General features: G+C 48.1%; 5 protein-coding genes and 1 long non-coding RNA gene across 23 annotated transcripts in view; 4 read left to right on the forward strand and 2 right to left on the reverse strand.

The window, feature by feature from the left end:
• Positions 1–3,654: 3,654 nt before the first annotated feature.
• Positions 3,655–15,772, forward strand: LOC117711201 (secreted and transmembrane protein 1A). 2 transcript variants are annotated; one of them, XM_034506694.2, is made up of 6 exons: positions 3,655–3,744; positions 9,991–10,146; positions 10,817–11,128; positions 13,921–13,974; positions 14,219–14,355; positions 14,892–15,772. In XM_034506694.2, the coding sequence occupies exons 2-5, from the start codon at positions 10,056–10,058 to the stop codon at positions 14,341–14,343; spliced, it is 582 nt and encodes a 193-aa protein (XP_034362585.1). In that variant the 5' UTR covers positions 3,655–3,744; positions 9,991–10,055; the 3' UTR covers positions 14,344–14,355; positions 14,892–15,772. The 2 variants fall into 2 exon arrangements, with proteins under 2 accessions (XP_034362585.1, XP_076791399.1); XM_076935284.1 differs by lacking the exon at positions 14,892–15,772 and having other exon boundaries at positions 14,219–14,358.
• Positions 15,773–20,001: 4,229 nt separating this feature from the next.
• Positions 20,002–30,061, forward strand: LOC117709909 (secreted and transmembrane protein 1b-like). Of its 11 annotated transcripts, XM_076935289.1 has the most exons (5): positions 20,002–20,093; positions 27,161–27,351; positions 27,590–27,898; positions 28,450–28,582; positions 29,118–30,061. In XM_076935289.1, coding segments are annotated over exons 2-5 (540 nt in total). In that variant the 5' UTR covers positions 20,002–20,093; positions 27,161–27,254; the 3' UTR covers positions 29,119–30,061. The 11 variants fall into 11 exon arrangements, with proteins under 11 accessions (XP_076791404.1, XP_034360217.1, XP_076791405.1 ...); XM_034504326.2 differs by having other exon boundaries at positions 28,450–30,061; XM_076935290.1 differs by having other exon boundaries at positions 27,746–27,898; positions 28,450–30,061.
• Positions 30,062–44,142: 14,081 nt separating this feature from the next.
• Cd7 (CD7 molecule) lies at positions 44,143–48,199 on the forward strand. The gene is made up of 5 exons (XM_034506876.2): positions 44,143–45,344; positions 45,422–45,776; positions 46,796–47,110; positions 47,332–47,468; positions 47,811–48,199. Exons 2-5 carry the CDS (start codon positions 45,704–45,706, stop codon positions 47,916–47,918), a joined length of 633 nt encoding a protein of 210 aa, XP_034362767.1. The 5' UTR covers positions 44,143–45,344; positions 45,422–45,703; the 3' UTR covers positions 47,919–48,199.
• A 42,521-nt stretch (positions 48,200–90,720) lies between these two features.
• LOC143442576 (uncharacterized) lies at positions 90,721–98,148 on the reverse strand. The gene is made up of 2 exons (XR_013110822.1): positions 98,004–98,148; positions 90,721–90,939 (listed from the first exon to the last, which is right to left on the reverse strand). It is a non-coding gene; the product is annotated as an uncharacterized LOC143442576 (long non-coding RNA).
• Positions 98,149–98,191: 43 nt separating this feature from the next.
• Positions 98,192–131,213, forward strand: Csnk1d (casein kinase 1 delta). 4 transcript variants are annotated; one of them, XM_034506809.2, is made up of 10 exons: positions 98,192–98,592; positions 106,437–106,547; positions 114,613–114,761; positions 115,451–115,679; positions 116,098–116,268; positions 116,979–117,127; positions 119,590–119,761; positions 121,032–121,171; positions 129,896–130,048; positions 131,079–131,213. In XM_034506809.2, exons 1-9 carry the CDS (start codon positions 98,517–98,519, stop codon positions 129,983–129,985), a joined length of 1,287 nt encoding a protein of 428 aa, XP_034362700.1. In that variant the 5' UTR covers positions 98,192–98,516; the 3' UTR covers positions 129,986–130,048; positions 131,079–131,213. The 4 variants fall into 4 exon arrangements, with proteins under 4 accessions (XP_034362700.1, XP_034362698.1, XP_034362699.1 ...); XM_034506808.2 differs by lacking the exons at positions 129,896–130,048; positions 131,079–131,213 and adding exons at positions 124,066–124,128; positions 125,187–127,274 and having other exon boundaries at positions 98,194–98,592; XM_076935295.1 differs by lacking the exon at positions 131,079–131,213 and adding an exon at positions 130,849–131,013 and having other exon boundaries at positions 98,201–98,592.
• The window catches only part of Slc16a3 (solute carrier family 16 member 3), a 10,383-nt gene continuing 873 nt past the window's right edge, over positions 130,432–139,941 (reverse strand). For 2 of the 4 annotated variants that reach the window (XM_076935294.1, XM_034506806.2), the window contains exons 2-6: positions 135,008–135,068; positions 133,745–133,988; positions 133,310–133,453; positions 132,053–132,820; positions 130,432–131,312 (exon numbers count right to left, since the gene is read on the reverse strand). In XM_076935294.1, coding sequence (XP_076791409.1) covers positions 131,032–131,312; positions 132,053–132,820; positions 133,310–133,453; positions 133,745–133,967 — 1,416 coding nt within the window. In that variant the 5' untranslated portion in view covers positions 133,968–133,988; positions 135,008–135,068 and the 3' untranslated portion in view covers positions 130,432–131,031. Of the gene's footprint in view, positions 131,313–132,052; positions 132,821–133,309; positions 133,454–133,744; positions 133,989–134,973; positions 135,069–139,941 lie in introns of all 4 variants that reach the window. The other 2 variants (XM_076935293.1, XM_034506805.2) reach the window with 1 other exon arrangement.

Consider the following 139,941-nt stretch of genomic DNA (forward strand, 5'->3'; position numbering starts at 1 on the left):
TTAAAAACCTTTGAACATCATGACTACAGAAACCACTAAATCCATGCATGTAGGTATCCTTAGGATTCTCCTGAGAAGTTCATGATGTTATAGGGTGTTTTTTGCCCTTAAAACTCCTTCAAGATGGCTCAGTTGGGTAAAGGTACTTACCAGCAAGCCAGACAACCTGTATTCTATCTCCGGAACCTTCATGGTATTGGAGAAGAGACTCCTTGAAGTTGTTCTCTGACTTCTGCACACACACTATGACACCCATGCCCCCCACAACAGGATAAATAAACATCAAAATGTAAAGAGAAAACCCCCTCTCTCTCCCACAGTTAAATCTATATTAAAACTCCCTTTCCCTTTCCTCCCGTCCTTCTTCCCTTCTCTCTCTCTCTCTCTCTCTCTCTCTCTCTCTCTCTCTCTCTCTCTGTGTGTGTGTGTGTGTGTGTGTGTGAGAGAGAGAGAGAGAGAGAGAGAGAGAGAGAGAGAGAGAGAGAGAGAGAGAATGTGCTTGTGGAGGCCAGAGGTCAACACTGGGCATTTTCAGTCATTTCTCCATCGTAAGCATGTGTCTCCAAGTGTGATACACACACATAAGTGTGTGTTGGGCATCCAGCTCTGTCACTCCCTTATTCTCTTGAGATGGGATCTCAGAGCATGAAGTTTGCTGGCTCTTTGCCTAGGCTGCCTGGCTAGCCAGCAAGCTCCTGTGTTTGCCCTGTCTCTGTTCTTCATATCACTGGAATTACAGATGCACACAGTCACATCTAGCTCTTTACAGGGAACTGGGGATTACATGTAGGTCCTCTTGCTTACACAGCAAGTGTTCTTACCACTGAGTCACCACTTTAGTCCCTCCGCCTTATTTATTTATTTATTTATTTTGAAGCTGGGGCTCATGGACTAATCTGGCTAGCCAGCAAGCCCGCAGGCCCTCTTGTCTTTGTCTACACAAGGCTGGCTTTACAAGTCTGTGCTGTCATGCCTGCTTTTTATGTGAGTGCTGGAGAGTCCCTTACACAGAAAGTGCTCACTGACTGAGCCATTGCCATGGCCCCAAATTCTTTTTTTTTTTTTTTTTTTTTTTTAATAAATTATAAATTTGTGTAGCATTGACTAGACCTGAAAGTCTATTCTGTCGTATAATAATCCCAACATTCCTAGAATCTGGGAGGCAGAGGCAGGCAGTGCCCTCGGCCACTTGGGCATGGGACACTATAGAGCTTTGCTTCCCAAACATAGAACAAACCACAAGTCGCGAACACAAGACACGTCTGGTAATGATCCTCTATGTGACCAAGAAGTCACAAAAACCACCAACAAACTTCAGAAAGAACTTACAGAGTAAGCAAAGCCACACGTTAGCATAAAGCCACGGGAGACAACAGGAGATAAACACTTGGCACTTTTGAAATTCTCCAATGCTACTGAATAAATTGTAAATGATCTCAAAAAAAAAAAAAAAAAAAATGCCCTGAAAACCCCAGAGGTGAGATACAAGATGACAGAGTCCCTTGGTAGAGAAGATGTCGGTCAGGAGACATGCCAAGGATGAATCCTGGAGGAAATGGGCGGGACACACGTGGCCCATTCACCCCGTGTGATGGGACAAGACTGTGAATGTTGAAGGAGACCCAAGATGCTGGACTTGAGAACATGCTCACCACTGAAAGACAAACGGAGAAAGAGATAAAAAGGAAACTGGCGTGACTGTCACTGCGCAGCTGGAATCATAGCTTGCTCTTCTCTTTCCTTATTACTTTCAAAATACACAGACTGGTTTCACTTTCAAGGTGTGTGGGCGTTTTAGGAGGAAATAAACTTTACTTAACTGTGAAGGGCATCTCTGTGGATGAGACACTAGTACCCTTAGCCATCCCTTAGCCTCTCACCACCAGAAACTTTGCCCCACAGGCCAGAAGCCCCTTGAGTCAAAGACCTTGACGGCCCTGCCTGAGAGAGGCAGCCAGAGTAGAGGAAAAGGCAACAGAAACTTGGACTGCAGTCTCAGGGACAGGGCAAGGGTATGGAGGACATGAGGTCATGGCCACTGGGATTTTTCTCCCATGTGAAATGTGATGGTACGGGGGTCCTCTGGAGAACCCAGAAGAGTTCCACCCGGCCTCAGGGTCCCATGCAGCAGCTGGGTTCCACACCCACATGGTACTGTCTTTCCTGAGGCTGGAAGCTTTTGTTTTTATCTGACAACTTACAGTAACTTACTGCTTTGAAGTAGCACAGAAGACATTGTTCTCCATAGTCAGCTCTGTAATCTGAGCTGCTGGCCATTTTTTCCAGGTCCAGTGTGTCTTCTCACGTCTACTCACTTCCTGAATGCTTGTGAGTTCTAGATGTTCTGCCTGTGGAAAACAGCTGGGCCCCATATCAGGTCGATCTGGTCCCTCCTGCTCATCTCCACAGTGGCAGGCTCCCAGAGTTGCAGTCAGCTTATTTTTCTTTCTGTAATTGGGCAGAGGGTGAGGCGGGGAAGCACCACATCCCACTATCCATCAGTAACTTTCTTTGAGGCTTGGTCATCATGTGTCTGGAGACTGTAGGGCCTTTTCTTAGTGTCCAAAGATCTCTCTTCATCCCTGTGCCTGCATGCCAAGTTAAGGCCTGATGTGCAAAAGGATACCTGCTGCCCAGCCCCTTCAGGAATCTTCACCCATAGAGCAAACATCTTAGGGTTCTCCCACTGGAACAACAAAGGCCACAGATACAGAGTCACCACGGGGCCCCAGGTCCTGCCCTAGTGTCCACTGTACTCATGTGGGCATAGACTTTATAAATGTCTCACCACGGCTCACAAAGTCACTCGGAATGTAAACCAACCCTCTTCAGGGTCTCCTGCCCCACGAGCATATGGTCCCCAGGGTCCCTCATTGCATCTATGGCCATAGACTCCTCCTCCCACTGACTACAGGAAAACTTGTAGTGCATGGACTGAGCTGACCCCATAGCCCTACTAAGCCATGAGGATGCTGGAGCTGAGCATGGAGCTGGCTTAAGGTTGGGCTGACAGCAGCCCTTCCTTCCTGTAGCAGTTGCGGACGGCAGTCTCTGCTTCTCACTGTGATTCTCAAATGTAATCCTTGCTGCAAAAACTCTTTGCAAGGAGCGGTTGTCAAATGCCTGCAATTTCCTTGAATCAGGGACGTATTTCAGGTGGGGTCAGAGTGTCCTCCAGGGTTTGCCTACAAGGTGTAGGACCCTGGTGCAGATTGGCAGAGCAAGCTCTCTGTTCTGGCGTTTTACAGTAGGGATGGCGGAGGATGTCACTGCTGCCCACTCTGTCTTACCCTATATTTTGTTCCTGTCATACACTCCAAGGGTGACCAGCTGTCTTTCATAGCTCAACCCAAAGGCACGTTCTGACCTGACCCCTGAAGGGAAGTAAACCCAAACATTCCCCAAAAAGCAGCCCCTGAACCCTGAATCAAACACCAGCTCCAGCCAGGGATTTCCTAGAAAAAGCCCGGACCCTCCTCCAATGTTCCTGAGATGCAGTTTATGAAGCTGATACGAGGTTTCTAACCAAAGCATCTGCATGTCAGGATCACTAAGAAACTCATGGCACTGTTATGTTAACTTGGAGAAGTTCCTGATAGTTGAGTAGCTTCCTTCCGAGTACTTGGCCGCTTCATCTGGTCCCTCCCTCCAGACTTTCAGTTTCCCACTGTGGATGACTTTCAGTTCAGTCATCCAGAGGCGGCAGTGGCGGTAACATTGGAGAGCTTGCTGCAGACAAAACAGGTGAGAGGCTGGGGTGTGCAGGAAGCAAGGACTCGAGGGCACCCAGGTGCTCTGAGGGTTGAGGGTTCTGTGGGGTGGGAAAGGCTGCCTCAGATAAGGGATCAGCAAAGGCAGAGCTGGGCTGTTGGGATTCAGGAAACACAGGAGACAGAGTCAGTGGACAGCGTTCAGCAGGACCTGTGTGTTTCAGGTGCCTCAGGCATGGCTCTGGAGGGGTAGAGGCAAGTCATAGTTCTTCATCATCCATGGAGTGGGACAAGTAGCATGGAGTCCTCCTCTCTGCCCTCTCAACATGAGTGTGGAGGACTTGAAAGAAGGGAGGACTGACAGGGTGCTCCAGGCCGGTGAATGACAAAAATGTACTCGTCTGGCAGCACAGGGTCCTGCTGCATCTCATCACCCACAGCTGTGCACGCACACCTTCATGTAGGACCCTGAGCCTTGCCCTCTCTCATACCCACATCCTAAACACTTACTCTCACACATGCCCACAAGCACCCATAGGACATACACACACATGCGCACACAAACATACATGCACAAGCACACACACAAACACACATACACACACATACATACATGCGCACACAAATACACACATCCACATGCACACAACCACACTTACACATGCACATACATGCACACATACACATGAACACACACATATACACACACATACATCCACACTTACACAGGCATGCACACTCATACACACTCACACATACACATGCACACACACATGCACACATACACATGCTTCAGGCCAGACACCAGGTTGCTCAGTGGCCCCTTCCCATTCTCCCTTTCATTTTTTTCCTTTGAGGACATTACTCTCTCAAGATACCTCCTGCCTTCAAGTTGATATCTGCAGTTTAAAAAGCAAGTTGTCTGTCTTGGGTATAAGAGTTGTAGCCAAGAAGCCAGGGCTGATCCTGATTCCCATGGGCAGCTATGATGTGTCTCTGGAAAGTAAAGCCCTGAAAGGTCTTGGGTCCTAGCATAGAGGGAAATATCTGCTCCCAGCAATGGTGGAGCAGATACCCTTCCTAGCCACATGCTAGGACATAAACTTCATGGGGCTTGGCATGAAAAGGACACACACAGCCGGCCATTAACATGAAGGAAGTGCTGGCTGCCATCCTTCAGGCAGCATCTGAGCCTGGGTCCACGGTGCCTCTGACTGAGCTGGGTGCTATGCTATGAGGTGATATGATTGCCAGCTTCTGGCCTCATGTCCCAGAGGCTCCACTGGGTCTGTGACACTGCTGAGCTGTGACTTCTCCCAAGGGACTGGAACAGGGTCTGTGGCCATTGGTGGGAGGGTTTCCAGTCAATGGTTGGCCCTTGTGGTTATGTCCTTACATACTTTTAGGTAGGAGAGACCTTGGTCTACCCTCTTGTGCCTAGGACGGAGAGCTAGGGTAGAGCCCTGTCTCTGAAAGGAAATCTTCAGGCAGTGAAGAAAGAGCCTGTGGCCCAGGAGAAGTCTGCCGATTGTCAAGAACAAAGTTGGTGTCTCTGAGGCCAAGAATTCTTCAGTGGTCTCCAAAAGAGACCCAGAAAAACTTAAGCCACCACAAGATAGACCTCTGTAACAAGACAATGGCCTTGACCAGCCTGGGAGGTGGCTTTAGATGACTTGCCAAGGCTCCAGGGCACATTCCACAATGGTGCTGAGTGGTGTATTTTATATACCATGAGACACCTACAGCCAAAGGAACCCAGTGATGTCCCTGCCCCACTGCCAACTCTAGCCCTGAGGTGCTGTCTACTGAAGAGGCGACATGTGGGAAACAAGACCCAGAAGTGGCCGAGTCTCCCTCTGGACAGAGAAGTGAAGTAGTTTGAGGCTAAGATGAGATCCAGCCCTATACATAGCCCAGTTTGGGGTGGGACAGCATCTCAGATAGGGACCACTCTTTAGCAGCTGCAGTTCTGAGAGCAGAAGGAATCCTGAGGATCCAGCAAAGCCATCACTTAGAAAGCTGTGTCCTGGCAGAAAAACTCGAATTGGAGAAAGTGTTTTGTAACACTGTCTCAGGGAAAGTGTTAGAGGGATCTTATCAGAGACAGAAAGCCCCCTCAAGAGCTGCCACACCTTTCTAGATGTTTCCACCCATGCAGGTTCCCAGAATGCTGGAGAACTGGTTCTGTGAATCCTTCCCAGCCTGGCAGGGGTGCGAAGCACTAAAAAGCTGAGTTTGTAGGTTCGGAATAGGTTCTGGCAAACTCCTGGTTCTAAGGAAAGAAGTTGTAGAGTTAGGACACAGTTCTGTCTGGGAAACAGATCTAGAGGAAGATAAAAAGCCAAGGAGGGGAGATTATTTGACCAGGTGCTGAGTTAGGTGTCAAAGCTGCTTGCTGAAACTTGTAAGATAAAGATGGATGCCCAAGGCAAGGCCACAGATGCCTGGTGTCAAGACTGGAGGGGGGGGGGGGCAGCCAGTCCTGCTTACCCAGCATAACAGCTGCACATAGTGGACTTTCATACTTGAAGTTTCAACTTGACTTCCGGGCAGATTTGAAAAGTTGGCAAAAAGATTCCTGTGTGTGTGCACATGTGCACATAATGCATGTATAAGAGAGCACATGTGTGGGTGGATGCACTTACACACTTGTGAAAGGTGTTGCTCCTCAGACACTGTCCACCTTGCATTTTTGAGACATGCTTTCTCTTATTGGAGCTTACCGAGTAGGCGGGGCTGGCTGCTTCCTATTTCCACTTCCCAGTGTCAAGATTATAAGTCTGCGCTACCAAGTCTGACTCTTTTTTTAAGTTAAAATATTTTAATCTTACCCATATGGATGTAGAGAGAGAATGTCTTATATATTATATGAATGCCTCACCTGCCAATTAAAAAAACCTATGACCTATAGGAAATGGTAGAATAGGCTGGGGATGTCCAGGAGACAGAGAGAATTCTGGGATAGAGCCAGGAGGGAGATCCGCCCAGAAAGACATGAGGAGACAGATGCATGATACCTGAGCACAGGTAACCAGCCATGCAGCAGAATGTAGGTTAAAATAAACAGGTTATTTTAATGGTGATTTAGTCAGAGAAGAGCCTAGCTATATAGCCAAGGTATTTGTAAATATATGTTGAGTCTGAGTCCTATTTCTGAAAGTATGGGGCTGGGAGGAAGAACTGGGCCTAACTCCTACATGGATGTTTTAGCCAAGTTTATGTCTGGATGTATATTATGCACTTGGGGGCCTGGTGCCCTTGGAGGCCAGGAGAGCCCATTGGATCCCCTGGGACTAAAATTACAGACTACCGTTTGGTTCGCATGCTGGGAGTCAAACCTGGATCCTCTGGAAGAGCAACATGTGTTCTTAACTGCTGAGCCACCCCTCCAGCCCTCATACCTGACTTTTTGTTGTTTTATTTTTGGAGACATGGTTTCTCTGTCCTGGAACTGCCTTTGTAGACCAGGCTGCCGTCAAACTCAGAGATTCACCTGCCTCTGCCTCCAGAATGCTGAAATTAAAGGTGTGTGCCACCGTGCCTGGCTAATACCTGACTTTTTTGGTGGGGGGAGGGGGTTCAAGACAGGGTTTCAGGTCTGGCAGTTCTGGAACTCACTCTGTAGACCAGGCTGGCCTCGAACTCACAATACCTGACATTATAATGTAGGTTATAAGTGTCAAACTAAGATTCTCTCGCTTAGCACTTTACCAGCTGAGCTATCTCTTCAGCCGCTGGTAAACATTTTAAAACTAAAACTTGAAGCTTTGAAAGAAAAGAACAGACAAGTAAAGTATTATTAGTGTATAGAGCTTTCTGGTTACTGAGGAAAAGAGATGAGAGAGAGGAGTAACCAAAAAAGGAATTAGCCTTGAGTAAGGCAGACAATGTTCTTCTCTAAACACAAATGTTTCATAAACCATGGAAGTCAGATAACCCCGTGAGAAACTGGCAAGGCTTGTGTCTCTCTGGTAGTTTCTATTACATAGCTTTCCTTTCTTTTTCTTTGAGAAAGGGGTGGGGAGAAGCTTGGTAGTAGTGAGACAGAGTCTCGGTCTGTACTTCAGGCTGCCTCAAGCACATGGAAATCTTTCTGCCTCAGCATCCCAGTGTTGGAATAACCGAGACCAGCTTGTCTCATGCTTCTCTGTTGCAGATTGTTTTTGAAGGAGCGTGTAAGAAATATAGTGATTTAGGCAAGCTTCCCTTCTTGCAACAATAAATTAGAAATAGAAAAAGGCCCTAGAGTGGTAGACATGCCTCTAATCCCAACATTTAGGAGAGCTTCAAGTTCAAGGTCATCCTGATATATATAGAAAGACCCTGTCTCTAAATTTAAAAAGAAAATGTTGCTATTGTTTTTGGTTTTTGAGACAGAGTTTCATGTGTCCTAGATTGGCCTTGACTTCATTATGCAGTGAGGGCTGACCTTGGTCTTCCAATCTTCATCCCTCTACTTCCCAAGGGCTAAGATTACGGGCCTGCAACCTGATGTAATTGTCATCTCAAAGGTTTACTGCTGAATAGGTTTTCTTAGCTCTTTCTGAACTCTGGCTGGCTGGTTCAACTCAGGTGTACTGCCTCAAACTTCTCTCCACAGTAGCTGATTCAAAGTGGCTTCACTTAGCTTCTGACTTAATTGTTCTTCTTGGTCTCAAACGAACTCTAGCAATCTGTTCTAATCTTCTGACTCCTTCTAATATTCTGGCATGTTCTGTCTTCACCTGTGTCTAGCTTGTTCTCTCTGCAACCTATCTGTAAAACTGTCCTGGTAAAACTGCCTCTGAACTTCACAAACTGAACCACTATGAACTCAACTCCCCTGCACCACCTCTCTGCCATCGCAACCAAACTGACTGACTAGAACTCAGATATCTGTCTGTGTCTGTCTCCTGAGTGCTGGGATTAAACACGTATACCACCACACCTGACCTAAGCTTTTCTTTACCTGAAAGCTTATACCAGGCTGGCCTTGAACTCAGAGATCTGCTTGCTTCTGTCTCCTGGAATTAAAGGTGTGTCTGTATTCCAGCCAGATCATACAGACCTAGAAGATCCTTGAATGTGATCCCTTGTCAAAGCAGCCATGTGGGTGGGTTAAAATTCCTCTACATGCTTGTCTGAAAAAAAAGTTTTTAAAATAAGATTAAAAATAACACCTACTGTCCTAAACTCAGAGATACTCCAATCACAGTCCTGGAACCACATAACACAGGCCCAACTTCAAGGTGATACCTGTCACCCTGGAACAGCTTGGAGCATGGATGGTGGAGGGGGATCCCCCTTACCTGGCCCAGTCTGTTCCCAGGAAGTTGAAGACAGGTTGCAGCTGAAGCCGCATCAATGTGAATGAGGATGGCGATGTAGGTTGAGCACAGAGTAGGGCAGGAATTAGAGACTTTGGATTTCCATTCACATAACCCAAGACTGGGGGCTGCACCTCTGGATGGGTTTGTCTAAACTAAGAAGGAGCCCTGTGTGGACTATGGGTACTGGGCCCTGAGAGTGTGTCCTATAAGTCTGTTACTGTGGCTGAGTGCATGCAGGCTGATGTAAGATATACGAGCTGGGAATGGTGGAAAATACATTTTATCCCAGCATTCCAGAGGCAGAAGTAAGTGTATCTCTGCTTTGAGGTCAGGATAGGCTACAAAGTAAATTCCAAGCCAGCCAGAGTGTCATGAAAGAAAGAGAGAGAGAGAGAGAAAGAGAGAGAGAGAGAGAGAGATCTGCAACAAGAAAAATTCAATGTTGAGTCAGATTAGGGTATATGGAAATCCTTCATGCTTTATGGTCAATATTTCTTTCTATGAATCACTCAGGTGTAATGGTACCTGCCTATAATCCCAGCACCTGGGAGGCTGAGGCAAAGAGATAGCAAATGGAGGTTACCCTGAGCTACATAGCAAAATACTGTCTAAATAACTAACAAGTGACTTAACATGTTCTCTTAACTCCATTCCCACAAGTGTAATCCAGGCAGCTGCTAGTTCTGTGGAAAGCTCTCCAGGAGAACTGCCCGACATGTTGAGCATGGCGCTACTTGCTCCTCACTGCAAGCATTTGCCTCATTGCTTTACCATAGCCAATGACACCTCACCAAGTACTGGTCAGGAGGAGGGTGGTAACTGGTAGCTCAGAGTCCCACAGAAGCTCAGGTTTTCAGGCAGGGCTGGCTGGTCAAAAGCTCAGGGACCCTGGGCTGCACACCCCTGGCCAGGCTAGGACCACTCCCACAAGCAGCCTCAACGGGTCTCTGACCTCTGTGTTTTCCTTCTAGGGAGTGTTTCCAGATAGCTGAAGAGGACAGCGATCTCCTAAGGCCTCCCGCCCCACCAATTGGCCATGCTGACCTGCCCTTTGGTGTCCACTATCCCGACTCTCAGGCTGTTCGGCATCCTGCTCCTGGTGGTTTCCCTGAATGCTCACAATAAAAGTAGGTCTGGGTCTTCTGACAGAGGGAAGGATGCAAGGGTCCAGACAGGAAGGGCAAACCAAAATTAGATCCAGGTGATTACTGCCACCTAGCTGACTCAGTGCCAAGGATGGACAGGAAGACTGTTGTCCCCTGGGCTACAGAAGTGTGAACTGTGTATCTCTGAGGGTGGCTGACAATGAAGGACCAGCAAAACTTGGAGCTGATGTTAGATCACCAGAGGGACTGCCCAAAACTACACAGACTGCAAGGGAAAGAGGGTGCCTTTGCCAGGCAATGAGGGCACCACATAACCGAGTGCCTCCTCACCACCTCTGGATACATCCAGCCTTGTCCAGCAGCCAAGGCATCATCTGGACCCTTAGGCCAGCAGACACTTAGGACAGTTAAGTGGGTGTAGAAAACAAGTCCCAGGGAGTTCCCCCAACACAGCTCTCCAGATCAAAAATCCCCAGTGACATCAGCACCATTCTGTTCCTTCCACACAGTGTGTGACTATTTTTGGCCTCATCAATGTGAAATATCTCATCCTGTCCAATCAGTGTGAGATATATCATTCTGTCTCTCAGAAGTCCTATCACCTGCCTCTGCCCATGGCCTGCAAGAGCAGCCAGCAACTGTCCTACATACAGCTCTACCTTGCCCATATGTGATCATCCTCTCCACACAGGCTGGGACAGACCTATCTGCACCGAGGGCATCATGTCTGTGCTTAGAGGCAATCCTGCAGTGATGACCTGTAACATCTCTAACGCCTTCACCGACGTCACCATCCAGCTGACTGCCCATGGAAAGGAGGACAGGACCATCTTCAAAAAAAAGCCCCAAGGAAATTTCTCTTGGAGTGGGTGGGAGCTCCAAGTTCAAGGGGGGCAGGCACAGCTTGTGATCAAAGACACCCAAGATGACCACACAGGGATATACTTGTGGCAGTTGCATGGACGCCAGAAATATTACAGAAACATCACCCTGAATATCTCAGGTGAGGTAAGGGCTGTGGAGCAAGAAGACAGGAGGGGATAAGGGCCAGTGTGTGGAGTGTGGCAGAGGCGTGTGGTGACTTAAAGACAGGAAGGGGGCACAGGGGAAGGCAAAGAGTTTGCTCTTTCAGAGGAACTTGATCTGTCCTGAGGTGTGGAAAGGGGCTCCACTGTTCTGGCCCATCTAGGGTGGGCCAGAAGCAGCTAAGTCTATCTCTCCCTGCCACACCCCCAGCCTCTCACACATCAGGTTGAAACTTACCCAATCTTCTATGTCCTGAAGGTTTCCAGCAAAACCCAGCCACAGTCTGGTGGAGGACACTCACACCATGCCTACTACTGAGGTCATACAGAGGTCCACAACCATGGCCATCTTAACTGAGGTTCCAGCAGGACCCACACTGCCATGAGCCCACCGCCCTCCCCCTACATTCCCACCATGGAGGGTTGCCCTGGACTTTGAGCACCTTAGGAAAGCAAGTTTACCCAAGTGAGATACGATTCCAGCACTTGGGAGGCTGAAGGGCAGTCGTGAGCTCAGGGTCAGACCTCATCTCGAAATAAGACTCGAAGAGCAACATCTTTCCAGGCCACCACCTTTCCCTGTGAGAACCCTCCTGTCTGTACCTGGACTGTCTCCCAGGACCCTTACTACTGCAGCCTCCCGTCCTACCAGCTCCAGCTTAATTCTTGCCTCCTGCCCCTGCCCCTGCCCCCTGCCTCCTGCCTCCTGTCCCCTGCCCCCTGCCTCCTGCCCCCTGCCCCCGTCCCCTACCTCCTGTCCCCTGCCCCTGCCCCCTGCCTCCTGCCCCCTGCCCCTGCCCCCTGCCTCCTGCCCCCTGCCCCTGCCCCCTGCCTCCTGCCCCCTGCCTTCTGCCCCTGCCCCCTGCCCCCTGCCCCCTGCCCCCTGCCCCCTGCCTCCTGCCTCCTGCTCCCTGCCCCTTGCCTCCTGCTTTCCCTTCTGCCTCTGCCTTCTCTTTTTCCTTTTTCTCATTCAATTCTTCCTCCTCCTCCTTTTTCTTCTCCTTCTCCTTCCTCTCTCTCTCTCTCTCTCTCTCTCTCTCTCTCTCTCTCTCTCTCTTTCTCTCTCAATGTGTATTTAGCCCTAGCTGATCTAGATTCACAGGAATCCATCTGCCTCAGCCTCCTGGCCCCTGCCCGCTGCCTCTGCCCCTCTGCCTCTGCCTCTCTGCCTCTGCCTCTGCCTCTGCCTCTGCCTCTGCCTCTGCCTCTGCCTCTGCCTCTGCCTCTGCCTCTGCCTCTGCCTCTGCCTCTGCCTCTGCCTCTGCCTCTGCCTCTGCCTCTGCCTCTGCCTCTGCCTCTGCCTCTGCCTCTGCCTCTGCCTCTGCCTCTGCCTCTGCCTCTCTGCCTCTGCCTCTGCCTCTCTGCCTCTGCCTCTCTGCCTCTGCCTCTCTGCCTCTGCCTCTGCCTCTCTGCCTCTGCCTCTCTGCCTCTCTGCCTCTCTGCCTCTCTGCCTCTCTGCCTCTCTGCCTCTCTGCCTCTCTGCCTCTCTGCCTCTCTGCCTCTCTGCCTCTCTGCCTCTCTGCCTCTCTGCCTCTCTGCCTCTCTGCCTCTCTGCCTCTCTGCCTCTCTGCCTCTCTGCCTCTCTGCCTCTCTGCCTCTCTGCCTCTCTGCCTCTCTGCCTCTCTGCCTCTCTGCCTCTCTGCCTCTCTGCCTCTCTGCCTCTCTGCCTCTCTGCCTCTCTGCCTCTCTGCCTCTCTGCCTCTCTGCCTCTCTGCCTCTCTGCCTCTCTGCCTCTCTGCCTCTCTGCCTCTCTGCCTCTCTGCCTCTCTGCCTCTCTGCCTCTCTGCCTCTCTGCCTCTCTGCCTCTCTGCCTCTCTGCCTCTCTGCCTCTCTGCCTCTCTGCCTCTCTGCCTCTCTGCCTCTCTGCCTCTCTGCCTCTCTGCCTCTCTGCCTCTCTGCCTCTCTGCCTCTCTGCCTCTCTGCCTCTCTGCCTCTCTGCCTCTCTGCCTCTCTGCCTCTCTGCCTCTCTGCCTCTCTGCCTCTCTGCCTCTCTGCCTCTCTGCCTCTCTGCCTCTCTGCCTCTCTGCCTCTGCCTCTCTGCCTCTGCCTCTGCCTCTGCCTCTGCCTCTGCCTCTGCCTCTGCCTCTGCCTCTGCCTCTGCCTCTGCCTCTGCCTCTGCCTCTGCCTCTGCCTCCTGAATGCTGGAATTCAAGGTGTATGCCCCCTTCGATGGCTTTCTTATCTAGATCAGGACCAGCTGCTTAGGGAATAGTGCCATCTATAGTCTGCTGGACCCTCCTACATCAGTTATCAAGACAACCCCCCACAGACATGCCTAAGGTCTATCTGATCTGGGCAGTCCCTCAACTAAGACTTTCTTCTCAGGTGGTTCTAGGCTGTGTCACATTGACATTCAAGGCTATCTAGAGCACTGCCCTAGCTACTTTCACTATTCACAAAGTGCAAATAAGTGCAGAAGACTTCTGTTCTTCCAACACCCCTCTGTTCACCCCTACATCTTTCCAGAGGCCAGCATACCCCCTAATATGCTGTAAGCACACCCATTCTTACTGTACCTAGAAATGGATCCCACCCAACCTGAAACCCACTGTTCAGTCTACCCATTCTGTACCTGTAAAGCTCCCTGCCCCAAGGCTCCATCTGGCCGCCACCCTCCCCATACCAGTTCAGTCTGCTTATAATCAATGAGCCCCTGAAGGTGCTCCTGACCTTTGTTCCTCCTGAAACCAGGCAGCAGGAACCCCGTAGCTGGAACTGGGGCGGGGGCTGAATTCACATAACACTCAACCTGATGTTATGTCTCTGACAGAGCCTTCAAACGAGGACAAGGTCACAGACAGGAGGCTCTTCACACCCAGCCCAGGTAGGTGTCATAACCCTGCCTCCAGGTTATACATGCCAGATACTCTTGATGCCACGAGGCCAAGTGCTGCCCACCTGGGACCCTTCACCCTTAGCCCTCCTTGTACTTGCCCAGCAGGTGTCACTGCCCAAGAGGGTGTGGGGTCAGCAGGTGACAGATAGCAGGGAGAATAGGGATATGAGCCAGTGAAGGATAAAGAATCAGATAAAAACCCTCACCCCTGACTATTCCTGACCCACTTCAGATCCAGTCAAGAGCTCTCTGCTAGAGGACAAGCCTGGGACCCTTGTGGGAGTCATCATTGTCGTCTTGGTCTTGGGAGTCATCGGAATCATTATATTTGTCTGCTACAGGCACCGTCGTTCCTAGAAGCCCCAGTGGGTATGTACCTCAGTGCCTGACTCGAGGTATGGGTGAGGTGTTCGGCATCCTTCCCTGGCACTGCCTTGGGGTGAGCCTGAGTTCTACAAAAGAGGTTCAGAGGGATTGTAGAGGCCACACAGGACCAAGACAGCAGGGTCTACTCCAAGAACTTTTCTTTAGTCTGATTTAGGTAAGACTATAGGCCCTGAATCAGGTCTGCAAGGATCATCTGTTCTCAAGGTTTATTTTGACCCTGGCATTCTTTGGAGAGCAGTGTGGGGTCTATAGTCTTCAGGATCCTCTCAGGACTCTTGGGAACTTACGTTTTTGATCCGGGGTGTTTCAGGCCTCTGATGCCCTGGAAGTAAGTCCATCCTAGGCTTAGCCGCAGGTTCTGCTAGGAGGAGGTATGTAAGAATGAGCTGAGTGTTCTTAGCTATGTGGCATGACCATTCACATATGTAGTGTATGAGATGGTACATGCCTATGCCTATCTGTACAGAAGTCTCAGTTCAGGAGTTCACCCCTCTCTCCTCTCATCTCTCTCTATCTAGGTAAAAAGATTCTTAGTCTGTGGCCGGTGGAAGCTGAAGGGAGCTGCCTGTAGAGTTGATTCCAGAGTAAGGCCACCAGCATAGGCTTATCATGTTCTTAACCCTTGGAGGCCTATGGAACCCCAAACATCATGGAATCATCATTACATGCTTGACAGAGCAAAAGACTTTGTTCAGTTTGCTGTGCACAAAAGACCTTTCCCTGAGGATAATGAAACCCTTGGTTCTGAGCAGAGAGGAGGGGACAGTCACTTGATGAAGAAGGGCCTTGGAAGCTGGAAAACAGTTTAGGCATCTTTTGGTCACGTGAACAAGAGTACAGCCTCGTGACTATGGTCTTCAATCATCTGATCTGCTCCTCAACTCTTCCCTAAATTGGGAATTCCCAAGCTGCACAGCTCTTGACCCTCAGCACAGGCTCCTTTTCTTCTGCTAAACCTCTGAGGTCAGGGTCTCTCTACTACCCAAAGATCCCAGCATAAGCCTGATGCTGCACCAAGATTTGCTTCAAGTAGAACTCAGGGACATACCTGATTTCTGACTCACAATAGAAACAAGTTTGGGAAACGCAGATGTCAGGTTCCAGGGACCAAAATAGGGAGACAGGACTTTAAGATGAATCATCTCCCCACTCCAGCCCCTGCAAGGCAGAGTGCTGTCAGGAACAGGGCTCTGTGGAAGGGTATAGGTGTTGGTTGGCAGATATGGCTCTCCTGAGGATCAGAGAGCGTCCTGGGATTCCCTGGGGGCCTCTCTTCAGCAGAGCCCCCCAGTCCCAACTCCCTGATTTATATCCACTACCCACTGTTCTGACCTTTTGTCCTGTCTTTTGTTCAAATTACAATGTGGTTTTCCCTTACAATGAAAAAAATAATTTTTGGTAGAAATTTTATACTTTATTTAATTTATTATTATTTTGTTATCATTGTTATTGTTGTGTATGAGTGTGGTTATGGATGAGCGACGGTGCATTATGGAGGGCAGAGGACAACTTTTGGGAGTTAGTGATTGCCTTTCACCTTGTTTTGAGGCAGAGTCTCTCATGATTCTGCTACTGTGGATATATGTTGCAGCCTAGCTAGCCCATGAGAATCCAAACAATTCTCCAATCTCTACCTCACTGGTGCCAAGAGTGCCTAGATGACAGATACACACACCACATCTGGCTTTTACAAAGATTCCAAAAATCAAATTCAGGTCATCAGGCAAATGCTTTTATCCGAGTAGCTCTGTCACTGAACACTAGATGTGCCATACTGTATCCTGGATACTAATCTTTAAATACACATAATAAGCCAGTGACGAGACTATCAGATCAGCTGGGAAATACAGTTGCTAGTCAAAAACATAAAAATCTACCAGAAACCTCACACACTGGTACCTGAATGAAAGCCAAGACCAGGGATGCTGCCTGGTGCCTGTAGCCTCCAGAGCCAGCCTCATGGTGGTGTCTCTGAGGCTCCAGCCTGTGACCAGACACAGAAAGACTAGTCAGGTCAAAGTAAAGTGATCCATAGCACCTCCATCTTCACTTAGGGTCTTGTGAGACCTTCCGTCAGTTACTTTTCTTATTGGAACAAAATATCTGAAACAGGCAGCTTAGGGAAGAAAGGGTAATTTTGTCTCAGTTCGAAGACACAGTCTATCAGTGGGGAAGGCATGGTCGCAAAACCGTGAAGCAGCTGGAAACATTGTGTTCAGTCAGGAGGCAGAAAAACCAGTCCGGGCTGTTCAGCTTGCTGTCTCTTTTCTTTTTTGTTTTTCAAGACAGAGTTTCTCTGTGTAGCCCTGGTGTCCTGGAACTCACTGAGTATCAGGCTGGCCTTGAGCTTACAGAAATCCAACTGCCTCTGCCTCCCAAGTGCTGGGGTTAAAGGTGTGGGCCACCACGCTTAGCTTGCTGTCTCTTCTCTGTTCAACCTGGAATTCCAATCCCAGCCCGTAGGGTAATACGACCCACATCCTCCTCAGTTAAATTTTTGTGGAAATGCCGGCATAGACATATGGAAAGGTGATTCACAGTTGTCCTAAACATAATCAAATTGAGTGATAACAGCCATAGGTCTTGTTACAACCCATCAACCCCTCCCCCCCCCATCTCCTCTTGTACTTAACAGCTCAGGGCCCAATGTGTCTTGGCCTTTGAAGCTTGTCATGTGTTTTCTAAACCAGTCACATATGCTGATGCAGGAAGCTCTATTAAAAGTCATTATTTGAGCCAGGCAGTGGTAGCGCACGCCTTTAACCCCAGCACTTGGGAGGCAGAGGCAGGCGGATTTCTGAGTTCGAGGCCAGCCTGGTCTACAGAGTGAGTTCCAGGACAGCCAAGGCTATATAGAGAAACCCTGTCTCGAAAAACAAAAACAAAAAAATCATTATTTGAAACTCTACCAAAAAGGGGAAACTTCCAAGTCCACGAAGTCCCTCTGTCCCCTGCAGCTACAGGAATCCCAGAAGGAAACTGAGTCAGGTGCTTCAACTATTCTCATCCCCATGACTTCTGTCTTTTCAGGTTTTGTCTGTTAGGAATTGAGTGAATGCCAGTCCCACTGTGCTTCCTATCTTGGTTCTCTCTGTCAAGGTCAAAGACAGAAGTCCTTTAGGACATAGAATTCTGTTTTTGTTTGTTTGTTTGTTTTTGTTTTTCAAGACAGAGTTTCTCTGTATAGCTCTGGCTGTCCTGGAACTGCCCTGCCTAGAACATAGAATTCTTGTAGGGACTGTCAAAGGTCACCTGGGCAGGTGCCGCCTGCCCTCAAATTTGTCCTCATAGACTAGGAAGCTAGTCTCAAGAAATTGTCTGCATTTGCACTGCATTGCTATTTGTGTCAAGGGACCTCAAACTCACCACCAGCACAGGGAACAATTCTGCCACTCAGGCAGAAGTGTGCTCTGGGCCATGTGTCCCTGAATGATGGCATACATGCATTGTCCGCATGTGCCCATGAGATTACCCCGCACAGTGACACACATTGACTCTGTCATTAGTATGAGAAGCTCACAAGAGACCCCAGGACAGTGCATGCTCCTCCTGCTGTTCTGGGGGTCAGAGCCAGCAGGATCTTTGACCCTGAGTCTGGACATGGGCCGGTCACTTGTATCCTAGGAGAAAGGCCACTCTTTGTGGTGTCTCCTGGCTGTCCATTGGACCAGATGAACTGTCTCAGTTGTGCTCCCAATACAGTCACAGCCTGGAGTATCTTCTTTAGGGCCAAAGCCAGGTCTTCTCAATCAGGCTAGTATTTGACCTCAGGTGATATTTTACATATGTGAGGACATCATTCAGACCCCAGAGGAAAATGACCCTAAAGTCCGAGCTCCTGACAGCAGAAATCTAAGCTGCAATCTGACCCCTACCCCCACCCTGTGCACATCTCTCCTCCTGGTCCATCCCCAAGGCTCCACTAATACTCACTCCCCTCACTCCACTTCCCTTCCCCCCCTCACTGTTGGCTCAGGTCAGTCCAGATAGGCTAGTAAGTAACCCTTGCTATTGGCTACCTAGATATGGAGACACCTGTAAAACTCAGCTTCCCAAGAAGAGACCACACATGTGGCCCAAGGACATGAGCCATATCCTGTGTGTGACCACGGAATCATGCATGCAAACCCAAAAAGCATGAAAGACAATCCATGGATGGGATGGAGTGAAGAGATGTCTCAGTTGGTAAACAGATGGCTTTACAAAAAATGAGGACCCAAGTTTGAGCCCCAGAACCTGTGTTTAAAAAATTAAAAGGTGGGTATGATATGCACAGTTATAATTCCAACACTGGGAAGGTAGAAATCTGTCAGACTCACTAGCATACCCGGTGACCTGGTAAAACCCAGGCCAACAATGAGGGACCCTGTTTCAAAAATGTGGATAGTTAGTGCCTAAGGTAAGACACTTGAAGTTGTTCTCTCTCTCTCTCTCTCTCTCTATCTCAATCTCTCACTCTCTCTCGTGTGTGTGTGTGTGTGTGTGTGTGTGTGAGAGAGAGAGAGAGAGGTCAGACAGACAGACAGACAGAGACAGAGAAACAGAGACAGTGAGCAATTAAAAATAGAATAATAGAATTAAGCCACAGAGGGCAACAGGAACTAGACACCCAGCACTCCTAAATTCTCAGCAGATCCTGCTGAAGAAATTGAGAGTGACCTTGGAGCATAAGTCTCTGAAAACTCTATGGATGGGACAGGAGTTGTCACAACTCCTGGCAGTGGAGGCTCCGACCACAGTTTGTGAAGAAGGTGCCTCCTGGTGGAGTTCAGCAGGACACAAGCAGCTGTGTCTGCCAATGAGACACAGCAGGACTGCACTGCATACACACCGGGTGGGTTAGACTCTCCAGAAGGCTAAGCAGGCATCACCTGCAGACTCTGACACTATAGCTGGGACTGTCACTGGGAAAGACCTGTAATGTTCTTGTCTCAGCCTTGTAGTTTCAAAACAAATAATCTAGTTTCACTTTCACATTTTCACTGAGACATGAAAGACATTTTGATGGGTGGGGTGAGCCACTGGGAACCTTCAACTGCCCTTTAAGATTCCTTACCACAGGACATTCTTGCCAAACAATACCAAGGACCCCTACCTCTGGTCTGGTCGCCAAAGCCTTGCCAAGGGGGATACAACAATCATGGATCACGGTTATTTGACCCTCTCTCTAACATGTGTTGGCACTAGGGTTATCTGTGAACCCCATGAGTGTGGAACCCATGGACTGTGTCCAGTGTGGGCACTAGGCTCCTGCCTGCCTTAGCTCAATTCCAACGTTCCCGCCTTTCCCTGTGTGATTGCCCAGAGTAGTCTAGCCTGTGATGTCCCATGCGGGGAAACAAGTTCCCCTAAATGAGCAGCCCCTGACCCCTGAATCAAACATTGACGCCCCAATCAGGACTTTTCTAGGGAAAGCCTAGACTTCCTTCCTGTGTTCCTAAGACAAGCAGCTAAAAGCTGCTTCCAATTAAAATGTTTTAATGAAGGAGTCACTTAGAAACTCGTCACTGTTGTGTGGATTCAGAACAGTTCCTGCAAATGACACTGTTTCCCAGTTTGTTTTCTTCCTGGATTAATACTGTCCAGTCCATTGGGTATAAAAGTGGGAGGTTCTTGGACCGCCTCCTCCCAGCTACGCCCTCAGGTCAGGATGAGCTCAGTGAGGCTTCGCCAGAGTTCACTGCCAGAGGAGCAGGTAAGAAGCTGGAGCACACATACAGGTGAGGACTCAAGGGGATGAGACACCCAGAGTATTGGGGCTCTAAAGCCTGTGGGGTAAAACCCTCAGGCAGGGTGTCCCTGGCTGCAGCCTCTCTGGGACCCTCTCTTCACTGGATGTCTCTGTCTCAAAGATTTGTCCAGAGTAAAGGTGAGGCTGAGGTAGTGTCCAGGCATCCTGGACATCAGGAGCAGAGTAAATCTGTCTCTCCAGGTGCCTCACACTAAGCTCCAGGAGGAGCAGAGGCAGCAGCTGGGTTCTTTGGCGTGTACTGGTGGGAAGAAGAGAATAGAGCACTCTTTCTTGTCATCTGCTGTGGGTATGGAAGCCAGGGCATGCAGTTGCCCAGGCCTACAGGAGAGGGACTTGGTGTGCACAGGCGAGCTGTGGTTGACATGTGTAAACTTCGGAGGTTGGTCACTCAGAGACTCGGGAATCTGTGTTACGCTTGGTCAGGGACCCTGTGGATCCTGTTGTTTGGGTGTCAGTGTAAGTAGAAGCCAACTTCTGGCTGTGGAGTTGAAAGTTCTTCTTGTGACTCTCTATTCCAAAATTCTTGAGGCTCCACACATGCAACTTCCAGCTCAACACTGAGCTGAAGGCCACTGTGCTGTATGAGATGGGGCGCAGAGGGGATCAGATCTGCTTCTAACTCCTTTGTGGCTCTGCACTCACACTCGGTAGACATGGGTCATGTTGTCAGATCCAGCAGGAGAGAGTCAGCGAGGCATCAGCTGCAAAGGCATCGGGAAGGGAATGTCAGACAGGTGACGTACCGTTGCTATGTAACCCGAGTCCTGAAACCGAGCTCCAACTCTGGGGGTCCCAAGACGTGGGTTCTGCTGGCACCCCTAAGAAAGCAAATAAAAATACAGGAAAGGAACTTAACCAATTCAGTCTTTGGGCAAAAATGACAACAAAGTCTGTCAACCCGTCTGTAAGGTCCTAACACAAGCTCTGGGCTTAAATAAAGGATGGGAAGGGTCTACATCATTAAGAAGTCCTGGTTACAGTGAAGTCTGGTTGGTCACAGTTCTGATTGAGTAGGGTGCTGCCAAGAAGTCCTTGTTGAGGGATAATGGGGTTCCCAAGAGGTGACTCCTCCTGCTGGGGTGACTGTGTTAAGGGATCTGTGAGAATGTTATTCTGACACCCTGGGTCACTGTAAATTAAGAACAACGACTAGAGACTTTTCATGCATTTTGGGGGATCTCTACACGACTCTGTGAATGCCGACAGATGCTTCAGAGGCTTCTGTCTTTGTTTCTTCAGCCATGAGGAGTTCAGGGAGGTTAGACAGATGCTCCTTGAGCAACTGCCATACCTACATGCAGAGCTAAGCATGAACTGGAGCAGAAGGGACCCAGCTGCAAACAAGGTGGACACAGGCTCATGCTGCCTCTGGTCATTCTGCTAACTTAGGTAAAGAGGTCTTGTTATAGCTGGAAGAACTCCAGAGGTTCCCAGGGCCCGAGAGCCAAGATGGCCGGAATCTGGGACCATAGACAAAACAGAGGCCTGAAAGAGGAACAATCCCAACTTCTCTCTGTTGCTGGTCTCACCCTCACCAGGGTGACACACAACCCACGTCTGCTGGAAGAAGGCTGAGAACTCTCATATTAGGATGCGGTGTGGAGCAGTTTAGGACTCTAGAGAAGACCCAGAGCCACATCAGCTGTGGAGAATCAAACTTCACGTTTGTCTCCTTCTACTATGTGGTTCCCGAGGAGCAAACTCAGACCATCAGATTTGGCATCTGCTTGGCAGATGGCCCTTTCTTTCCTTGATATTTTCTGGTGCCTGCTCTTCCAGAGTGCTGGGATTAAAGCCAAGTGCAACTACACCCGGAAAAAGACATTAAAAATGTGTGTCGTAGGACTGTGTGTGGGCGTGGATAAGTGTGCAGGTGTGCGCATGTGTATGTATGTGTACACAAATATGGAGGTCAGAGAACAACTCTGTGGAGTCTGTTTTCTCTTTAGGTCATTACAAGGTTTCTGGAGATGGATCCCTGGCAGTCATAGCTTTGAGGTAAATGTCTTTACCTCACCAGCCCTTTAAAAACATTTTAAACATGAAAGAATTTCAGGAAAAGAATAAGACATGTGCCAGAATCACATGCCACCCGATAAGGGGTGAGAGGTCAAGAGGGAGAAAGTCCCCTCTCAAAGGAAAATCACACTTTATTGTATTTAAAATAGGTATGAATGGGATTTTGGTGTGTTTTGAGGGTATTGCCTTCAAAGACTCATTAAGAAATTTAAATGCTGGGTGAGACTAGAGGACTAGCTCAGAGGTTAAGAGCACTTACAGATACAGGTTCAGTTCCCAGTACACCCATGACTGCTCTCAACTGTCCGTAACTCCAGTTCCAAGGGATTTTCTCTTCTCCTTTCTTTTCTGACCTCTGAGGACACCAGGCGTGCGTGTAGTGCGCATACATGCAGGCGAAACATTAATATACCGAAAAAATAAATAAACAAGTCATTTTTTAACTAAAGGGTGTTGTGGCACATGACTTTACTCCTAGACCTCAGGAGGCAGAGGCAGGTGGATCTCTGTGAGTTCAACAGCCTGGGCTACAGAGTGAGTTCCAGGATAGCCAGGGCTACACAGAGAAACCCTGTCTTGGAAAACAGACAAACAAAAATTTAAATGAGACTGCAATGATGTTTCTGAGGGACACTAGACAAGGAAATCCTAGATCGCAGGTTTAGGAAACCATTGTTGTAAACGGCAGGCAATGAATAGTCTTGTGTGTTTGAGTCCTAGAACATATCAGGTAGTTATACACAAGGACATATTTAGCTCAGGCCTTGAGGATGTTCACTGCTATTTTAACTTATTGATTGATTGATTGATTGATCGATCGATCGATCGGAGGCAGAGTCTCCCTGTGTAGCCCTGGCTGACTTAGACCTTGTTATGTAAACCAAACTGTCTTTAAACTCACAGAGATCTGCCAACTTCTGTATCCCAGCTATTGGGATTAAAACTATATACCGCCACAGCTGGTTATTTTAACATTTTTACTTGAAAATATTTTATGTAAAGGAATATTGTCTCTGTATAAGTTATCTTTCAAAAAAAACAAACAAATGTTAACTGTGTTGGAATTCTCCAGCCTCCTTTTCTTTCCCAAGTCCCCATGATTTCCCTGACTTTCTACTCTTTCTCAGAAAGGGAAATACAGGGTGCTGGAGCAAACACGGCCACAGGCCAGACAGGAGGCACTTGGCCTGGTCTGCTATGTGTGCCAGCTCTCAGAATCCAGAGGGCCTGATCACTGACATCTATATGTCATGATCCAGGGTACCACTCTCTGTGTTGAGCTGGGGCTAGGCTCTCAGGTGGCCAGGGCTGATCTTGTCACTGACAGGGAACAAACGGCAGAATACGCACACTGGCGGATGATGGGGGGGTGGGAACGACACAGGCTTCGTAGATCCCAGAGGATCCATCTGACTTGGTGAAAAGGGAATATCCACTTGTGATTCTCAGTCTGAAGTTCCAAAATACCCAAAAAAGAAAGATATAGACTATGATGCTTCCTCGATGTTCTGGTGAAGACAAGACTCCTCTGTATGAAGGGAGTCCAGGATTCATGGATTGACATGTTTCTCCTACCCTCTTGACTGGGCTGCTTCCAAATTCGTTTCTAACTGGGTCGCTAGGAGAGGCAAAGTTAGGCTACTAGAGAGAAAGAGGGGATAGCCATCCTAGTCCAGGACCAGCTTTGAGAACTGGGAGGTGTCCTGGGAGACAACTCGATGCTTGCCCTTTTCCCTGATAGCTAATCTCAGTCCACATGGCGTTTGTGTCCACAGAGCAAACCCAAGGGCACCTTAAAGTCTGGGCAAGCTGCCCAGCTTTAACTAGGTAGGCCAAGAACAAGAAGCTGGCCCCCATACCTTCAGTCCTTCTGGGGAGGGATCTTGGTCTACTGTAAGGTTTCACTATATTGTGGTTTTCACATAGTCACCTGACTGTGTGCCCGACCAGAACCATAGCGACCATACAAAGCAGTAGCACCACTCCAAGCAGAGGTACCTGAGAGTAAGAGAGAAGTGAGCATCGAACCATCTGGGGCTCCCACTGTGATGACCTCATGGCAAGCATGAGAAGGAATTGTGGATGATAAGTGTCTGAAGTCGGAGGATGGTCTTGGCTTTGGCTGATCAAGAACCCTGGAACCTCGACAGCACTGTTGATAAACAATGATTCCAGCTTCCTATGGTGGCCACCATGAGAGTGTCAGCTTCAGCTTTTTGGGAGAATTTGGGGTACCCTCAGGGCCAAGATGCCTTCTGATGTGAACGTTTTGTGGCATCTGGAGGGGATTTCTCAAGTGAGGAAACAACAGAGAAACAGGTTCAAATAGTGAGTCAGGTGAACCGGCTGTGGGGTAACTAGGACGTGGGGTGTAAAGTATGGTAGAATCTTTCAGAGGCTTCCTAAGAGCCAACAGGAAGACTCTTATAGGGAATGAAAGTCCTGTCACACTCAATGCTAGCTGAGAGCTTCCCGCCTCCCCCAGAGAGCTGAGTCCCCAAGGCTGAAGAACACCAGCCTCCCAGGACTGCTGGACCCACTGCCTCGAGGCCCAGCCTGTCTTTCACTTTCCACGGGTGTCCCCATCTTGACTTCAACTGTGGATTAGTGGGTATTATATAGACAGTCTCTTGGCTGAGGCTGCTAGCCTTCCATGTCACCTGAATCCAGATGAGGACCAAGACTGACCTCTGACTGGCCTAGCTCCAGCACAGGAGCATGGACTAGGCCTCCCATGGTGTAGTGACCAAACCTGCCTGAGGAGCTACCGTCCCAGACAGCAAAGCCATGCTCCATGCTCAAGTCCTCGAGGCTTCAGAGAGGCCAGACAGGGCCCCTTCTTACATCTCAGAGGGTCCAGACACACTTGTTTAAGTTTCTACTGTGTGCATAGCATGTATCAGGCCTGTGGAAAACACAGAGCTGATGACATCATCATGGATGCTCACCTCTGCTCTGTTATCCTCCAACATATTATGTACATGTATATGCGTACATGTATGTGTGCATATATGAGCATGCATGTGTATTGTTTAGGGTGGTGGAAGGTGGGGGGAGTTGGAAAACAGGCTATTCCATATTTACAGAAGAGGCAGTAAACTATAAGTAAGGTTGGGTCATACTGCTCTCTGGTGGATGAGGTCCCTAACAGAAAGCATCAGTGTTCTGCAGAGCCTTCTCTTTTATTGACAGTCCATGTCCCAGGGGTCTTGGAAAGGGTCTACATATACCACAGAGGCTGCACTAGTAAGAAGGCCGTGTAGGAGGGTGTAAATCCGTGCAGGGAACTACAGATTGAAGCTGTGAAGGATGGTGTGTTGGACCTGAAAGTCTCAACTCTGGGACACACAGTGCACAGAGACACAGAGCAAGATTGATGCAACCAGTAAGAAGAATCTTTATTCCAACGCGTCCGTGTCACTTCACTCTCGCAGGAGGAAGGAGTCCGAATTTTTGAAGCACACTCCTTTTATACTTTAGCACAGGCAGACTTTAGCAACAGCAAAACTTGTCTAAACCTAATTGGACACTTTGCTTAGCCTTTGAACTTACTGGCCACACTCACTCAGGCAATTGTTTCTGGTGGGCTATGTTTAGCCAGGGCTGTGAAGGACACGGCTGCTTACTAATCAGTACATTCTGTGGGTTTTCTCTGAATTTTTTTTTTTTTTCTTAACTCTTTCCCTGCTATCAGGACGACTTGACCAGCAGGGTGGTTTTGTCTCTAATCTGCCCTTTCTGCTCTGTTCCCTTGGTTGTTATGGCGAGAGTTTGTCAGGGTGGTCTCACAGCTACAAGATGCAGCTTGCATGTGTAGGGACCTGGAGTTGCCTCTTTCATAAGACAGAGTCAGCTGGGTTGACTCTGAGGCATTGGAGAAATTGTTTACCTACTAAAAACTGCACACAGTATGGTACACAGAAGAAATACAACAACTTGTTCCTTCAAAGCGTGTAGTACAAAAGTAATATGCAATCAGGCAAGTGTCTGGCTTGGGCTTGCGCAAGAAGGCGGTGGGCAGGCTGCTTGGCTGGAAGGTGGGTGCGGGTTTGACAGTGCCTCACCTTTTCCAGCAAGAATTACTGTGGTGGCTAATCTTGGTTGTCAACTTGACTACATCTGGAGTCAACTAAAACACAGCTGCTGGGCACTCCCGTGTGGGCTTTTCTTGACCTCAGATTATCTGAAGCAAGAAGAATCACCCTAAATGAGAGTGGCACCTTCTGGTGGCCAGATCACAGGAATGGAGGAAGGAAGCTTTGGTTTTTACCTGCTTGCCTTCACACTCACTGGAAAGTTCATCTACCCTGCTACTGCCGTTCCTCACCAACATTAGAACTTCTTCAGGATCTGAACACAGACTGAAGACAAGCAGCAATCCTCCATGCCTTCAGCACCAGACTGGGATTGTTGGTGGACTGAACGAACTCCCAGATTCTTGGTCCCTCCGGTATGAGACAACCATCGCAGGACTATACAGATCACATTCTCAAAGCTACGGTGCTCAGAATGAGGGTGGTCGAACAAGTGAATGAGGATAGGCAGGGTGGGTGTGAGAACAGCAGAGAGAGCCAGGCAGTTCTGAGAGGCAGGCAGTGAGCACTGAACAGAGGCCCCTCAGTGTACAGTAGAGAGATAGTTCACAGGTCACATGCCAATAGGACGAAATTGTAACATGACCCTGTTCCGGTACAAAGTACAACTCGGGCAGTTTGCTTGGTTTTCGGTAAAGCTTGGAGAAAAAAAGTGTGCAAGCAGCCAGTTCAGGGTGCCTGTCTCCTGGCTGCCATTTGCTCGTTGCCATACGTCAGCCAGCCCCCCACGCCTTACCATGTGAGGACAGGAGGAGGGGGTTCACAGGTGGCTGAGGGCCCTGCATAGGTTCAGGAATATGGGAAGGGGGGTGGGCAGGAGGATACTGGGCTACAAAGTTCTTCTCAGACTGGTGCTATTTTTGTGGGTGTCTGAAGCTGTTTTGGGAACTTCTGATCCCTTCTTTGCCCTTCCTCGATATAGTGTTCAGAAAGACAAAAAACAAACAAAATAACAAAAACAACAAAAGACGCCGAACAGAACAATTGTCTCCCTAGGACCATCCTAGGAATGAGCCATGCTGGCCTACGCTGTAACATCATCCTCTGGCCTGTTTCTCAGAACGCTCTGGGCCCTCCTTCTACTGGCTGCCTCCCTGGATGCCTATAATACTAGTAAGTCTGGGTTTTACTAGCCTCATGGTGGGTGGGTCAAACCAAGTGCGGGCCCAGGTGGTGATCTTGACTTCACAGACCTAATGTGGTGGAAACTGTTGAAGGAGCTTGAGTTGAGCCATGTACCTCTGAGAGTATCTGATGACGGAACAGTAATAGTGCCTGGGGTCAGTGTCAGGGCATTAGTAGGGGTATCAAAGACCTAGGCTGCAGCATAAAGAGTGTATTCTCTACACAGTCTGGGACAACTGCAGTTGCACTGAGCGTGAGATGTCTGTATACAGAGGCAACCGTATGGTGATGGCCTGTAACATCTCCAACACCTTCAAAGAAGTCACCATTAATTTGACTGCCTGTGGAAAGACTAGAACCATCTTCAATCAAATGCCTCCAGGAAACTACTCTAAGGAGTCATGGCAGCTTCAGATTCAAGGAGGCCAGGCCCAGCTGGTGATCACGAATGCTCAGGACATCCATGCGGGGGAGTACTCTTGGATGCTGCGTGGAAGACAGAGAAATTACACAGACTTCATCCTGAATGTTATTGGTAAGTTGTATGCTAGGGAGTGAGTGGGCGAGCGAGGGAAGGAGCAGAGAGGAACCTCTCACAGGTGAGTTCTGGACTCCATCTGCTTCCACATGCAAACAAAGACCCTGTGTGTCTAAACCTACTGGCCTCCCCACTCTTCCCTTCCCTTGTAGTCCCTCTAGGTTCCACTCCCTCTGGTCCCTCACACCAGTTCAATCCAACACAGTCATATGAGCCTGTAGGAGATGGAGTAACATCAGAGTTCCTTCTGGTCTAACCTGGGGGTACATCATAACTGCTGTCCCCAAACCTGATCAGTTGTCTCTGGTAGAACCCCAAGACCAGGAAGAAGTTAAGGCTGGAAATTGTTCATATTCTCCAATTTCTTTCACAGTTCCCCCTCTCAGGCCACATAGCCACTCTTCCTGGAGCCCCACCCACAGCTCCCCCAACCTCCTGTACAGCCCTTCCCCACTTCCATAGGAGTCCATGGTGGGAGCATCGAGGGGTGGGAGGGGTACTAGAGCAAACTCTATACAAGGTAATTCTCATTCACACCTCTGTTCCAGGTCTAGCAACCAAAAAGCAGGAACCAACGAGCTTGCAGGTCCACGATGAGTCCCCAACTACAGTGAGGACAGAAGTTATCTTTGTCATCATCACTATCATCATCATCATCACAGGAATCAGTGCATTTGCTTGGTACAAGCACCGCCATTCCCTGGAGCTCCACAAATACAAATTCCAAGCGACTGGTCCGAGTCATGGGTCTCCTGGTAGCCCCTACCTGACACTGCCCTAAAGTCTTCCAATTCCTGCCCCAAAAGATACTTAAGAGGCCTTACTTATTAGCTCCAAACAACAAGCTACAGAGAAACTCAGCTGGCTATGGCTCACAATCCAAGCCCTGACTTGGGACAAGCTCACAGGAACTCTCTGTCCCCAAGCCTTAATTTTGACCTTAGGACACCCAGAGGTCAGAATGGGGGTCTGAGTTGACTGAGCCCCTCCTGTACTCAAAACGTAGACTCTGTTGGGACTAAAGGGACATCAGAGCATTTCAGAGTATCCCAAGTGTGTGTGGTGTATCTGCTTTTTGTGTGAGCTGTCTGTGCTGTTGTATCTGTGCCTCGCACAGGCCCAAGCCAGGATCTCAGGCACCTTCTCCCTCTCCTCTTCCCTTCCTTCCACATTCTTTTTACTTTCTTCTTCCCTCTCTGACTCCCTCTTTCTCCAGATGCGGATGCTCTGACTGAGCCTTATGACTGGAACCTGAGGGGAACCCCCTGCAGAATAAATTCCTATTCTTGGAGGACCCAGAGCAAGGCCAACACTGTAGATTTGGAGCCTCTGGAGCCCCCATTACCCTGCAAACATTCATGGACCTATCACCACCCACCGGCTACAACAAAGGACCTTGTCTGTATTTGCTAGACATAGTAACCCGTGTCCCATATCTGGGGAGAAGCACCGGATCCGATCATGTCCTGTGCAGAGACAGGGACGTCTGCTCACCAGGGACAGACCTAAGTGGTGGCCTCTATCTGTCTCTCAGTAACACCCTTTCCCCCTGTGATCGCTAGTTGCTTACTCTGCTCCTCGACTTTTTTCCAAAATTCTAAGTAGCACGGTCCTTGGCTCTCAGGGTTTATCGCCGCTGCCTTTTAAAGGGGGGCTGAGCTCGTTCCTGCTAAACTCACTCCACTTCGCTATGGTCTCCGGTGCCAACAGGGGCTTATGGGAGATTCTGTACCAGCTTTGCTCCAGGCACATTCTAACGCACACCAATAGCTGGTTTCACGGGTCCACGGCGGTATGCGAGAATTAGAGGTCCAAAATGATGCATCACCGCACTTCTACCACAAGAGGGTGGTGTGGGCCTGTCTGCAGGGAAACCTCAGGGACAAGGAGCCCGTTGAGGGGGCAGAAGCTTGCTTGCTTTTCTAGTGGGCACTGCTTTTCTAGGGAGGGCAGCTGGGCCCTCAAACTCCCCGTGAACCTCTTTATAGACCCTCTCCCTGACTCCCTACTTACCTCCACCCTCACCTGCTGTTCCTCTTGGGCCCATTTATCTTCTTTATTGTAATATTATCTTGAGTAATTTTGTCTTATATACACTACAATTCACTCTTCAGTAAAATACTTCATGACGCAAATTGCTAAATAAACAGAGTAAATCAACGATTCTATAAAGCCATACATCTGCTAGGATATACACGAGTTATTGAGAAACATAAAAATCCACCAAACAGGGCTGAAGAGATGGGTCAGGGATTAAGGGTACTTGGTGCCCCTGCAGAGGACCTCAGTTTGGTTCCCACCATCAGATGGTGCTCACAACCACCTATAACTCCAGTTCCAGGGTGTGCAACACCTTTTCTGACCTCCACGGGCTCCTGCGTGCATGTGGTGCAAATTCATACAATCAAGTGTGCACACATAAAAGCCGGGCGGTGGTGGTGTATGCCTTTAATCCCAGCACTTGGGAGGCAGAGGCAGGCGGATTTCTGAGTTTGAGGCCAGCCTGGTCTACAAAGTGAGTTCCAGGATAGCCAGGGCTACACAGAGAAACCCTGTCTCGAAAAACCAAAAAAAAAAAAAAAAAAAAAAAGTGTGCACACATAAATTATATATATATATATATATATTTGTATTATATTATATTATATATGTGGTATATATACTGGTATATATATATATATATATCTCGGATGCTGCCCTGAATTGCCCAGGCACCCTCGATCCTTTCTGGGTCTTTCCCCTCCACTCCAGCCACAGGGCCCCATAAGGTTCTTATGTCATGCCCTTGTGATCTGCCCCTCCCTAATACTTTGATCCCTGTTTCTTGCTGGCTTTTGAACTTTCTCCAGCAGACCCTTCCTCCATGTGCCCTGTGTCCATGTGATCAGGTATCTCGGGTCCCCTTTTTGTAATGCTTCTTTGAGAGTACTCAGCTTATAATCCTGAATGGCTTGTGTAGAAATAATAATTTCCTCTTAAAGCCATATAATAATACCTCTTTGTTCTGCATAAAGCAGTCCAACAGCCCGATCATGTTGTAGAACTATTTCAACTAATGACTCTACCTGTTGATAAATCTGAGCCCACTTTCCTGGTATGCCAGTTGGCATTATGGGTAGCCATTTTGTCCTCTATGAGAGGAAGTTTTCTTTTGACTTGGCATTTCAGCCTTTTAGGGGGAAAGGGATGTTGTGTTCAATTTTCTAACTACTTCCAGCTGAAACTAGGCTGTCATTGTCAGGACCCAGAAAGGCTGAATGGCTAGTCAAAGGCTGGGCAATGGGCAACTCATTAGAAGCATGTGGCTAGCTGACTCAGCTGAAGAGACATGGAGCCATCACGTCAGCTGGACGGGTTCATATCAGTGTTCAGCAAGTCCAGGGCTCAGCAGTTTGCAGTTGCAGCTGATGCCTGAGTGGTGTCTGTCCGCCAAGTGGAAATCTGTGGAGACAAATATAGACAAGAACACAAGTTAAAAATTGGGAACTTAAAAGGAAAATCTTACATTTGGAACTTTCAAGCCCATAGTCCAAGTAGGTGGGGAAGGGATGGAGTCCCAGGACCTGGGAAAAGAGAAATCCCACTCTCAGGAACAGACCGGTGGGGAACTGTACATATCTGGAAACCATTGGCCTGACATGTATATGACAGGGGCAGTCAAGTCTTATGACTTCTTTGACCCCCTAAGATAACATGAATTTTTTAGTTTACAAAAGAGATTTTAAAAGTTTGGGGTTTTTTTGGTTTTTTGTTTTGTTTTGTTTTGTTTTGTTTTTCCGAGACAGGGTTTCTCTGTGTAGCCCTGGCTGTCCTGGAACACACTCTGTAGACCAGGCTGGCCTTGAACTCAGAACGCCTGCCTCTGCCTCCCAAATGCTAGGATTAAAGGCGTGCGCCACCACTGCCCGGCAAAAGTTTTAAATATATTAAAATTAATCTGCACTGAAGTTCACATTGTAAAACAGCTGAAATAGAATCTTAGTATAATATTAGCATAGAGGCAAGGGGGGAAAATCTAAAACATTTTTCATTATTTATATACCTGTAGTCAGGGCTGGAGATGGCTCAGCGGTTAAGAGCACTGGCTGCTCTTCCAGAGGTCCTGAGTTCAATTCCCAGCAACCACATGGTGGCTCACAACCATCTGTAATGGGATCTGGCGCCCTCTTCTGGTGTGTCTGAAGACAGCCACAGTGTACTCATATGCATAAAGTAAATAAATCTTATTTAAAATATATATATATACTTGTAGGCATAATTATTAATAATTCTTAAATTATTTTATACCATCAGAACTTGCATTTATACATCTTAAATCATTTACTGAGGCCCTGAGAACCTTTAAGCCTTTTTAAAAAAAAAAAACTAATTATTTACCAGAGACATGAGTAGTTATTATTGAGAACAGTCATTGCCAAGTAAATCTGTTTATCCTTTAATATGAAGCCTATTAGCAAGGCAAACCTGTCTGTCTGCCTTTTCTTAACAAGAGATCGAGTAGTTTAACTAACTAATGCACTGACTAATTAACAAGGCGGCTGCAGCCTTGGGGGAAAGCGCTGGTTGCCTGCTGTTGCCAAGCTGACAAAGCTACAGTTAGCCTAGCTAGTCGACACCATCAGAGATCTGAGAAGGATAAATTATAGCAGGAAGTATAATCCAAATGGCTTATGTCTCAATTAAAATGACAGAGACCAGTCCATTACCTAGACAGTCATCCCAGGCTCCTGTGGTTTCCATGGTGCTGGGGGCAGAGGTACCAGGGCAGCATCAGTCTTTTTCAGCCTGTAGGCTCAGATGATGAGCAGCTTTTCTGTGGAGAAGGAATATCAGGGGACTGACCTTTCCTTGTCTAAGCAAAGCAGAGCAATCAACTCTCCAGTGTCCTGCTTGTCCGCAGTTTGTGCTGGGTCCTGGCAGCAAGTGAGACATTGGGGACATCTTGCCCAGTGTTTAGTGTCACCACAATCCAGGTGGAGTCAGCATAATTGTTATGCCTCACTATCTTCTCAGAGACTTTGAGGTCACTGCTAGAAGCTGAGGGTCTCTGTCACAGTAAACATCTTAAACTCCGTATTCAGCAGGTCTCTGACAAGGACCATTAGCTAGTAAGTAACAAACTTTGTTTATATTTTTAGTTACTTGCTTCAGGCTACACCTTGAAAGCATGTACAGGAGGCTAAATAAAGTTTTTCCTGTAATTAGTTACAGTAGCAGTTGGCAGGGAAATAAGCACAGTTCTGAACCTATTACAGATTAGTCATCTTTAACAGTTTAATAAAAATAACAATTTCCAAATTGAAACTTTTTTTTTATTAATACGGTCCATAGGGAGATTAGCAACTTTGTTTTCCTGGTCCTTATATGGCAAACCATTAGAAAATATTAACAGTTTCTTGTTTGACTCAGTTTACCACAATAGCTATAGCTTAACAAAACCAAGGAGGTTAGATATATATTCTTAACTCAGTCTCCGTTAGCCTGAGCAGACCTGAGGTAAGGAGAGACCCTTCACCAGACTGTTTAGATTATTATCTTGCCAGTGTCTATGGCCCTAATTTTAGGCTTTTGTTTAATTATTTATCAAGATAAAAATATTAATAAAGATATAATAAAGTATATTATAAAATTAAAATGTCCTAAACTCTTACACGTTTAAAGATGTTCCTAAAAAATATCCAGTTTTTTTCTCACTTAAATTTTTTGTAAAATTCAAAAATTTTCTTCTTAAAGCAATTTAAAATCTGAGCTGGGTGGTAGTGGTGCAGGCCTTGAATCCCAGCACTTGGGAGACAGAGGCAGGCAGATCTCTGTGAGTTTGAGGCCAGCCTGATCTACAGAGGGAGTTCCAGGGCTACATTGTGAAATTTGTCACAAAGAAAAAAAAAAAGCTTAAAGTCCATCAACTGTGTGTTCCTGCAATATCAAGATGAAGTACCTTTTTTGTTTCAAAAGAGAAGACACAAGTCGCAACCACAATCTGTGAGGCAAAAAACAAGCTCCAAGAGTGCAAACAATTCAATATCTCTAAAACCAATACCACCCAGGTAACTCGTGTCAAAAGCTTGGCTGCCAGAAAGATATGCTTTTTGTATGAATGCATGGCAGAGCAGCTTTCATACCTCTGAAACAAACATTGTTTTTAAATCCTGTCTTTTATAAACCTTGTTTTTAAAACAAGACATAAATTATTTTATAAAGAGCCATCCCAATTCAAAAGTATCTTTGGAGACCTGTAGTCTTTTTGGTCAGTCCATACCACATAGTTGCCCTTAATCAAGACGACAGTAAAAGCCGGGCGGTGGTGGCGCACGCCTTTAATCCCTCCTCTGGGAGGCAGAGGCAGGTGGATTTCTGAGTTCGAGGCCAGCCTGGTCTACAGAGTGAGTTCCAGGACAGCCAGGGCTACACAGAGTTAACCCTGTCTCGAAAAACAAAACAAACCAAACAAACAAAGATGGCAGTGAAGCCATAGCAAAGATGGCTACTAGCCACATGGCTGCCTAAGAAGGCAGGACATCTTGCTTATAGGCCAAAATGGAATCACACCACATGGTTCCTTTAAAACTACCTGTGCATAGAGTTTCAATTACAAACCCCATGCTATGAGTTTTAAGCTAACATTTTGTTATGGATATTATAATTTCTTTTTTTTAGCCCTAGAAAATTTATGTAATAATTTTAGGCAATTAAATGAAACCAATAATCTCTTTAGCTGTTTTTCTTTCTTCTCTTTTCTTCCTGTCTCTTGACTCCAGGTATAGACTTTAAAAGCGTGTCTGAGTCTGGGAAAGGGAGGGCCACAGCCTAATTTTAGAAACAGTTTTCTAATAAATTAGAACAGCATAAAACAATGTTTTTGTTATCTATACACACGTGTTGTTTGAATCCCTTTTTACACTAGATCCAGTGTCCAGAAAGCCCAGAGATAAGTTCTGAGTTCCTGACCATCACTGGCTATGATAGTAACAGCTAAACTATGACCAAAAAAAAAAAAAAAAAAAAAAACACAGAACACAGTAAACCCACATGTGCCCTTCCCCCAGGCCTGAGAAGGCCTGCAAGTCTTTTACCACAATAGATCAAGCAATTGTAAGACCTAGGAGAGGCATTGCATTGCCAGCCTTGGCGCCTTGGAGCCTGCTACCTGAGCTAAGAAGAATGGACTGCCTGCTGAGCTAGCCTTGACACCTTCCAGACTGCTATCTCCTTGCCCAGCCCCTGGGCTGAACCGAGAAGAGAATCTGGGGGTGGGGCTTTCCCTTTATATGTGAAAGCCAATTATTAAATTTCAAGCCTTGAGCAGAGAACTTTGTCTTGGCTTCATCTCTTCTCGCCCTCCGTCCCCTTTCATTCCCAGCCCCCCTTTCAGGTGAACCCACTTGACTTGTGGCCGTAGGCGGCTACACCCACACAATCAGAAACAGACATGCAATGGACACACTCATACATTCAAAACAGACAAAACTTTCCTCACCTCTTCCAGTGTTGTAATTTCAAGGGGAAAGGGGAACCTTGGTAGCCACTGCTGCTGAACTCAATGCCCAGAGGGCTATAGTGCCTGCCTGCATCTTAGGGTCACCACAGTAAGTGGCTCCACAGTTGTGCACAGACTTGCCATATCCCATGTACCCAAAGCTCCACAGTTTCAGGAGTGACCTCTGGAGAAACATATCAGTCTTTCCAGTCACCCCAACAGGTACATCCACAAGACAAGACGCCAAGTCAAAACAACAACAGAAAACACAAAACAAAGACATTTAACTATCAGAGTCCTCTGCTTCAAAAGTCCACCAGTTTGACCAAGAGAGATTCTCTTTGCACAACCCCTGGTCTTTCTGATGTCCCCATAGGCTTCTTCAAACTCTAGGTTTGTCTCCCAGTGTCTTGAGGCATCCTGGTTTTGTTGTGCAGTCTAGGTGTTGGAATCCTGCTGACAACACCGTGTGCTAGACCTCTCCAGTATGCTCAGGCATAGTGGCTCCCTGGTGTCACTAGAGTATGCGCCCTTCCCAGCCTTGAGCAATCTGAACAGACCTTGCTTGCCACACAGGACCTTAACACCTAGGTAAATCCAGCTGCTTTGTTCACACTTACAACTTCCTACAGGACTTTAACACCTAGGTGAGGTCAGCTGCTTTGTTCACACTTGCAACTTCCTGCAAGAACTTAGAAGAAGAGACTGCTTGCTGAGCCTGCTTTGCAACTGAAACAAACAACGGTTCAAGTGGACTTTTCCTATATATACAAGTACTGGATATTAAACTTTGAGCCTTGATCAGACAACTTTGTCTTGGCTCCATGTTTTTCTCACCCTTCCGTCTCTTTTTCATTTCCAGCCTCCTTTCAGGTGGACCCAGTTTGCCCGTGGCTGCTGGCAGCTACAAGAGTGCTCTAAGGTAAGGTCAGAAAACAAAACTGGTGACCCTGGCAGAACGCCCAATAAACCAGAATTAATCAGGGACGGTTCTTTTTGCCCCTAACGGGGTGCATAGAATTCATCAGGTCTTCTCTATTCCCAGATAGGGGTACCCCATAACCAGAATCCAGAAGACAGGCAGGAAAATCTCAAGAAACTAGCTAAAGCTAAGGCTTCTATGACTTAGCAAAAGGAGGCCTCCATTTTTTAAAAGCCTGCTGTCTCCTTTTTCAAGTATGGCTGTTCACTGCAGGGAGTCCCTGGAGCCAAAGTGAAGAGCCTAGCTCCAGACTTTGGGGTGGAATGGTTTTTTCTTATCTCCCTGGGGCCTCCAAATGTTAATTTTGAGATTGGCAAGAGAAAAACCAGTTCTACCATTTTGAGCCAAATTTGAAGCAAGCTTTAAGTACTGACCAGAAAAATAGACTCTGGTCAGGTTCCCCCAGGGTTTTCAGTGAGTGGCTATGAGATACATGTTGTAGGGACTTCTTCAGGATGAAACAATATGGCCACCATATTTCCTATATGGTTTTGTTATTTTCTAAGAACTACAACTCCCAGCATTCCAAGAAGTTACCTGGTCCTTAGGTATGGCTCTTACATAACAAGAGCTCTAAACCACCAAGCTATTATTTTATTTTATTTATTATTTTATACAAAATCAAACTAGGTAGCCCTGGCTAGCCTTGAGTTCACTGAATAGAACAGGCTACCTTCAGACTCGCAGACGTCCACCTGCCTCAGAATCCCAAGTGCTGATATTAAAAGTGTGTGTTACCATGCCTGGTTAAAGATGATATTTTTAATTATGTGTTTATGTGTGTTTGTGGGTTTGTGCATGCAAATGCAGTACCTGAAGAACCCAGAAGCGGGTGTCTGATTCCCCTGGAGCTAGAATTGCAAGCACTTGTGATCCATGATGTGGGAATTAAACTCTGAAAAAGCAGAAAAGCACTCTTAACTTGCTGAACTGTCTCTCTAGTCTCTCACTATCTTCTTAAGTAGTAATTTTCGTAAGCACCAAGGTTAGATGTCAAGGGTTAAGGGTCATTGGGAGTCAGCTCTAATTGTTCACATAAGGCATCACAAGTTTCTCAGGAAACACCAAGCAGCCATTGTCTGAGTAAGCAGAAAGTTAGAGTGAGCTTTTGCTTTTATTTTTGACCTCTTGGTTTCTACACTCGCGCGAGCGCGCGTGTGCACACACACACACACACACACACACACACACACACTTCAGATTCTATACCCTCAGGTCAAATCAGTGACAGAGATGAGGCTCTCTTATTCTGGACAGCTATGGAGTGGGGAGAGGCTTTGGAATACTCTGTTTGGTTTTGCTTATCTGAGATCGGGTTATAGAACCATAAAGCATAAAAGTTTGAGCTGAATTTTGAAGAGAAAAGGACTAGTTATCCAAAGAGGTTGAGGCTGGACAGCGATTCTGCATGATATCCCTGAGACAGTACTAGCTGGACCTTTAAGGTCTGTAATCTACAAGATGGCAATCGTACAGGAGGGTTAAGTATCCAAAAACCCAAAAGGAGAATTTTGCAGGTGATCGGACCATGGAGAATTAATAACCAGAAAAGCCAGAGCCAAGGCCTTTCCAGGGCACCATCTCTCAAAACTGCTCTCTTCTAAGTCAGGTGTCTGTTCTTTTATTCTTCTAGCTGCAGCTGGAATTGTCCCTGATGAATTAGCAAGACTCAGCTTTCCTCTCCTTGCGCCTGGCAAGAACCAGACATGGCAGTTTGGGGTCCACCTGGTCCTGAAGGTCCCAGGAGCTGTGCAGTATAGCTAATTCCATAGCCAAATTCACTGACAAGTTATGATAAACACGAGAAGCCAATCTAATTACACATTCCTGGGACCCATTCCTGCAGTAATTCTGAGCCACCCAAGAAGGATGTGCTGGCTGGTTTTATGTCAGTTTGATACCAATGAGTCATTTTAGAAAAAGAGGCCTTATTTGAGAAAATGACTCCAGAAGACTGGCCTGTGGAAAAGCCTCTGGCACATTTTCCTTATTGATAAGTGATGTCTGAGAACCCGATTCCCTGAGGGTGCTGCCACCTCTCGGCTAGTGGTCCTGGGCTGAAAAAAAAAAAAGCAAACAGGTGCTGAGAACCAAAACCAAGTTCTCTGCAAGAGCAGGAAACGCTATTACCACCCAGCCGTCTCTCCAGCCCAGGGCTAGTAATTTTATCAAGAGTAAAAGCTGTGGCATGAAAGAAATACCCAGAAATTAAGGCCACTTCAAGGAGAGGTTAAATTGGAGAGGTTTGGCATTGTGGTACTGAGACTGTTTAATTTTTTTTTCCAGTATAGGTTAAACTGTTGTGCCCAGATCTCAAAAACCCCAAAGAGACCATCAGGAACCATAACTCTGATGTAAACACACGAGAGACTTTATTTAAGCTCAAGACTGGGACACAAGCCTTTCTAATGTAACAGAATAGGAGAGCCCCGAGGTCTAGGGGAAGGGAGTCTATCGTGGCTTTATATGAGAGGGTAAAGGAACGCTGGCCTTTAAGCTCATTGGTTTACAGCACCTGGTTAAACCATAAAAAGAGGGCATACATCAGAAAGAAGCACCTTGACCTGGGAAAGACTTACACTTTCTTAGCCCACTCTGTTCTTATCAGCCTGCTGCAGCTGCTGTATCAATTTTGTAACTGCCAGGGACATTTCGTGATTTTTCTCAGGCCTCAAGGGTGGGGGCCATGTCTCTCTAAGGGCAAGTTAACTTAGAAAGCAGTCTTGAAAACAAAATGGAGTTTATTCTGCTATCTCAGTCCCTTCAGGACATGACCTAAGGAGAAGGTGTTACTGTAGATATGAGAGATATCTGGAAGGGCAAGAGGGGAGATGTCTGGGGGGGGGGTGAGGGGAGGAAAAGGAGAGAGGAGAGAGAGGGCAAACAGACAAAGATGTCTGGGAGTGGAGCTAAAATAAGACCAAGAGGCCTAGAAAGCGTGTAGTCAAAACGACTGGATTTTATTGAAAAAGAGAAGCTTGCGGAAGGGAAGCTCAAGGGCTGGAGAGGGTTAGGGTGGGAGTGGGGGGCGTGGTGAGAAGTGCTGAGGAGCCAGGAGTAACAGGTACTTTCTGAGAGCCGGGACAGCTTCCCCTTTGGTTTGTTAATAGGCAACTCAGTTAGCCATTTTGTCCCGGGTTTCTTTTGAGACGTCACCTTAGTTACTTTTATAATGCTGTGACAAGATACCATAACCAAGGAAACATAAAAGAAGGAGTTTAATTCGGCTTCTGGTTTCAGAGAGTTAGAGACCCTCTGGCATAGTAAAGGCAGAGGTGGCTGGGGCAGCAGATGAGACCTCCTGTCTTACAAGGGTGAAGCAAATAGCACACTGTGAATGGCTGCACTCTTGAAATCTCCACGCCGGCCTCTACTGACACTTCCCCGTCTCGGCCACACCTTCTAATATTTCCCAGTCTATCAATTAAGTATTCAAGTATTCAAATTTGAGCAAGGTCAAATCAATGACAGACATGAGACTCTTCTTCTGAACCAGCTGCAGAGCGTGGGAGCCCATTCTCATTCAAACCAACACAATTGGACTCACTGTTATTCGTTAAACAGAGTGGGAACTTGAAGGGCCTTTTGAGAGCCGATACAATCTTGCCAAGTTGACCAGCCAGGACAAGTTGTGTGCTGGCAAGCTAGAGTCTGATGGACTTATATGAGATTTTCATTAAGAGGGAATCTCAACTGAAAACACTGCCTCTAGCCGATTGGTCTGCAAGTCTTTGAGGGGGCGTGTTCTTGATTAATGGTTGATGTGAGAGGGCCTGTCCTGTCCGTCCCATAGTTAGTTACCTGGAAACAGCCAGGTGTGGCGACTCACTATAAAAGGGGCTGCTGCCCCCCTTCTCTTGTTCTCTTACACTCTTCCCCCCTCTGCCCCCTCTTCTCATTCCCTGCCCTCTCTTTCTCCACGTGCTCATGACTGCCCCTCCTCTCTCTCTCCCTCTCTCTCTCTCTCTCTCTCTGCCTTTCTCTGTCTCTACTCCCTCAACTCCCCTCCCCATGCCCTAAATAAACTAAGGAGGAAGGGATGCCCCAGCATGAGCCCACAGAGGCACCCCCCTTCTCCCACACCATACCGTGCCTCTACCAAACATATCCCTGACCATATAAAACACAACACATCCCGCTGTGGGTTGTGTGAAAAGCAAGCTGAGTGAGCTAAGGAGCAGGTCAGAAAGCAGCATTCCTCTGTGGGCTTGGCTTCAGTTCCTGTCTTGATTTTCTGCCTTGGCTTCCTTCAGTGATGGGCTGTGATCAGGAGCTGCAAGCCAAATAAACTCTTTCCTCCCGGGGTTGCTTTTGGTCATACTCTTTATAACAATAGAAAGCAGACCAGGGCAGTTAAGGACTAGCTTGAGTGTTGAATTTTTGTTTACTTAGAGTCTGTCAGACATGTGGAAAGCACATACCTATGAGACTTGTATGTTTATATGCTGCCTTGGAATTAGGGGTGTTTGGGAGACAGAGAGAGACAGATTCTTCTTGTCCTGTGTAATAGGATGGTGTCCCTGTACAATGGGAGTGCCCACAGGAATGGAATTTCCTCTCTGCTTGGTATCCTTAATGCAGGTGGCATCTGGATTAAAAGGCCAATATCAGACAAGACTTACAAGCAAAAAGGTGAAAAATTAAATTTGTATTTATATTTTGCTATGAAAATTTTGGAAAAACTCTAGTGAGAGAGAGGTTCCATTTGGGAGTGCACCGTTAGTCAGGTCCATATTCTGGCAAGGGAGGAAACCTCAATTGCAAAATGTTTCCATAAGATCAGGCCATATAGACAGGCCTGTAGGGCCTTTTCTTAATTAGTGATTGATGAGAATGGGCCCAGCTGCCGGGCGGTGGTGGCACACGCCTTTAATCCCAGCACTTGGGAGGCAGAGGCAGGCGGATTTCTGAGTTTGAGGCCAGCCTGGTCTACAGAGTGAGTTCCAGGACTGCCAGGGCTACACAGAGAAACCCTGTCTCGAAAAACCAGAGAGAGAGAGAGAGAGACAGAGAGACAGAGACAGAGACAGAGAGACAGAGAGAGCCAGAGAGAGAGAGAGAGCGCGAGAGAGAGAGACAGAGAGACAGAGCGAGAGAAGGGGCCCAGCCCATGGTGGGTGGAGCCATTCCTAGGCTGATAGCCCTGGGTTCTATAATAAAGCAGGCTGAGCAACCCAGTAAGCAGCACCCCTCCAAAGCGTTAGCTCCTGCCTCCAGGTTCCTGCCCTGCTTGAGTTCCAGCCCTGCCTTCCTTCAGTGATGAGCTAGGATGTAAAAGTGTAAGCTGAATTAACCCTTTCCTCCCCAACTTGCTTTCGGTTACAATGAATGTTTCATCACAGACATAGAAGTTCTAACAAGGACAGTCCCGTTTGAGTGGAGTAGCAGGTAAGCGGGCCAGCACAGTTGAGAGTAGAGGGTGGGGAACGCCAGGAAAGTCTTCTGCAGAGATTGAGTTGAATTGTGTCATTTGAGGAAACCATGGGCCTTCAGGAGAAGGTAGAGGGGTAGTGACTTAAAGGGGCTCGGAACAGAAATAACAGGATAACAAAAGTCTGGCTGGTTTAAAAACATACCAGAGGGATGGGGCAGGCAGTGGACTCCACTTGGTTTGGGCTTCCACACACCTCATTTCTAACTATGCACTGGGCATCCTGAAACCCTTGTCCTGATATATAATGCACATCTGCCCCTCTCTGAGCAGCGGATCTAGCAGCCTAGGGCTCCCGTCTGCACCAAGCTGTATTCGCACATCCACTGAGAACCACCACCAAGCTTAGGCTTCTCTACTCAGCTGTGCTACACTCACATCTAAACACAGGCCAGGAAGCCCAATCCCTCCCACTCCTCCTTCTGTGAGGGAACAGGGACAGTCAACAAACTCAGCTGTTACAATGAGGTGAACTCGTTAAGACTGTGGCAGTTTGTCTCAGGACAGTCCTGCATAGCAGTTCAACGAAGAATCCCTCACGGTGGGGAAGTTGAGGTGGGAGCAGTGGTCTCTTCATACTCGAAGGCAGGAAGCAGAAAATGATGGATCCCTGTGATCAATTTGCCTTTATCTTTTTTATTTCATTTTGTTCCAGTCCAGAATCTTCTGCTCAGGGAATGGTCCTGCCAAGAATTAAAATGGGAACTCCCATAGCAATTAACATACTCAAGATAATTCTTCATGACCAGATACCCACCTCCTAGGTCATTCTAGTTTCTTTCAAGTTGGCAGTTAGCACTCATAGTCCCAGGGAGCATCCGGTGATTCATCAAGGGAGCGTGCAGCAGCTGTATGCCACATAGAGGTGTGTGTCAGTTTCTAAAGAGAAGGTTTCTCTGTATAGCCCTAGCTGACCTGGAACTCACTCTGTAGACCAACCAGACTGACCTCAATTCAAAGATCAATCTACCTCTGTTTCCCAAGTGCTGAGATTAAAGGCTTGCACTGCTGATGCCTGGCTAGAGTCTTTTTCATAGCTTTTTTTTTTTTTTTTTTTCTGCTTCTATAACTTTGAAGAGGAGCCTCCTGAATCTTATAACTTTTTGGGCTTCCCGCTTAGCTTCCAGAGACTTATGAACCTCCCTCCCCCTTCAAGGAGGAAAAGTTTCATTTAGGTTCTGAGGAAATAGCTACACAACACTTTGGACATGTCTATGATTGAACCTGTGTGTGGCCATGCATTCACACGAACAGCAAAATTCAGAGAAAAAGGAGCCCACAGAGCAAAGCCACACATCAGAATGAAGCCACAGTAAACACGAGATAGACTCACCCAGAACTTCTGGAAAGTTAGCTGCTGCTAAAAAAAAAAAAAAATATGAAAGACCTCAGACCTCAGAAAGTACAACCCCTGAATTCATACCTCAAGGTTTTGCTTCTCACTTCACGTGACCTTCAGGGTCCACTGCCATTTATAAGTGGTGGTATACATCTTTAAATCCCAGCATTTGGAAGGCAGAGGCAGGAGATCTCTACAAGTTCAAGGAGCCTGATCTACATAGAGAGGAGTTCAATTCCAGCCAGGGTGATACAGTGAGACTGTGGAGAGAGAAACGAAGAAGGGAGGGAGGAAGGAGAGGGAGAGAGAACACACAACTGGGCATCACCCCTTCAGCTGAATCCCTCAGCTCAGAGCCTCTCCACTCCCTAATAGTCTGCAGTATCTGCAAGGGCCATGACACACCAGCTTTGCTTCAGGACCCTTTTTCTGACTCACAGTAATAAACTCTGGGGACCTAGCTGTCAGATTCCCAGGACACTTCAGTTTAGAAGTCCAAGATATGTCATCTGGTTCCCACCACATGGGGGCAGAGTTGGCCTGCCTTACAGGGAGACCTAGGAAACAAAGAGTTTCTGGAGATTGATCTCCCCAGGGAACTCTTTACAGATTCCCCACCCTCCCCCACCTCCATCTTTGCCCTCTGTTTCTCTTGGGCCATTTCTTGTCTTACTGTAAACCGAACTTGGATGATTCCACCCCCTACATATGCCATAACCCAGTCTTCAGATAAGCATCTGTGATCCTGATCTTTAAACAAGAAAAGTAAACCAATGAATACAAAGAATAAATATGATGGTTAGAAACAAACCCACTGCCGGGCGGTGGTGGCGCACGCCTTTAATCCCAGCACTTGGGAGGCAGAGGCAGGAGGATTTCTGAGTTCGAGGCCAGCCTGGTCTACAGAGTGAGTTCCAGGGAAACCCTGTCTTGAAAAACCAAAAAAAAGAAAAAAAAAAAAAAAGAAAAGAAAAGAAAAAAGAAAAAAGAAACAAACCCACAAAATACTCTCTGAGCCAGGCTAGTGACATATGCTTTTAGTTCCAGCACTTGGGAGGCAGAGGCAGGTGGCTCTCAGAGTTTGATGCTAGCCTGGTCTACACAGAGAAACCCTGTCTCACAAAACAACAACAAAACCAACTATTTAGCTGAGGCCTGAAGATGAAGCCCTGAACTAAAGACACTTGGTGAACTTGAGAGATGGCCCAGTGGTGAAGACCCTGCCCAGTGATAGTGACCTCCAGAGCTACAACCACAGGACATCTGAGGCTGTGGCTCGTCACCCAGGTGCACAGGAGTCTGTATCTCTTTAATCAAAATAAATTCCACTGGGGTTTGGATTATCACCTCCTCCTGGAGCCCTGGGTCACATTTAGGCATGGCCTGCAGGGCTGTATGTGTCTATAATCTCTGAAACTTGAGGCATGCTGCCTCAAACAGTCAAAAGTGTCCATGCATGAAGACCATATCAAGGTCAGCCCTGCGGAGGTGGCAGAGGTCCAGTCCATGTGCCCCTTGTATGGCCTCAGGAATCCTAGGAAGGAGACTACGTCAAGGTCTTTGAGTGTTATTACTTCCCTATAACTTCTGAATTTCCATGAACTTCTCCTTCAGGGGCTAGGTGACAATGTCCCTACTGACCACCTGACGCAGATCCCCCATATTTCTCTCCTATATTCTTCAGTTGCACGGGTCCATACCTGCTGTCCCTCTGTTGCACACCAGTGACCTGTCCCTCCCCAACCCTTTGTTCCTAAAATCTTCCAACTTTGACCTTCCTTTACCTGAGTCCCTCTCCCATACGCCACCCGTCCACACCATAACACTCCAAATCCACCTACATGGGGAACATCTTCCAGCCACTTAGAGTAGGGACCACACAGAGGAATTGTCTTTAGGTCCTTATGTGACAGTGTACACACACGGAAACTCACCCCTCAGTGTGACACACTGGCTCTGGTACCAGCAGTAAAACTCCATGGTTGGCAAGAGTCCTAGCTCTTCCCTGACCTGGGAGCCGGACACAAAGCCCTTAGTTTTGTCCCAGAAGGTAAGTTGCTGTTGAAAGGGCTCCTAGCTGCCCTTTGGCCTAGCAGATCTGACTCACTCCTACTCCTAGGGAAGGATCTATCACTCAGGTCTCCAAGGCAACCATAGCCGAAGCTACCAGGTCTGCTGTGTCAGGCTGGTGCTGAAACCCGAGTGAGTCAACAGGTGAGACCAAAAACCAGAGGAGACGTCAATTCCTTCCTGCCCTTCAACTCTCTAAGTCCCCCTAATTGTCCTTCCAGGTCACAGGACTAGCCCTTGGTGGACCAGCCAGCCAGGGAGGACAGTTGGGGTCAGGTGTTGGTATGATTAGAGTGGCTTCCTCCACCTGGCTTGCTGTGCTCCCTGCACACCAAGCTCCACCTTCACCTCCAGGAAGCCCTCCCTTTGAGCTTCTCCACCAATCACGTTGGGCTGCCACGCCCCCGTTTGTTTCTCTCAGGGTTTTTGGTGTGATCTTTCACAGTGCTCAGTAATGTGTTGCAGACAGCTGATTTGGCTCTGATCGGCTGGATTTGGGCATCATGACTCAGCAGGCACTGCTGGCTTTGCTACTTACACTGGCCAGAATCCTGCCTGGTCCTCTGGATGCCCAAGGTAAGCATCCTGGTGGCAGGGCTCCTGGGAAGGGTTGTCCCTAACTTGACTTCTTAATCCTGGAGAAGTCCCAGCTCAAGAGGCTTGAAAGCTTTTTTTTACAGGATTAACACTTACCCTTGGTGCTTGTGAGAACCTTGTTCTTCAGTTCCCTTTCAGAGCAACTGTCTGTGGGAAGTCTTGGTAAGGTGCAAAAGATCTACAATAAGATTATAGGAGGCTCAGGCTCCCAGGCACAATTCTTGTGCAAAACCAGCATAGTGTTCAGTCTTTGAGAAGACTTTGAGGTTTGCACTCAGTCTTGCGTACAGGAAAATGGGTGGTGTGGTTGCTAGGCAGGGCAAACGGGCTTTGAATCTGAAAGAGTGGGTATCTCATGAACAAGCCAACATGCACCCCTTACGCAGAGCCACAGGCTTTAGATGCCTAGAAATGATGACGGAGGAGGTGATGAAGTAACCAGAATTGGAAAGAGAAGGCAAAGAGGAGATAGGCCAATGGTTGTTTGGGAGTGACTCGCTTTATAGCCAGGGTGGGGAGTAGTCAAAAGGAAGAAGTCTTTATGTTGGGATGCAACAAAGTTGCAGAGAGCCCTCCCTGAGGACAGAAAGCTGCTTTCAGCACTTGAGCATAGTCTCGTGGTGTCAGCACCTAGGGCTGTTTCAACATCCCCCACAGCATCTAAAGTGCCATGTTAGCCCAGGATTGACCATAGGCCTGGCCCCAAGTCCCTAGAGCATTCCTGCAGAGAGGGATGTGATTGAGGAGGCATCTCTCAGGGATACAAAATGGAAGTGTGAAGGCTGGAGGTGTAGAGAGTGTAGCTTCTGACCGGGTCCCTGTGCACAGCAAAGTGAGAGAGCATGTGTGTGCATGTGCTGTGGGAGATGCTTGGGAGTGTGCAAGGACGTATAGGAACGTAGGATATGTGGAGTCTCTGAGATATGTGCTAACCTGTCTGAGTCGCCAGCCATGTGCTGTGTGCCAGCCCATTGCTAATAGTGGCTGGTCCTTCACAGAGGTGCATCAATCTCCCCGGGTCGTGATCGCCTCCGAGGGGGACTCCATCAACATCACCTGCTCTACAAGAGGGGACCTGGATGGTATCTTAATGAAGCGGATCTGGCCTCAGGATTACGAAGTGATTTACTTTGAAGACGGGGAGGAACCCACAGTAGATAAGACCTTCTCAGACCGAATTGATTTCTCTGGTTCCCAGAAGAACCTGACCATCACCATGCGCCTCCTCCAGCTGTCAGACACTGGAGCCTATACCTGCGAGGCTGTCAGAAAAGTCAGTGCCCGTGGCTTGTTCACTACGGTTGTGGTGAGAGGTAAGGGATGTGCCCTTCTGACTGCTGACCAGGCCGGGAGCCTGCTGCCTGCTAGGGGCTTTCTTTGTACTTGCTGAAGATGTCTGCTCAGAGCCTATTTCTTCCTGGAAATCTCCTAATGGTACCCACAGCTGGCTTGAACCCTAAGGCCTCCAGTGGGGATTCCCCTCCACACCTGCTTGTACCCTCTCCTACCAATGGCTTTTTGTTCATTTTCTCAGAAAAGCTATCCCAAGAGGCATACAGATCCCCGGAACCCCTACAGATATCAGTTTCCCTCCCAGCTGTCATTGCTGTGGGCTTCTTCCTCATCGGGCTGCTCGTTGGGGTCTTGTGCAGCATGCTTCTGAAGACACAGGTCAGTGTGAGCCTATGGCTGCTATCAACAAGCTAACCCTTCTCACAGGCTTAAGGCAGAGATGGGTCAGAATACACATAATAAGATGCTGAAGATCAGAGAGCCATGTGGGTGAGGCACCTCTCAGGGACACAGGATGGGAGAGTGAAGCCTTGAAGAAGAGTGTGGGGCTTCTGACCAGGCCCCAAGATGAGATATGTGTGTGTGTGTGTGTGTGTGTGTCTCTCTGTGTGTGTGTGTGTGTGTGTGTGTGTGTGTGTGTGTGTGTGTGTGTGTATGTGTGTACTTTGCCCAGGTCACCATGCTGGCCACTGCCTTGGTGACAACAGGCTATCTTTTCAGATCAAGAAACTGTGTGCCTCAGGGAGTAAGGACTCTCCATGCGTAGTGTATGAAGACATGTCCTACAGCGTCCGTAAGACTCCATGCGTCCCCAACCAGTACCAGTGAGCCCCTCTGCCTGCAGTCCCCTGTCCTTGTTTCAGCAGAGCTCACAGCAGTCCTGCTGACCCACTCAGCCCAACTACCCCAGCACCCTTCCTGTGGCACTCAAATGCCCCCTTGGTACTTCTGGGTGGATGGGATTCCTCCTCTGTAAGCTTCCCCACAGGGCTCTGCAAACTGTCACCAACCCTAGCCAGGTACCCCTGACGTCGGGGAAAAAGCTTGAGAGGGGAAAAAGTGGTACCTGCCCTGGAGGAGCCTGGCCAGGAAAAATTAAATAAACAAATACCTACATAAAGCACTTGCTTTTGTTGTTTTGTCTTCCTCCTCTGACCATGGCTTCTTCTAGCCAGCTCCTCCTGAAGAGGGCAGGGATTCAGATTGTCAGACCTCCAGGGTTCTGTGCCCAGTGTCTGTGAGAGCAGAGGAAGGCAATGTGGGGGTAGGGGAGCTCTCCTGCCTCAGCACTCCAGACACCCCACACAGAGCAGCTCATCTGTGCAGGGAAAGAGCCAGCGGCAACAACCTCACCCATTCTAGACGGCCATGTTCCTAAGGGCCCAAACCTACTGGGTCCCTGTCTGTGCAGGCCTCTGTGAGAACAGCATAAAGTGGTAGCTCTCCCGGACACACCCTTGTCTCAGAAGCTCCTACTGGGGACTGAAGTTACCACAGCACTAACCCAGCACCTGGAGCCAGCCCAGCTCCCAGTGTTGTGCCTCGGGTTAGGAACCTTCACTTTCCTATCTGTGGGTAGGGAAACTAAAGTATGGGGACCCAGCTGATACATGGTGAGCTGTTCTGTCCCTATCTTCTTCATTGACTTCGGGGGTAGCTGAAGTACCAGGACAAGAACAAAGTCAATACGTTTGTGCTGGCCCCGCCTCTGCTTCAGACTCTCAGCTGCCACCACCTGTCTCCTGCCGTTCTGTTCCATCCCTGTTGCCAACAGAATAAGGTGGTACAAAGGACAGGGGACCAATAGCAGCAGTGCAGTGAGGAACTTAACATATAGCCCTGCTTTGTGTACCTGGGAAACAGGGTGTCAGAGAATCCTATGGAGAGGGGCATCCTTCGACCCAGACCACAGCTCCATTCAACTCTCCAGAGAGCCTCCCATGCTGCCAGCCCATCCCCAGTTCAGCCTTCCTTACCCAGGTTGACCTCTGCCCACCACCCAAGGCCCTCACACAGACCATGTGCACCATGACACTGATGTGTGGTCACTAAGATGACCATGACAACAAAGCCCGAAACAGCCTCGTAAGTCACTGGAAATGTGACCAGCCAAGCACCCAGCCTGACATGTTGATAGGTCCCTGGGCAGGGGCCATAGGGGTCTCCTAGAACCTATAGGGTTAAAAAAAAAACCCATGGGTTTAATAAGCTCCAGCAAGCCTTGTCCTTTGTCCCCTTTCATTTGCAGGCCCAAATCCCATCTGTCTGGGCCACTCCTGGGTCTATGTGGCCTCGTAGACAGCACCACCAGCCTCTCTTAGGAAATGTGTATTTTTAAACTTTGATGATACCTCTAAGACTGAGGTCTCCCTCTAAACCTAAACTCCGGCCCTCTGTCCTCCATCCAGGCCTGATCAAGCTGGCCCAGCTTCCCGGTCTGCTCCACCCCTGATATCTAAGTAGAGCCAAGTCACTCAGCACTGTTTGGCCCTCCTGGCAGACCTTCGTGGGCAGGGCGTTGCTCAGCTGGGGGTCATCCATAAAGATTCTTCCCTCAGCATGGGCTAAGATGGTTGCAGATCAAGAGGCTAACAGTGAGCCCTGTGACTAAGTTTGTGCCTGACCACCATTGCCAAGTCCGAGACAAAGTTAATGCTGTCAGCTGCATGCTTTAAAAAAAAAAAAAAAATCCCAAATAAAAATGAATGATGAGGAACTACAGACAACTGGGAAATCTGTTTAATAGACAGGTCAGGATCCAGGATATTTAATTTATAAGATGATGTATTCATAAACAGGAAGTCAGTATTTGAGGTAAAGAATCTACCAGAAACGAGCCAGCAGTACCCAACTGTCCCTTTTCCTTTATAATGGCTTGCAATGTCTGCTGTCACTTAATGTTCTCTCTCTCTCTCTCTCTCTCTCTCTCTCTCTCTCTCTCTCTCTCTCTCTCTCGGCAGCCTGGCTCCTCAGCATCTGGAGGCCACCAACCCTCTGCAGATCTGGGAGACACTGCCATGTCTGTATCTAGAAAATCTTGCCTCCCCCACCCTGCAACCATGAGCCCGGATGTCTCTAGTTGAGTCCTTTAGACTTAGCACCATCAGCCAGATCCAAACAGTGCCTGGGAAAGGCGAAAGAACACAGGCGTGGGAGTCCTTGGAAATAGTCAGAGCACAGCTGACATTCTGAGGCTCTCAAGCCCACTCGGTGCACATGGCTATTGCTGACAAGCACCCATCAGCCTCAAGGTGTGATATAGACAAAATCTCCCCCCATACTACAAAGTGGTCATGTTGGCAGTTGTACCCTGTGTAGTAACAGAAGTTTTGTTCCAGCAAAGGACAAGCCCAGGAGGCTAATTTCTGTCCTGTCCAGAAGCGTCTATGTCTTAAGACTCAGCCAACAGCAGATCCAGGTATACAGCAGGTGCTACCAGGGCCTTCCAACTCCACAAAGAAGCCTTATTATTGGTTCTTGGATCTCATTCCCCAGCTGTGACTTAGGTAGATCGGTTCTACTTCTCAAGTGCTGGTTTGGGTAAGTGCAGGCTTAGTTGGGCACCAACTAAGCTGTTCTAGACCCTCAGCTCGCCTCACAGAGAAGTAACTCTACTTGGTTTCCCTTCTCATGAAAGAAGGAACTTTCTGAAAGATAAGCGGGCAGCCCACAAGCCCTTGTCATCTCAGAAACATTGCTTGCTAAAGCCCACCCAGCAATGACACACCATGTGTCCGCAGAGCCAAATCCCCAGCGTCCTCATCTCTCGTCCTAACATCTCAAAGTTATGCTTTCATCTCTCTGGCCTGTGTTCCTCATGGTCCTTCCCATGATCCTTCCATGTTCCAGGCTGAGTTCCCATAGTTCTCTTTGCCCTCATTCAGGCCCTGACATGTGTTACACGGAAATGAGTCCTACTATGTCCCCCTCCCCACCCAGGCTCAGTACCCAGCCTCTTACTGAGAACCACTATGTGCTATGCATGTTAGGTAATGTTCTGGTTTATTCCTCTACTGGCAAAAGAATGGGCTTAGTCTGAGACCTGGTCCCCTGCTGTGCTAATTTCTGTGCTTCCCACCTTCCTGCAGGAAGTGAAGACATCTATGGTTTGGGACTCAGTCAAGGACAGAGCAGAGTGTACAGCAGTGCCACCAGGCACTTGCTGACTTCTGATGCCAGATCTTGACTACTGAAGAGATAAGCCTTATGTTTGGCTCTTGGGTCTTTGTGGAGGCATCTGTGACAAAGCAGTAGTTGGATGCCATGAAGATTAACCAAGAGGTGGCATTTGATACCTCCACATCACAAATACTCTCTCAGACACTCAGGCTTGGACACTTGGACAGACAGGAGAAGTAGACCACAAGGGAAAACCACCTTAGGAGAAGCCCCACCCATAAGGGAAACCTCCCCTCCACCCCCACCCCACACACAGCTGGAGCTTTGAGAATTTCACGAGGTTAGCCTCAACCTAAGGTTTCCCAGTACAGAGGGGAGCCACGGAACCACAACCCCCTGCCTCTTCCTCCTTTACGCCAAGCCTGAAGGTATCAATAAATCTGTTTTGTTAATATTATACTATGTCGCAGGCACCTGGCCAAGAGGCAGCAGCCTGTGGAGACTATGGGAAAAGAAAGGTCTGCAGCAAGCAGAGAGCTCCTGAGGGACAAGACATCATCCCAAAGGCAGCTTAGGGTACCAGGTGAGGGGGAAGGGAGAGCCTGAGAGAACCACAGACCCCTGAGGACCCACATGGTGCCAGGCTCCTCATGTATGCAGACAAGAGTAATTAAATACAAGTCAAGAACTTGATTCCTGGACTGTCACTCAACAAAAGTGCGTAAGAACAAAGTAGATACTCAGGCCTTTAAAAGCTCTTAAAACACACCATCCAAAGTCAACCTTGCAGTCACTATTGGAGGCACTGTTCCACTTGTACTAGGCTCAAGTGCAAGTCATCACAAAAGACATAAGACATCAGAGCCTGGGTCTGTAGAGGTCAAGAACACTAGCTGATCTTCCAGGGTTCAATTCCTAGCATGTGCATGAAGACTCACAACTATCTGTAACTCCAGTTCTAAGGGGCCTAATGTCTTCTGGCTTCTCAAGGTATTGCACACCCATGGTACACAGACATACATTTAGACAAACATTCATATGCATAAAATAATTCACTTGCAAAGCAAGTGAATAAAGTCAGTGGAGGCATGGTGGCACACACACCTTTAATCCCAGCACTTGGGGAGCAGAGGCAGGTGAATCTCTGTGAGTTTGAGGCCACCCTAGTCTACAAAAAAAAAAAAAAAACCCAGGACAGCCAGGACTGGTTACACTGAGAAACCCTGTCTCAAAAAAGCAACGCAAAAACACAACAACAAAGAGAAAAAAAAAAGTCAAGGTTAAGAACATGAATTGTTTTGCAGAATATTTACGTGTTGTGATGAATCCTTGAGTTGGAGCCTCAGAATCCCCCAAATTCATGGTGATACACACCTATAGTCCCTGCGCTCTGAAAGCAGGAGTAGGTAGATCAGGAGTTCAAGGCCAGCCTGGGATACACAATACCCTTTGTCAAAACACAATAAAATAGAGATAAGAGATCAGCTTGCATTTGCTTCAAAAGAATAAAAGACTAAAGAAAACAAAAGTAGAATCTATCTATCTAACAAGGTAGAACTGAAATTCTACATTGTAACAGCACAACAGGGTGGGAGGGAAGGCAGAGAGCAAGGGAGGTGAGGCTTTGTCCAGACAGTTCTCACTTCAGAAAGATAAAGAAAGGTTAAGAAAATCACACTGTGAAGAATTAAGCATGAGGCTTGCAGGTGATGACCGTAAAATCAGAACATACCTATGTCTTTTTTTAAAAAAGACCAGCAAAAAAAAAAAAAAATCTCTTAAAGAATCAACAATACATTATCTACAGGACAAAATACAACAGAGCAAGATACAATCCGTGTAAGACTAGCAGAGTTGATACTGTGAAGATGGTTACACTTTCAAAGGTAACCTATTGATTTGATTCACACTCTCGTGGGCTAGAGATGACTTGGCAGATAGGAGTGTTTCCTGCTTGTCCAGAGAACCTGAGTTTAATTCCCAGAACCTCCACCAGGTGACTTACAATCCAGATCTCTCTGGGCTCTGTACCTGCACACAGGAGGCACACAGCCAAACAGGTGCACTTGCATATACATAAGTGTTTTATTTTTTTTATTTCAATCCACTGTCCATCAAAATTTCACAGATATTCTTTACATAGATAGAAAAAATACTAAAATTTGTGTGGTAACACAAAAGACCATAGATAACCAAGGCAATCTACATAAAGAACATAGGCAAAATATTCCAACCTGACCTCAAATTATACTACAAAACCACATTGACAAAAACATGGTACTGACATAAAAATAGGCGTGTAGATCAGAATAGAAAATCTAAAAATAAATCCACTCAACAAAATTTTTGACAAAAGTGTCAAGATCATACCCTGGAAAGAGCGTGCTAGTCGATAAATGGTGTTGGCAAAACAGGGTGTCCACTGGCAGAAGAATGAAATTAAAGCCATATTTTTTGCCCTGATTTTTAAAAAATCAATCCAAAGTGGATCAAAGACCTAACTTAAAATCTTAAACATTTAAAACACAAAAAGAAAATCCAGAGGAAATGCTTCAGGATTGATATGGGCAAGAGTTTTTTTCTTTGTTTGTTTTTGAGGCAAGGACTCACTTCATAGTCCAGGCTGGCCTGGAACTTTCAATGTAGACTAGGCTGGCTTCCAGCTCAACAGAGATCCACTTGCTTCAACTTTCTAAGCATTGGGATAACAATGTGCACCACTGAGCCCGGCTTAAGGCCAGAATTTCTAAACAGAACTCTAGTAGCACAGAAAACAGCCTCAGTGAAATTACATGAAATTCAAAAGCTTCTGCATAGTAAAAAAAAAAAAATCAACAGAATAAACAGCCTATAAAATGGGAGAATTATTGCCAGCTGTGTTTCAGACAAGGGGTTAATATCTAAACTATGATAGGAAGTGCAAACGTTAAACACAAAAAAACCAAACCAAAACAACAACAAAAACGAAACTGCCAATCAGTAAACAGGTTAATGAGCTGAACCAGAAGTCCTCAAAAGGAAATACAAAGGACCAGCAGATGCCTAAGTCTCAGCATCCTTGGCCGTCAGGGGAATTTGTACTGAAACTACTTTGAGATCCTATCTCATCCCAATCTAAACGGCTATCATCAAGAAAATAAAAGTCATCTCAGTGGTAGAGTGCTTCCAGTATTGAAGAGTGAAGTACTGTCAATAACAACAACAGGAGAAGAGAAGAGAGGAGGAGGAAGAGGAAGAAGGGAGAGAGAAGAAGGAGAAGAAGGAAGTAGAGGAGAAGGAGGAAGAGGAGGGAGAAAGGAGAAAGAAGAGGAGGAAGAGAGGAGGAAGAAGAGGAGGAAGCAGCAGCAGCTGCCACCAGTAAATACTGGTAAGCCTATGGGGAAAGATATTCATTGTTGGATTGTTGGGAGTATGAACTAGTGGAACCACTGTGAGGGCTTCTCAAAAAAGAACCAAAAACTAAAAAGTGTTGGGGCTGGAGAGATGGTTCAGTGGTTTAGTGTGGGACAATGGACTATGCCAGGAAACTTGGTAAGGTAGAGCGGGTCTGAGACCTCGAGTATACACCTGAGACAGTAGATGCATCCCTGCTCCCTGCCAGATTCCTGGTGTGGACCACGTGCCCACGCTGGTCACATAACCCGAAACAGAGATCTGTGTGCTAATGAGGTACCTAGAGGCCCTGAGGGTTTATCCAATAAGCTTCCCTTCCCAGACATCCTTCCCACAAAAGGTATTTAATCTCTGGTTCACCCTGAGAAGATGGTATGGATGCATTTTCCACAATGAACAGTCAATAAACAGACTGCATAAACATGGACTGTCTCTTCCATCGAAACTGCCTACACTGCATTCTCACCCTGCCTGTGACCCCCCTCGACTCTGCTTCCCACTCCTCTCAACTCAGAGATGCCTGGATGTCCAGGAGTTTGAGATCCCCGGTTGTGGCCTTGTCACAGGCCAGTGGATCCCCAAAATGTCTCGACTTTTCTGTATGGCACCCCAGGGGAGTCAGGGAACCCCAGCTCAGCCCCCCCCCCACATCTTGGACTACACTTCCCTACCCCTGGAGCAGTGTCTCTGCCCTTCACTAAAGCCCAGCACCCAACAACAGCAGCGGGTAAGCCCAGTCAAGCTCCCCACTTCACCTCTGTGCCCAGCACCCCAGCGGCCAGGCAGAACTCAGACCCACAGTTTATTTTTAGAGCACTTGTTACTCTCTTGCAAAGGACCTTTGATTCCCAGCTCCCACATAGGTGCTCACAGCCACCTGTAACCCCAATTCCAGATCAGATACTCTCCTCTGACCTCTGCTGATGGCACTCACATGGTACTCACATACATGCAGGCAAAACTCTCATATGTGTAAAATAAATCTAAAAATATTTTTTTATCCTAAAACTAGAAGAGAGGTATGACCTGCAGCATCACACCTGGGCAGATACCAAAAGGTATTCTACTACAAAGATACTGGCCCATCCATGTTTACGGCTGTGCTTTTCACTATAGCAAGGAAATGAAACCAACCTACATGTCCATCAACAAATGAACAGATGTCAAAAAGGCAGGACAGGACATAGTGGAATTCCATTCTGCCATAAAGAAAAGCAAAGTTATAAAATGTGCAGGAAAATGGAAAATACTGTCTCAAGTGATGAGACCCAGACTCAGAATGCCACGTGTTCGTCCTCACACGCAAACCTCAGCTTCTAATGGCTATGTCTGCATATTTGTGTGGGTAGAGACTACGACACTAGAAAGAGTCCAGTAGAGAGAAGTCAGAGGCTTGAAAGGAGAGGATTGGCTTAATAAGATAAGTAAAATCAGAGAGTGCAAGGGTGAATACTGGGGGCGGAAGGATACAGTGAGAGTCAGGCCAGGGCGGGGATGGTAGGAAACATGGGAGAATCGACCAAAAGTAAGCCGAGTGTGGAAATGCCACATGGAAACATGTTACTTTGTATATGGTTAAAAAAATAGCTGGGCAGTGGTGGCGCACACCTTTAATCCCAGCGCTTGGGAGGCAGAGGCAGGCAGATTTCTGAGTTTGAGGCCAGCCTGGTCTACAGATGAGTTCCAGAACAGCCAGGACTACACAGAGAAACCCTGTCTCGAAAAACCAAAAAGTAAATAAGTAAACAAACAACTCAATGATATAAGCACTATGTAAACATATGATCTGGAAATGTAAAATCTGTGCAGCTGAGAACACTGTGACCACAGACAGAAACAGATGAATAAATCCATAGTTTCAAGCAGAGATTTCATAGGGCAGCATAGAGAAGGAAAGAGAGTCAAATCAGTATGTAGGTAGCCAAGGATGACCTAGAAGTCCTCAGTCTTCTGCATCAGCCTCCCAAGTGCTAGGATTAAAGTGTTTGCCACCATGCCTGGCTTTGGGGAGATTTTTAAGCTCCACTGCAGATCCAGTTCACAAGACCAGTCAAAGAGGGATTTCACACTCACACCAACACTACCACCCGATAGTGTGAAGCTGTATTTTAATCATAACTTGTGCCGAGCCCTGATCAGTGAGAGGCAGAATGAGGTCTACTCGCTCAGCATCCTTCTTGCAGCTCATGGACTTGCAGAGAGTGTCAGAGCTCTTTGCTGTAAGCAGACACAAAGGAAAGTGCACTTGAACTCAAACCAGCTAAGAGAAACTATCTCGGTTTTCTTACAAGGAAAAAAACAAGAAACCACAAAGCAGAAGAGTGGCCACGATAAGACAGGTGACAGCTCTGGTCCTAACATCTGAGGAGGACCTGAGGCCCGTACACTATCTTTGAAGTTCAGCCTGGCCTCTGTCTGGACCCAACCTCAGGCTCGTGTCAAAACCTAGACCCGCTCCACCCAGGAAGGACTTAAGCCTCCACCAGTCTTTCTCCCACCTGGGCTGTAGGTTCCCACCCAGCTCGGGACACAGGAGCCCAGAGTATGCTTCCTTTGGAGGGAGGCTGTTCCCCAGTTCCATCCTAGATTCTTCCTTCTGGTGCTCATGAAGCCCCTCTCTGTGTGAGAGCATCTCTTGTTCTCTTTACTGCCTGCCCAGCACTTTGTGGTCTTGAAACAGCTGCTGCTCCAGGTGGCCCAGAAAGTCAGAGTATCCGGGTATTTAAAAAGGAGAATAAACCATACCTGGTGGCACAGACCAGTCATTGCAGATATTCAGAAGGCTGAGGCAGGAGGATCAGAAGTTCAAAGCTAATTTGATCTACAGAGTAAGTGCAAGGATAGCCTGGAAACTTAGACTTGGGGCTGAGGTTATAGCTCGGTGGTAGAGCTTGCTTCGAATGAGTGAAGCTCTTGGTTCAACTCCCAGTACAATGACTGACTGAATGAATGAATGAATGAATGAATGAAATTCAACGGAAAATGTAGGGCTGGTGAGCTGGTTCAGTGGGTGAAAGCACTTACTACCAAGTCAGCCTGAAACCTAAATTCAATCCCCGGGCCCCGCATGGTGGAAGGAGAGAACAGACGTCATAAATTTTCTCCTGACTTCCACACATGCACTGTGATGCATACATGCATATACAAATGCACAAGCACACAGACTTTCATTTTCCATGATGCAGTTGGTATCGCATCTGTAACCACACTGCCTCCCAAATGCTGAGATTACAATCGTGCATCGCTAAAAGCTGCTGAAAATGATTCTTAATTACACTGCTAAAGACAGCCACATCTTACCACACTTGTATATCTTCACCAACTTGGCAAACGCCAAGGTCTACAAACCCGGCTCATTCTGCACTGCCCCTGGAGAGGTTTACCTTCAGGCTACCGGTAATAAGTAGAACACAAAGTTTCCTGGGTCCCTAGGCATGCAGTGACTCAGCTGGAGGAGCCCGAACATGCACAGACTGAGAAGTTGCACCAAGAAAATAAACACAAAAATCACACAGATATAAAACTATGTCATCTGGTGAGGTAGAACATACCTGCAATCCAATACTTGGGAGGTAGAAGCAGAGGGGTTAGGAGTTCAAGGCCATCTACAGCTATATAATGAATTTAAGACTAGCCTGGGTTACTTATTTAGAATCAAAAGAAAATGATAATGTGAATGTGTGTGTGTGTGTGCATACAGATTCGTGTGCCAGTCCATATGGGAACCAAAGGTCAACCTTGGGTGTCTCTCCTCAGGCATTGTCTCACTGGGTCTTTGAAGTAAGCTCTCTCACCAGCCAGAGGCTTACTTGTCCCGGACTGCTCTGCTGCTCTGGTCCACGGGTCAGGGTCTAGCAAGAGAGAGAGTGGGAAGAAGAGGAAGAGACTCGAAGAATGGAGACAAACCAGAGTGTATGACCGAGTCTTGTTTCTCGTTTATTGTCTCTTTTCTTGCAAGGAAATCTTGGGTATTTATAAGCACAAGCAGGGGACCACAGCTGAAGACTCTTTACCACGTGCACCATGCAGCTGGGGTCACTAAACAGCAAAACAAGATGTGTGGGATAAACAAGATGTTTATCAGAGTGTGCTCAGCTGTTGTAGGCTGTTGAAAAGCAAGTCTCTATCAGGGTATATGGCCTGAGATGGCTGCAAAGTTGATAGCCACTTTCTGTTAAAAGTTGGGTCCCAACACTTACTAGTTAGGCTAGGCTGGCTGCCCCTAGAACTCTAGATACCTGCTGTTTCTAACTTGCCACCATGCCTGGATTTTATTTATTTATTTTTGGTAGGGAGCAGGGGAGTTGAGTCAGAGTTTCTCTGTGTAGCCCTGGCTGTCCTGAAACTCAGTAGATCAGGCTGCCTTCAAACTCACAGAGCTCTGCCTGCTTCTGCCCCGCAAATGCTGGGATTAAAGATGCTTGCCACCACCACCACTGGGCTTCATACCTGGATTTTTATGTGGGTTCTGGGGACAAAACTCAGGTCCTCATGATTTCAAATCAAATACTTTGCCAACTGAAATATCTCTCCAGCCTGATTTTGTTGGTTGGTTGGCTGACTAGTCGGATGGTTTTTGAGAGAGGATTTCTCTGAGTAGCTCTGACTGTCTAGAAACTTGCTATGTAGATCAGGCTGGCCTTGGACTCACAGAGACCCATCTGTCTCTGCCGCCTGTGTACTGGGATAAAAGGCATGTGCCACCATGCCAGCCCCCTAGCTAAATTTTTTAAAGGTTTATTTTCTTAGTTTTAATGATTGCATATATGTGTGGGTAAATGCACACAAGGGCCCATGCTTGTAAAAGCCAGAGGCATCACATCTGGAGTTGCAGGAGGTTATGAGCTATCTGACCTATGTGCTGGGAATCAAGCTTGGGTTCTTTGCAAGAATAGAATTTGATCTTAACCATTGGGCAATCTTTCTATTTCAATATTTAAAAGAACCCCAAATTAATGTTATATATATATGCAACATATACAATTTAGGAGTTTGTACGTATTTCTCATAGTTCAAAGAAAAAATTGTAAGTTGTAACATTTCGGAGAAAAGAACAAGGAAGAATTTTAAATTTGCATGGATAATTTTGCATTCATGAGCTTTAAAAACTAAAATCTAGACTACAAAAAAATGAAAATAACATTGTTACTTCTGTACATCTCCATCTCCTTGGGAAAAAAATATATATGGTATCAAATTAATTGTAATGCAATCCATTTTTAACCTCAGCTATCTTTAAGAATAACTATTCTGAAAAAATAAAAGTATCTGGGGGAAATATCCAGGAACTAACAATATAACACCTCCCTTTCTCTGACATGTGCACCCACCTCACAGGTCTCTCTATGTATATCTAACTCTCTTGGAACTCTATGTAGAACAGGCCGGTTTTGAATTCACAGATCGATCCTCCAGCCTTTGCATCTTAAATGCTGGTTTTAGAGACGTGCACCACCTTGTCTGGTCACTCAGCTATTTTTTTTTAATTTATTTATTTTATTTTATTTATTTATTTTTTTTTGCTGGTGACTTCATACCCTCCTCTCTTCACACCCTTCTTTCTGCCTCTTCAGGTGACCACATGGGGTCCTTTTCTAGAGTAAAGATAGAAAGTCTCAATGCTGACTCAACAGGGATATGTCTGGGAGACCCAGATAAAGTGTGACGTACTTGAGATTTCCAGGCGTGGGCATTGCTCACGACGCACACGAGGAATTCTGGAAGATGTTTGTTGAGATTCTCAAAATAGTAAAAGAACAGTGTGGTCACAGATGTGATCAGCAGGTGCATCATGGGAAGTTAAAGTGTGCACTCGTGGCCACATGCGTGCCTGCATGAGTGACTTGTTGCACATAGCACACTCCCATTCCTGACCAGGAACCAGCATCAGGTCTTGATGCTCATCCACTGAGCATCAAGAATTTTAACACAGCCGGACAGTGGTGGTGCACACCTTTAATCCAACCGCTTGGGAGGCAGAGGCAGGTGAATTTCTGAGTTCAAGGCCAGCCTGGTCTACAGAATGAGTTCCAGGACAGCCAAGGCTATACAGAGAAACCCTGTCTCAAAAAAAAAGAAGAATTTTAACACATCTAACAAAAATCACAGTGATGACTGCCCACAGGGACTGTATTCTTTTTTTGAGTGATGTTTCTAACAAAGACGTTAAAATTAGGACTGGAGAGAAGGCTCAGTGGTTAAGAGAACTTGTTGCCCTTGCAAAGGACCTGGGTTCAATTCCCAGTTCTCATGCTTTTGTAACTCCGATCCCAGGAGACTCCTCTTCCCACCCCCCAGACACCAGGCACACACATGGCACATGAACACACAGGCAAAACACTTGTGCACATAGAATAAATACAATGTTTTGGTTAATGTTAAAACAGCAGAGAACTATGCTGAAGGTTGAAATGTCTGTGACCTCTGAGTCTAAGATGCTCTGTTCTCATCTATAAGCTGATACCTTTCTGATAACCTCACATTAAGATGATGAACCTGTTTGCTGTCAAAAGAGGTCTTGGGGTTCTTTCCCGCTGGACGTTCCTCACCTGTTTTTAATCTTAACACCCTCTCTCACCTGCATGATGCTCCTCACACACCACTGACGATCTCCCAAGTAACCTTTCCTAGATAAAGGTAAGTGTGAACGTCCTTAATCGTAAATCCTTTGTCTAGTGAAGCTTCAAACTCATACATATGGCCATTGAGAAAACACTGGAACATGACTCTTGAAACAAGACTCTCTTATTTATTTATTTATTTTACGTTTTTCTTTCTTTCTTTTTTATTTATTTATTTATTTATTTATTTATTTGGTTTTTCGAGACAGGGTTTCTCTGTGTAGCCCTCCTGGAACTCACTCTTTAGACCAGGCTGGCCTCAAACTCAGAAATCCGCTTGCCTCTGCCTCCCAAGTGCTGGGATTAAAGGTGTGGGCCACCACTGCCCAGCAACTTTCTTTTTTAAAGATTTGCTTCTATTTGGGGGCTAGAAAGATGGTTCTCTTCCAGAGAACCCAGGGTCAAGTCTTACCGCTCTCAAGGGCATCCCACCTTGCTCTGGCTCCCCCTCAGAGAGCTGCAACTCTTTGGCCTCTCTGGCTGGGCCAGAGCCCCACAGATCCCTGCACAGACCAGCAACTAGACTGACTTGCCAGCCAACCCTAGGCATCCTCCTGTCTCTGACTATCCAGAAATAAAACACTCAACTCTTCATGTTTATGCCACAGCAAACGCTTTACTGACTGGGCCATCTTCCAGCTACTTTTCTTTTTGTTTTTTGAGACAAGGACTCATATAACTCAGACTGGCCTTGAACTCCTAATCCTCCTGCCTCCACATCACAAATCCTGGGATTATAATCATATGTCACCACACCTGGCTTTAACTTTTTATTTCTATCCTGCAGGTGCCTATGCACCACTGGTGTCCCTGGAGCTCATGGAGACCAGAAGAGGGTGTCAAATCCCTGGGACTGGAGTTACAGATAGTTGTGAGCTGCCATGTGGGTGCTGAGACTCAAACCCGGATCCTTTGGAAGAGCAACCAGTGCTCTTAACAGCTGAGCCGTCTCTCTGCCCCTTATGTTTTGTTTTAGAGAGTCTTACTCGGTGGCCTAAGGTGGTCGAGAAATAACAATGTTGCCTAAACTTACCCAGAACTCACAGACATTCTCCTACTTTAGCCTACCAAGTGCTGGGATTAGTAAGTGCGCCCCCACATACTCAGCGGCCATATGTATTTTTTTTTCCTAGCAATTGATCATGCTTCCACCTGGTTTGCAGCCCCACACAGCCCCATCAATTGGCCAAAGGGGTTAGGGCCGTAACAAAGTCTATCTACTGTTCTGTTTGTTACTCACAGTAAGATGTAGCAAGAGCCCCTCCCCCACAGTTGTCGTTCCCCCACTGCCCACCCCCCCAGGATGCTGAGGCACCTAAACAGTAACCTGCCAGTGGGCGCCTGTCTGCTTGGGCTGTGGCTTTGCCTTATGGTGGTTGAGGCAGGAAGAACCTCCTGGGCCTGCAGAGGCCCACCAAGTTCTCAGGACCGCCCCCGCTGCACACCTCAACACCAGCAAGGGTCCTAGGCTTCTGTGCTGGATAGTTCACAGCCCTAAACCAGGTCACGGGTGGGTTCGTAAAACACTCTTGCTTTGGCAAGGAACCCTCATATGGACCTGAGAGTCAAGCTGGGGGCTCTGCACCAAGTGGGCACACCTGTGTGTCCAGTCCCTCTGCCCATGCCTGGCCCCTCCAATGAGATTTCACTGGGCCCATCAGCCATACACACTGCTGCTCACTTCACCACCACGGGAGCCATGGCCAATCTGAGGGACCTCACACAGTCCTTCACCTCCACCTCCGCCTCTTCAGTCTCATCTACAAGCCCAATGGACAACGCCTCACAGTACAGAATGGCCTCTTGAACCTTGGATAGTGGAGCAGGGGGGCTTAAAGGGTTTAAGGTGAGCATGGACACAGGAGAAACACTAGAAGGGAGGGAAGAAGAGGTGAGACAAAGCTGAGAGAGAAGGGGGAAGAACGCAGCCCTTGGGATCAGCAACCAGATACCCTCCCTCCCCCAACCCATTGGCTGGTAGGTGGAGGGAGGGAGCCCCAGGTCCTCAGTGCTCAGAAACAAGGGCTCAGAGCTCTGCAACCTCCAGGACAGCATGGGACGTCACACATTCACCGTCACAACCCTTTCCACAGCCTACTCTTCAGAACATGAGACCTTTACCCCACTCCCCAACTCTCGGTTCTTCTTGGCCCTTTCACACATCCATGGAGTTCAAGGACAGCCAATGGTGGCTTGACAACTTGTCTGGAGGCAGGACTCTTGTACCACAGTGGGCCTGAAGAACAGTACCCAGGAACTACTTATACCCACAGTTATGGACGGTGTCCCACAGGCCATGTGAAAATCCCTGCTTCCTCATATTCCTCCCCTACGTGTAGCTCTGAGGCTCAAGCTCTGCATGCCGCCACATTACTTAAAGTGTTTATGCCTCAGAAGAGCCATGAGTGGTGGGCAGCCGCTCTATCAGCAAAACCAGCTCGTTGAGTCTGAATACATGGCTCAGCAGTTAAGAGAATATACTGTTCTCAAAGTCCACCTGAGTTCAATCCCCAACACTCATTTGGGGCAGTTCACAACTGCCTGTGACTCCTGATCTAGGGGTTCCCTGGTCTCCCCCTCCCCCAACAAGGGGACATACAGCAAGTTTCCCTACACTAAGCCTACATGCCTCAGACCCATGACCCACCCCCTTGTAGTTCCTGGGATCTGTGGCCTGCACCCTTTCTGTGTTTGCAGCTCTTCGGGGCCGTATGGAGGGTTCGTGAGTTAAGATTCAAGGCTCTCCATAGAAAACTGAGAAGAACACCAGGTGGGAAGACCACATCTTGGCTCTCGTAGGTCATTAGTGATGGGTTTGCTGCTCTGATAAGAGGCTGCTCACGGGGGCTGGCAAGATGGTTCATCAATTAAGAGCACTTTTAATCTTGCAGAGGACCTGGGTTCGATTCCGAACACCTATGTGGTGGTTCAGAGCTACTCATAACTCCAGTTCTGGGGAATCCAATACCTTCTCTCAACTTCCATAGGTACCAAGCATGCACATGAAGTGATACACCTACCGGCAAAACATTCACACATAAAATGAATAGATCTAATTTTAAAATTAGGGTGTGTGTGTGTGTGTGTGTGTAGAGGCTAGCTCACACTAGTGGCCACTCAGGTCCCAGGTCTCAAATTTCAGGTGGTCTGAGCCCCAAAAGGACCTGTCAGTGGGTCACAAGCTCTACAGGCTCACTATAGCACATTATAGGTCAGTCAGCCACTTTATCTCTGCCCCTATATGGAGCCTAGACTGCTGTGATGGTTAGGAAACCACTCCCAGAGGCTAGGGTGCCAGGCGAGCTCTGACTCCATGGAATGAACCTCATGAGAAACCAATCCAGACCTAAAACCTCAACTTCTCTCTAAAGCCAAATCCAGGGCATAGGACCCAGCACAGAACTCCAAGATCTACCCTCTCAGGCTGAGCTTCTGGTTCTTGAGGGTGGATCTTACCTCATCCTGACTCTTGGAGGATATGTGCGCTCTCTCTCTGGTAGCCCAGTCTATTATACCTCCCCTCCTGGCCTGGCACCTGTACCAGGAACTTGGGCTATCTGAAGTACCTCCCTACAGGACACTAAGTGCTACAAGACCCTTGCTCAGCTTGCTCACCTGTGCTGGTAGCCACACCACCATCACAAGCGTGGGACTTTCTGTTCTACTTGAGCTTTGGGCCCAGCCCCCCTACCTGCACCCTCCAGGCCCAGAGGCCACCTTGATCTCACTCTAGGAGTGACCTGAGGCAGGACTTCTTCGGGGACTCAAGCCCACAGAGGTGATTTTGCTGAGTGGGAAGTGGGTATTTCTCATCTTCTCCCTCCCCCAAATGTCACCAAACTCCCTTGGGAAGAAGGAAGCCAGTCAGTCCTAAGGTCACAGCAGGAAGAAATGACAACACACAGTGATTTATCCAGGCTGAGACAAGGCCACTGTAGTCCTTGGATACTCTGGGAAAGGCCAACAAAATGGAGTGTGCAAGGGGACCTGGGTCTCTTGCTTTGTTCCCTCTCTTGTCTGTGAAACTTTGCAGACCTACCTACCTCCCATGAAGAATTTGGTGTAGCCGCCTCCTGCCAGTCTGACCACACCTCACGTGACCGACCTAACAAGGCATGGGACTCAGTTTGCCACAGGTACCACATCCCCTAGCAGAGCCCTCGCCCCTGCACTCCAGGTATATGATAGCTCTACAATCTCAAGGTGAGCATCCCTCTTAAGAGCATTTGTGAGGAACCTCAGAAACGAGGTGCATCTTGCTCCCCTATGAGCCTGTGATAGCTCCCAAGTTAGAGTGCTCCCCTATGAGCCTGTGATAACTCCCAAGTTAGAGTACAAGGTCCTCCATAGACCACTGAGAAAAACACAAGAAAAAAAAAATGGGGTGGGAGAGCTACATCTTAGCTCTCATGAATCATTAGTGAGGGGATAGCTTCCTTGTGAGATGTTGACCCCCTACAAGGATCCCCCAGGCCCAGCACAGAGGTCTCAGATGCCCTGAGCCCATGAAGGACTGACCCTATCAGTGTGTTACAGGTCACAGGGGCAGCAAGTGACCAGGCCAAACTCACCAAGAGCCCAGTGGTTTCTAGTCTCAATTGTCAGGGCCCCGGTCCTGTCTTTGAGCCTGAATGATTAAGAGAAGCCCAGTCCCTTCAAGTCCTAAATTAGACAGCATTCAAGGGCCAGGGGGCCTACAAGTCTTAGGTACTTCGTCCTGTCACTTGGGTCATCTGTGAGAACAGAGAGAGGCCTAGCCTTTCACCATTAGTCCACAGGAATATTCCAAAAACCCAGGGCAGAGGCATCTCACTCTCTGTTCACCAATGTAATCAGCAGACCTGCAGGAAGGCCCTACCTCCTCCCACTGGCCACTCCCCTCCAATCTGCTGTACAAGTGATGTCCATGTAGAGTCAGCCAATATCTGTACCTACTCTGTGCCAGGTGGCTCTCAGGTAGAGAGCAAAGCAGAAAACACAATAGCAACTCCTGCCCATTCTGGGAGAGATCAAGCCAAAGGAACTCTTGGGTAATCCTCTTGATGTGATCTGAGAATCAGGGGCACCAAGGGGTGGCCATGGCAAGGCCCCTTCAAGGTCCTAGTGCAGTCTTCTAAGGGACCCATGAGGAAGCCCAGTCCCTGTTCGTCACTCTGGGCCAAGGCTAGCCACTACCTGTGCCATGGGGGTACATATTACATCCAGAGAAGGGGGCCCCAAATTCTCACTCAAGTGTGGGGAGCCATGGAAAGGTCAGAGCCATGGCTAGCACACCCTGAACTGACCTTTGCTCACACAACCCCTGCTCACCTTCCCCCTCACCTCGTTATTCTGTCCCCTCTCTCTATGCAGGGACCACAGACCTCAGATTCTCAGCCACAAACACTCAAAGGCCATCTTAGCCCTTCACACCTGGGAGAGGGGCCTCACAAGAGACCAGGCCAAGTCTGGGTAGGACCTCAAGTTTCTTCTTTCTGGCTCCAAATCTGCTGCCAAAACACAACCTACCACTTGTGAGGCATTAGAAGCTGGGAAAAGGGTGGGGCAAAGAAAAGTAGGGAACCCTGAAAGTTACCCCTGTTTCTGCATCTGCTACCACTGGCCCCTGAACCCCAGGGACACACTGACTATCCTCATCATGGTCCTGGTCACTGAGACTGAGTGGGTAGCCCTAGGACATGGTCCCAGTCAGGTCACCCCCCAAGACATTGAAAAGAATAGAAATAGAGCTGTCTCTCTCTTCCCACTCTCCAGGATGCCATTGTTTCCTGGGACAGCCCGCTCAACACCTCCTCGAGCTTCTCTCAGTGTCACTTCCGCTTCCAGGCCAGGTGTTCTTTTGCCTCTGGGCTTGTCTGTTTCAGCTGCCTTTGATATCCGAGCTTAAAAGCCTTCTTCCTCATAGGGAGCCTTGTTTTTCTATGTTTGACATGAGTCATGCTATCTTCCCTAAGCATCTGTAGATTTTTCTCATGATCCTCTCCTGTCCATTTTAGCTGCAGAAGTCTCCAACCCCTGCTCAGTACCCTGGTACCACCTATCTGAGCCTGAGGCTGAGCCTAGCTCTAGGAGACTGAGAAAGAGTATCTCACAGGGCAGTGTGGTTCACCACTCCCTGTGGAACCTCCATCATCCAAAATGGCCAGGTTTTTTTTTTCTCTCTCTCTTCTTCTCCCTCTCTCTCTTTCTCTCTCCTCTCTCTTCATCCCTCTCTCCATTTTTGATCTGGAATCCTCCAGATCTGCCCCCACCTGCCCTTATCCAGGGTCAGCTCTGCCTCTGAGGCCTTTGTTGTCCTTGGACAAATTCCTAGAAGGTTTCTCAACATGATCACTGAATGGTCCCACCACCCTGGGGACACTGGAACTATCCTGTCTCGATGCCAGGATAGCACTCTCTAGGAACCATCTAGAAACTTAGCCCTGAAGGCAGGGAAGGTCCTGGGAAGGACTGGCACTGAGGTTTGGGCAGGGACAGACTAGAGGACTCTAGCACAGAGTCTGAGTCCAAGGCTAGTTGCAGTCTAAGAAGGGCTGTCTGCCCTCTGGTGGCCAGACAGAGCAGAAGTGGGGACAGCATGATCAGATAGAACCACCCCTCTGTGGAGGGGCGGGGCTGAGTCTGTTCCCTGTGAGTTAATAGAAAGCGGAGCGACCCTACCCCCACCCCCAACACAATTCCCTTGGCGCACACCTCATTTTCCCCACTAGGAAAAAATGATCTGGAAAAAGAATGAAGCCTATCTGGATGAGTGTCACCTAGGCCCATTTGGACAACACAGATAAAGATGTCCCATGAAGGAAGGACACCCATCTATGCTTGTCTTCAGGCAGCATTGTCTCCAGGGACTCAGGAGGAGTCATTGTTTTAGAAGGGAAAGTGATAAAATAAACTTCAGAGAGGAGTGGGGTACCTTTGACAGGCCTGTGCCACGGGGTGCCCCTAGAAATTACACCATGCAACAGATCTTGTGTAAGATGTTTACTGGGGGAGGGGAGAGCAAAAGGCTGTTTCGAAGTGGGGACATGAGGGAGAAATCGAGGCAGACAGGCAAATAGGGAGACAGGGACACACACACACAGAGAGAGAGAGAGAGAGAGAGAGAGAGAGAGAGGAGAGAGATGGAGAGGGAGAGAGAGGAGAGAAGGCAAAGAAACATGAGAGAGAGGGAGGGAGAAAGAGAGAAGGCTGAAAAACATTAGAGAGAGAGGGAGGGAGAAAGAGAAAGAGAGAGAGAGGGAGAGAAAAGAGAGTGAAGAGAGAAGGCTGAGAAACAGAGAGAGGGAAGGAGAGACAGACAGACAGAGAGAGAGGGGGAGAGAGAGAGAGAGAGAGAGAGAGAGAGAGAGAGAGAGAGAGATATCTGGGGTGCCGGAGGCACTTTGATGCACCTGGTGCACTTGACAGCAGCAGGTCATGATGTAAGCAGTTGCTAGGTCCCTGAGAGCAAGCCAGAGAGATTGCATGATTACTAACAGAAAATGTGGCTGTGCCATCTGTCTCTGTCTGCTACCTGTATCTATAGTAAGCCTATGGGGATATCTGTATGTGTGTGTGTGTCTGTGTGTCTGTGTATCTCTGTATCTCCTGTATCTCTTTGTCTCTCTGTGTGCCTGTATCTCTGTCTCTGTATATGTGTGTCTGTCTCTCTGTCTCTCTGTGTGTTTGTGTCTGTATCTCTTTGTCTCTGTCTTTCCTTCCCCTTCTTTCTGTGTCTCTGTCTCAGTTTGTTTATCTCTCTGTCTCTCTGTGTGTATATCTCTCTGTCTGTATGTCTGTGTTTCTCTGTCTCTGTCTCTCTGTCTGTATCTCTGTGTCTCTATCTCTCTGTGTGTCTTTATCTCCGTCTCTTCATCTTTCTCTCTGTCTCTCTCTGTTTCTCTGTGTGTGTTTGTGTCTGTCTTAATTGTCTAGTCTAAAAGGCTGACTGAAATGTAGAGATTCCATCTCTTCACAGATATTTTTGCAGAAGTTTGAGCCCAATGCAGACCACACTCTAGCGCTGGGAGGGCCCTCAGCCATTGATGGAAGTGCGCTCTGAGGCGGGCCTGGAGGGCAGAGGCATTCTTTAGCCTCTGTGCTCCTGGACCACATATGGATGCTTCCTCCTCTCTGTCCAGGCCACGGGAAGCACAGGCCTCCAGCTTCTCCTGTCCATCTCCACAGCCCATCCTGACTGCCTGGTGACCCCAGCTCCTGTACCACACCGTAGGGAACATCCTCCAAGGCAGCCCTTAAGTGAATGTTTCATTTCTCACGAGCCTTAAAATGCCCCGAAGTAGCCAAACAGCCTGTTCACCATGCCCATTCCAGCTGATAAAAAACTGTTTCAAACAGCTCGGGCAGGACTTCTGCCATCTCAAACTTCCATGAACTATAGATAACCCTGTAGCACTTCCTACTAAGAAGACAGAGGTGGGTAGCCTTTCCCCCACTAGAGGGCCCAGAGTAAACAGTCCTGTGTTTACAGGAATATCTGTTGTGATGGTGCTGTGTTTGTTTAAACCGGTGGCTCTACTCATCTTGTGAGGGAGTGAGGCGACACCTTCTTGGTGTTGTAGCATTCGGCCCAATAAAGGTTTCTTTTGAGTCTTCTGCTAAACTTAATCTTCACCGTAGGTAGTGTGGGCTGAGCTGGTAACCCAAAGAAGAGGACAGTGTCAGTGCGTGCATGTGTGTGTGCGTGTGTGTGTGTGTGTGTGTGTGTGTGTGCGTGTGCGTGTGTGTGTGTGTGTGTGTGTGTGTGTGTGTGTGTGTGAAGTAATAGAGAGCGCAACTGAAGAACTCCAAAGAAATGCTGGGCAGAAACTCAGAAACTACAAAGTGCACAAGTAAAGAAAAAGTTAGATCCTGGTCACTGATCCTGGCTGGCACCCAGGGAAGGAAGCCTCTTCCGTGTGTTGGGGGTGCACAGAGTCTGGGACTAAGAATGGAAGAGACACTGGGAGACACCTGCAGCTGTGTCAGAGGAGTGGGCATGAGTGAGCATGCAACCCAAGAAGGTGAAACCTGGGTCTTACAGAGCCCACACTGGGCTGCAGTGGCCTGGGCCTTATGGGACCCACACTGGGCTGCAGTGGCCTGGGCCTTATGGGGCCTACATTGGGCTTTAGTGATCAGCAGAAAGAGCTGATGGTGGGCTGAGGACAAGCAGTCAGAGACTCCTGAGGCAACTGCTTTGGTTCTAACTTTGTCAAGCAGACTCGGGAACATTCAAAGAAAAGGTGCTCACACAAAGACGTTTGAGCCACCCTGTCTGACGGTCCTTTTCTCTACACTTCTGAGGTCTAACAGGTGTCAGGTACAAAGTCAAACTACCAAACCTCCAGTATCTTAGTTTATTTTTTAAAAATTAATACCGAAAAGGGTGCTTACAGTAAAGACTTACCATCAACATTAACAGTGCCTCAACAGAGTTTCACTTCTGCTCTGAGGAGAGATGGTGCTTTCTAATCTGCTTTTCTGACATTACAGCCTGAGGTACCACACCTACTTCAAAGAATCAGTGGTGATTTTTCCTCAGTGACAGTGAACCCAAGTACTCAGTCTCCAATCTACATTTCAATCCCTAGCCTCTCGTGTTAACTTTTCATTATAATTGCCCAGTGTTTCCCAGTTCACATTCTCGATGCCCATGACTTCCTGCCAGACACTGTCCTGGGTTTAAGTTAGGAAATCTTGAGACAAGATAACAAGCAGGAAGTTTAGACAATATGGGTGTTAAATACAAGAAGAGGAAGGTCATGGTTGCTATTTTACAAGGGAGATGATACATAATTACTTTTCATGTTAAATAGAAGGTCACAGTTGCTGCTTTATGAAAGGAGATGATACATAATTACTCTTCATGAGTGAGGTTTATTAGGAACCCAAGATGTGGCCTTAGAGTGGAGAACATTAGAAGAAATAATATATTAGAAACAGAATGATAAAGGCCTAAAGGAGAGAAGAGCCAGCCGTTTAAAATCTAGAGGGAAGATTCACTAAGAGTAAGAATAAGGGACTTGGTTAATTGGGTAAGAGCACTGGCTGCTCTTCCAGAGGACCCAGGTTCAATTCCCAGTATGCACATAGCAGTTCACAGCTGTCTGTAACTTCGGTCTCAGGAGCTCCCCCCTTCCGGCCTCCAAGGGCACTGCACTCACATGGTGCACAGACATACATACAGGCAAAATACCAAGCACATAAAATAAAAAATAAAGATTAAAAGTGTTTGAGAGACAAAGATGGGAAAGGAAAGCTTTTATAAGTTTTGGGAGCTGGCAGGAATTGATCTTTGATAACACACATGACAAAGAGGACAGAGGAGCCAGATTCCACAAATTAAGAGCTGTTAACCGCAGCACGGATCAGCTTAACTGAAAAGCTAGGTGATGGGGATGGAGAGGTGCCTCAACCACTAAGATCTGCGTCAGGTGGCTCCCAGCTGTCTCTAACTGTGGCTCCAGAGGATCTGATGTGTCCTCTTCTGGCTTCTAAGAACACCTGCACCCCAACATCAACATACCTACACACACACACATATATATATAATTTAAAAATAAAATAAATATTTTCAGAAGAGAGAGCAAGTGTAGGAGGCACATCTTAGAGAAAGCACTGGAGGGCCAGAATTGTAAAGCACTCAGGCCTGTGTTCTTCAAGGGAGAGAAATGATGGCTTTTCACCCAGAAGGCTGGAATGGACCTGGTACTTTTTGCTATTCTATGGAGCCAGCCTTCACTTGAACCCCCCAATATCCTGAGCATTGCCCCGATCCTAAGCATTGTCTCTCAGTGAACAGAACCCATTCTTTTGAAAGAGGCCCCATGCATTCTGCACCCTCCATCAATAGAATCTATCCTTATGCTTAGTACAAATCCTTCCTCCTTTGGCCTTTTCCCTGAGCACTGCTTATCAGTCAATGGGCCGCTCTTACTGTGAAGGTCACAGGTACTTTGCTATAGACTTGTGGTAGGGCGTCTCCCGACAAAGCTTTGTTATGATAACTGTCACATGGAGACCTTCTCCCCAGGTTTTATTGAGCTTAAATGTGTAAGAAAAACAAGCAGCTGAGCAGACTCTGGAAGTTTTTGACCCAGTACCCACTAGAGTGGTGCTGGCCCACTTCATTCTTCACCTCAGGCAAATTGCTCCCCTGCTGGCCCTGAGGCTTGCAGGGATGGCTTGGTTTCTTCCCGCTGAACTGCCCTCTTTGAGTGACCAATGTCTTAAAGAGACAGCCCTGTTCTAAAGAATGGTAAGGGGGAAGAAGCCCCCATCGCAGAATCTGGCCAGGAATCAGAAAACCGAACACAACTTATAAACCCAAGATTGCCAAAGAAAGATATCTGCTTCTCCAAGAGTTATCTCAAACAAGGATGGGAGAAACCATTAATGGGCCAAGTGTATTCAGGGCAAAATGTCTGACCTTGAGTTCACTAGTGTGAACTCTCCTCTCTCCTCCCCAAATTTAAACAATGAACCTCAGAAAATCACTGTGAGATTTCATCTACAAAACAGTGGGGGGTTGGGGAAATACCAGTTCAGGTTTTCCCAAATTTTAAATTTTACTTAATCATTTAACCTAGCTGTAAATTGTATCCTTTGAACAATGTAATTTAGAAAGCTACAGAATCAACCAGATGTAGCGGAACACAGTTGTAAATCCGGCACTTACAGGGCAGAGGTGAGAAGCGCACCATAAGTTTGAGGCCATCCGAGTCTCTACAGAGTGAGTTCCACAACAGCCTGGGCTATGGAGCAAGACCCTGTCTCAAAAAAAAAAAAAAAAAAAAAAGCCACAAAAGAAAAACAAAAACTGAGCCACAAAATATGTTTGGCCGTTGTAAAGATACCTAAGAGTACTTCTCTTTAGAGACGTCTAATACCAATCAATGTCTTAAGAGAGGCAGGGTTCTGACCTTTTAAGCGTCTCTCTCACCAGTGTCCATCCTGGTAACTATAAACATTTACCATCCATTAGCTTTACTTAATAACCCACTAACTTTATTTCACATCGGCTTGTCTGAATGTGATGCAGACACAGATCTGGCTTTATCCAAGTGGAGGCCCTTAGTTGGTATCTCTTCCATTGTCTTTGGCAGTGCTGGGCTGCATCCCTGCTGCCTCTGGGAATCAGAGGGAACCAGAAGAGTTTAGCGGAAGCTGTAAGTGGTGGTTTGTGCCTGTAGTCCCAGCACTTGGGAGTGAGGAGCAGAGAGATAAGACATACAGGGAAATCCTCAGCTACACAGTAAGTTTAAGGCTAGCCTGTGCTCTCTGAGACCTTTGTCTCTCAAAACAAAACAGAAATGAAGGACTAAGGATGAAGGAAACAGGAGCAGGAGAAAACCAGGGCTGTACATGTACACTGAAGAATGTCTTCCCTAGGCAGATGGCTTTGTCCCAGTAAACACTGATTTCCTGTTGCCCCAGCCTTACAGGACCCCAGCTACTTTCTAAGCTGTTTTTATGGCCACACCACCTCTCCCTAGTCTCTGTTCACTCAGTAACATTTAAGGGCTTCTGGCTAAATACCCTGTGGAGACAGCTGGAGGGCCCTAGACGTGTCTACCCTAGCTCTACCCTGGTTTCTGAGAGCTGTCTTCATTCAGTGTGCTAGGAAATGCAAAACGGTGCCCCGTTTTGTAGTGTTGAGTTTTTGTTTTGTTTTCTATTCCGAGACAGAATCTGAATATTTTACAAAAGTAAAAACAGAGGCATAGGGAAAGCTTTTAATCGGGATCTGGTGAGAATGTAAACTTAGAAAACGCCTTCGCATTCGTATCAAGTAAGTTTCTGGAAGCACAGACGTCATGAAAGATAAAAGAAGGTTGGTTAGGTCTTGTCAGCTAGCAGAGATGGTCCAGGTGCTGTTGGCAAGCACTGCCTGCTGACGTCTTCCCTCAAAGGATGACAGGCGATTGCTCACTTTGGTCCTGAGGCAGGCAGGTTTGTCTGGGACCTTCCGTCATCTGGAGGCGGCTCTTCCTGGTGGTGGGAGTCTTGGCGATGCCTTCTGCCTTCAGCTCCCTGTGACCCATCTGTTTCACCACTAGAGGCGGCAAACGCGAGGTTCTGGGCTTATGCTCCACAAACAGTCCTGGCAGAGCAGTGGGAGACTGCAAGATGCCAGACTGTGGTGTCACTCACGCTTCCGGGAGACGCACGCACTTCCTTGGATTCATGCTGTTACATCTTGATGAACTCAGCTGGGAACAAGCGAAAGCGATGCTGCAGAAATACTCCCCGGGAACAGAACGACAAAAGCCCTATGTGGATCGAGCCGTTTAGATCCATCTGCACTTGTCACGCTAGCTAGGGCGTGTTTCTTTCCACTTAAGAATGACCCAAGCTTCTCTTTGTGTCTTTGTATCAAAGAAGACCAGGAGGGATTAAAGTCATGAGATACCCATCCCCACTGCAGAACCGCCACAAGATGACACAGAGGAATAGTAAGGAGGCTGAGAGGGTAGGGAGAGTGTGGGGAGGGGTAGGACAATGTTGGCTAAGAAGAAACTCAAGTATGGGAAAGAGGAAAAACCTCACACGTGTTACTGTTTGCACATCCACACGGAAACCAAAACATAAGATTTTCTTTTTTCTTCTTTTTTTTTTTTTTTTGTGGTTTTTCGAGACAGGGTTTCTCTGTATAGCCCGGGCTGTCCTGGAACTCACTCTGTAGACCAGGCTGGCCTCAAACTCAGAAATCCGCGTGCCTCTGCCTCCCAAGTGCTGGGATTAAAGGCGTGCCCCACAACCGCCCGGCTAAAACATAAGATTTTCACAGAACATTTCATTTGTTCTCTGTTGCTGGGTATGGAACTCGGGTCTCCAGTATTCTGGGGATTCCAAGTTTCTTTCCATTGAGCTGTACCCCTAACCCACTCAGATGTAACATTTTAACTGGCCTACCTGAAATAAGGTTCCAGTAAACGTACACAAAACTGCCTTTCTCCGCAAGCTTCAGGTGCCCTTCCTGCAATCTGGCTTAAACTACCTGGGTGAAAGGTGGACACAGAGTTACCAGGGCCAAACGCTATCTTTTGTTTTGTGGTCTATTTTTATTTGTTTGTAGCCCAGGCTGGTTTTGATTTTTTACTTTGTAGCCAAGGATGACTTTGAACCTAGGATCCTTCTGCCTGCACCTCACAAGCACCAGGATAGAGCTGTGTGTCATCACACACACCTTTGTTGAGTCTGACACCATCACGATAACCTAGACTGGCCTTTCACTTGATATGTATCTGGCTGGCTTTGAACTCCTGATCCTCAAGTCTTAGCCTCCTGTGGGCTGGGCTTCCACTGAAGATGGAAGATGCTGTGAGGCATGAGCTGTAGAGCCGAGGGTTGCACTGGTGTGCTTTAGCAAGAATTCACAGGCAGAAGAGCATCTCAGCAAGGCAAGATACTCCCTGTACCCCAAAGAAGAAGCAAGTTATGCTTAGTTAGACAACAGTGAGCTGCAGTCCCCTGAATGTACCTGGTCTTTCTCACTGTTAACATGTCCCCATCGGTTAAGCAACAGCCAAGCATCAGTGGCTGGCACACCACATTTGACCATCTAAAAGACTTCATTTGTCTGATAGGCTCTGGGATGTGGGCCAGGGATGCCTGGAGCACAAGCCTGCAATTGTGCCCAAGATGGCTGTAATCCGGCCAAGTGGATTCCTACAGCAATTCTGTTTGCAATACAGAAATCTAGGAGATTACATCATACTAACTAGATGATTTTTTTTTTTTTTTTGCTGTTTTAATCAAGGGCTTGAAATATAGTACTGTATGTTTGAAAAAGCCTTTTCCCATGTGTGTGTGTACATGCACATATGTTCATGTCTGTGTGTGCGCACAAGGGTGTGTGTGTGCGTGTATGTCTGTTCGTGTGTGTGCAAGTGTGTGCGTGTATGTGTGTGTATATTTGTGTGTATGAAAGTGTAAGTGTATGTGTATATATTTGTGTGCGTGCAAGTGTGTCCACGTGTGTGCATGTATGTTCATGTATGTGTGTGCATGTGTGTGCGCATTCATGTATGTTTGTGTGTGCAAGTGTGTACACATGTGTGTATGTATGTTTGTGAGTGGGGGTGTGTAGGGGGTGTGTGTATGTGTGTAGGCTGTAAGAATGAGGAAATTGCATGGTGCAGCTTCAGAGAGCTTTTCAGAGATGCAGTTATTTTGCAGTCATCCAAGCTCCTGTAACCCCACACCACACTCCTGTAAATAAACTCAATAAATTCATTGGTTCACTAAGCTGGATTTGAGTGGAATCATTCGTTTGATCTGTTGTTGGTGTCCCATCTAGGGTAGATGTTTGAAGATATTGCCCAAGGAAAAGTTACAGTAATCTTTTTCTCCTCCAACTTATCATCTTTAAAAATATTTTACAGTGACTGTAATGGTTAGTTACTCTCAATGTGATACAAGTTAGAGTCCCTGGAAAGAGGGAGCCTCTGTCACATTGACCTGTGGGGGCATCTTCTTGGTTAATGATTAATGAAGATCCCAGCTTATCTGGACAATGCTACCCTTGTGCAGGTGATAATAGGAGTGGGGGGCAGGAGAAGGTGTGGGGAGAGACAGGAGAGAGTGTACCCTTCCCCCAGCCATGAGCAGGCCTGAGAGACCTTGCTTACCACAACAGACCAAGTGATAGGATCTAGGTGGAGTTACCCACCTTAGCTGCACAAAAGACAGCAGAACTTGCCCTGGGCTTGCCTTGAGATATCTCCAGCCATGACCTAGAATGGATTATGGATTATCCAACCCATCTCTGGCTGAAACCAGGAAGGGTTGTGGGTTGCGCCTTCCCCTTTAAATTGAGAGCTGAGCATTAAAGCTTTGAGCCTTGATCAGAGAACTTTGTCTTGGCTTCATCTCTTCTTGCCCTCCATCCAACCCCCTTTCACTCCCAGCCCCCCTTTCAGGTGAACCCAGTTGATTCGTGGCCACAGGCGGCTACAAGAGAGAGCCAAAGGGCCAGGAGAATGAATAAAAATCTGCAGCTGCTGGGACCAGGGAGAGTCTCTAGGAAGTCCCAGAGACCTGGAATGGGGGAGGCTCCCAGGAGTCAATGCGGGTAACCTTAGCTGAGATACCTAACAGTGGGATATGGAACCTGAGAGGCCACCTCCTGTAGCCAGGCAGGACCCCCGGTGCAGGGACAAGGACACCAACCTATCCACAAAACTTACAGGCAGGACCCCCGGTGCAGGGACAAGGACACCAACCTATCCACAAAACTTTTAACCCCAAATTTGTCCTGTCTATGAGAAATGCAGGGACAATGATGGAGCAGAGACTGAGGGAATGGCTAACCTATAACCTTCCCAACTTGAGACCCATCCCATGGGCAAGTATCAATCCCTGACACTATTAATGATACTCTGTTATACTTGCAGACAGGAACCTGGCATAACCATCCTCTGAGAGGCTCTACCTAGCACCTGACTGAAACAGACGCAGAAACCCACAGCCAAACATTGGATGGAGGTTGAGGACTCTTATGAAAGAGTTGGGGGAAGGATTGAAGGCCCTGAAGGAGATAGGAACTCCACAGGAAGACCAACAGAGTCAACTAACATGGACTCTCGGGAGTTCTCAGAGACTGAGCACACATGGGCTGGACCAAGGTCCCCAGCACACTAACTTTGATTATCTCTAAGAGGGGTGTGATTTTTGCCAGCTGCAGATAGTTTATGTTTAGATTCTGGGGTCTCTTGAGAGTGTATAAATTTGAGAGCCAAGAGGACCTGTGGTGGCTGCTGCTGCTCTTACTGCTACCCTCTGCTTTCACCACCCCCAACCCCCTCCTGGCCCCACTGCTTGTCCCTGCTGCACCTGGTTCCTGCTGCAGGTGTTATTGCTGGATTGTTGGATTGCTGGTTGGAGATATATCCTGACGACAGAGACTGGACTTGCCCCAAGGAACGTGACACTCCCAAACAGCAGGAAGTAGTCTGACAAGGTCTATACCCCCTTTGCTTCTAACTTTCTTTCTCTCCTACCTAGTGTTGGGGGCTTAAAAGGGACTGTGGTAGAATAAGTGTTGGAAGGGTGGTTGATGATAGAGCCCAATAAAGTAGCCCCCCGAAAGTATGCCTATAAAGAGCCAGGTATGGTGGCACATGCCTTTGGTCCCAGCATTCCAGGGGTAGAAGCAGGCTCATCTCTTGAGTTCAAGACCAGTCCTTGCTCTACATAGGGATCTCCAGGCCAGCCATAGTAAACGCTGTCTCAAAAGAAAAAAAAAAGTTCACAGCAACTATATTCTTGAAGTTAAGTATAGGTTAGTAAAGGGTGTGAACACATCGCAGTGTGCTTAATTACCATGCTAGTCAGTAAGACTACTGAGGCCAGAGCGATGGCCCAGTGCTCAAGAGCACTTATTGCTGTTGCAGAGGACCTGGGTTCAGTTCCCAGAACCCATATAGCGGCTCACAGTGGTCCCTAACAGTTCCAGAGGATCCAACTCCTTCTTCTGGCCTCCTCTGGTACCAGGCACACACTTAGTGCACATCCATACTTACAACCAAAACACTAGTACACATAAAAGTAAATAAATCTGCTAGGTGGAGATAGTGGAAGCCTTTAATCCCAGCACTTGGGAGGCAGAGGCAGGCGGATCTCTGAGTTGGAGGTCAGTCTGGTCTACAGAGTGAGTTCCAGGACAGCCAGGGCTACACAGGGAAATGTGTCCCCCCCCCCCCACACACACACAAAAAAAAAAAAAAAAAGAAAAGAAAGAGAGAGAGAGAGAGAGAGAGAGAGAGAGAGAGAGAAAGAAAGAAAACCTTTAAAAGAACAGATTATGGATGGATAGATGAATACATGGGAGATCATACATGATATATAGGAGAATCGCAAACACATTGTAGAAGGATATTGACCCCACGAGTATATGCTGATGATCTCATGTGACCTCTGAGGATCAAGCTAGTGGGAGAAACCAGAGCAGTGGATGCTTCCACGGATAGGGTGACTTGAATGGCACAGGTGTTCTGGGCTGCCAGAATGTTCTATACATCTGCAAAGCATCTTGGGTAATATAGTTATGGGTATTTGCAAGAACTCAACAGATGTGCCATATTTTATATTTTATATATTACACACACACACACCACACATACCACACACCACACACACACACACACACACACACACACACACACACACATTACAGATAGAAAAGATTCTTGGAGACAGTGTCTCAATTTGTAGCCCTGGGTGGACTGAAACTCACATGTAGATCAGACTGGTTTCAAATTACAGAGACCTGCCTGCCTCTGCCTCCTGAGTGCCTGGACTAAAGTATACAAGCAAATGCTCTATAATGGTTTGTATGCTCTCATATTCAGGATAGAGCAGTAGGCATCTACATTCCAATGTTGTAATAATCTACTCTAAATGCACCATAGACAGCAGGTAGTGGTTTCAAGTCGTCTACCTGGGCAGGAATTGGTTTGACAGACAAGGGTCCCTGTAGGCCTGCCCTTCCTTTCCTCTTCAGTAGCAGCATTGGTCTGCAAATCGGCAAAGATTCGAGGTCCTTAGCAGGTCTCAGCAAAATCTCCTTCGCTGGGCCTGTCAAAAGTACATGAGTGTCCCGAGGAAGCACTAGGAGCTCTGGGAAACTTTCATCTACTCAAAGGTCCCTGTCTCATGAGGCCTGGTCAAAAGTTGTGGGTGATGCAGGCTCTGATATCAGCAGTGACCACTGTTTACCAAAAGTTCTCCATGTCTGTGGGCCTGAATCCTGACTTGGAGCGGCCCCAGCAACAGATGATTCCAGTTGCCACTCACTGAAAGTTGAACTATGTGGCCCTAGAGAGCCATGTAGCCACTAGACCCTAGAGACACGAGAACTTGGCCTAGAGACAAACCCAGCGGACTACTGGAACCTTTATACATGTGGGGATCAGAAGGCAATTGAATGTGACCAGAAAAAGCACAGGTTCCTTGAGGCACATCAGACAGACCAGCAATGCACAACTGTAAAGCATGCATGTTTAGTATGAGGCTCAGGGCTGTGCAGTCCACCCTCCTGCACATTTCTCACGCCTCAGAAAAGACCCTACACCGTGAGCGATCACTCCCTGGTCCTGGGAATCCACTAAGGCTCACCTATATCACAGAGACTGGGCTGTACGTGTGCGGCTTATCTGAAGCACAAATTCATCTGGAAATTCTATGATGTTATTAGATCTGGCCACCTGTAGCTAGGTCTCCAGTTGGGGAGGTGATCAGAGTCGGGGTCCATCTGCCCATGAGATGTCCACTCTTATATTCTTTTTTTGGTTTTTCGAGACAGGGTTTCTCTGTGTAGTCCTGGCTGTTCTGGAACTCACTCTGTAGACCAGGCTGGCCTCGAACTCAGAAATCCGCCTGCCTCTGCCTCCCAAGTGCTGGGATTAAAGCCGTGTGCCACCAGCGTCCGGCTCCACTCTTATATTCTTATCTCTCGCTGGTTCCAAGAAAGTAGCCTCAAGAAAGCAGGCAGCACCTGCGTCCACCCTGGGCTGTGTGGTTCCTCTGAATGCTCTAGAGAGTTCTCCATGGAAAGTCCAGTCTTCAGAGACAGTATTAAAGGGACAGTTGCTGTAATTTTAGATCTAGTAGGACCTAAAGACTTTTCATGAGTCTATTGTTGCCTGATTTTTTTGCTTGTCTACTTCTAGTTCTTTCTATATATTTAAACGTAAAGCTCGGGGTGGGGGTGGGGGTACATGTTTGAATCTAAAACATTCTAGAAGTGGAGACAAGAAGAACCAAGAGGTGAATGTTGTTTCAACTGCTTAGTGAGCTTAAAGCCAGCCTGGGCTACATGATATTCTATCTCAATCTCTCCTTGTCTCTGCCAACCAACACTAAAAATGTAAAGTTAAAAAAAAAAAAAACCACAAAAGTTTTTTTTTTTTTGTTTTTTTTGTTTTTTTAATTTTAAGAAGGCATAGTGCTGCAGGGCCTGCTAGTAGCATAGTCACCTTCCTTCTTTCTTCTGATAGACCTACTTCAAGCAATCCCCGGGTCTTATAATATAACCTGGTTCCTAAGCACCAGGACTCTATTGCTTCCTGTACTTTACACACACACACACACACACACACACACACACACCACACACACACACACACACATCCTTCCCCTCATCCTCTGACCTTCAGGTAGGTCTTTCCTGATGTTTGTCTACTTCTAGTTCTTTCTATATATTTAAATGTAAATATTTAAATATATTTAATAAATATAAATATAATAATATATTTAAATGTAAATATGTAGAAATATATTTCTATATATTTAAATGTAAAGCTCGGGTGGGAGCGAAGTGTTTTTGTTGCCTGTGTATTTATCACATGATACATAGAAATATGTATTCCTGCTGAAATCATTAGAGCCAGATGCAGGTTGGCAACCCTATGGTCCCAGAATTGAGTCTGAGGCAGGAAGAACGTTTGAATCCAGGATGCGGAGGCCAGAATGTTGCAGCTTGGGCAGCACAAAAGACCTTCACCTCAAACAAAACAATATAAAATACAATTATTAGCAAGCTGGGGGGGGACATAATTTAGGACCATTCTGAAACCTAAAATAATTAAATATTTTAGTCCATAATTTAGTCCATAATTTAGGACCATTCTGAAACCTAAAATAATTAAGTATTTTTCCATATCAGTTTTTATTGTAGAATTGCACAGAATTCCCACATGGCCCATGTTGTCGACAGGCCACATTCTAATGAATGGGATGCCTCTGGGTTTGTTCTGTTCACTCATGTACATTAACTGTGCAGAGTAGTGGGTTTCGTGATGCCGTTTCCTCACAGTGTGGCACAGCTGTTACCATTATGAATGCAGTGTTGGTATGTGAAAGTCATACCGCAGGGGCTGGCGATGCGGCTCAGCTATTGGGTCGCTCTCCAAGCATGTTCAAAACACCGCCTTCAATTCCACGCACTGTGTAAAACCCAGTAACGGAGGCACCCTTGTAATTCTTCCACTTAAGAGGTGGAGACAGGAGGATCAAATTTTTAAAGTCATCCTTTGGCTACATAGCAAGCTGGAGGTCAGCCTAGGCTACATGAAGTTGTCTCTAAATAAAAAGTCATACCTCAATGTCTTATTTCCTCAGTCACTCAGGATGCCCCTTCTGTTCAGGATCCCACAGGTCATTTATATTCTATCCCCTTAGCTTTTCCTGGCTGAGAGGTTTTTTTCTTCCTATGTATATCAAGTTGGCCAAGAGCACACAATGTAGCCCAGGTTGGCCAAAGACCTGCAGCTATCCTCCTGCTTTAGCTCCTCAAATGCTGCCATGCCTGGCTAGAGTCTCCTTTTCTCTCTGTCTTCAGGGCTGTTAGGAGCACTGGGCAGGCACATTGCAGACAGTTCCTATTTTTTTTTCCTATGATGACAAGACTGGGGCCTGTGGTTTGAGGACAAGGAACACACCCAGATAAAGAGACTGTGGTGGTTTAAATAAAGACTGCCCCCCATAGTCTTTGGTGCTTGAATACTTGCTCCCCAGTCGGTAGCTCTGTTTGAACTGGTTAGGAGCTGTGTCCTTGCTAGAGGAAGGGTTTTGAGGTAAAGCCTCCCACTGTTCCCAGTTAGCTCGCTCTGCTTGCAGGTTAAGATGTGAACTCAGCTTGCCACTCCAGCCTCCATGCCGGCCTGCCATAGCTGTGTCTCCACACCCCATGGTGGTGAACCTCTGGTACCTAAGCCCAAATAAAGCCTTCCTCTCTAAGTTGTCTTGGTCATGGTGTGTCGTCACAGTGGTGGAAGGGTGACCAATGTGGTGTCCTTCTTGTCATGTCCGCTCAAGGGCTGTTATCACCGTGTGTCACCATCGACCACTCTCTGGTTAAGTTGTCCTTTCTCCTGTTTTTGCCCTGTGCCCCTGTAGGAGGAGGTCACAGTATTTGGACAGGGAATGTGCTACTGTCTGTTGCCGAGACCCATTTTTTTTAAATCATTTTTTAACATTTATTTATTTATTTATTTATTTATTTATTTTTGTTTTTTTGAGACAGGGTTTCTCTGTGTAGCCCTGGCTGTCCTGGAACTTACTCTGTAGACCAGGCTGGCCTCAAACTCAGAAATCCGCCTGCCTCTGCCCCCCGAGTGCTGGGATTAAAGGCGTGCGCCACCACTGCCTGGCTTGCCGAGACCTAATACTCAACTAAAAACAATTTGGGGGAGGAAAGGGTTTATTTGGTTGATGTTTCCTGGATACAGTCCATCATTTACGGAAGTCAGAGCAGGAGCCACAGAGGAACGTTGCTGGCTCAGTCACTCACAGGCTCGTGTTTAGCTGGATTTCTTATACAGCCCAGGACTACTTGCCTAAGGAAGGTGCTTCCTACAATGAACTAGGTCTTCCTGCAATAAAAATCAAGTCAGTCCTCCACAGACAGGCCCACAGGCCAATATCAAGTCAATCCCTACAGGCCAATGTGTGCTAAACAATCCCTCAGTTGAAATTTCCTCCCAGATAACTAAGCTGTGTCAAGTAGACAAGGCTGAGGAGGACAGGGAGTGAGGCAGAGAATCTACTTCAGCTATATGGAATGTTCCACTTCAGCTATATGGAACGTTCCACTTCAGCTATATGGAACTTTCCACTTCAGCTATATGGAATGTTCTACTTGGGACACTCATTTGTTTCCCCACGTTACAAGCTCAGTCGTTTTTTTTTTTTTATTATTATTATTTACATGTGTGAACCTACATGGATTCATTTATTTTTGGTTCATAGCCTAGCATATGTTACCTAGTTTACTGTTTAGAATCTAGATTGTTCCAGCTTGAGCCATTAGGAACACCTTCCGCTTGTGTCTCACCTTCCACTTGTGTCTCTGGTCTGATCTCATCTTTGTGGGTTTGCTCTTTTGTTGATGGTTTTTTCCCTTCCTGGGTGTATTAATCTGCTTGAATTGCCATAACTAAACACCATAAAGTGGCTTCGAGAACAGATACTCCATTCTTTCAGTTCTGCTGGACACCTGCAGTCAGGATCTGGCAGGGCTGGTTTCACCTGAGGCTTCTCTCTTCAGCCTACAGATGTCCCCTTCTCCCTGTGTCCTCACCTGGCTTTCTCTGTGTGCTCCCAGAGTCTCTTCCTCTTCTAAGGGAAACCTCTATGAGATCAGAACCTCACCCTGATGGTCTTACTTAATTGTAATTATCTTGTTAAATAATTTGGCTCCAGACACAATCACATTGGGGCATCTGTATGTGATTTTAGGGGAATGCAATTTGGTCTGAAGCAGCAGCACTAGGAGATACTACAGGAACACAGATGTCTGCTGAGGCAAGTCCAGCATCCTCCATTTCTCCAAATACTGTGGGTTCTTTATTAAAAAATTATGTATCTTTGGTATTTGTATTCACTGAAGTGCCATCACTTCTTGAATGACCAAAGGTTGACACATAAGTGTGCTACCCTCTGCACATACATGTGTGTGTAATCCATGAGCCTTTGTATTAGGTAGGAGCTCACCTGGTGTCTCTGGTCCTAACTTACTACCACATGGGTCACTCCACAGTGTGAAGCCCTCTACCTCATTCTTTGATTTCAGGCGCTTGGTCAGAAGCCTCAGGAGCCTTTGCCAATCAACTTTACCAAATGTGGGCAAGTGTCTATGCGCAGTTCCTTCTGCCTTTGGTCCTTCAGAATTCACTCACTTCCAAAATTACTTATGTTAACTCCAAGCCCCATTAGCAATGCTGTATGCTGTATTTGTTTTGTTTTTCGAGACAGGGTTTCTCTGTGTAGTCTGGCTGTCCTGGAACTCACTCTGTAGACCAGGCTGGCCTCCAACTCAGAAATCTGCCTGCCTCTGCCTCCCAAGTGCTGGGATTAAAGGCGTGCGCCACCACCGCCCAGCCTGTATGCTGTATTTGTGATATAGTCATATATCCTCTTCATGTCTGAATTCCATCTTAGGACTCTCCACCTGCTAAATGACTAGATTTGCATATATTAAGGTGGGGTTTCAGGTGTCCACAATTACAAAGTAGTTCCACTGTCTTGAAAATCCCCAGTGCTTTACCTATCATCCTTTCTTCCCACCCCACCCCCATGAACTCCTTGATTTCCCCATCTGCATAGCACGCAGCCTTTTTGACTGGCTTCTTTCACTAAGACTGACCATGTGACTCATCCCTGTTTCCACATTCCTTCTTTCTGTGATTAAATGTATGTAATGGTTTCTTTATTGCTATCATTTGAATATGACTCCTCTTTCACTGGCATGTGTGTGGCTGCCAGCTAAGGACTTTGGAACTGTGACTGGATCCTGAGAGCTCTGACTTCATTGAGAATTAACCCCTTGATGGAGTCTTAATATGATGACATTATTGAAGTGGTAAAAGGGGGAAGATGGGGCCTGGTTGGAGGAAGTACTTCAACCTGGAAAGACAGCCTAGTGACCTGCTCCCTCTCCTCTGTCTATCTGCTTCAGTCCACCATGATGCTTGCAACTTCGTTCTACCAAGCCCCCACCCTCATGATGGTGTGCCTGACCTCAGGCCCAACAACAGGTTGCTAAGGGACCTTTGAGTCTGTGAGCCAAAGCGAATCACCCCTTAGTTATTTCTCCTTGGACATTTTGGCACAGCAATTAAAAAAAAAAAAAAAGCTAACATACTTATCTACCCACCTATTGGACGACACCCTCCTCCTCTTAGTTGGGGACAATTATTATGAGAGATGCTACGTGTCTTTTTCCTTTGCTCCATGGTGCACAGAGCCGAGGTTTGTGTGCACGCAAGCCTCAGCTTCACTCATAAACCACAGCATAGCCATGGCACAGGAAGCATTGCTGCTGGAGGGGTGACAGACACTTACCCTGCTTTACAGAACGTGTTGCACCCTACCCTCATCCATGATAGCCTAGTCTTCAGAATTAGATGGGAGGCAGGCCTACCTTTGTGTGCTGGTATCCAATTATGGTGAGCCTCTGTACAGCAAGTCGGTGGAGGCCCTGTGAGCCGAGCACCAAAGCAACCTAATTAAGGTTGATGACAATAAAGTAGAGGAAATGGGCAGGCCTCTGTAAGGCCCATCGTGAGGAGAGACCACACGAAGTGGTTGACTGCAGTTGTGCAGTGGTTAAGGATTATGGCAAAACAAACAAACAAACAAAACCCTCCTCAGGCTAAGGATTTACCAAAGAGTACCTCAAATGCAAGAAATAAAGAAAAAAATTTAATCTTTTTACAAAGACGCTACAAATCTTCAGATGAATGTTTTAATAGGGAAGCAAACAAAAGTGAAAGCCACACTTACAATCCCAGTGCTTCGGTGAACGAGGCGCAGAAGTTTTTTAAATAAATTTTATTTATTATTGTTATGCGTATGCAGGCATGATGTATGTGGGTAAACACTCCCATGGCCCATGTGTAAGGTCCAAGAACAACACTGGAGAGCTGGTTCTCTCCAGCCACCTTTACACGGGGGTCTAGGGATGGAGCTTGGGTTGCCAGGCTTACATCGCAAGCATTTCTACTAGCTGAGCCATCCTTCCAGGTGAACACACGTTTTCAGTTCTGCTGGGCACCGAGGAGGTTGACTGCAGGATGGTTTTGTCTCGAAGGCTGTGTAAAGCAGGGCCTTCCTTGGGACTCTTGGTCTGGCTGTGGTCTTGGTTATTGACGCTTTTCTCTTACACACACTTCACTATATAACATTATATATACTATGTATTATTTTATTCTATACATAGTGGTTGCAGTAGACATGGGAACACTCTCATTTCTGTTGCACTGAACTTTTTAATCATAAAGGAGAAAAAAGTCCACCCTATCCTATCAAACGATGACAATGTGTCCGTGGAGCTAATGACAGAAATTGTCTGTTCCCTGATACTTATCCAGAGAAACCTAGATCAAGAAGTCTGTAGCTAACATACAATTGGATCTGGCTCCTGACACTTTATTTTTTTTAATTGTATTTGTTGCATTTATTTAATTTGGGGGCGTGCCTGTGCCACAGCATGCTTGTGGAGGTCAGAGCACAATTTACAGTGCACACTCTCCTTTCAGCATGTGGGTCCCAGGGATTGAACTCGGGTTGTCAGGCCTGGTTTACCCGGGAGTCATCCTGGCAGAGCTCTATTTATCTGCACTCAAGCTCCTGTGAACCTGGCTCTCACCCGTCCTTTGTCCTTTCTGTTCTGGCTCTGTGCAGTCCTGAACTTGTAAGATGAGCTGTCACCTCTTTTTCACTGTGGGAACATCTTGTTCAAGGCAAGGGTTCGCTGGTCCCAGGAAGCCAGGTGGTACAGTCCACTTGGGGCTACAGAAAGGGAGGCTCCCAACGTCATTTTTCAGTCTTTTCTGATTGTTTTCTTCTTTTGTTTTGTGGTTTACAGTCCTCTCGAACTTTTTTCTTCATTTAGATGTTCACCTTCATCAGGATATGGGTGTTCCTAACTCTGTTCTTCTAAACCCTGCCTGTGTGTGGTTCACTGACGTATCTTCTTGGCGTTGTTCCTGTGATGAGCCTGCCTGCTGGTGTTCTTCCAGGGTTGGCTTTCGGTTTCGTTGATTCCTGCTCTGCCCATCCTACTGACTTCTTTCTTTTTTCCTGGTTTCTTCAGTTTGCTCTCAATTGACTGGTTATAGTTCTGGAACAAAAGCTTACCTGGATTTATTTTTTCTTTATGAGTATTTTGCCTGCATGTGCACTGTGTGTCTGTCTAGTGCTCAAGGAATCCAAGAGGGTGTCAGATCCCCTAGAACTGGAGTGAGTTATGGATGGTTGTGAGCTACCACGTGGGTACTGGGAATGAAGCCTGGGTCCTTGGCAAAAGCAGCTAGTAACAGATGAGCTCTTTCTCCAGCTCTGACACCTTGTGTTTTGGTCTCCTATTGCCCTGAGTTCACTGATTACACTAGGCTGATGTTGCTAAATTTCCTTCCCAGGGGATACCTACACAATCTCTACCTCCTCTCCTAAATCCTAATGACAAAACCAGGGATGATTTTGCCAAAACTCACTGTGGTGGTTTGAGCATGCTTGGCCCAGGAAGATGCTCTATTAGGAGGTATGGCCTTGTTGAAAGAAGTATGTCACTGTGGAGGTGGGCTTTGAGAGCTTAATCCTCACTGTGTAAGTCAGTCTTCTTCTGTTTGCCTTTGGGACAAGATGTAGAACTTTCAATTCCTTCTCCAGCGCCATCTCTGCCTGGACACTGCCATGCTCCCACCTTGATGATAATGGGCTGAACCTCTAAATCTGTGATAGGCCTGACCGTGGTTTTGTTTAGAGGAATGTGGATTTTGAGACTTTGGATTTGGGAAGCAGTGGAATGCTTTAAGTGGGGCTTAACGGACCATCCTAGTCAGAATATGTAAGATGGTGGTGCTGAGGGTGATTTTAACTGTGGTAGACCTGCTGGCTCAAGATGTTTTAGAGGGAAAGAATTTTAGTATGTGGCCTAGAGACTGCTCTTGTAATATTTTGAAGAATAAGACTGCTTTTTGCCCTTGTCTGAAGAGTCTACCTGAGGGTAAGGTAAAGAGATTTGATTAATTGGCATTGACAAAGGAAGTCTCAGAAAAGCACAGCATAGACTTTGTCCTCTGGTTGAGTCTCATGAAGAGCATTTTGATCAGCAAGCTTACAAAGGAAAAATAAAAAAATGTATGGTTCAAGTAACAAAAGGGCACCAGGAGGAGCAATTGAGCAGAATCCTTTGTTAGAGGAGATAAACAGATTAAGGGAGTAGTGTATTTGGGGCAGGATCCCACCCAGCTAAGCTTATTGTTTATGCATTTGCCACTGAGCAAGGAATAGTTACATCATGTTAGGCATTATTACTATTTGGTTATTCTTTTCATTTGGACTTTTAAACTGGAATGAACTATAATTCAGAAATGGAAGACACAGGCTTTTGATCCAGATCTTGAGGAATAGTGGCCATGAAAAGCTTAGGTCCAGGCTTGGTAGTATACACCTTTAATCCCAGGAGACAGTCATGTATATCTCTGAGTTCAAGGTCCATCTACAGAGCAAGGGAATAGCAATGTATATCCTGTGGCGTTGAAAATATGTGATCTGCTTTTTGACAGTTAAGTGATTGGATGAATCTCAGAAGAGACTTTCAACTTTTAACGTTGTTGAGACTTTTATAGTCTATGCTTAGCCTAGGCAATGAAGGATACGATAGAACAAGGGACCATGTTCCAGCTCCAGTAAGTAGCAAAACTCAGCATCTTTAGCCAAGTGGCTTTGGCTTTAGAGTCAAGAATAGAAGGGACTACTGGAACAATTGATGCTGGTTAGCTGGAGCTATGAAATTAGCAGTGATTAGGAAGAGACCGGCATCACTAAGGTGAAATCTGGGAAGTGTTTTCTGAGAGCACAAAGAAGCTGTGTTCCAGAGATAGCCAAGGTTGTACCTTGTGCTGCATCTGGACTTGGTAAAGTGTAAGAATCACACAGGTGGTATTTTCTTTGAATGTATAAAGGGATCAAAGAGAGCAGCTGAGGCCTAGCACTTTGAGAGGCCAGGGAAAGCCATTGGTGAAGGTGCAGCCTCAGTTGGAGTTGATGGTCCAGGACTGAAGGGGTCATGCAAAGGATGTGAGGCTTGGCACCATGAAGAGAGCCTATGAGAGACCACTGGTGAAGCCTAGTTGCAGTAGAAGACCCCAGTGTATTGGAGATGCCAGTACCATGGAATGACCACCAAGAACAGCAGCATAGAGTCAACCTGAGCCTAGATTGCTATAGAGTGCAGAGCTGGAGAAGTGACCCAAGCCCTTTGGAGACCCCAGAAGATCATGTGTTGGATCCCAGACATTGTAAGTTGAATTGCCTTGGAAACCTGAAGATGTTGGAGATGCCAGAGCAGTGGAATACCTGCTGAGAAAAGCTACTAAGAGCAAGTGGAACCAGCCCAGGACAATCAAGTTTGTTGTTGCTGAATGCCAGATCTGCCAACAGCAGTCAACAAGGGTGAAAGGAATTGGAGATCTGAAGACTGCTTTGACATTGGACACAGAAACATGGAGTTTGGAGTTTGCCCTGCTGGTTTTTAGTCTTGCTTTGGTCCAGTATTTCCTTACTATAATATTTTTGGAACGGCGATGAAAATATATTTTTCATTATTCTATGGCTAGCTATGGTCCCCATAGACTCATGTATTTGAACAAGCCTATGGAGGCCAGGGAGAAAAATGTGGTTTGGTTCAGGGAGTGGCACTATTAGGAGGTGTGGCCTTGTTGAAGTAGGTATGACCTTGTTGGAGGAAGTGTGTCACTGTGGGGGCGGGCTTTGAGACCCTCCTCCTAGCTTCCTGTAAATCAGTCTTCTACTTGCCTTTGGAACAAGATGTAGAACTTTCAGCTCCGTCACCAGCACCATCTCTGCCTGGACACAGCCATGCTTCCTGCCTTGATGATAATAGACTGAAGCTCTGAACCTGTGAGCCAGCCCAATTAAATGCTGTCTTTTATAAGAATTGCCTTGGTCATGGTATCTCTTCACAGTAATGCAACTAATACACTCACTCTGGGAAACTGGCAAGTTTACTGGACTTCGTTACGGAGCATCGGTAACGGGTTACTTATAGGCTTGTTATTCTAAACAAGCCACACCTGGAAAACTTCTACCCAGCAGAGATGAAGGCTTTTTCACATTTCCATAGACCGAGTCTCTTCCTCTAGTGGTTCTCAACTTGTGTGTTGCAGCCCCTTTTGGGGATCGAACGGCCCTTTCACAGCGTTCACCTAAGACCATCAGCAAACACAGATATTTACATATGATTCATAACAGTAGCAAAATTACAATTATGAAGTAGCAACAAAAATAATTTTATGGTTGGGGGGTCACCTCAACATGAGGAACTGTCTGTAACAAAGGTTTGCAGCGTTAGGCAGGTCAGACCCGTGGTTCCCGCCCCTCCAATAGGCTGCATGTAATTAAGGCAGAGTTGCTCGAATGCAACAGGCGTTAGGAAGTCACTACTCAAGTGAGGGTCTCATTAGCCTAACATTCTAGGAATGTCACCAATCCCAGATGGGACTGTCCTTTTGCGATGGGGTACAGCTGAATTCAAGATAGCAGTTGCTTAATTCAGAAGACAGTCACAATGGACTGACTGATTATTGAGCCCCAGAAATCCACCTGTTTCCATCTTCTCAGAAAGTCAGTGCAGGCTGCCGTAACTGTTCTTTTGTTTCTGTTGCTTGTTTGTTTGTTTGACAGCACCCCTAAGTATGCCTGGCTGGCCTAGAACTCTCTAATTATACCAGGCCAGCCTCTGCTTACTGAGTGCTGGGATAAAGGCTTGTGCCACTACACCTGACATGCCTATTTTTTGTTTTGTTTTGTTTTAAACCTGGTTTCTAGGGTTAAAATTCAGGTCCTTGTCCTTGTACAGCAAGCAATTACTAATTAAACCACGTCCATTGTTTAAATGGCATTTTTTGTTTGTTTCTGAGTGTTGGGATTACAAGCTTGTGCCACCTTGTCTAGCCCCAGCAATTATTTCCAATAATCATGACAGTTGCACCCATAAATGTCCGTGCCCCACAGGCTAGAGATGCAAGGATAACGGGGTGTCGGCTCTCATGCTGGTCTGGCTGATGCCTAGACACAATGGGGTACCGGATGGGCCCCTCATCTGGCCATCTCCCCAACCTCCTATGTCCATTTTGTCCTCCTAGCCAGGTCTTTTGAGGCTCCTTAGAGAGAATCAAAATCTTACCCTGATTTCACCCCAACCTCTCTTAATACTACAACAGCCTTGCTTTGGTTGCCTTCAGTGAGTCTGCTCAAGGTTGGACACAGCCAGAGCTCTGCCAGCCGAGCTGGGTGTGATGTCTTCCCTGAAGGGGAAGTGCTGACATCAGAGGCTGCCAGCACCCATCCCTTCATGGATGACTCCACTGGGAACCAACCCTGTTAGGGTGGGTAGGCCTCCTGGAGGAGGTGCTGAGGATGGTCTCGTGGCTGCCAGCTAACTGGGTGCTCACCTTGGGAAACCAAGAGAAACTGGGCTAGTGACTCACTGCCCAGTCCGTGCCCCACAGGCTAGAGATGCAAGGATAACGGGGTGTTGGCTCTCATGCTGGTCTGGCTGGTGCCTAGACACAATGGGGTACCGGATGGGCCTCTTATCTGCCTCCCTATCCACAAGAAAAGTGCAAGGCCTCGGGCAAGAGACAGGCATGACTCTCCTAGCCTTGAATCTATAGCCCAGTAACAAGGACTGGGGGCACAGCCTGAGCAGGGAGGGAGCATCTGGAGACTACTGAGATTTCCCTCAAACCAGGCAGGTATCCCCCATTGCCTGCTCTGCCATAGCAGCTGCAATGGTGTCAGGAGTTCTTGTCACCTGCCAGGGCTATGAGAGGGGATTAGAGGGGCAGGACTTTGTACCTGATAGGAAGGCCTAGGAATCAGGATAGGAGAGGATGTGGGGGAAGAGAGGTGGGCTAAGAGGAACCCAAAGCTACATGGCTCTAGAGAGGCCACTGTGGGCCAGAGCTGCTGCAATGTGCCCCTCCCCCACAGCTGTATTTGAGTGATATTCAACAGGAACTATGTCAGGTCAAGAGTCTAGCAAGATAAGGAGGCAGCCTGAGTCCAGGCTTTATGAGAGCAGTGTTACTCAACTCTGAGCTTCAGCTCCCACGTGTGGAACTCAGTGGTACCCATTGCTAAATTCTGCTGTGAGGACTCAGAGGGATGCCGAGGCCCAGCCAGGGGTGCACTCAGAAGCCACCTGTCTCCCATGTCCCTGGCAGGTGGCACTACCAAGCTCCCGTGAATCACATACCAAACAGCTATTTCTCTACTTTTATTGTGTAACTTAAGTAGCCACATGTGTTTGGTGCCTTCCACATGGACAGCCCTGGAGCCAACTCTCTAGGGCCTTCCCTGGCCTCTGTCAGGCCTTGCCCCCATGGGGCTGAGTTAAGATAGGTGGGGGAACAAACTCACTTCCATTCCCTCTAGTGTGGATCAGGGATCCCCCACCTCTGCCCATTAGTTATCAGGACTGGCACAGAACTTCTGAGACCCCAAAGTGCTACTTTCCACAGCTACTACAGGTGCCTGTGTCTCACCTGAGTGTAATGAGCTCGGAACTTCCAGGGGTTACCTTCAGCATTTGGCTGGGTGCTAGCTTGGCCCGACACACAACCCACAGTGAGCCGAGGCGGTCACTGTGGTGGCTATTCTTGGTTGTCAACTCGATTACACCTGGAATGAACTAAAACCCAAGTGGCTGTGCACACCTGTGAGAGATTCTTTCTTAATTAAATCACTTGAAGTGGGAAGACCCACTTCTAATCCAGGTCTTTTGAGGTTGGAAGACACACCTTTGATCTGTGTACCACACTTCCTGCTGGCCGCCTCTATAAAGGACATGGAAGAAGGAAGCCTTCGCTCTTTGCCTAGTTGCTTTCATTCTGGCTGGCAAGTCCACTCCTTCACTGACATTAGAGCCTACTCTTTTGGGATCCCAGTGCATACTGAAGACCAGCTGAGATATCCGGCCTTGTGGACTGAACAACTACTGGCCCTTCCATTGATAGCCATTACTGAACTACTGTTCAATATATACACATACATATATTGAACAGTATATATATGTGTGTGTATATGTGTATGTGTGTGTGTGTGTGTGTGTTTTCAATTAGTTCTGTTCCTTTAGAGAACTCTAATATTGCCTACCCTACACACTGCTAGAAGTTGCAAAACTGCAGCCAGGGCAAACCCTGTGTTACATGATGCTGTCATGAGACCCTACATCTTTTGATAATTTGTCAATTTCTATTCACTTGTGAGTTGGTTTATCCATCTTCACCCACCTCACCAGCAACGATAGGCTTGGTGCCACCCTGGGCAAAGTGCATGGGCAGTCCTGTGGTTCTGCAGGAACTGTAGAGCTGCAGGAGGGGACCTTGAACTTTGATGCTCACCGGGAAGCCAGCTGGTATGAGTTGAACTGATGGCCTTCTCTTCAAGTACAAACAAACCCCTATCAGTGACCCCCAAGAGCCCCAGGGGCTACCTCAGTAGAAGCCAGAGGCAGCTTCTGAGAGTTCCAGTGAATGACTCAGTTCCCTCCCGTCTCCAAAGTGACAGTTTGGGGCTAGCCAGTGATCTCTGATGTGGAAAAAGAACTGGCTAATTGCCAGTTATTATCTCTTACCAAACTGGCAGCTGTTATGAGCAGAAATGTCTGGAAGTTAGAGCAGTCCACTGAGAAGAACAGAGACAAGTGGCCAGGAAAAACAGTGCCACCACAAGAGCTGTGAGAGTATCTCCACAGCACCTCTCATTCTGTATCCAACCCGAGTCAGGTCTTCAGACATAGACACACACGCTCCTTGATCCTGGAGATGGGGCCTGTAACTACCGCTTGCCTGACAAGGACTGACACCATGAGACTGGGTGGAGAATATGAGGGTCTACTCTTTTGACCATCACTTGAAGTTCAGATGGCCACACAGGAAGTATCAATTCTGAGCCGCCCCTAGGGTCTAAGCCTTGTCTCTCTGTTCACTCCTGAAGTGTGTGCTACTTTGGGCTTCTTTGTGGGGAGTATAAAGAGGTGAAATCTGGGGGTTTGAGGACGCGATGGTTCGATGGCTAAGAGCCTGTGTTACTCTTCAGAGGAGCTGGGTTTTATCTCCACCACCCACATGGCACACAGACATACATGTGGCCAAAGCATTCACACACAAAATAAAATGAATAAACCTAGAAAAAATTTAAATAAAAAGTGGCAAAAACTATGGAGGCTTAGTGTTGCACTTCTGAGGATACGGGTGAGGATGACTTGCAGAATTTAAATAGCAAACTGCACAGAAGGTGAGCTCCAGTTAAATAAGGGGATACACGCTCATGCAGGCTGGAAACAGGAGACATCTTTCATACTTCCAGGAAGGAGGATGTGTTTATTCTGTTCTCAGTCTCCTCTTTTTCTGATGGCTCAGGATGAAAGGCAGGCTGGATCTCCACTCACCAGACACGGCTTCCCAACTGGGGATTGTGAAAGGGAACTTCACCCTGTGCCTGGGAGGCTGGGGAAATTTGGGCTAAAGCCAAGTGGTCTTGTATGAATTTGGAAGCTCACACCTACTACAAGCATTGGGGGTGGGGGAATCTGCAGACACAGATGACCCTCACAGTGAAGCACAGTGAGCAGAGCTACGGCTGTGTTCAGCAAGGCCATGATGGAATCTAGACTCCAAGTTGTTTCTAGGCACCTGGAAAGTTGCCTAGCTCCCCAACTCCAACAAGGGCTACTCAAACCTTCCTGAGACAACTATGCTTCTGTTGGGGATTGTGGATAAAATCAACCTTAGTTGGGAGCCGACTTTAAGCAGAAAGTGGCTAGAAAGCAGCTATCAACTCTGCAGCCATCTCGAACCATATACCCTGATAGAGACTTGGTTTTCAACAGCCTACAACAGCTGAGCACACTCTGACAAACACCTTGTTTATCTCACATAGCTTGTTTTGCTGCTTAGTGACCCCAGCTGCATGGTGCACGTAGTAAAATGTCTTCACCTGTGTTCCCCTGCTTGTGCTTATAAATACCCAGGATTTCCTTGTAGTGGTGGTGGTGTAGTAGTAATAGGAGAAGTGTATAGGGGGTGGTCAGCAAGGGGTGGTGGTCAGTAGGAGGTGTGAATATAGTCTGTGGGAGACAGTAAAGGAGACTTGACCACACACTCTGTCTTGTCTCTATTCTTCAAGTCTCTTGCCCCTCCATCTCTACTCTCTCTCTTGACCAGAGCACTTAGCCCCAAAGCGTGGGGCAGTGTGGTCTACAACAGGCAGGAGTACCCAGTCTACAACATACTTAGGAAGTCCTCGTATGAGTTTTGAGGGAGAGCCTAAATCAGCACCCTTGTTGGGAAGTGAGGATAAGAGGGGGATAACCAGGACCCCACAGAAACTACCTCAAGGAAGAATATTTATACCTCGCTGTCTTGCTCTGGACTGCCCTGGCCATCTGATCACAGGAGTCACTGGTGAAGCTCATCTTACTCAGTACTTAGTGTACTCAGCACTAAATTACTGGGCATCGCTTAGGGTCACCATGAGCCAGAAAGCTAATGAGGCTATTTCCAGCAGGACACAGCAGGTTTGCTAAGCACCTATGTAGGCCTTTGTGTGGGCATTGTTACTGCAGGAGAAGGGTCTACAGGCCTGGTACTTGGCCCCCTCTCAAGAGTGTTTAAATTACTAGCAGTGTGGTGAGAGGAGTCCAGAGAGAACCTGAGCTTCAGAGGTGCTGGTGGTGCACCGCCGCCATGAGCTCAGCCTGTGCGATCCTGACCAGCATGCCCAGGGGATGGGGATGGCTTTGGCACACTCTTCCTGCAGCAAGGTACTGTAATGAGAAGCCAAGAACCCCGTCACTTGCAAATGACCTTCAAAAACCAGAGCATCGATCCTGCCTGGGGCTTCTTCCATGCACTGCCTCCTTCTGACCAGCAAGTAAGTAAAATGCAGCAAGAACTTTGGTCACTTTATCAGCTGAGTGTCCTGATTACAGGAAACAGGAAGGGCGTGCAGAACCCGAGGCATACAGCAGCTCACACCCTCGGTTCCCTACTTCTGACAGAGCAGGTACCTCCAGAGGGAGGACCACCAGGCCAAGATCAGGCCCGAGGTTGTTAAGAGAGAGGTTAGGCCAGATACCAGGCTTGCTGTTTCCAGTTCAACATATGGGCTTCTCTGATAAGTTAGGTGTTGTTCATCAACAGAAAAAAATTCTTAGTGAATTCTGTCAGTAAGATTATTTTTACTTGTTTGGTGGAGCCCGGCTCTGATTCCTGGACTAAAAAGCTGGGCAGTTCCCAACTACCCGCCACTCAGTGACCACTGGCTTCAGTTTGCCTTCTGTGTCTGTCTCCAGTAACACTGTGTAATGCTTCCCAACCTGACTGCCAACTGTGTGTGTGCAGGCAGGCATTGCAGGACCACCAAAAGGAAGGCTGGTAGAGCCAGGACACTAGGAGACATATGAGCTCCATGTGCTTCTGCAGGGCAATTGCTGAACTGCCTGCCTTGTCCACAAGGCAGGGGTCGCTGAGGTGTCACGCAGCTTTATACCCTGTGCAGAGCTCTATGGGTACTCACTGACCAAATAAAAGCATCACATTGATCTATGACTCTTGTGTTCTAGCTGGGTGGGAGTGGGCCTAGAAAAGCATCTATTGGGAAGGTTGTCCCCTCCTGTGTGGTGGCGCTTCCAAAGCCCCTCCCCAGTGGTCAGAATGGACAGCCAAGTCTTGGAAGTTGGCTGTCAGCCTGAACTTCTGAATTCATGTTTGTGTCTGCCAGGAAGAACATTCAGATCCAATACAGACCAGATTAAAAAAAAATGTTGACTTGCTCTCCAGGCGGATGGACCTGGAGAGAGACCAGAGTCTGAGACATACTCTCTACACCCTGAGTGAACTCAACAGTTACCTTCCTGCCCACCGTGGGTCCCAGGAAGCCCACTTGCCTTCCAACCCTTGATGTGCAAGAAGCTGGCAGGCAGCAGCAGGCACGTTTTGCACCGTTCAAAGCCAAGAACTGGTGATTCCTACAAGAGCTAACTGTCTACCTGTGACCCCAGAGATAGGTCTGGACCTCCCTCTCTGCCCTGTTCCCCTATCTCCCCTATCTGCAAAGGGCCTTTCCCGGAGTTTACAAAAGGAACTGCTATTTGGCTTCTCGAGCTTGTTATCTTGGTATATGTGGTGTGTTTAGGGGCAGGGTCTCTGTAGCCCAGGCTGGTCTCGAACTCCCAAGGGCTGGAACTACAGGTATTCCTTACCACACATGGCTTAGCTTCCTCGGACTTCTGTTGGAGGCAAATGGGAAGACCAGAGACCAGCTGTAGTCATCCTGTGGGAACGGTGGATACTGGGACAGAGAAACAGGCCTGGTTGCGACTGCGCAATCCATCAAGTAGCCAAGCCCCGCCCCCGAGCACGGTGGCCCCCGCCCCTCAGGTTGCTAGGGGAAGTGACGTCACAGCGCGATGGCGGCGGCTCCTTTAGGCAGCTGAAGGGGGATTTAGGCCCGGAAGATCCGAGTCCATCCGCGGCGGGGAGAGGGCGAGCGGGGCCGGCAGGGGCCGGAGCAGCGGCGGCGGCGCTCGGACTGTCCCATCCGCCCCGTATTGAGGCGCTGAGAGCGACGGGGCGACCGGAAAGCGATGGTGAAAGCGGGGCCGTGAGGGGGGCGGAGTCGGACCGGACCCGCAGTAGCGGCAGCAGCGGCGCCGCCTCCCGGAGCGCAGACCCAGGAAGCGGCCGGGCGGGCAGCAGCGAGCCGCACCGCTGCCATGGAGCTGAGGGTCGGAAACAGGTACCGACTGGGCCGCAAGATCGGCAGCGGCTCCTTCGGAGACATCTATCTCGGTGAGGCCCGGCGCCATCGAGCACCCGGGAGCCTTGCGGGTCGGCGGGCGGGGTCCCCGGCAGGCCGAGGCCTGCGCAGGGCCGTAGTGGACACTCGGCATCCCCGCAGTCCGAGGGCCCGGGCCACCGGCCGCGGCCAGACACCAACGGCCGCTGTGCGAGCGCGGCGGGTCGGGGTGGGGTGCGGGGAAGGGCCGGGGGACAGCTGGGCTTGGGGACCGCAGGACCGTGGGGGCAGAGCTCGGAGCGTGTCTGGGGGGTGGTCGGACACCCGGCCGGGGAAGAGCAAGGCCTAGAGGCGGGGGGCAGCGGGCTTCGGAAGAGGTAGTGGGGTGTCAGAGGGCGTGGGAAAAGGACAGGGGGCCCGGGCCGGGGGACAGCGGGGAGGGGGATGGGAGGGCAGCGGGCTGGGGGTGGGGCCGGAGGGGGCAGGGCCTGGGCCGGGCGGCAGCATCTTCCCCCCCACCTAAGGTCATCGCAGTAAACAAAGGCCAGGCTCTACTCCGCAAAGGGTCTTGGTCTTGTTCCTCATCCCTGCAGTGTAGTCCTGGATGTTTTCATGTGTGGGGGAGAAATGTCAAAACAACCCAAATGTAGTGTGGAGGTGGGGAGCGTCCCAGTCAGAAATGGGGAAATGACCGGCTGAGTTCTAAGGGTTCTTGGGGCCCGCCTGGGCCTGCCCTTTTCCACAATGGCATCTCCAGTTAGCTGACCCGCTGACGGGATCACCCTTCGCCTTCTAGCTGCTACCTTACTCCGAAACAGGACTGAAAATGTTCCCTGTGCTTGGCCTGAAAGGTCTTGGTTTGGTTGGGGTCTTCAGGATGTGTTGAGCGTCTGAGTTGACTACTGGACATCCGGAAATCAACAAGAATGAAGTTTTGATGAACGCAGATAACATTCAGTGTCGAGATCTTGGCAGACTAGAGGGGAGAGAAGTGGTGTGAAAGTTCTCATGACAGCTCTCAGAACTCTCAAGGTAGACACGAGAATCCTAGACTTGGTTAAACTAGCCTAGATTATGTCGGACTTAACGGTGAACGGGTATGCTTGTATATCCCCGACAGTTGGGGATTTTTCAATAAAAACTTTTTCCTGCATTTCTCAGTAGAGTTATAAGTTATTCCAAAGCCCCTTGAGAACTTGGAGCCTTCTGGTGGTGAACTTCCTGTTAGAGGTGACCGTGCTCTGTTGAGCAGTAGCCCGTCCCCAGCACCCCAGCACGTTTGTTTGGATGTTGTACCTCTAATGGAGAGTCAGGAAGAAGCAGTGCTTTGGGCCTTGCCATTCAGGCTTCCTAGGTTTAAGAACTTCCACTCCAACTCCTCTTAGGACCTTGAGAGCAGGCAGTGTGGAGTGAACCGCTGGCCCATTTGGGCAGTTCATAAGTATTTATGGTGCCTGGGTAGCATACAGGGTAGCTTGCTGTGTGCCACATGAGTCCCTTTGAACCTGAGCTTGTTGCCAGAGTGGTCTGATGAGTGAAATATGCTTAGAGATGCTTAGGGTTTGCTTATTTAAATATTTATAACCAAGTAGTGAGCCAGATGCCTTCTCGGCAATGTTTGGGAGTCACAGTGCTGGGTAAATTGGAGCTGTTTGGCTTATTTATAGAACAATAGATTTTGGCAGGAGTTTAACCTCAGGATATAGGAGCTATACTGAAGATCAGTCCATTAGCCACCCTTTCGTGGGCATCAGAAAATAGATATTTTGAAACTTTTTGTTCCCTGAGATTTTGCCAAAAGGTTTTATACTTTCTGAAGATTGATTCTAACAACCATGTGCTATGGTAGTCACATGTCATTCAGAGATGTGAACCTTTCTCCAGGAGAGTGCAAACTGTGTCTGGAGTTGAAGCTTAGTCACTCACATCCCTTCTGCCCCACCTGGTTCCCACGGCCTTAAAAAAGAGAAAGAAAAAAACACTTCCATCCAGAGCATGGGACAGGACAAAGGGCTGAAAGACTGTTGGGAACCAGCAGATGCATATCCTGCCCAGGGTCTTCCACAAGTGTGTGGGTGGTGGCTGGCTTAGACACAGGCCTGGGCACAGCATTTGATCACATGAGCTAGCCTTTTCCAGAAAGTTTTAATTTGGTGACTCCTCTGTTGTGCTCCAAGATGGACACTGGATCCTAGGGTTAGAGTCATTGGCTTATCTGTCAGGGTGTGAGGTTTTTTGTTGTTTTAAGACATGGTCTCACTATGTAGCCCTGGCTGGCCTTGAACTCAGAGGTCTGCCTTCTGAGTGCTATGTGCCAACATGCTGGGCCTACAGTGTGCCTTTTGCGGGGGATTAAGCACTGCCCACTGCCAGTCTTTCTTTGCTTGGCTCTCAGCCCTCATTAGTGTCCTTTCAAGCTACCCCCTTGGGGAACTGAACATGAAATGAGTGATTCAGAATAAGATAGGCTAGAAAAGCAGGTCTGCAGGACAGGTTGGAGACAGAGGACCTGAAGACAGTGGGTGGATTGGCTTTCCCATACTGTAGGTCGAGGAGCCATGTGAGCATGCATGGAGTTGGAGCCTCATCTTGAAGTCTGTATAACATGCATTCTAGTGCAAGTGTATTTGAAAAATTCCTAACTCTCTCACTTTTGATGGTCTTCATAAAGCACTTTATTCTTCCAGTGGGGTTCTTCCTGTTTTAAGCCTGGGAGTTGGGTTTTTTTATATTTCTTCCTGAGATATTTTTACATAGAAATATGTAAAACTGTAGTCATAAGTCATTAAACCTGTGCTTGTGCCTTCCCTGATGGCCTGCAGTGCCAGCAGGCAGAAGGAAAGTCTGTAGTGGCCTGCCACGTTATTTATTGTTCATGTCTTCTCTGAGACTACCTTGTTAGAGGGAAGTGGCATTGTGAGTATTTCTTGATTGCCCAGGTTTTAGAAAACCCAGTCTCTGTCTTTGTCTAAGCCAGCCAGATGTAGAATGTGCCACTGCCCACATACCTGTAGATGACCCTGGACAGAGCATTTGCTGACTTAAGCAGCCTCTCTGTCCTAACCTCACCCCAGCATGTGGTGCTTACAAACTAATGTTTCTGATGCGTTGAGAAACCAGTAGAAAGCCCTTTTGCTGGCACTGTGCCACTTGATAACTTTCTTTTCTTTTTAAATTTTATATGAATGTTTTGTCTGCATACTGTATATATGTAGTGCCCTTGGAGGCCAAAAGAGGGCGTAGAAGCCCCTGGAACTGGAGTTACAGACTGTCAATGTGCAGCTAGGGCTCTTAACTGCTAAGCCATCTCTTCAGTGTCCCTGCTAGATAACATTTTACTCTTAAGTCAAGTTTGTTCCCAGACCAAAGGGGCATGGGTAACTTAGGGAAGAGTTTGCAGTGTGGGCTAGGCTGGGGTCCAAGTTGTCCAGTGTTGAGTAAGTGAAGGTCTGTTCAGTGGAACCGTACAGGCCCAACCTCAAAGTGCAAGAGGCGCAAGACAAGCATTACCTACCTACTGTTTTGACAGCCGCTTTCATCCTTCTCTCCTCTGGAAGCAAGCCATCAAGTCTGAGGATATCATAGGTGAAATGGGAGTTTCTTTTCCACTGCATAAATTTGTTCCTTACCCATTACTCCAGTTTCTCTGCACCTCAGCTGACAAGGCAGTCAGATTTCATGATGTGCCTAAGCATCCCTTGGAAGTTAAAACTTTGTAGCATCTTCATCTGATTTTTCTCCTCACAACCTTGAGTGGCTTCTGAACACTGAGGGTTAAAGAGAGTGGTACTTCTGATCTCACAGTGGCCTTCAACAGGAAGGATGTCTTTTAAGAAAAATTGTGTATGCATGTGATGTACCTACATGCATGTGTGTTTACATGTGGGTACATGTGTACAGGATACACATACATGTGGAAGCCAGAAGCTGACATCACTGGCTTCTCAGTCCCTCTCTATATATTGGGGCAAGCACTCTCACTTGAAACCAGAAATCCAGTCTGTGCTTCCTGCATGTGGGGCTGACAAGTGGGATGCCACACCTACCTTGCATTTAAATAGGTGCTAGGAGTCTAAACTCTGGTCCTCGTGCTGGGGTAGTAAGTGTGTTACCTACTGTGCCACACATCAAAGAACTAAATTTACCTGTTGTTGGAGAAAAGTCAAGGCTGAAGTCCTGGTACCCCCAAAAAGGAACTGAGTATCCAGGAAGAATTGACAGTTCTGATGGCTTATGTGACTGCCTTACAGGACAGTTCTAGAACTGAGACAGTAATGGTGGGGCCACAACTTGATTTTACCTACTTCTTGCCCTGTGTTTGAAGTTACAGGGGAGTCGACCCTAGGGCAGCTTTGAGCCTCAAGTCAGTACTGAGTGATGGGGACAGGAGAGTCACTAGATTCCTTTGTGTTGTTCTGCCCAATGTGACTACATTGAATAAATCTCCTTTTCTTTCTTTTTTTCAGTTTTTCAAAACATAGCCCTGGCTATCTTAGAACTCACTCTGTAGTCCAGGCTGGCCTCAAACTCAGAGATCCACCTGCCTCTGCCTCCCCAGTGAAGGCATACACCACCACTACCCAGGTGTATTGTTGTTGTTGTTTTTGGCTTTAAAAAAAAATATATTGGGGCTGGAGAGATGGCTCAGTGGTTAAGAGCACTGACTGCTCTTCCAGAGGTCCTAAGTTCAATTCCCAGAAACCACGTGGTGGCTCACAACCATCTGTAATGGGATCTGATGCCCTCTTCTGGTGTGCTTGAAGACAGCTACAGTGTACTCATGTACATTAAATAAATAATATTTTAAAAATATGTATATATTATGTTTTGCCTGCTTACATGTCTGTGCATCATGTGCTTGCAGTACCTGAAGAAGCCTGAAGAGGATGTCTAATCCCCTGTTTAGAGTTATAAGACAGACAGGTGTTGGTTGACTTCCCTGTGGATACTGGGAAATAAGCTGACCTGGAAAAGTAGCCAGTACTCTTTAACTACCGGGTCATCTCTCCAGTCCAGACAAGCTAGATCCTGATGAGAGTGACCAGCATTTGGGCTTGTCATTCAGTGTTCCCTTCCTGCCCTAGATAGAGTGATGTGCTGGGTTAGATTCATGTAAACTTTTGGACTGTTCAACCTCAGGGCTCCCAAATAAATGTTTTTATCTGTTCTGCATCTGAACCCCTGATTACAGTGGCATCTTTTAGGTACTAATGTCCCTTCTGGTAGCATTTACCAGACTTACATATGGTAAAGAACCTGGTAGTGTAGTCACTACCAGAGTTCCTAGGCTCTTCTGAGTTTGGCCCAGGAGCAGTGTAAGGTCTGGACTAGATTTGCATGCTTGTGGGGCTCAGGAGATGTGGCCTGCTGGGGTGAGAGGACAGACATACAGGGCTACAAACCAGAGTCTACATTGGCACCTGTAAGGCAGATGGAACTTGGAGTTGCTTAGTCTTTGTGCACAGGTGATACAGTCCCTGGAGTAGGCATTGTCTGTCCCCTCAAGTCTGTATCTGTCTTGTGTCCATCTGCTACTCTCCTGACTATCAGACTCAATACAGCCCCTCTCAATAAGTCCTGCGGGCTTTTTTTGTGACATAGTATATGGCACTGGCTTCATGAAAAGATGTCATTCATTAGTTTATGGTATTGGCTGCATGAAAAAAAATGTAATTAGGTCAGACAGTGGTGGCTCACACCTTTAATACCCACAGAGGCAGGCAGATCTCTGAGTTCAGGGACAGGCTGGTCTGCAGAGCAAGTTCTGGACAGCCAGAGCTACACAAAAACTTTCTTGAACCCGCCTCCACAGGTGGAGGGTGGGGAGAAATGGTGCAATTTCACATTAAGTTGTAGAATTGTCGTTGGTCATTTGTTCCCAAGGCTGAGAGTATTTCAGGAGCCACGGAAGAGTAAAGCTAGAGGCGTTTTCCACCTTCCTGAAGGTCCCAACCCAGTAGGCTGGTTGGCCCCAGCCTGCCTTGTCCCTGTGGATCTGCCAGCTGGCAAGGGTGGTATGGTGTCCCAGAGAGTACTGCTTTGGGGTTCAGAGAGTTGCTGACATAACTGGTGAAGTGAGTCACCATAGCTCCTGGCTGGCAAGTTCAGCTCAGAGTCCAGGTCCTTAAAAGAATTCAGAGGTCATTTTTCATCTGCAGATGCATTCTAGGTGAAGTCATTTCTTGTGTAAGTGGATAAGTTTAAGTTGTCCTGCCTGTAGGCAAGAAGAATAAGATACATTGCTTCATACTACTAATGTCCCAAAGATTTCTTGTAGAATAGTAAATGAAGTTCTTAAACCTAGATTGGTCACTGGCAGTGATTAGATCCTGTTATTCTTTTGGATCTGCAGCATTGGAGATTAGCTTTCGGCCCAGATGTTCTCTGAGCGGCTAGCCATCTGACAGACCAAAATGACTTGTGATTCTTGGGTGGCAGTAGGCAGTTTGTTGGCTTTAGGTTGTCCCTATGCTTATGGGCCTTGCTTCACAATCCATCTCAGTGACTCATTAACTATTTGTTTCCTCAGCTCCCTGTGAAACTCTTGCATACCCCTCCCGTCTTTGTTGACAAGAGATTGAGTCACAGAGAGCTAGCCAGGCTGCTCAGTCCACAACTTGTCTACCCAACACAGACCCTGGTCATGTGTGGTTGTATCAGGCTCTATTAAAAAAAAAAAATCCATGTTAATCTTTTTCAAATAACTACAGTCCTGGAAGTAAAGAATTGCTTCTTACTTAGAAACAGCCTGTCTGCAGGGCAGTGGTGGCGCACGCCTTTAATCCCAGCACTTGGAAGGCAGAGGCAGGCGGATTTCTGAGTTCGAGGACAGCCAGGACTACACAGAGAAACCCTGTCTCGAGAAAAGAGGGAAAAAAAATAAGAAAAGAAAAGAAACAGCCTGTCAAGGAGGAGGGCTGTGTGGTACTTGAAGCTGTGTTTATTAGGCCTCTGGTTGTACTGTGTGGAGGCAGAGGGAGGAAAATCCAAAGCATCTTGGACCAGGTAGATGGAGGAACATTTATGTGGGAACCTTTCGAATAAAGCATGGGACGGATGCTTACACACAAAGCTGTCTTTTTACCTCCAAACTCCTGGGCTCTCGTTACCATAATATTGTCACAACTAACAAAAACTCTGTGTCCCCAATGGGGTGAGGGTGGCACCTACCTTTAATCCTAGCATTTGAGAGACAGAGTCAGGCAGATCTCAGAGTTCAAGGCCAGTCTGATCCACAAAAAGAAAGGGTAAGGAGTTATTCCTTGGTTTAGTTGAAGGTCTTTTAAGCCTGTGATGGTTTGTTTGGAGATGATTGTGTCCACATGAGAGTCGCTCGTGAGAGACTGTTGAGATGTGTGGGTAAGAAGGCAGGCTCATCTGCCTGAGATTGGGAGGAGGGAGAATAAGGGGAAACCCAGCTCTCCTCCTGGGAGAGTCAAGCATGCTCCAGAAGGCCTATCAAACCACCACAGAGAAGCATCCTCCCTATTGCTCTGCCTTGGCATGCCCTGAGTGGGTAGGAGGAGCCATATTGACTGGGTACAGAGGGTCCAGGTAAATTCTTACAGGAAGGTAGAATGCCAAAGATGCTTTCTTACATGTTTTTAGTAAAAATGGCTTTCTGTGTTGGTCAGCCAGCAGTACCTTCTCTTGCTAGGAAGTGCGAAGCACGTACCGTTTAGTCCATCTCAGGAAACCAGTACTACAAGGGTAGGGTGCGGTTCAGTGGCATGGTTTTGGCCATGTGCAGGGGTCTTGGATTCCACTCCTCGTGCTGTTCCTGCCTCACCAAGATGTAAAGGACATCAAATAGCACTCGTCCTTTTCTGTAGTAAGCTTTGCGTTTTGGTTATGTGGAAGACACAAAATAATCCATGTAATCTCCTTGCTGTCTAAGGTACGGACATTGCTGCAGGAGAAGAAGTTGCCATCAAGCTTGAATGTGTCAAAACCAAACATCCTCAGCTCCACATTGAGAGCAAGATCTACAAAATGATGCAGGGAGGAGGTAAGGTTCATTTTCAGTTAAAATGTCCACCCATAGCCTAGCTTACAGATTCAGAAGACCTCGTGCCCCCCCAAAAGGAAGCATAACCTTAATGTACTTTGCTTAAGAACTACCTTAATTAGCTTCCCATTAGATGATAATGTCTTTGAAACCTGGATTTTGTGTAAGTTTGAAAATAAACATGGTGCAGCATGTCACAGCACAGTGCTTCTTGCCTGCTGGCCTCTTCTGGGTCACATGCTTTCCTTAGAACTTGAGGATAGTCCTGTAAAACTCTGAAGTTTCAGTTTTCCCTTGGATAGGAGTTTTGAACATGACTTCTCTGACTCCCAGCTAAGTCAGTGTTCTCAGTTCTGTAAACCTTATTATAAGACTTTAGAGTGCTAAATAGTTTGCCTGATGGAGCAGGGCCTCTAATCTGAGGCTTTCAGGTAAGACTATGAGGCCCAGGCTCACCTCCTAGGATAGGAGCCTGCTTATGACAGGCTTTGTGTCTGAAAAACAAACCAGCAGAAGCCTCTAGGTGCTGTGATAGTTGGAGTAGGGAGGAGAGCCCCCATTATGTGACAGACATTTTATTGGCCTCAGCAGGAAAAAGGAAACTGTTGTTTTGATGTTTCCCTCACCAAAAGCAGTTTAATTCAATCTCTGCTGGAAGCCAACTTTCTCTAACAGAAGGTCAAAGGCAGTAGCTGTATGCTGTTGTGTGTCCCCTTAAAGTCCATTGTATCCTGTCCTGGGTATTAGAACCAGCGGAGGCCATAGGCAGATGAGCACTTCTTTCCTGGTGACATACTCACATACCTTCCACACAGTAGGGCTGGTGCACGTACGAACTCACAGACTGTATATGGACCTCAGCCAGATTGGTTCCCAGCCCTGAGAGAGGAAGTAGACACACACAACCATCCCTGAGCCAGAAGCTACCTCCAACTGATAAATGTTCACAAAGGAAAAATTAGTTTTCTCCAACAGTATCACCAGGTACACAAAACAAACCCCTCTTAAGGAAAGATCCCATGCCCACAGTCGTGACGGCCAACACAAAATGAACTCAGTGGCACTGTTGGAGGTTCCATGTCTCATAATGATTTGTTTGGACATTTTTGTTCCATTTTTTCTTTTGCTTTTCCTGTCATCTTTTGCTTGTGTTTTATGGTTTCTGGTGGTGTTTGGGGGATTTCTGTGTCTCTGCATCTGTCTGCGTTTCAATGTGCTCTTTCTTTGTTTCTTCTGTTGTTTGATCCTATTCAAGTTTGTTGGGCTTTAGTTTTATCTTTACTGTCTGAGGTCAACAGAGTCCAATGCTGTACACCTGCCCTCTGGCACCGTCCTCAGTAGGACTGCCCTCTTGGGGCCATTAGCCTTTGTAACAAGTGGAGTAGAGCAAAATCACATAAGGACTAAGCTTAGTGCATTAAGGGTTATAGTTGTAAAAATGTGCTAGCCCAGATACTAGCCCAGGTGCTAGCCTCAGGGTGAGGCAGTGACAGTGGTCAGAGTCTGGCTTCAGCTGCTGGTGGGTAGCATTGCTTACTGTGTGGGCCCTTAATCATTTGCCCACATCCCTTCTCCAGACTCCTAGAATCCAGACAAGGTTCAGAAATGGGTGTTACTCTTTCTTGGCCTTTGAATGTTGTTCTTCTGGCTTTAGTCGGGTTTTACTCTTGTTGCCTACTTACTGTAGCCATACAGGTCTCTGTTTTAGGAAACGCTCTGTGCCCAGGAAAAGGATGCACAGTTATAGCAGTGTTTGTTATCTGACACCAAATGGAGGTTGGCAGATACAGGATGGGGGACAGACTCTGCTCAGAAACCACAAGGTATTGCTCCCTGACATGTGTCATGTTTCTCTGTATGTAGGTGATACGGGTCACTTTGCTGCCTTCTGAAAGGAACAAGTTCGTCTTTGGTTGTCTTGATCTTGTTTACCTTGGCTCTGGCGGGGGGGGTGGGGGGGAGAAGAGAAGAAAAGAAAGCATGCATGCATGGCTGCAGCATGAAGTTTTATCTAGGAGACTAGTGTGTCACAGTGCTCATTGAGAGCTGCTATGCTGGGCGACAAGCCAGCTTGGAGTTCTATGCAGTTGCTGTGCAGTGGGTGCCGCAGAAGGGAGACTAGTGGGCTTTCTATACGATACAGACTTGCAACCTGGACAGTCAGCCTCGCGATTGTGAGCCAGGCACTTCACCAGCACTGACAGTGCTCAGGTGTTTTCTTTAAACCACTGGCAGCACTTTCCAGGCATAGATCTACTTTGGATTCTGAATTTTGCTAGTATGAGGTACCTGGCTTCAGAGTAGCAGTGAACCTGTTGTGGGAAGGGTCTTCATTACACACTAGCAGGAGCCTTCTCCTGGGTTTTATAGTTACTTTCTCCCTAGGCTTTACTACTAGTTAGCTTCTGGCAGTTTGCTGAGGATAAAGTGAATCACAAATGAGACTCTGCATCTCTCCCGGCCAGGGAGTCTGTGAGCCCAGGAATCCTTTGCAGATGACGGTATTTTATTTTACCCAGTCTCCAATGTCATGGGATAACAACACTATTGTTCCCCATTGAAAAGGAAAGTGGTGCCATCTATCACATAGACCACCAGCCATGACATCAAGAAGCCATGACACACTCCTCCTAAAGAGCAGTGTGCTGTTGTGGGACGCAGTCAGGCCGTGTGCAGTGTGCTGTTGTGGGACGTAGTCAGGCCGTGTGCAGTGTGCTGTTGTGGGATGCGGTCAGGCTGTGTGCATTTGTAACCTTGTGACAGTATATGCCTGGAACTTGTTTGCATGTGATAGAATCTCCTAGAGTAAACATAGGAAAAATTAAGAGTTTACTTAGCTTAAGATCAAAATACCATCAGTTGGGCTGGGGAGTTAGCTTGATGGGTTAAAATATGGAAAGTGGAAAACAGGAAAATCACCCAGAAGCTCACAGGTCACATAGATCCCCTGGAGTGTACAGCCCAGCAGCAGAAACCAAGAAAGACTCTGTCTGAAACAAATTCCTAAAAAGATATCTTCTGCCGGGCGGTGGTGGCGCAAGCCTTTAATCCCAGCACTTGGGAGGCAGAGGCAGGCGGATTTCTGAGTTCGAGGCCAGCCTGGTCTACAGAGTGAGTTCCAGGACAGCCAGGGCTATACAGAGAAACCCTGTCTCGAAAAACCAAAAAAAAAAAAGTTATCTTCTGACCTCTTTGGGGGACAATAAAGATATAGGATGAAAACAATGTGGCACAAACATGTACCCGCACATATACATACGGATTAAGTAAACATTTAAAATATGGTCAGTTTAATTCAATTTAATTGCAAATTTTAATTTAAAAATATCATTTATGGTAGCATACACCTTAAATATTATCAGAGAATGTCATTTTAAAAATACCATTTATAGCCAGGTGGTAGTGGCACACACCTTTAATTCCCAGTACCTGGGAAGCAGAGGCAGACGGATCTCTTTGAGTTGGATGCCAGCCTGATCTGCAGATTGAGTTCCAGGCTGGCCAGGGCTGTTAAACATGGAAACTCTGTCTCAAAAAACAACAACAAAAACATAGTAGCAAAATAGGAAGTACATGAGGTGTTTAGGAATAAATTCTAAGATAGGCAAGTACTCTATGCAGAAAGTTAAAAGGTTTTGTTGGAGGACCTAAAGAAGGCTCAGTATTAGTTCTCTCATAGTTGGTTTTAATGTTAAGCAAAATTCCAGTCAAAACAACAATCTTCCCTTCTCTTCGCCTCTTTTTGAGACAGGGTCTTTCTGTAGCCCTGGCTGTATTATAATTCACTATATAGACCAGGCTGTCCTTGAACTCAGAGGGTCAACCTCCCTTTGTTGTCTCCCAGCGACTGAGATTAAAAGTGTATACCACTATTCCCAGCTTGTTTTTTAACTTGTATGTGTGTGTTTGCCTGTTTGTATGTATGTACATCACATACATACAAACACATGAGTGCCTGTTGCCATCAGAAGAGAGTTTTGGATCCCTGAACTGGAATTATGTATACATAATCGGGAGCCACTGTGTGAGTGCTAGGAATCAAATCTGTCTTTTTCTTTCTTTTATATTATTTATTTTCTGTATATGTGTACACTGTAGGTGTCTTCAGACACACCAGTAGAGGGCATCAGATCCCATTACAGATGGTTGTGAGCCACCATGGACCTCTAGAAGAGCAGTCAGTCAGTGCTCTTAACTGCTGAGCCATCTCTCCAGCTCTGTCCACATCCCCCCCTCCCACAGCTCCCCCGCCTCCAGAATCCATTTTGATTATGTTGTTAATGCTTCTGACCTCCCTGCCAACCCAACTTCATAGTTTTCTCATTGAAATAACAAAAACACAGGGAAAACTTTAAAAAGGGAAATAAGACAAAACCGAACAAAACAAAAAGCACATAGAGGAAAAAAAGTTGGAGTCTTCAGTTGTTGTTGGCCAGTTTTCTGGACATGTAGCCTGTTCTTGGTGAGAGAGTCGTTGACATGCATACCTGGTGACACTACCCGGGAGAGAACTGGTCTCGCCTTCCCAGCAAGTATCAGTTGCAAGTAGCTCCTTGGATAGGGATGGGATTTTATGTCTACTTCCCTTCTCAGTGTTGGGGTTGCGTGTGATTTGAACCTGTGTAGCTCTTAGAGAACCGGAGAGGAGAGTGAAAGGCCAAGGATGACTGTGCTCGTGAGGAACAGCAGTTGGCTGAGAGTTTCACCACTCGCTGCAGAGCTGTGAAGGTGAAAGTTGTGTGGTTCTGGACAGGGCCTGGTCCAAGACTGGAGCCACTTTCCCATGTGCCCTGATGTGAGGTGTCCCTCACGGTGGGTGTGCGCCTGCTGTACAGCACACTGAGGCTCCAGGTCACTGTCGCTCTGCTTTAGTGGCTTCTTATGCCGACTCTTGAGTTCATTGCTCTTTGCAGTGTTTAATCTGCTTGTTTTTTCACCTTAAAATTTCCAACTTTTGTTGTTAGATGTGTGTGTTTCCTTTAACTTTCTTGCCATGGAATTTAGTTATATTTAATAACAACTTTTTTTCTTTTGCGTTATTGTGTTTTAATCTGAGTCCCTCACGTGCTAGGCAGCCTCTCCACTCCTGAAGTTTATCTTCTTCACTTTGTTTTTATTTTGAAACATGGTTTCAATTAAGTTCCCCAGACTTGTCTAGAGTTCACTCTGTAGTCCTAACAAGCCATGAACTTATGCTCTTCTTGCCTCAGTTTCCTGAGTAGCTGGAATTACAGCCCATTGGCATATTTTATTATAATTTGTAAGGTTCTTCTTCATCAGTTCTAATCTGTGCCCATTTCTCCATACTTTTGCAACATGTCTCGAAACTTTTGAATGCCAACATCGAGAATCTTACATTCCCGTGTGTTGGGTATTTCTGTCATGCACATTCTTCCTCTGTTTCTGGGTTAAAGTCAAGTTATATTGGTCTTTTTAGTTCTGTCTTTTAGGGTGACACTTGGGCATGGGGTAGTGGGGGTTTTTTTTCAGGTGTCAGCATCATCTTCTCGTGAGTTACTTTAGTACAGGGGTGAATTGAGTCTCTTATTATATCACTGCTAGAAGCAAAAGTGACTTCTGCACTTAAACACTTTTCACTGTTAATACGAGGTCTCCGTGTGTAGCATTGCACTTTGACACTCTTGCAGGGGAATGATGGGGTCTAGGGCCAGGAATAATTTCGTAGAGAAAAATGGTGAAAGCAAGCAGGACAGACATGTCCATGTAAGCCTGACATTGGAGAGACAACAGAAGAATCTAACTCCAGCCCAGACTGGATAAGACCCTATCGCAAGAGAAAAAAAAAACAAAAAAAAAAAACAAAAAACTGAGATTATTACTCACCACAAAAAGATACTAAATAAATAAATAGGAAGGTTATATCCTCCTAGAAAAAATTTGTCAAGAAATGCTGAACATTTCAGAGAAGAAAACGGGTGTGGTTGTTCTTTTCATAAAAGATACATTCTAAGGTCACAGATTGGTTTCCCGCTCTAGGTACAGTTGGGGAATGGACAGTGCTGAGCAGGAGCAGGGTGACAGGAGCAGGGTCTTGCTCATGCTGCTCCACGTCAGTTGTCTTACTCTCTAGAAGGCTTCTGATGTCACCATGTCTTGTGTAGTCAAATCATTTGTGCCTTAACACCACAGCAAGTGTGTCTCAGTCATATTCAGAGGTAAAAGGAATTCCATGTATTATAATGGACAGACATAAATAAGAAAAGCAAACCTAAATCATCTTAGTTGGGGTTTCTATTGCTGTGAAGGGACACCATGACCTCGCAACACCTACAAAGGAAAGCGTTTAACTGGGGCTGGCTACAGTGCAGAGGTTTACTCCATTGTCATGGTGAGAAGCATGGTAGCATGCAGGCAGATGGTACTAGAGAGGTCTACAGCTGAGATCGGCAGACAGCAGGAAGAGAGAGACTGGGGGTGGGGCCTGTGTTTAGCTTGATCATCTGAGACAGCAAAGCCACACCTAATAGTGGCACTCACTGTGGGCCTATGGGGGCCATTTTCTTTCAGACCACTACACCACTGAGACGACAGGTAGGCCATTGGAGATCATGGAGTGCTGGCTGGAAGAAATGTTACACAGCACACGAGGTAGTGCTGAGTGCTGTTTACCTAAGAGCAGTCACGTAGGGTAGATGGGATGTAGAAGATCCCATTAGGAGTAAATATACTAGGTCTTCAGTTAGGTTCCCAGTCTCAATTACTTTTATATTTAGATATTTGTCATGTAGGTTCTCAATATGATAGAAAGTAGTTTAAGATAATGAAACTTTTTTTTCAATAGTAATTTGTTTATTTTATACACATTGCTATGTTTTTGCCTGCACATATATCTGTGTGAGGTGGTCAGATCTTGGAGTTACAGACAGTTGTGAGCTGCCATGTGGGTGCTGGGAATTGAACCAGGGACCTCTGGAAGAGCAATCAGTACTCCTAACCTCTGAGCCATCTCTCCAGCCCCCAAAACTTTCATTTTCAAATGGTAGATGTTTTTACTGCAAACATCTAAACTCACAGTGAAGCTCCACTAAGTGTTTTACATGGAAGGAAAGAGAGCCCTTGGGCTCATGACAGAACCAACAGTGGAGTATGTATGGTAAGAGCCAGTGGCAGTGGGCGGAGCTCACTAGACCACACACTGGAGCCCAAGGCATCTGGTAAAGCTTCTCTACAGTGCTTGCTCTTTGACCTGTGCAAAGCTGCTTTGTGCCCTTGTTGCTGGCATTATTCATGAGCAAGTGGTCTCAGCTTTTTTCTAACCATCTTTTTGTGACCGTCTGTTGTGTATGATCTTAGATAAAATATTTGGTCCTCGACCCATTTTTCAAAAGTAAGAGTGTTGAGTGTTGACTCTTGTTTTCAGATCTAACATCTTGAAGACATCCTTCAGTTCCTTCCCTCATTTGGAGTTCTGGATTGTTCAGTGGTGTGACGGTTGTTGTGTTCTTTTAGACAGGGTCTTAGTGTGTGGTCCAGGGCATGAACATCCTGATCCTAGAGGCCCACCTCACACCTCACAAGCGCATCACCACACCTGGCTGGTTTCTTTCTGTTGGATGGGTCCTGTTGTTTTTATCCTCTCTCCTACCAGTTGGTGTGTCTGAAGTCTGAAGGAATCTCCAGGAAGTTGTCTTCCTGTTTGCTTTTATCCCGTCAGTATCAGGGGAAAAGGGAAATGCTTTTTTTCTCTCTTCTACAACCCATGGAAGTTGTCTTTCTCTTCTGTTTCTCAGCATTAGGTTCCAGCCTCATGGGCACAGCTGTGGCCTCCTTCCCGCCGGCTTCTCTGGAGCTGTCTTATCTCACATGGAACTTAACTATCTCACTTGCTGCCACTGCTTGTTTGACTCCTGTCAGTTTGCTCTGTGTCATGTATTACTGTATTCTGCTTAATGACAAGTGGGCGTCTGAGGGCAGATATTGTCAGTATCATCTGAGCCCCTTGAACACCCACAGACATAATCTGCTAAGCACCTGTGTCGTGTTGAATAGAGGAGATATGATGCAATAGCATGGGCTGAAGTGCTATGTTTGGTTTCTCTTCCAGTGGGCATCCCTACCATCAGATGGTGTGGGGCTGAGGGGGACTACAATGTCATGGTGATGGAGCTACTGGGACCCAGCCTGGAAGACCTGTTCAACTTCTGTTCAAGGAAGTTTAGTCTCAAAACTGTTCTGTTGCTTGCTGACCAAATGGTAAGCACCCTTTTCTGAAGTGCACTTGGCATGTGCTTGCTGGCTTGCTGGAGTAAATTGCTGGTTACATGGACAATGATGGCTTGTAATCCCAGCACTCAGGAGGCAGAGGCAGACAGATGTTTATGAGTTTGTGGCCAACCTAGTCTACACAGCAAGTTCTAGGCCAGTAAGGTCTACATAGTGAAACCGGTCTCAAAAAACTAAAATTACTAGGTTGCCATTTCTCCATTATTACACCCATTTGTGCATAGAAAGATTGACTTACAAAGCACCCCATGGTGAGTCCATATTGAACAGACCTCGGTTCTCTCAGGAAGCACATTTGACTGGTAGCAACTCATGGATGGTTTCCATGGAAATTCTTGTTCATGACTCATACAGAGTCCATCTGATGTGAGCCGTTACCTAGGAGTAGATTGTCCCGTCAGCCTGCTGATGTGAGCCGTTACCTAGGAGTAGATTGTCCCGTCAGCCTGCTGTCTTACCTGTTCCTCTGGGAATTCAAGAGAAAAAAGTGTCTGGGCCTGTGGGGGTCGGAGAGCTGAAGATAGCTTGATTGAAGACCACCTTAACTGAGATCAGTGCGCTCCAGCATGCAGAAAGTGTGTGATGTGAGCCTCACTGCCTAGCGGCCTCCTTTAACATCATGCACTATGGGATTCAGTCTTACCTTTGTTTCTCTGTAGATAAGTCGTATTGAGTACATTCATTCGAAGAATTTTATCCACCGAGATGTGAAGCCAGATAACTTCCTCATGGGGCTGGGAAAGAAAGGCAACCTGGTCTACATCATTGACTTTGGGCTGGCCAAGAAGTATCGGGATGCCCGCACCCACCAGCATATCCCCTATCGAGAGAACAAGAACCTCACAGGGACGGCACGCTATGCCTCCATCAACACGCACCTTGGCATTGGTGAGCCCTGACATAGAGATGGATCACTTGACTTCGTGTACCTTTAGCATGTCCGTCCCTTAGCTTAGGGAAAGTCCAACTTAAGTCACAACCGAGTGATGAGAGACACGGAGGCTGTAGCCAACCTTGGTAGCCGCCGACAAGCAGAATTGAGCAACTGCTAGAGTCTCTATATTTCCAGGTGCAGTGGGGTAGGCAGAAGCTGGCTTCTCCAGCAGTTCTTCAAGATGGTGATGTTGCTCCCCTGAAGTGTTAGGTTTCTTTAACATATGTAAGGAACAACTGGTGACATAATTCTGCAAGCATATTTTTTCTGTTACTTTTGAAGTTTATTTCTAATTTTTTGTTTGCCAGGTGTTGGTTTTAAACACACACAGACACACATGCCATCCCTGACGTAGTTCCCTTTTTTTTCCAGAACAATCTCGAAGGGATGACTTGGAGTCTCTGGGGTACGTGCTGATGTACTTCAACCTGGGCTCTCTCCCCTGGCAGGGGCTGAAGGCCGCCACCAAGAGGCAGAAGTATGAGAGGATCAGTGAGAAGAAGATGTCCACTCCCATTGAAGTGCTGTGCAAGGGCTATCCTTGTGAGTCCCTCATCCATACTACAGCCACCTGTCCCAATGCTGTCCCAACTAGATGCTTGTATGGAGAGCCTCTGTCTGTGCTGCCAGACTTGCTCACCTTCTGAAAAGAGTTAGATGAAATGGGCACTTAAACATGAAGGTGGCAGTGGGGACCTGCCACCACCACCACACTATCCCACTCCTAGTCACTAAGACTTTCCCCAAGGGATTCTGTGGGGCCCAAGAGAGTCTGGAACGAGGCAGGACTGCACCTTGAGAAATGACCCCGGGTGTTTGGGGAAGGATAGTGGGAGGCCTAAGTACATCTAAAACTGACTGCTGTCTTTACCCCTTCCACCTCCAGAGCTATTTCCCGGGGAGTTTTCCTGTTCGGTGAAGTTGCTCCTGGGATAAGAATGCCCTCAATAACTAAATTTTGCTCTGTAGTCTTGACCTTTTGGGGGATGTGCAGGAGAGGGTGCTGGCTATGGACTCCAAGGCCTCACGTGTGCTGAGCAAGCTTTGCAAGCATTCTACATTGAAATGAACCTCTACTTAGATGCTGAATTCATTTTTCAAGCAGTCTCCCAAAGGCCTGAGTTTTTAAATATGACTAGCCTTCAGACTTCATCTTTAATGTCTTTAGTATATGGCACTGTGGAAGGTGAACTGGATAGTCCCGGCCACAAGTTGGTAGTTCTGGGCTAGCTTTGAGTTTCTTGTTTCTTTAGCTGAATTTACCACATACCTGAATTTCTGCCGTTCGTTACGTTTTGATGACAAACCTGACTACTCCTACCTGAGACAGCTCTTCAGAAATCTGTTCCATCGCCAGGGCTTCTCCTACGACTATGTGTTCGACTGGAACATGCTCAAATTTGTAAGTGGAATTTCTAGAGCATGGATGACAGCATGCTCAGGTCCTCAGGATGCTGGCACTGTGCCTGGGCTGGGTCTGTATGTAAAGCTATGCTGTCTGCAAGACTTGGGTTCGCAAGGCACAGTAGAGTTGTGAAAGCCAAGCACACTTGGTAGAACTTGGGTCTACAGACCACTGTGCCTGTGGGTTCAGAGTATTGAGAAGGAAGCTGCTGAGTAAAGCAAAAACTTCCATAGCGTTCGGGGCTGGGGAGATAGCACAGTAGTTAAAGCCTCTGGCTGCTTTTGCAAAGGACCTGAGTTCAGTTCCCCTTCATACCCTCTTCTGGCTTCTGTGGTTACTGCATACAGGTAGTGCATTTACTTAATGCAGCCCAAACACACTAAATTAGAAAAGTCTCTGGCATTTATGGATGTGCATAAGAAGCCCCAGTAAGCTGTGGCAAAGGTCTGCTTAGAGTCAGCTCCTTCTGGATTACTAAGTCCTTAGTTAAAAGCCTTGTCTGCTGAGGGAGGAAGGCTTTTTAAGGGTGTGTGTGTGTGTGTGTGTGTGTGTGTGTGTGTGTGTGTGTGTGTGTGTGTGTATGTGTGTGTGTGTGTGTGTGTGTAAGTGTGTGTGTGTGTGTGTGTGTGTGTGTGTGTGTGTGTGTAAGTGTCTGCATGTATGTATGTACGCCATGTGTATGCCTGTGCTGTCAAGGTCAGAAGAGGAGGTTGGATCCCCAGAAACTGGAGTTAGAAGCTATTGCGAGCCTTTGTGGGTGCTGGGAACCAAACCTAGATCCTCTGTGAGAGCAGCAAGTACTCTTAATTACTGAACTTGGTCTTTCCAGGTGCTGTAAGTACTTACATTATTCTAATTACAGTAACCAATTTTGCCAGGCGGTGGTGGTGCACGCCTTTAGTCCCAGCACTTGGGAGGCAGAGGCAGGTGGATTTCTGAGTTCGAGGCCAGCCTGGTCTACAGAGTGAGTTTCAGGACAGCCAGGGATACACAGAGAAACCCTGTCTTGAAAAACAAAAACAAAACAAACCAAAAAAAAAAAAAAAAAAAAAAAATTTTAAGAACTTCATGGATTCATGGCATGAGAGACTGGGCTGGCAGGAAGCATGATGTCCGTCTTAGCCCTGTCCCGCCTTGTCCTCCAGCACCCCACCCCTATCCCAGTTCTAGTGGATACCTCATAGGCCTCAGAAGAGCCTCTGGGAAAGTGCCTGGTACTCTGTCAGAATGTGATCCTGTAATCATTCAGACAGTATTGCTGCTAACGTTCAAGGCTTTGTGAAACTTCTATGTCTATTTCTATTAAAAATTTGTTATTGAGCTGGACATGATGGCTCACACCTTTAATTTTGGTGTGCAAAGTATTACCAACCTGGTCTATATAGTGAGTTCCAAGCCAGCCAGGGCTACAAAGTGAGACTCAGTAAAAATAGACAAAAATATGATAAAGATATTTCTTTGAGCCAAGCATGGTTGTACACTTTTCTAATTAATTTTAGCACTTGGGGAGGCTGGTTGTTAGCTTGAAGCCAGTCTTGGGCTGCAAAACAAGACCCTGTTTCAGTCAAGAATTTTTTTGTAATTAGAAGTAGAAATTGGGGTCTTCATAGGTACTGTATCTAGTGGAAGTAGTAGCAGGAACCACTGCTTCTGAAGCATACCAAGAGCCTCGTCAGCTGCACTGTGTCCCAGCTCACAGGGACACTGTGAACTAGGACTACCTGCCTGGGCTTAGAGCTGCCTGTATGTAGTAGCTCAACCAGAGCTGGAAGGTGATGGCCTTAGGGGTGAGCTGCCTCACGAGATACCTAGACCTTCCGCCACCACGGGTTCAAGAGACAGCTAAGTGTAATAAAACAGGTGGCACAGAGAAGTGCTTGCCGACCCCTGCTGACAATGGTAAGACTCTGATTTCTAGTCCAGCAGAAACCTGATGCCTATCCTCACCATTGCCCTGTACGTAGAAAGGCTGGCATTGCCATGGTATTTGGACTCTGCCTTGCTCTCCTCCCTGTCTTTGGCAGTCTCATTTTCCTTCCCTAATGCACTCGCATGATAACACTGACAGGCAGGGATTAAGGTGATGGGCTGTCCATGTAAGTTCCAATATGGTGGGGAGCACAGGGGCTATGACCTTCCTGGGAATTGTGTAGGCGTCGTTTCTGCGGGAGCATGATCTCTGTTGGTGATTTCAAAGGCCAGTCTTGTCCCAAGAGCTAAGAACTTACTTATTTTACTTATATGAGTACACTGTAGCTGTCTTCAGACACACACCAGAAGAGGGCATTGAGTCCCATTACAGATGGTTTTGAACCATCATGTGGTTACTAGAAATTTCAGGACCTCTGGAAGAGCAGTCAGTGCTCTTAACCACTGAACCATCTCTCCAGGCCCCACTTTTTAAAGAACAAAACCCCAACACCACTTTGCTCCTGTTCACTCTGATCTTCCCTCATCAGGGTGCCAGCCGGGCTGCAGATGATGCTGAGCGGGAACGCCGGGACCGAGAAGAACGATTGAGACACTCCCGGAATCCAGCCACTCGTGGCCTCCCTTCTACAGCTTCCGGCCGTCTTCGGGGAACCCAGGAAGTGGCTCCCCCAACGCCCCTTACCCCTACCTCACACACGGGTAAGCACGCCTCTTAGCATGCATCACCAAACTGGGGCCTCTGTTAAATGCGTTGATGAGTTGCTAAGCACCCCAGTATGTGGCCGCAGAAGGATTCTAGATCAGTCAGTTGAAGGTTGTGTCCCTACCCAATTCTGAAGAGTAGGTAGGACAGGGCCACAGCTCATGATGTTACCTTTATATGGGGCATGGTAACCTTAAAATTTGGGAAGAGGCGCAGGGTGGGTGGCTCTTAAGGTCAACCTGGTGTACATAAGATCTTGTCTCAAAGAAAAGAAAGAAGCCGGGCGGTGGTGGCACATGCCTTTAATCCCAGCACTTGGGAGGCAGAGGCAGGCGGATTTCTGAGTTCGAGGCCAGCCTGGTCTACAGAGTGAGTTCCAGGACAGCCAGGACTACACAGAGAAACCCTGTCTCGAAAAACAAACAAAAAAAAGAAAAAAGAAGAGGAGGAGGAAGAGGAAGAAGAAGAAAGAAAAAAGGAAGGAAAGGAAAGAAGTGTCCCTTTACAAGACTTGATCCCAAGTTAACTTTCCTGGCAGTCATTGCTGGAGTCGGCTCTCATGGGGCTGAAGAGCTCGCTCAGAGATTAAGAGCTCTAGCTGTTCTTCCGGAGGACTTAGATTTATTTCCTAGCACGTACATGGCAGTTTTTCCACTGTATCTCTAGTTCCAGGGGAACCAACACCATCTTGTGGATTCCTTTGGCACATGGTACACAGAAATGTGTACAGAAAACACCCATACACATAAATCATTTTTTAAAAGTTTAGCTCTTGTAAGATATATTTTCTCATAAACCTTTGAGTGCTCAGGACTGACACGTGTATTGCTAAACACTGTGGCCTTAGAATGCATTCAGCTATCATCAGGTTTCTTGGAGTTGCCAAGCACTTGAACTTGAATTGGTTATGTGTAGCCCTGATCCAGTTAATAGGTTCAGGATGTGTGCTTGGCCAGGGCCATTAGCCTCTGCCATGCCTGCAGGCTCATGAGATTTTTTTTTTTTTTTAAGATACTTATATGTGTTATGGGTGTTGGCCTCGTGTGTATGTCCACTATATGTGTACCTAGTGCCCGGGAAGGTCAGAAGGCGGCACTGGTCTCCTGGGACTGGAGTTAGAGATAATTGTAAGTCACCATGTAGATACTGGACACCAAACTGGGTCCTCTGTAAGAGCAAATGCCTGTGACCATTGAGCAGTTTCCATTTAGTGATGGTTAAAAGAGTCAAGGGTATTTAATAATTGTGGTTTCTCTTCCTCTTCAGCCAACACCTCTCCTAGGCCCGTCTCTGGCATGGAACGAGAACGGAAAGTGAGTATGCGGCTGCACCGTGGGGCCCCAGTCAACGTCTCCTCATCTGATCTCACAGGCCGACAAGATACCTCTCGCATGTCCACCTCACAGGTATGCCTGTAGAACTCACTGAGGCCTACCTGCGCCAGACCCAGTGTGGGGATGCATCTCCTTGTCAGTGTGCTGACACTGGCTCTCCCTGCCCTTCCTTACGGACTGGCCTTTACAGGTTCATAGTCAGGAGTGGGGCCACATTTGTGAAGAGTGTATTTCCTTTCTTCCCTCCTACTCTTTTTCTTATTTTTGTGGATGTCTAACCCATTGGAGCCTGCGACTTGTTGGGTTTCTAAAGGGTTTTTCTCCTGGCTAGGACTGTAATGGGCTGTGAACTACATGTGAAGCTTTTTCTCTTCTGCTCAATTTCAAAGGGACATCCCTATCCCTGCCCCGCCGCCTCCCACCAGGGAAGACAAAATATGCCTGCTTGCTTGTGCCTTTTGTTGGGGAGATGTCTGTCGTTGGCACACCTGGCTTTTATAACTCCTTGTGTTCGCCAGCCAGGCTCTCCTTAGCAGAGCCAGGAAAGGCACTGCTGCTTGAGGAAGGTTCCCATGAGCAAGCGAGCCTTACGGGTCCTTTCAGGGAAGGTAGGGTAGTTTGAGCCAGTCCCCAGCCTGTTCCTCATAGATCCTTCCTCATCTACATCTGAGTCCTCCTCCTCTGTGCTTTTGCTGCTTTTGCATTCAACAGACAGGGTAACTTCTGTCTACATTACACTTCTTTTTCTGAAGTAGGGTCTCCCACTTAGGGATTGGGGTCAAGGATAACTTTGAGGAGGCTCTCATCAGTACCACTGACTGCCCTTCTGGGGCTTGTTTTGAAGCATACTTGTATGGCAGCACCTCTCTAGCTAACTGTGGGACCTAGTCCAGTGTTTGAGTGGGGTAGGACTGAGCATGTATTGAGTCAGTGCAAGATCCCTGGGGCGTCCTGGGCTTGGGCCATACTTAGGACTGGTCTGATGAAAATCATGACTGCTGAAATGTGTTCCTGTACATTTCTTACTTACCAGAAATTACTGGTTTTGTATAATTTTCTCCTGAAAAGACAGTAGATGTAGGAAGTTTGACAAGGAATTACTTAAGTTCTAGGCCTTGAGTTTTGACATCATCAGGAGATTGAGTTCCTTGGTGTGTACACTCAGCTCCCTTGTAGAAGACTTAACAGTTTTTCTTTGGGGGTTTTATTGTTTTGTTTTTTGTTTTGTTTCTTTCACACAGATCATTGTGTTTATGTTAAGAAGTGGTTCAGTTCTGCCTGTTACCTACAGCCTGTGGTGTGGTGGCCCCTGTGTAGGTTTGGACATATCTCATGCCGGCAGCTGGATAGGGACTAAAGAAGTGGTGGCAGGGGTGGGCTTTTTTGCTCTGTTTTGTTTTTAGTTCAGTATGAAAATGAAGCATCTGGTAGCTTAGGATCCAGAAGGAAAACGGAAGAATCAGGAGGCTCTATGGATGCCAAGAAAACACAGGGTACAGCCCAGCTTCTTCTGCCGAGGTTGTGGCTGCCCTGGCCTTACAGTGTCGGAGCAGCGCTTCCTTCCACGTGATTAACTTGGGCCTTAGAATCAGTCTCTGCTTGCTTGGTCTCTCATGTTTCTGCATGGAGAACTATTAACAGGCTTGAACATGGTTGGGAAGCTCTCTTCTGGAGTTTCTTAATTTCCTTAGCTATGTTGGGGATTCTCTGGAGACTGCCGTGTGTGGTTGTCTCTGGCGTGCTCATTTGTCTTCATAGCTACGCCTTTGGGGTGGTTTTGTTGTCACTAAAAGGCAGATACCCTTAAGAGGATCCCTTTCATTACATAGTACCACCAGCATCAGTGTGCTTGTACTGTATACAGTGTGTTCTCCAGATAATTCATCCTTCTCTACACTCTTTCCTAGGCCCTCAGCCAAGCATCTGCTCTGGTATTTTAGGAATTAAAGGCTAGTTGGGGTTACTCCATGCATGGCAGGCCAGTGTTTACTTCTCCCTAGAGAGCTGGGGCTCAGGTAGGAGTGATGGTGTCTACTTAGTACAATGAAGTAGAGAACACTGTGCATATGAACTCTTGTTACAACAGAACATCCCTTTCACTCGGCCTCCTTTACCTACAGCTGCTGCTTTCTAATAGCTGGTGCATCCAGTGAGGTATAATATGAGACCCACAAGTCCGTACACTCAGATAAAGCCAGTCTTAACAAGCATCTGCTGCCCTTGTCCGCCTCTGATGGTGATGATAAGTCATGGTATAGGTCACTGGAGTCACCTCTTCTTTCCTGTTGAACCCCACCCTCACTTGGGCTTTGCCTGCAAGTAGCTGCTGCGTCCTCAGCATCTTCCCTTCCCTTTAAAGGCACTGCGTTAGGCAAGTCTTCTGGGGAGACCATGTTGCCATTTTTCCTGATATCTGAATTTGTTCTCGTTAGCCAGAAGAACAGAGGCTTTGCAGGGCATCTGGTCAGTGGATCTCTGTTGTTTGTCCTTCATTGAAAAGAAAGGTTTCCTGTCTAGCACAGTTCAAAATGTGCCAGTTACTGCTTTTGATACCTTACTTAGTCCACACCTGCCGCAAAATAAGGTCCTAAGATCATCAGCCTGGTACTCTATTAGGAGGGAGTATGTGTGTCCATGGGTGTATCCTGGGAGGTGCTATCCCTTCCAGTGCTGCACAGGGCTGTGAAACGGACCTGTAGGCTTCCTCAGCCTCGCCGTCTGCATGAAGTTAGGGAACAGCAATGGTCACATTTATCAGGGGTCATGAGAGGCAGATGAGTTGTGCACTGTGTGGAGAGACTTGCCATTAGCTGGAGTCCCCAGAGTGTCTGTCTGTGTCTTGACCTGGTCAAGGCAAGGGACACATCAGGACTCCGACTCAATACAAGCTGCCAGGGGACCAGGATCTCATGTGCTGGTGTGGCCAGCAGGACACTTACCAACAGATGTCTTTTCCCCCACCTCAGAATAGCATTCCTTTCGAACACCACGGCAAGTAGCTGCTCGTCTCCATCGGAAGGCAGCACTGGGTGAGTGTGCTCATGGTGGGGCTCTGCAAGTAGCAGGTGCCAGGCAAGGTGGGAGCAGCTCCCCACCTGCCATCTGGGCTCGCTGGTGGGCTGGGCTTGCATGCCAATGCTGGAGATAGAGTGAGGCTTCTTCTGCTTGTTTTTCTTTGTGTGGTTATGGAGTAGCTATGGTGAGCTACCCAGTCTGGGGGATTCAGTGACATCCTTAGAATCTCTGGACTGAGTGACCTTAGGGAACCGTCCTGCTGTGCCTTTGTCCTCTGACTTCCTGTGATTGTATTCCGTATGCTGGAACTGCCCTCAGTGCTGGCTCTGGGCAGATGTGCTGGCAGCACACGTGTCTGTTTTACTCAGCTGAGTGGTTCATGCTTGGTGTTGGGCTTTCTTGAGCTCTTGCTACATGCAGACTCCTGGTGGTCAGTGCCCACCCTGGCTTTTTCAGTCATCCCTCTTCCTCTTTCATTTATCTCTGTCCTCATTTTGTGTTTCTTTCCAAACTTGGTACCTGCCCAGCCATCTTGTCCATGCAGCTGCTGTCTGTATTAATCCAGCCACAGCCACCTGCTGCCCTGCCGTCACTGCATGGCTGGGCATCCACGCTGAGCTCCTCTCTTGTTGGCCACATGAGAGTTGGTGGTTCCTTCCATCAGGGGCTTGAGCTTTGGTGGGGGTTGTGCTGCTGGGAGATCTGCTTTGTTTCACACACATGTGCACTCTTGGAAGTGTGTCGATAAGAATTTTTCCATCTTCCCTAAGGGCTGTGCCTGTTCTTTCTAGGAAGGGAGGCTGGGAGCAAGTGTCACTGCTCCACTCGGATCTACAGGAGCACAGCTCTGCAGTTTCCTTGCTTGCATGCCACTTCTTCCCCATCTTCCTGTCCTGGCTACAGAGGCCTTTCCATGTTTCCGTGTAGCCAAGGCTGAAGGTGTTTAGATTGAAGCCAGGTGGCAGTGTATCCCTTCCCTCCCAGGCTCTATTGTGTTATGTGCACCCAAACGCCTGGCTGGCCTATTCCTCTGGCCTTATGCTGACCTTGTACTGTGCTTTGGCTCCGACAGATTCCCGGTCGGGTGGCTTCCAGTGGTCTTCAGTCTGTCGTGCACCGATGAGAACTCTCCTTTTTGCTGTGAAGGGCAGACAATGCATGGCTGATCTACTCTGTTACCAATGGCTTTACTAGTGACACGCCCCCCGGTCTAAACCCGAAATGTTAACGCCGGGAGCTCTCCAGGCCACTCACCCAGCGATGCACATGGGGAATCAAAACACAAACTAAATGGACAGGCTCCAAGAGCTGCCATCGCCAGGGGCTGCCACCGTGGCCCCATGTGAGCTCAGTTATCATGGGGCTGGGACGAAGAGCAGAGGCTGGGAGACCATTGCAGAGAGAACCCGACTCCCTGTGAAGAGCCTCTCAGCTCCCACCCGTGGTGGCGGACCTGCGCTCCCTGATGATCCCACCGCAGCTACCAGTCTTCTACTTGGTTAAGACAGTTTTGTATCATTTTGCTAAAAATTACTGGCTTAAATCTGTGTAAAGAAATCTGTCTTTTTATTGTTTCTTTCTTGTCTGTTTTTGCGGTCTTAAAAAAAAAAAAAATGTTGACCTTAAAGAATCCTAAGACGCTGGCTTGGAGCTTGTGTGAAATGGAGCAGGCAAGAGAGGCACGTGAGTGTTGCGGATGTGTGTTCTGTTTTCTCGTGTTGTGCTGTTCACTTTGGAAAGGAAATTCTCATCAGTTTGTGTGTGTGTGTATGTGTATGTCTTGTGGGCTCCCATCAGCCTGTTTGGGCATCTTGTTTATTACTCTTTCCCACTGTAAACTGCTATGCCTGCAGTCATCAGAGCAGGTGGAATACAACTGCCATGGAGTGAGGGTTCAGCAAAGCACATGGCATGGTATTCTTCCCAAAAGAGACAGGGAGTGGAACTGAAGAGCCCACATGCTGAGACCTTGGGAGCCCTATAGGCAGCTGGAGAGCTCCCAGGTTCAAAGCTGAGCTTGTGTTTGTGGTTTCTAGGGAGAGGATTGCTGTTTTGGCAGGATTGGTTGTCTCTATGCCTTTGAACTTGGGAAGTTTCGGAACAGACTGAATAGTCCCATGCAGATGCCACTTGGGTTTGTCGTTGCCTCTCTGCTCAGAGCCAGGGAACAGGCTGTCCTAGACACCATGGTTTATCCAGAGGGACCAGTGGCCAAAGGGGATCAACCCTGAAGTGCCAAGAAGCAGGTGACTGCCTACCTGACTCTAGAACCTTCACCTCCAGAAAGGTGTGGTACCACACGTTTCATGATCTTCAGCTGGACACATCTGCGGGCTGGGCTGCTCTGCCGCTGGCGGTTAGGATGCCAACATGCTCTTCCCCGCCATGTGCACTGGATATGAAGAGACAGCAGGACCTGAGCTCCCCATCTGATAAATGGGGTGCAGCACGTGTCTGTGGGTCCATCTCTTATTTTTCCTATCAGCCTATGGAGTTATGCTGGGTACCTTGCTCCCTGTGGAGGTTTAGGCTCTACTGGTGCCACCATGGCTTCTCCCTTCTTCCCAGAGTTCCCTGGTTCTGAGCATTGGCCCAGGGTTAGAGGACACACTGCTGATGTGTGATAGCATCCCAGAATGTGGCTGTTAATTGTGCCTGCCAGCCATCTGAGCCTGTGGGTGCTTCTTTCTGAATCCTGAGCTGATCGCTCTGCAAGCATTTTAGGGTGCAGAGACTTGACTTGGTGGGACTGTGGCTAGGAGTGCAGAGGGAGGCTGGGAGGGCCTGGAGAGTTTGAGATTTTTTTGTTGCAAATCTTTATCAGAGTTGGTCCCCACCCCCCTCCAGTGGCAGGCCTGCCCGGCAAGTGTTCTTGTAGATACCTGTGGTGCTGGAGGGTATGGGGTGGCCTTGAGACTAGTCCAGGTTCAGCCTGGCCCTGTTGGGTCGTGCTGAGATTAGACCCATTGGAAGTCCTCCGGGGTGTGGCTCTGACGGTTCTTGCCCAATATGTAATCCCATCGTCACTCGCAGGAAGCGTAGTTAGAATGTGTGTATCAACCTGTGTCTTGGTGACCAGTCTCTGAGCTGTGCGTTTGTACTACCACTGTATTTGTGTACTTTAACAATTGTGTAAATAATAAATTCATAATGACTTCTACCTTTCTTCCCTCCGCTTTGTGTGGTCTTTCTTTCAGCAGTATGTGTAAAGCCACATGAAAGCTAACTTGATGTGGGTTGGGGTTCTGAGAGTGATAGTTTCTATGGCTTAGGCTGGCCTGGAACTCTTGAGTAATAATTTTGCGTCAACCTTCTGTGTGTTGTTGGTTTTACAAACCCAACAGAGCTAACTTTTTTAGGACAACATTCCTGCTTGTCCTTTTCAGGCTTGTGGGTATTGGGAAGCTAGGTGGAGTAGGTGCCAGAAAGATGATTCCCGCTTGGACTGTGGTGTGCATGGGTAGATACACGTATGGGTTCCCTTAGTGATGTTCTGACATTTCTGTGAGCCCTCCTAAGCACCTAACCTAGACAGGCCTATGTGTTAGTTCCTTGCCCAGAAGGAAAGCTCTGAAGTGGGTGTGTCTAGCTGCCTTAGTTTCTAGCATGCACTGGGAAGATCCATGTAGTTTTCCACAGCAGCACCCTATTCAGAGGACAGGGAAAGTCTTATCAGGCTGCTAGAACTTGGTCTGTTTCTGTTTGGAAACCTGACCTCCTGGGAATTCCTAATCTCTCCCACAGGCTGATGAGCTTAGGCCATTGTAGGCCAGCCTAGGCTGTTGTAGTAAAGTTTTGGCAAGATTTAGGGCCAAAAGCCACTTGGTAGTTCCCTGCATGTGGGAGTACGGACATGGTAGAGAGTAACTCCCTCCATCCTGCCCCTCTAGCCCCCAACCCTCACCTTGCTCTTGTCTTCCAAGCTACTCTTCGGGCTTTTCTGCCTCTACCTTGAACATTGCAAGTTGGCTTTTTGGCTGGCTTGGCGTATTCCAGAAGGGGATCTGTTGTCCCACTCCACTCCATTAGCTAGGACAACATCTCTTAACCTGTGGGTGGGTCACAACCACTTGAATCAATCTTGATCTCCAAAAATATTAATAACATGATTCGTAATAGCAAAACTAGCTATTTAGTAGCAACAGAATAGTTTTATGGTTGGGGGTCTCCACAACATGAGGAGCTGTATTAAAGGGTCACAGAGCTAGGAAGGTTGAAAAGGACTGAGCTAGATGATATCGGTACTAGCTGTCTACATGGGCACCTTCCCCAGCCTAGTGCTCCCTGCAATCTTAGCAAGGCAAAGTGCAGAGGACCCTGAGCATTGCAATGTTAGGGACCACTTTCCCCTCCTGTAAAGGTGAAAGATCAGTCTAGGAGCGAGAGCTGGGTGAACTGCACATCTAAGAGCCCATTATCTACACTGGAGACTGGATGCTCCTACAATCCCCTGTGCATCTGAGCAGCTGTCTTCCAAGATCCCTGCCCAGACTCATCAGATGGTGTAAGATCTGTGTCCATTAGGCTGCTGAGGTAGCCATGTCCTCACCTTCTCCTCTGCCAAGAATAGGGTACAGGGATTGGAGGGAGTCCAGCAGGTAGGGCAGCAGTCACCTGTGAACTAGCTCATTTGCCTCAGACTGGCTTGTGGATGGTGGGACCTTTGCAGGCCCAGTTATAGGTGGGTCTAGATGGCCGGGCCTCTCCATTGTAGTTCAGGCTTGGGTCTTCAAATACAACCTTCCCTTAGTAGTCAGTACAGCCCCTATAGGGTTCACTATGTTCTTTATATATGTCCTCAGCTACTGCAGGAGCAGTCACAGGCCTTAAGTCTTCCTGGCTTCTTGCATCACTTGCTTGGGTTGGTCACCGCTTTCAAGAATTCCAGCAGCCATACTTTGAGGACAGGGAGTTTCCTTTTCTCCAATTAGAAACTATCCCAGTATAGAAATGCCAGCGGATAAAACTGGCTGCTCATTACAGGGCCTGGAGACTGCTACCCTGTGGGGTCCCATCACATCCCGGGGGGAGCCTCAGGACCACCCAGCATCTTCCTTATAAAGGCTCCAGCCCACTGTCTCCCCCTATGAAGAACAACTTTACTAAAAAATGGTTCCAACATCTTATCCATGATTGCCTGTGTAGGAAACCTGACCCATTTTTGTCATTTCCTGTCTGCTTCATGTTCTCAAATATCACATGCCCTGGGTGGGATGGCCCAGGTGAGAGGGGCAGCATGACCTGCTGCTCTCACCGGGATGAGTCAACAGTATAGATGCTTCTAGGAGCCTGCCCCTCCGAGATCTACTCTCTGGCAGAAATTCCATCGCTTAATTGCTGCAGCTGGGTCTAGAAGTAGGCTGAAGCCTGGGGAGTGGGAGGGGGCTGAGTGGGTCTGAGAGTGGGCAGAGCAGACTGTCCAGAGGCCCAGCGCTCTGCACAAGGCTCCCCGCCCGCTCGCCACCACTTTGCCTCCCTTTCTCTGGCTTCTAGAGACAGCTAATAGCCACAATTGGGGCTTGGCCTATCTTGAAGTCTTAGGGTCCTTGCCATTCCCACTAGCACTAGTGAGGCTGACAAAGGAGACTCCCAGGATGTGTGTATGTGGCCACTGCTACTACCAGCAATGCCCACCAGCTGACCATCTAGCACAGAAAACAGACCAGATGAGCGAGGCATCCCAAAGTCTTGACTGGGTCATGGAGCTGAGCAGGGCCAAAACCAATATGGGGTATGGGAAGCTGGGCCCAGATATGAGCACCCGCCTCCTTTTCCTTGCAGAGGAGCAGGGACATGGCGTCTCTCCGGCTGCATGCGGCCCGCCAAGGTGCCCGCTGCCGACCCCAGCGCCCTCGACGTACCACCTACTGAGGCGGCCCCAGCGGCCTCTGACCGGGCTTCCAGCCACGCAGGCCGCCACCGGCCACAGGGCAGGTGGGTGTGAGGTGCCCAGGGCGAGCCCGAGTGCTGAGCATGGGCTGGACAGAGGACGGGGACAGAGATCAGCAGGTGCTGACCGTAGAGAAATTTACCAGCCCTCCAGAGGGGTGAATAAACAGAAGGCAGGAAACTTACGTTGGACGCCCACACACAATGAACAGCTTACGCTGTATCTCAGCTCGCTCTTGGGGGTTCCCCATGGCCTTCAAACGCCACCCAGGCACCCCTCTCTAGCATGGGGCTCCCTCCCTTGCTATTCCCCTTCTCCCTTTTCTTCCTGCTGTATGAATGCTGTGGCTACTGTACAAACCCTAGGGGCAGCAGAGATGTTACAGCAGGCAGAACTGGGAGAGCTAATGAGGGTCAGAACCACTTAGTAAGAACTGGCAGTTTGTTATTTAACAAAGGTGGGACTCAGAGTGAACAGACCACTGCCCAGAACCATGCAGCTCCTAGAGAGAGGCCCTGTGATGCTCCTCCCACTGACAGGTCTGCCTCCTCGGAAGTTCTTTGTCCCCTCCCCTAGACAGAGATGGATGATTGACAGTGCAGAATAGGGCTGGAGATGGGGGTAGGATGGTGGGATCAGGGAGGACCCTGCAGGCAGTACCCACCTGCCAGCCTGTCCCAGCCCTGCCCTCTGATTAAAGTCGTGTTGTCTCCTAAGTGTGGGTTTCTAGGTGCTTGGCCACTGGGGGGGTGGGGGAGGGGAGCCACAGGCTGCTCGGGCTCAGCAGGCTGGGTCCCTGGTGTAGGTGGCTGGTAACTGTGGGGCTTCCTTGGCTTCACCGCAGATCCACTTTGGAATGACGCGGTTCCCACCCCGCCACCTCTCCCCGCAAAATACTGACCCGCTGACCAGGCAGCCAAGAGCTGAGCCGATGGCCCCGCCTCAGCTGGTCCTGTTTGTGAAATAAATATGAGCGTTGCCAGTCTCTGGACCTCTTCCCTGCTCCCTGCCCGCCCGGCCAGGCTGCTCACACGCTGGTTTCCGGGGCATGAACCACCTCCCCATTTTTCTCAGGCTCTGCCTTCAGGAAGTGCTCCACCTCCCTCGAGTCCACCCTCACGTCCACAGGGGGCTTGTGGAGCTTCTCCTCCTCTGAGGCCACCTCCTCAGGCTTTGTCACCTCGGGCCTCTTCCTCTTCCCGATGCAGAAGAAGTTGCCCAGCAGCAGCACAAGTGAGGAGGTGAGCACCTCCGCCCCCGCCAGGATGAACACATACTTGTAAACTTTCGTGGCATCCAGCAGCTTGCCTGCAAAGAAGACCCGGGTCACTAGAAGCTCCAGGGAGTATCCTGCCTCCACCCTGGGCCAGGGTTCCATCTCCTGCATTGAGGACGTGCCTCAGACATGCAGTCACCCTATCTTGAACTCCATCCCTAGTGGCACCCACCCAGCCCTCTCCTGTCTCTTCTTTCTCCTCCCCACGGGAGCAAAGACTGAATCAAAAAGGATAGATAGAAGTGGTCTTGAGGATTTACACACACACACACACACACATACACACATACCCGTCCCAGTCTGTGACTGGCTTACCAAGGCCCTTTATTAACTGAGGACCCCGAGACCATTCTGGGAGAAAGAAGGAACCAGGGGGTATAAGGCAATCAGATAGGGCTATAGAGTCCCCAGTCCAGGATGGCTAGGCTGCCCTCTCCAGCCAAAACCATTCTGAATTTCAGTGGAGTGCTTTGTTTTTGTTCTTGTTTTTGTTTTCTGGCTGGCCTTTAAAAAGTAAAAGGACCAACATAGCAAGCATTGCCCCATTCCCTTGAAAGCTGCCCGTATGGTGTGCAGACTTCTGAGGAAACGGCTAGGCCCCGTGTGTAGGTGTCAGGTTCATGCCTGCCCCGGCTCAGAGCCAGCTCTTAGCTGCTGACACCTGCTGGCCCTAGTCTCCTAAAGCAGGGTATGAGAGGAAGGGGGTGAGTAGGCCCTCCTCAGGGAGGCCAGGCCTTGCCCCGTCCTAGTCTCCCCTGCCCGCAGCACTCACCTCCTGACGGGGGTCCGATGAGCACAGCCACGGCCTCCAACAGCAGCACGAGACCAATGGCACTGGAGAATTTCTGAGTGCCCACGATAGCCATGAGCACCTCAAACTGGAGTGCTCCCACCATGCCATACGAGATGCCAAAGAAGATGCAAAAGACCACCAGGCCACCATAGTCACTGGCCGTGGAGCCTGTCAGGTCAGTGAAGCCATTGAAGAACATGGCAAAGCTGAAGAGGTAGACAGAGTAGGGCCGCACCTTCTTGAGCCCTGTTATGAAACCAGCCGTGGGCCTGGCAAAGATGTCGATGAAGCCCAGGATGGTGAGAAGGAAGGCGGCCTTTGTGTCGGGCACACCCATATCCTTAGCGTAGCTCACCACAAAGACTGGAGGCACAAAGAGCCCCAGCACCATGATGGAGGCGGCCACAGCATAGATGAGGAAGCCGCGGTCTCGGAAGACAGTGAGGTCTAGCAGGTGCTGAGACGGCCGCTGGGGTCCACGGGGCTCGGTCCCTCCACCCACCTGGGGTGCCACCAGTGGTCTCATGAGCGCAGCACACACACAGCAGTTGAGCAGCAGGCCCCCCAGGATGAGGAAGCCACCCCGCCAGCCATAGTGATCCTGCAGCAACTGTCCCAGTGGAGACAGTGCACAAAGGAACACCGGACTGCCTGCCGCTGCCAGCCCATTGGCCATGGGGCGACGCTTGTTGAAGTATCGATTCAGCATGATGAGGGAGGGCTGGAAGTTGAGAGCCAGACCCAAACCTGTAAGAGAGGACAGTGTAAGATCCCCAGACCTCCAGGAAGGCCAGTGTGAGACCCTGGGATCCAAACCTACAGAGAAGGCAGTGTGAAACTCCCCCAGACCTCAAAGGAGGGTGCAGTTAAACCCCATGACCAAGACTTGCAGGGAAGGCAGTGTTAACACCTCGTGACTCAGATTCCCAAGCAAGGCAGCTTAGACCCCTGTGTCTCCCCAGACCGTTGTCCGTGCCCCAGCTTCCCTGGACGCGGGCTCCATTGCAAAGGACGGTGAGCATCTGATGGGTCTCAACGTACAGGACCCCAGACACTGGCCACTGACCCCCCGCAGGACTGTATCACTGCTGTCATACACTGTTGTGGATGGGAGGGAAGGATACAGCCCAGGGGCCCAACAGTCAGCTTTCCCCCAAAACTGGGAACAGATGAGCAGAAGTGCCACAGCCCACTTGTCTCTCCTGACACCCTGAGGTCTGCAGGTCCCAGACTCACCAGTGATGACCCCCGTGGTGAGGTAGATCTGGATAATGCTTCTGCAGAAGGAGGCAGCCACCATTCCCAGGGATGCAAAGAGGCCGCCCACAAGCATGACAGGCCGGCAGCCAAAGCGGTTCACACACACACTGCAGAGCGGGCCTGTGTAGAGACGGTAGCTGAGGGAACGCCCAGGCCTCCAGCTTGGCTCTGCCCTCTCCCTGCCCACCAGAATGTCAGGCCCTGTGCCAAGCACTGACTCATGGACACTGACCAGAGCTCAGCTTCTCACATTGCCTAAGCAGGTCAACAGGCATCAACCATCTTTGAAGGAACTGCCTGTAGAGCCTGGCCACACAACCTACGGACTTAGAGAACCAGTAGCTCTCCGGCAAGGTCGCCTACTCTGAGATTTTACCCATTCCCCTGTGTTCCCTGTGGGTCCCATCTCACCTGTGCCATACAGCATGGCCAGCAGGATGGAGGAGATCCAGGCTGTGTCGCTGTAGCCAATCCCAAACTCATGCATGAGCTCCTTGAAAAAGACGCTGACTGCCTTGGGGAAGGCATAGGAGAAGCCCGTGATGATGAAACACCCGAAGAGGACAGCCCAGCCCCAGCCCCCATCAGGGGCCTTGATGCCGGTGGGACCCTCGTCTACCACAGCTCCTCCCATAGCCAGGAGGGCTGGTCTCACCTGAGAGAAAAGAAACATGGAATACTCGGGTTGCCAGGGTGACCATCTTGGCCACAGCCCAGCAGAGGAGGGTGGGGGCAGAAACAGGCGAGGCACCTGAAGAGTGCCAGCATTGGCACCTGGCTGCTCCCGCAGCAGCTCAGCCAATGGGCAGCCTGCTCTTGCTGGCTCAGGGCTCCCACCCTAGCTACCCTTAACTGGTACCTTGGGAAGCTATCTAGACCCCTCCTTCAGTTGCCTATCTCCACACAGGTGGCTATAAAGTACAGTGGCTTTGGGCTCAAGCAGGATTGTACATTACTTTCTGGGAAGAGCAGATCCAAGAAGTCAGCCTAGCCGGCGCCTTCCAAACTCATGCCGGGTGGACACTGTGCCCACACAGCAGTCTTGGCAGTAACTTGTACCTCCTGTCCCTTTTAGGGCACACCCTTTAAATCTCCCCCTAGGATGCCTAGGATGGCATCAGCACTCTGCCCACCTCTAAGTCTAAATAGGGTCAGCCCTGCCCTGCTTCCCTGCCCCTGAGGAGCTTTGCCACTCCCTGGCCACTTTGGATCCCACTGGCTGACTGGGAGGACATGTCTCTCTCTAGAGCAGAGGCAGATGATGAAGCAGGCTGTGGTATCTGAGGGGGGCTCGCTTCCCAGTTCCCCTGGGTAGAGCTTATTAGCTGTAACTCTGCCTGGAACAAGCTGGGACATTGGCTTTTGGGAGAAGCTGAAAAGATCCTGATGGCTTCTGAGAAGGTCTAGGATTAAGGAGAAAACAGTCAGCCATGGCAGCAGCTCATAGCCCAATCTGTGGAAACAGGGACTGACCCAAACCCCACAGCCACCCAGCGCTAACTTCCCTTTTCATGAATTTCGGGGCCTTATTGATGTGAGACAAGGCAAGTCCGAGAGATAGGACCAAGCTTCTGTTTGGCTAATCGAAACCCAGTCAGTATTCTCCTAGTCCCAGAAGCTAGCCTCATCCCCCGTCTCACCAAGAATTGAGCTGCAGCGAGGGTGGCCTCTGACCTGAGTGTTCAGTCCAGCCTGCTCGTCTCCCTCCACAAATGGTGTGCTGCCAAACAGTACTCTGGGGAGAAAGAAAAAAAAAAAAAATCAAGCCATGATGTACCTAAGGGCAGGCAGCACTGAAGGGTAAACTCCTGACCAGGTGACCGGACCGTCCACCGTGGCTGCTCACCCTGGGAGCTCTGAGCTGTCTCGGGGCTCCAGCCCTGCCCTGCCCCTTTGCTGGCTTTCTCCTGTGAGCAGTCCTGTGATTGGGGCACAGGTGTGCTAAACTAGACTGTCCTTGGAAGCCCAGTGTGACTCTCCGTCCAGGTTTCCCTGAGGTTCAGAGACAGCACGCAGCCCTGCTAGGAATGCACACCAGTCTTCGAAGGCCGCACCCCACATCTGACCATCTTGTCTGGCCACAGCCCAACCTGAGCACCGCCTTTCAAGACTCACTGACAGAACATGCTCAGTGGGAGCCCCAAGTGAGCCCCAGGCACCTCTTATCCATTAGCCCTGACTTTGAAAGGCCCTCAAGATTATTTAAAAGGGAATCTTTTAAAAACTGGAGTGGGTACATTGTAGGGATATACCATTTAGAGATGAAACCAAAAGACAGAAAACATGAGAATCACCACAGGCCCAGAATTTAAGGAGTGCTCATGGAGAGGATGGGGGTGGAGGGGTACATGGCCAACTCTGTGGGGGTTCAGATTGTGGACTTACAGAAGTTTGTTGCCTTTGTGTGTGTGTGTGTGTGTGTGTGTGTGTGTGTGTGTGTGTGTGGACTGTATTTCACTATTGTGTGTGTATGGACAGTATTTAACTCTGTGTGTGTGTGTGTGTGTATAGACAGTATTTCACTATGTAGCCCTAGATGGCCTTGAACTCTCCTGACTCTAAGTACTGAGATTAATTCTTTTGCGCTCTTGAAAATAAATCCAGGGTGGGCAAGATGGATCACTGGGTAAAGACACCTTCAACTGAGACTGACAACCTGGGTTCAATCCCCATGATCTACATGATGGAAGAAGAGAACAGACCCCTGCAGGTTGTCCTCTGACCCCCACAAGCAACGGCATACACACACATATGTTCCTGTGCCCCACCCCCCGCACTCCCATGTTCACAAAATAAATTAAGATGTAAAAAAATAAAATCCAGTTTCCATGTGAAACAAAAAGGAGAGCTGGACTCCAGAACCAGCAGTGAGCACCAGCCTCACTCTGGACACCTTGAGGCCCCCACAGAGGGGCTGGGGCTCCCAGGCTCAAGCTTCTGGACTCTTATCAGATATACCTAGCACTTGTCAAGGTACCAACAGGCAGCCCAGCCTTTTGAAGTCTCTCTACCTTTGCTTATTACAAAGGTTGGCCCTAGCTGGAGCTCTCAGAATCCATGGGGACGGAAGTGGGGACATAACTACTGCTGTAGATGAGGTGCCCTCTGAACTACGGTCCTGAAGGGCAATCAGGGCTAAAAGAGTACCTATTCTGGGACTTTTCTGACCTATGGCTGCCATGTAAGACTTACACAAACAAGGAGGGCCACCTTCAGTGCCAGGAGGTGATGGCACAAAGACAGGAAGCTCCTCGCCAAAGCCCAGCCCAGGCGCTAACTACCTTAATGGCACCTCACCAGTGCCCACTCCAGCCAGTCACCAGAGACCTTGAGGAGGGAGACTTTGCAGGGAGATCACAATTTCCCAACCAGGGGTGGAGTTTAAGCCTGCTATTAGGCCTGCTGTTTATTACCCAGGCCTGAACACATCCCAATAGAGTAAGTAACAAGGCTAAGATGACCAGCCTGCCTCAGGGATGAGGTCCACAGGGTAACAACATGGATGGGCCAAAATGCAGACCAGTGCTCTAACCCCAGAGCTTCCCTGTCTATATCCATGAGGGGCCCACCTCCAACAGCACATCACATGGGCACACCCTAGCTATCTGGCCTTTCGGTGACATTTACCCTCCCAGGGAAGCATGTGAAGCCGCCCAGAAATAACTCAGCCTCCAGGTCACAGAAAACTGATCTGGAGATGGGGGCTGGGTCAAGAGAGGCTCCAGGGTGCTCCTGAGGCCTGGCCACTTAGAGGCCCATGGAAACTATGACCTATGACAGGGGTACATGGAAGTCCTTTGGAACAGCCCTTTGCATCCGAGAGCCTGGACTTCACCCCTTCCGCCAGCTGGGGTCTTCGGACATGGACTCCAGCTCAAAGAAGGCAGACCAGGTGCCCATTAAGTGCCTGTCACCCAAGGAGGGACCAGCCCTGGCCCGGCCTTTGTGGTCAAAATAGGTGACAGGAACTAAGGCAACTACATCCCTTGTGTTGCGCTGCAGATCCCCAAAGAACAAGTAAGCAGACAGTTGAGGCCCGCACCCAGTATCTCGGGGTGGCAGGGGCAGGTTGCTGAAAGACCCCCTTCCAAGTCCCCTCCCTCCCCCCACCATTGTACAACAAAGGTGTAGCAACGTGCTTCTCCTCTCTGAGCCCTAAGCCTTGAGCCCACCCGTGTACAAAAGAATACCATGGAAAAAATTCCCTAGGGGATTTTTCTGGAGAGGCCCCCATGAGCAGCAGAAGATGGGCCACGGCCTTGCCTGGCTCTCCACTGTCTCTGCTGGCCTGCCCAGCCTCCAGTGCGTGCCTAGCTCCCTTGAACGGTGTCCTGTCAGCTCACGTCAACTTCACAGGGATCACTGGGATAGAAATACTGGCCTTGTTTGCCAAAATAGACATTCTTATCCAGAGCCGGCCACCATCCCACCTTAGCCCTGAGATCCCCCCTCTTGTGAGGAGCCTTGGCTGTCACAAAATGGGGCAGCCCTAGGAACCTGCTCCAGCTTACTGTGGGAGACCCTTCTATGCCAAGTTCCACCAAGGCCTACTGAGCATTGTGCGGGCCACTCCTCCACAAGGGCATCTTACGGAGCCCTCGATCTCTATGCAGTGCTCCTCCCTAAAGCCAGGATCTAAGGCTAAAGGTAAAGGGGGTCTCGGAAGCCATAAGCGCCCCCAAACTCCCATCACTGGCAAAGAGGAAATAGGACTGGAGAAGGATGAGGTATGGGTGGAGGTGGGGCTTGGATCAGAGGGCGGCAACCGACTGGAGGTAGTGGTCCAGTCGACCTGGGCGGGGTTCAGTGGGTCGGGCTAGGGTCGGGAAGGAAGCTCCGCCCAAGCGGCCTCGGGACGTGGGGGACGTGACCGCGCCAAGGGAGGAGCCGCCGCCGTATTGCCTGGAGTAGGCGGTCTTCCTCTGCTTCTACCGTACTTGCACCGTACTACCGTACTACCACATGCCCTGAGAGACCTACGACTCACCCGCAGATTCGCTTGCAAGGCGGGCCAGTTCATTCTGCCCTTCACGGAAGCGAGCGAGGGCGCGCCGCAGAGCCTCTGGGATGCTGAGATGAGCTGCGGGTCTCTCAGCTAGTTCATTATCCATCTACCCCCTCATGGCCCATTCCACTGATGGGAACAACGGCCATAAGTCTGCTCTGGCTGCTAGGGCAGTCTCCATTCCTGACCTGCCCCTGAGCCAGTGCACAGTGCCAGGTGGACCAAGGCCTGGTCCAGAGACGTCTCCAATTGCTTAGCACCACAATCCAGAAAGTCCCGCATGGGGCCCCAAGGTGCTGTCTGCTTTTGGCCCTCACCAGCCCTTCCCTTCCTGACCAGTTCACTGCAGGACTGGCCCCTAGAGTCCCGGAACACCGGCATACTGTGGGGTCAAACGCACTGGCCCCTTCCACGGTTCTAAGACCGACTGTGCCTTCTCCTCGCTGCCCCTCCAAATTTAGGCGTCCAAGCAGTGAGATCGTTTTTTATGGGGAGCAAGCCCTGCCCAAGGTCGCTGGTGATGTGGGCAAGTCCATCTTGGAACCAAACCACAGGTTATTCAAGGTTATGTCGACACCACAAAGTCCTCGTCAAGAAGGGGCCACACGTACCTCGGTAGTGCCCCTCGAGGGGTAGACCCACCCATTGCACACCGTCCTAGCCGTGCACTGATCACTGCTCATCCTGAGAGTCCCCACACTTTCAGGACTGTCCTCATTCCTCAACACCGACAGACCCAGCATTCACTGGACCCCAGCCAACTTTTGGGCCTGTGGAACGATGCTGCGAGCCCTGGGGGATAACCTGCTCCTACAGAATCCACCCCCAGCTTTGGAAAAGCTAATGAGCCCGTCTTGTATGAGGGCAAGCCTTGCCGTTTACTGTCTTTCAGACCAACATGTTGCCCTGACTCAGATCGTCACAGAAAGTGCTCCTGTCGGCCAGGACCCTGCTATACCCGCTTGCTTGTCACCCAGATTCCAAGCATTTATCAGCAGTCCAGAGTTAACGGCTTTCCTTGCACTTGAGCCTGTCTGTTGACTGGACCAACATTCAGGCAGGCAGGCGCCTAGTCAACCCATTTTCAGGTAAGAAAACTGAGGCTGTGTGCCTGGTTTTCCTACGGGATGAGGGACAGAACAGACCGAGCCCATTCTGGAGGGAAATCCCACTTTCACGTGCCTAGTTTGAGCTAATAGTGGTGGCTGGGTGAGGGTTAGTGAGTTTAAGACGGTGGTAAAGGTGGATGTAGAGAGATGAAAGGAGACCCGAGGGCATTCCTCCCCCAACCTGGCACCATTCCGAAGTGCACGTGTCCCTCTCTCACACTGGGCGGCCTGCTGACGCCCGCTGGCGATTTGGGGAACCAAGAAGGCTGTAGCATTCCCACCAAATATAGCCCAGGCTCCCCGGCCGTCCGGCCACCCTCCAACCCTCTTGGGCCGAGCTATTTATACTCTGGACGTTTGGTCGCCCGGGGCAGCTGCCTCCTGGATGAAGCCCAGTCCCCGAGGGCTACCGGATGGATAGATAGGCTTCTACGAGAGCAGGGAAGCAGGATGCAAGCGCGCGACTGGCTGCTCGGGGCTCTTTGGTGGAGCCG

This window comes from Arvicanthis niloticus, chromosome 6 (genome assembly GCF_011762505.2).
Source record: "Arvicanthis niloticus isolate mArvNil1 chromosome 6, mArvNil1.pat.X, whole genome shotgun sequence".
Lineage (NCBI taxonomy): Eukaryota > Metazoa > Chordata > Mammalia > Rodentia > Muridae > Arvicanthis > Arvicanthis niloticus.

What these genes read in the sequence shown, in the direction of transcription:
- LOC117711201 (XM_034506694.2), top strand. Translation starts at nt 10,056, where the DNA reads ATGCTGACCTGCCCTTTGGTGTCCACTATCCCGACTCTCAGGCTGTTC. An exon ending in CCTGAATGCTCACAATAAAA is followed by an intron (nt 10,147 to 10,816) that starts GTAGGTCTGGGT and finishes CTCTCCACACAG; the next exon opens with GCTGGGACAGACCTATCTGC. An exon ending in GCTCTTCACACCCAGCCCAG is followed by an intron (nt 13,975 to 14,218) that starts GTAGGTGTCATA and finishes GACCCACTTCAG; the next exon opens with ATCCAGTCAAGAGCTCTCTG.
- LOC117709909 (XM_034504326.2), top strand. Translation starts at nt 27,255, where the DNA reads ATGCTGGCCTACGCTGTAACATCATCCTCTGGCCTGTTTCTCAGAACG. An exon ending in CCTGGATGCCTATAATACTA is followed by an intron (nt 27,352 to 27,589) that starts GTAAGTCTGGGT and finishes TTCTCTACACAG; the next exon opens with TCTGGGACAACTGCAGTTGC. An exon ending in CTTCATCCTGAATGTTATTG is followed by an intron (nt 27,899 to 28,449) that starts GTAAGTTGTATG and finishes CCTCTGTTCCAG; the next exon opens with GTCTAGCAACCAAAAAGCAG.
- Cd7 (XM_034506876.2), top strand. Translation starts at nt 45,704, where the DNA reads ATGACTCAGCAGGCACTGCTGGCTTTGCTACTTACACTGGCCAGAATC. An exon ending in CACTACGGTTGTGGTGAGAG is followed by an intron (nt 47,111 to 47,331) that starts GTAAGGGATGTG and finishes TCATTTTCTCAG; the next exon opens with AAAAGCTATCCCAAGAGGCA. An exon ending in GCATGCTTCTGAAGACACAG is followed by an intron (nt 47,469 to 47,810) that starts GTCAGTGTGAGC and finishes CTATCTTTTCAG; the next exon opens with ATCAAGAAACTGTGTGCCTC.
- Csnk1d (XM_034506809.2), top strand. Translation starts at nt 98,517, where the DNA reads ATGGAGCTGAGGGTCGGAAACAGGTACCGACTGGGCCGCAAGATCGGC. An exon ending in CAAAATGATGCAGGGAGGAG is followed by an intron (nt 106,548 to 114,612) that starts GTAAGGTTCATT and finishes TTTCTCTTCCAG; the next exon opens with TGGGCATCCCTACCATCAGA. An exon ending in ACTGGAACATGCTCAAATTT is followed by an intron (nt 117,128 to 119,589) that starts GTAAGTGGAATT and finishes TTCCCTCATCAG; the next exon opens with GGTGCCAGCCGGGCTGCAGA.